Source organism: Bidens hawaiensis, unplaced genomic scaffold (assembly GCF_021521415.1).
Source record: "Bidens hawaiensis isolate Kalapana, Puna unplaced genomic scaffold, B.hawaiensis_p1.1 tig00004282_1, whole genome shotgun sequence".
Lineage (NCBI taxonomy): Eukaryota > Viridiplantae > Streptophyta > Magnoliopsida > Asterales > Asteraceae > Bidens > Bidens hawaiensis.
In genome coordinates this window covers 390,684-494,044 of record NW_027491257.1, presented here as the reverse complement: position 1 = coordinate 494,044, position 103,361 = coordinate 390,684, and the positions used below count along the sequence as shown (strand labels likewise).

Genomic DNA, 103,361 nt, shown 5'->3' with positions numbered 1-103,361 from the left:
GCCCAGCACCTGACTGATCCGCTTACGGAAGCTTATGTTGCTTATTAGGTGGGTTCAAGACCCAACCTCTTTAGACGGTTATGTAATTGTTTGTCATTATCATTTTTATCAGTTATTGTAACATTTTATATAAAAATTATGTGCGTTATATGTTCCTGGTTATCTAAGACTTATTTTATTTCAATAGATGCTCCATTTAGAACCATCAATGTGTTAACAAATGTAATAATAATAAAATCATGAATTTGCCCCTCTTGAGTATCATAACACATTCAAAGCACTAGTTAAATCAAAATAACTCATACCATTTTAGGTAGTGAGTAATAGAGACTTATAGTTTTTGGCAGCCGATCCTCCTACACCACCTTGGATCTTCATGCACCACATTTTTTTCTATACGGCTCGTATTGGACTATACGGTCGTATAGCACCTGAATAATGTCAGATTATGTCGGAGATTGTCGTTCATTGTTTGTAGTGCCTCGTATATCCCTATACGGTCGTATAGACCTATACGGGGCGTATAGAGCTATACGGTCGTATAGACAATTTTTTTGAAAAATTTAAATATTAATACGTTAATATGCCAGTATAGACCTATACGGGCGTATAGGGTTATACGGCCGTATAGGTTTCGACGGACAGAAGCTAGGGTCACGTGGATGATGGATTGGATGATTCGCAAGGCGACGGAGGAGTGCATTCCAGTTGCCATGGTGCCGGATATACCTGGTTCACCACCGGCACCGAAGCCACAGGCGCAGGGGCCACCACCACAGTAGTTTTTATTTTATTTTCAGTATGTGCACTATTATGAACTTTATGTATGTGAAGCACGTGTTAAAAACTTGATGCATTTTGGGGTGAATTGTTTACTTTTATGTATGTAGACCATGTGTTTGGAGCATGATGTATTTTGGGGTGCACTTTTATTTTTATGTATGTGAACTAGATGTTTATCAGTATGTTTTGGCCAAAATCCTATATGGCAGTGGTTAACAGTGGTCAAAGTTAGGCCGACTTTTTCTGCAAAAGTTTTCTATACGGTCGTATAGCCTTATATGACCGTATAGGTGTTATGGTGTGTCAGATAGCCCTATACGAGCCATTTAATGTCTATACGGCTCGTATAGGTCTATATGGTCGTATAGGTTGAAAAAAACTATTTTTCTATATGGTCGTATAGCCCTATTCGACCGTATAGGTTGAAAAAAGCTGTTTTTCTATACGGTCGTATAGCCCTATACGACCGTATAGGTGTTATGGTGTGTCAGATAGCCCTATACGAGCCATTTAATACATATACGGCTCGTATAGGTCTATACCGGTCGTATAGGCTGAAAAAAACTGTTTTTTTTTGTCCCCATGTCGGTAATGCGGAGCCTATACGACCGTATAGGCCTATTTGAGCCGTATAAACATATGGGGGTGGTGTAGGAGGATCACATCCCTAGTTTTTGAAGTGAAGCCTTAGGTTTAATTTTTGAAAATAAAGTTAATTTAGAAAAAAAATGGTATAAGTTAGAGGTATGTGCTGTGTGTGTTTAAGAAAAAATATACATACGACTCAAATGAGTTTCTTTTTTCTTTTTATGCCGGATGGGAATTTTTTTCAATTATTACTTCAAAAGAACCTTTTATTTGTCACTGTTTTTATCTTCTTGTCATTTATTATTGGGTTTACTTTCACACATAATTGTTTTCTCATCATATATATAGTTAAAAGAAAAAAACTTGGAGATAATTGATGACACTTATGTATTTATAGAACTAGAACATATTATAACCTCTTAGAAATAGATGAAAGGTAAAAATGGAGCTAGATTTTGTAGTTCTAGTTCAAATATTAATAATAAAAAAATAAAAAGGAGGGGTCATGGCCCCCCTAAGGCCCTAAATATGTTCGGTCAGTGCTGAGCGTCTCGCTTAACCGGTCATACGGGCAACATAAAGAAGGTAAATTACACGTCTCATAGTAAATGAGATGGTGCAGGGGCTTGATCCAGATCGAGGCATCCACGGTATGTTCACCTTCATACTCCACCAAGGCATTATCGTGGGAACCTGTAGTAATGTACATGTATAGTAGAGTGTTACACGATATTATAATCGCCTATAAACTTAATTGAATCCTATTTATTCTATGAAACAACATGGCTTCGTGATTTTTATGCATGTATACAACTATAAATCTACAACATCGTCGGATGACATCATATTCGAGCTGTATGCCTCTATGAACCAACGCTTTTTTTCCCTATTAAATTGGTTATTGTAACTCCACTTACTAGATTTTGTGTTTCTGTATAAGCAATATTTAATATATTTATACTATTTATAATTAGTATTTTTTACAAATATTTTATACCTTTTTATCAATAAATCCCCATGCATTGATGCATATGAATCAAAATAAAGAAATTAAATACCAAACATTACATTACGTACATATCAAGTTTATTAAATATTTAACGTAACTATATCGTTAAAATTAAAAAAATATATATAATAAAACAACTAATAAAGAGTGAAATGCAAGTTTGTTTGGATAATTCAATTATGGATATTTTGACTTTTAACTAAAAGTACAAGAAAACGTGTCTACTTTAAACAGAATTTTTCTAAGAGAAGTTAACTTATAAACTACAAAGCCACGAGGCCTTTGCATATCGTGCAAGGATCTTCTATCTCCACTTTGTTATAGCAACTAATCATTTAAAAGCTTTATTATGATCTAGTTACAAGTTACATATGGATATTAAGAAAATAATTACTTGTTAAATCCAGTTATATATATCCAAACATTCCACATGCTCATTAACACCACTTATATTTGTTTATGTAAATAACTTTGTTGGTCGCCAACTATCTAATATATTTTTTTTAAAGGCGACTTTCTTATATTTAGGCTACATCACTCTTCAAATTTGGAGAGCCCCGATGCCCCACTCTGGCCAGACTATGTTGTCTTAACCGGGCCCACGCTGGCTTCAGATTTTGGCTTGGGCATTCCCCTGGGAAACCATACCGCCGACTGCCACTTGACAACCGTTGTACCACCACAGGAGCAGAACTCTCTGGTGTAACACACGGTGGGACGAAAACCCGGGTGGGCTCAAGATTCGAACTAACAACCTTTACATAAGGCCTAACTCAAATCAATCATTGTCAATATCCACCCAAATATGACACAAGTGGGATTCGAACTTAGTCTTCATTAGAGAACTCAAGTCTCTTACCACTAGGCCACAAGTGGGGGATAACTATCTAATATATGATATATCATGATACTTTAATTCCAGCAAAAAAGAAATAATAATAATAATAATAATAATAATAATAATAATAAAAACATATATAGTTTAAAAAATTCAATACTAATTTTATTTATATTATGAAAACCGGCTATACCCTGTGAAATCAAATACAACCTTTTAATTACACCTCCTTATATTATGAATCTTTTATTTGCATAGTTTTTAGGTTTAACAAAAGAAACAAGTTTTATTTTTTACTCGTGGCCTAATCAAATTATCAATTATCAAGTCAATCTTATGGCACAGGGAGTGTGTTCCTTGATGCCCAAGTCGATGAGCACGGGGAACGAAGTGGAGCTATGGCGGTGAAAGTGGAAGGTGATGAGGTGCCAGTTATCAAGGAAAATGAGGTTGAAACAAGGAAGTTTCATGATGTGGGGGAAAACAAGAGCACCGCCCTTGGAATCAAGGAAATAAATTTGAAACAGGAGAATCGGGGAAATTGGACCACTCTGTGTGCTCTTTAATTACAGACTCGACTTTTTTTATTTATTTATTTATTTTATTTTATTTTTTTGTTTATGGCTTAGGTTTTCAAAAATGTATAAGCCGACAATTGGATTTTGGAAATCACTAAACTATTGTATGAATTAAAATATATAAACATTTATTTAGAAACTTTGTGATTTTCGTTGGATTTCTCTTCCAAGTCTTTCTCATCATTAACGATAACATCTTGTATGCATGTCACTTTCCAAAAATACATAAATATTTTATTCTTTTTATATAGGACTACTCGTTGCTGCTTTGAGAGTACAATTATATATATGTTAAATTGTATTAATTAATCTCTTATATTAATATATACGATTTTGTGATATAGATGTTGTCCTGTTACAAGGATATTATAATCCATGATTATCACTAAATTATATATTGCATGCCAATACGAAATTAGTAAACTTTTTACCTATGTGTTGTCGCGGAAAAAACCACGTATAACTAAAAGATAAAATCGAATTTGTTATAAAAAAAAGTAGTATGAGCTTTTATTTATTAAATTGTCATAATAATGATTAATGGAATAGTAACAATTTTAATAAATTACCAAAAAAAAATGAATTAGTAAATGTAAACGTTAATACGCAAAAGATATATTTTTCATCGTTGCTCTTTATTATTAAAAGTGTTTCTCCAACACGGAGAAACGGATGAAGAAGTGACACAAAAGGGGACCATGAACTAAGTTGAAGAAATCACACACGAATCATATTTTATTATTTAAAGTTGTCAACATTGTCCTAAATTAACTAATAAAGTTATCACCCGAACACAACTCGTGTAACCACATTATTTACATAACTCAATCGAGTTGGTGAGTAGTTATAAAAGGGGTGGCCTTAAAAACTCTATGTTTCTTACATTAAAATTGTAAACATGTTATGAATCGAACTTATTAATTAACAAGGTAAACAGTTTCACTTGAACACGTCTCATCTCGTCTAACTAAGAGTGTTAAATACTAACCATTATATGACTAGTTTTATTAAACATATTAGACAAAACTACTCAAATCTAATTGTTTTTGTGTCATAAATTGTTTGGTATTAAATTAATTGTTTGTTTGTTTCACTTCCTAGTAGTCTTATCCATTTTTCTGAAAATGGCAAACTCTCCTAAAAGTATACATTTACGTCGATCACGAGACTTTAACCCTCAGCTTTCAGATAATACCAAGGCACTTGGTTTGCTGTTTTCTATTCAAATATGCGAGTAATTCAACGCTTATTAATCAATGATTCTCTACAACTCACATAACTTATGGCTCTTATGCATGCAATACATCATTTGATTTTATTTAAAAATAAATACAAAATATATCTAATAAATGCAAAGGTACTACTTTGAGATCTTGGGGGCATTCAAACGTAGGATGTGAATGCTCACATCCTCACTTCACATCTTGTTTGAAATAAATGTGTGCTATATATGCAATAATGCAAATATAGGCATAAATTTGTTGGGATTGACTTTTTTAAAGGTGCATGAATTAAAAGATTTCAAACTTGTGGGGTTATTAAGATGCAAGTGGTGAATTTTGAAAATAATTAGGTATCATTAAAATTAACAAATTAATTATCACCCATACCACACAAATTTGTCACAACTTGAATACTTGTATTGTTGAATTTGTCTAACATGATTTTAAAGAAATCCATTGTTACGATTACGGACGAGATCGGTATCGGTACGGCAACGAAAAATCCTGATCCTGATAAATCGCAAATTCTTGGTACCGTTATTTAAACTAAATTTTGAAAAATACCGGTATCGTTATCGAAACTCAAAACCTTAAAATGGTCATGACTCATGAGATAGAGATCCATTTGTGTAAGGTAAAATACCTTGTTTACATGATCTACTATTCTACTCAAGCCAATACAGCCCAGCCCAACCCAACCCAACCCAACCCAGCCCACAAATCATCATCATCTTTTTTTTTCCCTCGAATTTCTTTTAATTATTATTGTTTGTTTGTGAGGCTTTTACCAATTAACCATCAACCCATTGGTAGCCTACAAATCATTAAAGTAGGGCTACAAATGAATCGAATGAACATGAACAACGACTTGCTCATGTTCGTTTGTTAATGATATAATATGTTCATGAACACTTAACGAACGCGATTCTATGTTCGTGTTCGTTTACTAAGGAAGTGTACGTGTTCATGAACGGTTCACGAAAACAAATAAATTTGACGGAGTCTAGAGATTGAGTTCGATGTATTTATTAATGTATGTAACGAAGAAATAAATGGGAACAATGCAAAAATAACGTGGGAATATTTTTAGCCAGACCTTACGAGGCTGTCAGTTCGAATCCCAAACCCACCCAGTTTTTCGTCCAACCATGTGATATGCCAGAGATTTCTGCTCTTATGGCGGCACAACAACTGTACGTCATGTGGCAGTGACAAAACTTGGATGAATACGCCGAGGGACCGGACTCAAATTGTATGAAAATTTTCATAAATGGGGGGGGGGGGAGGGCTCAAAATTTCGACTGTAAACAGGTAAATTTACATTGCGTATACAAATTTTATGGCGAAAAAACAAGTTGATTTACACTACTGCACAGATGGGGGGGGGGTGGCCCTCACTATGCTTCGTCCCAGGTCTACTGCATAGTTTCCCGTAGGACTCTCAAGCCAACAATTAAATACAGTGTGGACCCGATTAAAACAACACAGTAGACTCTCCAATTCGAAATGTAGTAAAGTATCATCATCATCATCATCATCGTACTCAGTATATCCCATCAATAGCAAAGCTATGGTAGGGTCTGAGGAGGGTAAGATGTAGGCAGCCTTACCTCTACCCCATAGGGATAGAGAGGCTGCTTCCGGTGAGACCCCCGGCTCGATAGTAGTTTTACATCAAGCCTTAGACATAAGGCACATAGCACTCAATTATCGGGAAATGTAGTAAAGTATATTAACTAAAAAACACAAGAAAATCATCGTTTTTTAATAAAATATTTTTTTTTAAATTATAGCATAAAAGTAGGAGTCAAAAGTACATAAATAGAAAGTTCAGTTTCCGACATAACAGGATCTCAACTCCTAAAAATAACCACACATTAATTACCAACGGTCCAGATTCAGTTATACAACATTCTCATTCAATAATAATATTATTATTATTATTTTTATATCGTTAGTCATTCATTCAATCAATCGAGTTTTGGTGATCGATCAGCAAAATGTCGAACGAGAAGGAACGAGAGACGCATGTTTACAAGGCGAAACTCGCCGAACAAGCCGAGCGTTACGAAGGTATCGAGTTTGTTATGTTGGGTGTGCATGGGTCGGTTTGGATCGTGTTTGGGATGTTTGGTCTCGGTTTCTGGCACCCAGAAACTAGAATGTTGGTTTTTGAGTTTTTGAAAATCGTTCGGTCCCGGTTTTTGAGTGTTTGAAAACCGTTCAGTCTCGTTTTTATTTTTCAGTTTTTGTTCTGGTCAGGTTTCGGGCTAAAACCGAACCAGAAACTAAAATGTCGGTTTTTGAGTTTTTGGAAACAATTTGGTCTCGATTTTTTCGGTTTTTTGAGTTTTTGAAACCGTTCGGTCTCGTTTCTTCGGTTTTTGAGTTTTTGAAAACCATTCGCTCTTGGTTTTTGAGTTTTTGGAAACCGTTCGCTCTTGGTTTTTTCAGTATCAGGTTCGGGATCGGTTTCCGGCTAAAACCGAACCAGAAACTAGAATGTTGGGGATATGAGTTTTTGAAAATCGTTCAATCTCGGTTTATTCGGTTTTTGGGTTGGGTTCGGGTTCAGTTTGGGGCTAAAACCGAACCAGAAACTAAAATGTTGGTTTTGTGTTTTTAAAAACCGCTCGGTCTCGGTTTTTGGTACCGATCAAGAAACTAGAATGTCAGTTTTTGAGTTTTGGAAAACCATTCGGTCTTGGTTTTTCGGTTTTGCAATTTGTACGTGAAAAGCTAAGTATCAAAAATAAACTAGCATGCTCGAATAACAAGGTTACTCGAAAGATAAATAACTTAATCATTTTGACCAATTAAATTATCATCCAGCACACTACTTTATTCGAGTGCAATGATGTGCTCGAGTCAATAACTTAGACAAATTTCTTATCAATTCAAACAGATAACATATTCATGTATGCTCGTACAAAAATAATAAATTTGGGCCTACATTTTTTTGTCACTTAATCGTTAATTTATTATTATACATTTGGTCTTAATATTTGGGTTAAACTATATATTAACCTTATTATAAATTACTCAATATTCAAAATAAAAATAAAAATAAAAATAAAAAATCTATAAGCTCGGTTCGTTTTTTTAATTTTAGTTACACGAAAAACCAAAACCAGACTGAAAGTGTGGTTATTTCCGTCGGTTTTTGTTTCAGTTTGGTTATTTCCATGTTTTCGGTTTCACCCCCCCCCCCTCCTCCCAAATCATTAACTATGCACTTTCTTAATTTCAGAGATGGTTGAATGCATGAAAAGTGTTGCGAAACTAAACGTTGAGCTAACCGTCGAAGAGCGAAACCTGCTTTCGGTCGGATACAAGAATGTGATTGGTGCAAGAAGAGCATCATGGAGGATCATGTCATCCATTGAACAAAAAGAGGAATCAAAAGGCAATGAAAACAATGTTACACTTATTAAAGGCTACTGCAAAAAAGTTGAAGATGAACTTGCTAAAATTTGCAGTGACATTCTTGAAATTATTGATAAACATCTTATTCCATCTTCTGGATCAGGAGAAGCTACTGTTTTTTACCACAAAATGTGAGTTATATTAATTTATATTCCTATTTTTTTTTTTTAATTTTTTTGTAAATTATGTTTTTTTAAAATTATTTTTGTTATGTTTTAATGTGGATACATGTTTTAAATTTTATATACGTGAACCCTCGGATGGGCAAAAGTGAAATTGCACTAATTTTGACGTTATTTTACTAATCTCGTGAAAATAACGTTAAAAGTGGCGGAAGGTTAATTAGGCATCATGTGGTGGCGTTAATAGTCGAAAGACAAGGGTACATGCACCAATCAGCCGGGGTCCCGATGGTTGAGTGTTATGTTCCTTAGTCCAAGGCTTGATGCGAAACTACTATCAAGTCAGGGGTCTCACCGGACCCTACCATAGCTTTGCTATTGGTGGGATATACTGAGTACAATGATGATGATGATGTTTTAATGTGGATACAGGAAAGGTGATTATTAATTTATATTCCTAACTTTTTTTTTGTAAATTATGTTTTTAAATTATTTTTGTTATGCTTTATTAATTTATATTCCAAACTTTTTTTTTTTTTGTAAATTATTTTTTTTTAAATTATTTTTGTAATGTTTTAATGTGGATGCAGGAAAGGTGTTTTATTAATTTATATTCCTTTTTTTTTTTTGTAAATTATTTTTTTTAGTTATTTTTGTTATGTTTTAATGTGGATGCAGGAAAGTTGATTATTAATTTATATTCCTGACTTTTTTTTTGTAAATTATGTTTTTTTAAATTATTTTTGTTATGCTTTATTAATTTATATTCCTAACTTTTTTTTTGTAAATTATGTTTTTTTTAAATTATTTTTGTTATGTTTTAATGTGGATGCAGGAAAGGTGACTATTATAGGTACCTTGCTGAATTCAAGACAGATCAAGAAAGGAAGGATGCTGCCGAACAGTCGTTGAAGGGCTACGAGGCACGCGTTATCTTTTTGTTTTCCTTTTTATTCTCATAAATAAATTAGGCCCTTAAACAAACCAAACGTTCAATGAACAGTTCGTGAACCATATATAGTTTATATAATATTTTTACTAATTTATACTTTTTATAGGCGGCTGCTGCTGCTGCAAACACAGAACTCCCTTCAACCCACCCGATTCGTCTCGGTTTGGCTCTCAACTTCTCAGTGTTTTACTATGAAATCATGAACTCACCCGAAAGGTATATTTATGTAACATATTATTTCTTATAAAAAAAAATATACGAGAACTAGTTATAAACTAAATATCTATTGCAGGGCCTGTCATTTGGCTAAACAAGCATTTGACGAGGCGATTGCTGACCTTGACTCGTTAAGCGAAGAATCTTACAAAGACAGCACATTAATCATGCAGCTTTTAAGAGACAACCTCACTCTTTGGACCTCTGATTTGCCTGAGGATGGAGGTACTGCAAGGCTGCAACCATTTTTTTTTTAAATTATAATGGCCCGTTTTAGCCTGGCCCGTTAAGCTGACCAGGCCCGTTTTGAATATTGTCTTTAGGTGATGAAAACCAGCCCAAGGGTGATGAGACCAAACCAGCCGCGGCAGAGGTTAGCGCTACATTTAGTTTATGCACGGGTTTGACTTTGATCAAACAACTAATTATAGGGGTGCAAATGAGCCAAGCTGGCTCATGAGCTACTCGAGACCGATTCACTAAAAGCACAAGTTTGTTTAATAAACGAGCTTGAGCCCGAGCTTTATTTATCGAGCCTGAACAACCCTATTATTTATATAATTTTCTAATTAATGTGTTAAATATATTTTTTACATAATAATATTTTAATATGTAAAATTATGATAAAAATAACTAAATAGTATATAACATGCTATAGATGGGATTCTTACTTGGTTGTTGATTGTTGTTATGTATAATATGTTATAGAGTAAACCGTGGTTTTCGTCCCTGTGGTTTGTCCAAATATGCGGTTTTAGTCCAATAGTTTTCAAATTTGCGATTTTCGTCCCTGTGGTTTCATTTCACTTGCATTAAACCTGAATTCACTAATCCTGTTAAGTCTGGTCGTTAAACCCATCAGCATGTCCTTCACGTGAGGGGCATTTTTGTCATTTTTCTCCCCAAATAAACCCCAGTCCTAATTCGCAAGCCCCCTCACGTGAGGGGCTGGGTGTATTTTGGGGGAAAAAAGGACAAAATTGCCCCTTATGTGAAGGACACGCTGATGGGTTTAACGAATAGACTTGAGATTAGTGAATTCGGGTTTAAATGCAAGTGAAATGAAACCACAGGGACGAAATTTGCAAATTTGAAATTATTGTACTAAACCGTAGATTTTGACAAACCACAAGGACGAAAACCACAGTTCACTCTATGCTATATATAAAAGTTATAATAAAAAATGTACGCAACTAATTAACAAATAGTAAACGAGCCAAGATCAAGCTTTAGTAAAGGAGCAGTCAAGCTCGGGCTTGGCTTGTTTTCTCCCCTACCTAATTATACCATAAAACTCGCTGCTTATGTTTTTTTCAGGAGAAGAAGTAGTGGTGGGAGATGGATATCAAGCCCGGCCCGAAGTGATTTGAAGCGCTCGGGCCGTTTTCTTGCGCTTTTCTTACAAGTATTCTTGTTTAGAAAAGTTTGGTGTCTTTTTAATAGAAAACTGAATGGTGTCTTTTTTAGTAACTGTCATAAGAGCTTTAGCATTTAATGTTATTTGCATAAGTGGAAAGTTGTTTTGAACATTAAAGGCTTTGTTTGCTTGTGTTTTATGGTTGTTAAAACTCTCATGTCTTTTATTCTTGTCATGTTTTTGTGTTCGGTTTTCGGTGTATTTTGTTTGGAGATTTTTTTTCGGTCGAAACAAGGCAAATTAAGGTAGTTCAAAACCTAACCGAAACTAAAACTCCTAAATTTTTACATTTCAAATTATTTTTACCATTAATCTCCTAAAATTGAATTATGCTAGAAAAACATACATTTTATCTATTTATATTATGCGAGAATAAATACATCAAAAGACGCGTGACATTTTACAGAGGGATTAGGAAAAAACTAAGAAAATTCGAGATTTTTAGCAGATCAATATCGCTAAAATCATGCATTACAAAGAGAGATCGTACGCCAAGATGTTTGCTCACTTAAATTATATAATCCCTAACATAATTGTAAACTGGATAATACGAAAATACATAAGATTTCAACATTTGATTCTTTAAGACCATTGAGCTTGAAGGTATGGTTCATTTGGTGTGAAAATCGTCACATAGGCGTCACATCATTTTCATACCACTTTCACATAAAGCCAGAAAAAAGAGTCGCGGTTCACTTTCCACACCAAGTAGAAAGTGTCACGTCATTGATTATCTTTGATAAAATTAATACTTCAGAAATAATTGTTAAAGAATATAAACTTAAATGAAAAACCTTACATTAACACAAAATTTAAAAAATTACATAATATTAAGTGAAAACACGCATATATGTATTGAAAGAAAACTATAACATAAAATAAAATAAAAACTACAATACGTGCCTTAGAAGAATCTTCGCCTTCTACGTTTTGCGTCAATGCTCTATCCAAGCTTGTGCCCTTTCTGACTCGTCAGAGTGGGGCCCACTTTTTGATAACGAGGGTACACCAAAGCCTTTTATCATTTTTTTACTGGTATACCCAAGCTTTTATTGGTTTTTTACTCGTCTTCATGCAGGTTGTACAAGTCCATTTTCGTAAGCAAATGGAGGAAGATTTTGTTGTTTTTGGTTGGAGTTGGAAGATATGCTGGGTTTGATTTTGTAAAAGGGTATGCTTGCCTTGGGGTGAGGAGAGCAACGTGAGGCCTCTAATAGTAGGCAATTATAATTGATAGATTTTTAAATTTTAAAATAAAATAAAAATTCGAGCTTGATGTCCAACATCAACGGTCATATGACCGTTCCACAGTACCATCAGGTACGTGGCTGGACGAACCCAGACACGGTATTCCACACCATGGTCAAGCGCCACCTTAAATATAAAGAATACATTTATGTGTTGTGTCAAATGTCAATGTTTTGCAAGGAAACGTGTTGTGTCGTGACAGTTTGAATGACAAATTGGTTGAAAATCCATTTCACTACGCACGTGAACATGTAACATGTTGCGAGGGAACTCGTAACATTTTGTTACAAGCCTTGTTTTAAGTATAAAACCACCAACTTCACGGCAGAACATTAAGCATACTTGACTAGAACTATTGCCATGTTTTACACACCTTACTACTTTCATATCGAAAAACAAATAAATTAGCGTATACTACGTCACAAGCAACATCAATGATTCATAGTGACAACATTCGAAAACATCTATCAAGCCCCTAATAAACCAAATTTGCTTAGCCCTACAATTATTTTGACAAACAAAATCGATCATGCGCGCCACTTCATAAACACAAACAAATACATAAATAACCCAAAAAAAAAAAACCTCATTAGTCATTTATTAAACTGAGTAATAAACCAAATACTAACTTCCACCAATCTGAAGATCTTACCAGCTGCAAAATATACTCGCCATAGTGCCCTCAAACCATACCTGCAACTCGTTTTTCACAAGCCTATTGATACGAGTATATTAATGTATATGAAATAACAAATAAGTGTGCCTTACATTCAAAAGGACAGATGCACTAGGAACTCTCTGGTTCATAACCGTCACCTCTTATGCATACTCGGTACTAAATTGAAGGTTAAATAGCATATCTCGTCGATTTTCGTTACCCATTCGGATTTTAAACTGTTTTGCAAAAGAATCCACTTTTTCATCGCTTTCGTAATCCATCTCTCTCACACAACGTCTTCGAATCTTTTTCAGAATCTCCTTTGTCGGTTCGAATCCTGCAGCTACCTGCTTGCAGCGCATGATGTCAATATCAATAATAATATCATTACATCATAATATACTATTATAGTAATAACACGGTTTTTAATTTTATATTAAAAACTGTAAGAAACATTTGTATTACCATGTTGCTAACTGTGGAGAGTGCGGCTTGTAGGTCCCGCTTGATGAGATGAGCATCGACTAGAAGTTCGTATGACTTAACATTAGGCTTCACACCCAAACCTACCAAGTGCTCAAACACTTTAACCGCTTCATCTCTCTGCAAAAATTAAACATTATTTACATACATAAAATTCTATTATGACACTTGACATGACATATTTAGCGCCAAGTTTTAACCTTGTTTAGTTTCCCAAAAGCATACAAGAGAGCATTATACGAATGGATATCGGGAGTCAACCCAAAACTTGACTCCATGCCGCTAAACGTTTGATAAGCTCGATCAACATCCCATATATTCGCACACCCTAAAATAACACAGTTTAACGCAGCAACAGATGTGTATGGCGGATCCGCACGGCTCAAATTTTCCAACTGATAATAAACCTAAACAAAACAATAACATCAAGTCAGCAACGAACCAGTCAACAAAAGTTTTTTTTTTTTTAATAAAAAAGAGCCCGATATGCATACATTATCCAAAGTTGAAAATCCATTTTTCGAGCATGCAACAACCAACGGATACAACGACGTAAACGGAGAAAACAACTCGTCTTCGGTTTCTTTACCGGAGTCTTTATAAGATAACTCAAACTCATGTAAAGTACTGAAAGCTTTCTGCAAGTTACCGAACGACGAATACGCGTATATTTTAGCGAGATAAGTTTCTGGATTCGGGACTTTCTTTTGGCGTAAAGATCGTTTAAGGATGGCCCACGTGCCATCCAAAAGCTTAGAGTTATAAGTTCTACCAGCAGTCGCTAATGCATTAACTACCAGTCCTTCGTCTACAGAAAGCAACACGGGTGGTCTCGCGTTTTCACCATGCGCAATCCATTTTGCCATAAACTCGAGCCCGTAAAATGCCAGCTCACTGTTGTCTTTGTTGAGTGCAACATCCATGATGTAATTGCATAGGTTCCAGGGTGGACATAAAGCTTTGTTTTGATCCATTTTCTTACATCTTTCTATTATCGATACTAATGTATCCAGTCTTCCTGTATTAACACAGCTCCTCACACACTCGGTGAATACTACAACTGACAACATGTAACCGGATTTTAAGGCTAAATCGATGTACTTTAATGCATCATCAACTTGATTTTGAGATAGCAGCAACCGAATAACAAGGTGATAAGATTCATCATCAGGTAAAGCACCCTTTGATCCGGTTTGAATCATCCTAATGCATGAAACATAAACCTATTTAATCATGATAAAGATAATAACTACAATAAACTCTTAACCTTTTGATGTACTTATTAATTTATTTTCAAACTAGGAACATATTCATACATCAACTAGGGCTGTAAACGAACCAAACCGAACAGAGCCTTGTTCGTGTTTATTCGTTAAGGTTTTATCGGACAAGCAAACAATTCACTAACACGTAACCGAACAAAATTTCGTGTCCGTGTTCGTCCGTTAAGGAAACGAACTTTTTCATGTTAGTTCATTAACTTTCTAAACGTACACAAACGAAAATATCTTGATTCTAAAATATAAAGCAGCATTGTTAATCCAAGACATTAGACATAACCATCGAAAAGATAAATCAAGTATAACTCAAAAATACTTAACATAATAATCATAATCATTATTTGTATTAAAAAAACAGCATGAAAGATCTAAGTTCCCTATAGTTTAAATTTTCAGATAATAAACTAAAAAATATAATATATAAAAAATAAAAAGCCTATAATGAAAATTCAAAACAAACAAACATGAACGAACATATACTAAGGGACATCAACGAACGCAAATGAACAAACATAAACGAACACGTTGCCAAACATTCAAGAACAAAGGCGACCTTTTTTCATGTTGGTTCATCTAACTAATCATAGTTCATGTCCGTCCATTTACAAAACAAACAAACGTAAAAGAACTTCCCACTAAACGTTCAGTTCGCTTACAGCCCTAAGTCATCATCAACTATATGCAAATGTGATAAAATCCTAACAAAGCCCCTAACTTGACATTCAAACTACAATCACATTTTACGGATTAAAACTTCAACCAACAACATACCGATTGATCAACTTCATGGCAGCTTCCGCCTCCTTCGCCTCATACAACGCCTTCATGACCAAATTAAACGACGCGGTATTCCCCTCAATCCCAAACTCCTCCATCTTCTCAATCAAATCCAACAACTCACCCGCCGACGCGCCCATCATCAAGTTCGCCCTCAAGTAATGATTATACAAATTCACATCCGGCTTATTCGGCTTCCCGTCCTTCCCCAAAGATCCAATCCAATACTCAAACACCTGCTTAATCTCACCCCATTTCTGCGACGTCATCCAGTCAGCAAACATGTTCAAGATTTCGTCAATTTGTTGAATTTGTGATAAAATTGGGTGTGAAATTGAAAACCCAGATGGGATTATTGATTTAGGAGATGAGTTTTGGATATTAGGGTTAGGGTTTCGCCAGTTTTGGGTGTAGAGTGGGCTGCCGGTGGCGGGGTTTGGTGGCAGTGGTGGTGGTGGTGGGTGATCGGCGAATTGGGGTTGTTGTGAGAGGAAGGTGGTGGTGGAGATGGTGGTGGGTTTGGGTGTTAGGGTTTTGGAGAGTGGCCGGAGTTTGCGGGTAAAGATCGCCATTGACGCCATTAATGGAGGTTGATTGTGATTACAGAGTGGAGTCTGGTTGCTAGGGTTTCAGGTTTTGATTTGGGGAAGTATTTGGTGTTATCTGAAAATTGAAGGGTTATTTCTGAAACATAAGTCCCGCCCGAGTAGACTGAAACCGAGATACTATCGATATTTACTGCATAGCATACAAGAGCTTGGGCTCACCTCATGAGTCGCTTTTTTAAGTTTGGGCTTGGCTTGCTTATTTTATTTTGAGGAAGATTGTAACGAGCCTAAGCTTGGCTTTCGAAGTCATGTGTTTGACCATAAACTAACGAAAGCTTAGTTGTGCGGAGTGAAATTAATGCATAAAAGCGAAAGGGGCTGTTGGCAATTTAGTGCTGAATCAATAAGAGACCTGACTGATTAAGAAATAGTCTTTGAATCATTCAGCATATATCTGAAGCTTAACCACTAAGAGGCAGCATGAGTCATTAAAAGGTGTGACCAAACACACTCTAATTCTTAGCGATTCAGATGTATGCTCTTAATGGAATCATTACACATGTCTATACTATATTATTTGTGACGTTATCTAGCGGTTGTTAAACAAGTTCAACTAGTGACTCAGCTTTCAAGCAGGCCGTCATAGGCCCCATACATGGCTCAACTACCGTCTAGGGTATGATCTCGATAAGGACATGAATTTTTTAAGATAGTTTTATAAAACATATGTATAACTTTTTTAAACAGCTATTAGTGAATTGGACTGAAAATGATGGATAAAAACACCATAAGGACCTAAAAATCTAAACAAGTTCATCAAACGTTAAATAATCTAATAAAATGTTATTTGGTCTAAGCCTAGCAATGAAATAAATCAACAATGAACAACCGATTTTGAAGAAAAAATATTATATAAAGGTCATTTTTTTAGTATTCGTTTTGGAGACTTAAAATCTATAAGACGGTCCTGTTTTCAAATGCAAGAAAACAAAGTTGATTGAGGTTTGTAAAATTTTTGAAACAAAAATTACCTCCTAATCTCCTATTACCTAATCACGTAAATATCTTGGGCTAGAGGTGCACAAATCGGGTTTTTCAAATACCCGGGTTCGGGTATGGAATCGGGCTCGGGTATGACCGGGTATTGAAAAATCGGGTATTGGTAATACCCGGGTCGGGTTCGGGTTCGGGTATTGTCTCTAAAAACCCTATGCATGGGGTTCGGGTCGGGTATAGAACCGGGTATTCTAAAACCGGGTATTTGAATACCCTATTTCCGGGTATTGAATATACCCTTTTTTCAGGGTTTTTTTGGGTTTTTCCGGGCTTTTTCCCAGGTATTTTTCGGGTATAGATTGGATTTTTTAAGAGGTTGCACTTTTTAGGGGTTTTTTTTTGGTATTTTCAGTTATTTTCGGGTAATTTCGGATATAAATCGGATATTTGAAAAACCCGGTTTCGGGTATTGGAGAAACCCGGTTCCGGGTATGGAACCGGTTCCGGTTTTCAGGCATTACCGGGTATAAATCGGGTCCGGTTCCGGGTACGGGTTTTGGTACTGAAATGCATACCCTATACATACCCTACGGGTAGGGTCGGATACGGGTCCGGATATCAAAAACCCGGGTATTAAAAAAACCGGTTCGGGTATTTTTTTCGGGTCCGGGTATTTTGTGCACCTCTATCTTGGGCTACATTGATTAAATTGGGCCTAAGTTTTCAAATAGAAAAATTATTTCTATTAAAAAAGATAAAATATAAATTAGCTCAATAGCAAATAAGGGTTATTTATTTAGTTGGGATTCTTTCATCAAACGGCCCAAACCAACCTAAATTGTACTTCTTGTCCCAAACTCATTCGGCCCCTTAGGCTTGCCTAGAGTTTAATAAAAACCGTTGATCGGTATAGTATGAATAAACGAACGTTCACGAAAGACTACAAGGATAGTCGGATACCTCCGTATTGAGCCTAGTCCAAAGGCCCAATGGGCTTTAGACAATCCCAAGTCGGCTCCTTAGAATTGACTGACTTGAGATGAGCTATAGAACATAACACTCGATCATGTTGACTATGTTAGACCACGACCTCGCCCGCTTCGTTTTTAACCTGAACCGGTTTAGGGTTTGAACCCGGGATATGCACATCTACTTGACTATGCAAATAGAGTTTTGAGAATATCTCTAAACATGAAGCCTTCAAAATGGAAGTATATTCGCCTTTTTGTAACCCATTTTTCATAATCGGATATATACTTTTTAACTTTTTATAAAAGTTTGTTAGATTGATTTTCACTACTTGATTAATATATTTTTACAATATAGTTACAAAAAGTTATACCGAACCAGACTTATTTTGGTTTTAACTATTTACTATTATTAACTATTACCAATTAATTTTTATTAAATACTATGATGCCGTTAATTTTCATTGATAGTAAATTATAGGTTTTTTTTTATAATACACATCAAAGCATAGTCATTGAGTGAGACGTGAAAAAAGCATATATATCCGTTTAAGAAAACTATAACGACTTATTTCTATGGTTGTCTTAAAACTTATAATAAAATTTTACACATATAATAATAAAAGTAATATATTTATATATCAATAGTGACGGATAAAATTTGATATTTGTAGAAATGAAAAAAACACATGTCTCTTGACCACTTATCTTCTTATCCTGTTTTTATTTCTCTTTATTATTTATTTTTATTTTATTTTTAGAGTTTGCATGTTATTATATATTTGTAAATATTAGTATTGTATTGAATATAACGAGGTTATGTTAAGTTAGTTCTATCACTACTTGTTAGTTGTTACTACTTAGCTAAAGTTATATTTTTAATATTAATACTACCGTATTACTTATCAGGTTAGTTACTCGTGTTATACACGGATGAAAAAAAAAAAAACGTAGTATATATGTGTATGTTATATATTTTAATAAATTGTAAATGTTATATTTATAAGAACGGATAATTTTGCATAATTATATTAAATTAAATTAAAACATAATAATTATTTGATTTTGGTCAATAAGAATAAGAAAAAAAGATACAAATCGTTTGAATATTATAGAATTTGTATATTGTGAATTATGGAAAGGTTAAAGTTAAATATAATTTTTGTTTTATACTTGAATTGAAGGCATATTTATATATGTTAAGTCAAAAAAATCTAGCACAATTACCACTTAAATGAAGTTGGTAAGCATCTTTAGTTTGAAATATGGGGTCTTGGCTCAAGACCCGTATCACATAATAATTTATTTTTCAAAATTTTACAAAGTGTTACTGTCATGAAAAACGGGTCATGTGTCATAATAAGAAAACGAATCATAGGTCATGATATAATAGAAAATAACTAATTTAGCATTTACTTGATATATATCATATGTGAAGGGTCTAGTTGCATACCATGTGAACAATGTATCTTCTTTTAAATAGTACAGTAAATTTATAAAGAAAATTATATTAATTACTTATATTTTCTAAATAATTAAATATCTCTTTGGTCAATTTTTGACGCATTATTAAAGAGGAGTAGAGTACCATGAAGTTAGCGACATTCAAAAGGTGGAATTGTTGACTTATGCAGTGGTTATGTTTGACATTTATTTTTGAGGACGACAAAACACGCTAGTAATCCAAAACATGGCACTTGACCCAATGATATTGATGGTGTGATGCTTTAATAGTTCAACTCTCAAACTTGACAGGTTAATTAGATTTAGAAGTAGATTATTAGTTGTTAACCCCCCCTCCCCACTCCTCGCGCTCCTGTGCGGATTGCTATGGAGTAAAGATCAGGCGTAGCCTCCGAAGTTGATGAGGTGGTAGCGACAAACACTACCACCCTCTATGGAAAAATCTTGGCGTATGAATATTTCTTTTAGTAATATTGATGTTGGATATTTTCTAGTGTTTTCGTTTAAGAGAAAGGGGTGTGTGTCACACCCCGAAATCTTAACTTAGCTTAATTTAGCTTAGTTTAGCAGCGGAATACTTAATTACGATGTTTCGGGCGGTGACAGACACCGATTAGCCACACAATATTTAAACACACACATCCATAAATATACAAGTTGGATATTTATTAATTTAAAACACGAGTTTAAGTTATCAGAGTACATATTATTTAACATTTTTATGTCCAACTATCGGGATGTAGATTCATCCCTATTTTCCCTAAATCTCCTTCACGAAGCTCCCTGTTTTCCTTTACCTGAAAACACGTTTAAAATATACATTAACACAATGGTTGGTGAGTTCTCAATTTAATAAAAACTTTACCAATTATTATTTATCGGCTTATGCCACTTGGTCCACACGTGACCAACATTCTCAATTTATTGCCTTGCCTTTAATTGGCCAAGGTCCACTTTCATTTTTACACACAAAAATTTTTAAGTCTTTCACACTGGTCCTCGCTTTACCACGAGAGACCATTTGGCCCCCCTTTCGCTATAGAAACGAAAGTGCATAAAATTCAACATTTTATTTAACAAGTGTGATAGTTATAGACTAGCTAGGGATATAACAAATGTCTGACTCCCTTAAATCTATAATTAAAGCGTACAATAATCGAAATATTTATCACTTACCCCACCGGCGCGACCGGTGATGATAAGGCGTCACCCCGATAGATCTATCAATATTTCTATGCCTGTTTAACAGTTAATGATTATAAGGCTGTGGAATTGTTCCCGATTTTTAACCACGACAGCCCGACCAATTTGGTCAAATTTAAAGTCATTCCAGTACCACAGTTGTCAAGATAAAATGCGTTTTGACCCAAACGTGTTTTCCTCCAAAACATTTATAAATCATTTAAATGTGTCAAAACAGTAGGGATTTATGAGAAACTCACCTCGACTATTAATTTGTTGGTTTTGTCTCTTTCTCGTGTCCTATTCATTTAGTACACGTTTTAATAATTTATTTCCCATAAAGTTCTTAAGTTGTTCTTCCAACTTAAGTGTTCACACTAGCTCTTTTAAAAGTTCAATAAGTTTTACAATTTTTAGTTCTTTTACTCAAGCACACATCACAAGTTCACATATATATGCAAGCACATATATATATATCTCTATATTATCATATTCACTTAAATATACTTAGCATTAATTTTCCTTATAATTGTTTATTAAATATTAATATAATATTTTAGGTTTGAATATGATGGAATTACCTTTTTATTCTACTTATTTAATTAAGTCCTTTCAACACTTATAACGCTTTATGTTTTAAAAGATGTTCTACCGATTTAGCCGGTTTTTTGTTAAACGTTAATTCGGTTAATGTTTTTATTATGTTTTAATCTTTTTAAGCAAAACCTTAATCTTCATGGTTGGAGTGTGTGTGTGTGTATATATATATTACCAGTTAGCTTGTAAAGATGTATTTTTGTCGGTTTTGTACAATTATTAACAAATCGAGCGTTTTTAGCGTTTTTCGCGTTGTCTTTCGCGACAAGAATCGCTTATTGCCAAGCCTTACCATCTTGGCCTTATTACACTTGATATGATGTGTAATATATATAAGATTTTGGGTTTTAGGGGCTGTTTTGTTTCAGCTCATAAAATCCTTGTCGGTTTGCATTAAAAAGCCGATTTTTCGACTAGTTAAGCAACCGATACTCGTTTTGACCCAAATAAAGCATGTAAATCATATTTTATACTAAATCTCATTTTTATAACATATAAATATTTACAAATTTCCAGATTTATAATTTTTATTTATATTTGTATTTTCATTAATTATAAACATGCATTAAATTTTTCCTTAACATTCCTTTTGTTATGCATTTACACCTATATTTAAAATATCATTTTCCATGATTTAAAACATTTAACATCCTTAAAAATTCAGATTTCATTCTTATATTTATTATATTTTTGTTTTTTCAAAAATCCTTATTATTCATTACATGTATATTACATGCTAGTAAACTAAAATACTGTATGGCATACTTACATGAATATATTAGGTGTTTTAATATGAACCTAAGTGACTCTTGTATTAGTCATGTAACATTAGTTCATCTTTAGATTCATGTTCTTGTTATAATACCTTATGCATACAAACTAGTCACAATTTGATCATAATTTAGTCAAGATACATACATGCATGCAATACATATACACATTCATAAACATACATGCATACTCTCTCTCTACCTCACGGCTCTCTCTCTATATCCTAATCCCTATTTCATTTTTAGTTCCATTTTCAAGTCCTTTATGCCATTAAATCACTAAACCGAGTTTAACCAAGATGAAAATGGATTGGTATGCATGTGTGTTTGCATGTACATGTGGGTTTCAGGTTCCACATTCACACACAAACACCCATGGTTTCATGCACACACATACTCTAGGGTTTTAAATCTTCCATTTTCACTTAGGTTTATGATTTAGTAGCTTGTGTGAACCCTTTCAAGATGCAAGAACAATGTTTTGCATCCAAATCTTGAAGAACAAGGTTAGGGTTCGGATTTTTACTTTAGGGTTTAGAAGAGAGATGAAAGAGAGTAATCTTTGTGGCTCTAAGGGGTTGTTTATGCTTCCATCCTTCCTACTTTGCTCCTAATCCATCTTCTTGAGTTTAAACTTAGGGTTTTTGTTGTAATATGGATGGTGTAGTGCAAGAGAGAAAGAGAGAAGTGTGTGTGGGTGTGGGTTCGGTCGAGAGAGAGGGAGAGGGAGGAGGAGTGGGTGGTGGTTTGTGTTGGAGAATGGAGTGGTATGGGAAAGTGATAGTATGATAAATAAGGGAAGTAATGTAACACTTGGCATGATTATATGTGTATAGGTTACTTGGAAAACTCCCATGCTTCCAACATCTCAAAGCTAGGTCCTAGGTGGTGGTGGTGTGGACGGCTAGGGGGGGGGGGGGGGGGGGTTGGTATATTATTATTATTATTTTTTTACTAAATAAGTTATAAAGTTTTGTATTTTAACCATACTTTGTTATAATTAATAATTTTTAACTAGTTAGGCTTATTTATATGCAAAACCGATTACATATTCGAATTCCTCATAAAATTAGCTTCAAAACCATATAAAGATGTAAATTTTTGGAGTTGGTTGGTTTCGGGTCCTAACGGTGTTCGGTACCGGCTTTTGTTCACTTACTGTTTCGTTTTTGTGAACCGAACATTCTAGAATTAAGTTTTTGTTCCAACATTAATATTTTTTCTTTATATCATTTTAGGTCATTCCCGACCTTTGGGAATTTATTTGGATTGTTAGCCTAACCCGGATTGCTGACCGTGCCTCGCTTACACAGTATTCGCTATACGCCAAAAAGGAACTTCTTGAACATAATCAATTATAACACACATATTTTTGGAATTCTTGGACTAAAATATTGATGTTATTATTATTCATAATATTGCATTACACGGTAAACCCGAATTACATTAGTGCTTAATTAGACTTAGAAAAACCGGGTATCACAGTGTGGCCAATGCAGCCTTGTCTGGTGTGGTATCGGTTTTTGTCACTTGAGGAAAAGACACGGTTCTGTAAGAATAAATATATGAATATGTATATTTATTTATATATGGCCATCATTATCATTTATATAATAATAGATCAAAATAATTAAATTATACCTTATTATTATATTAGCTAGGTAATTGTTGATGGACCATATTACCATTTTTTGCTAATCAAGGGTTTCCCCTTAGGTGCATATAAATATATGGAGAAACTTATTAATATCATAGCATAAACCTAAACCTCACATAAGAATTTCGTGGCCCCTTTTTCTCTCCATATTTTCGATTTCTCAAGAATCACAATCCCCATCACTAATATACATCCTAAAGGGGAACTCGACAAAGCTGACTATCATGTCGTCTGGAGCATTTTCAACAGCCGTGACTACTCTCTCTGTAGTAACAGGTATGTTTTAGTTATAGGTTTATCATAATATTCATGTTTTCTATTACTAACGTGAAGAACGGATCAACAGGTTCAAATCTTGACATGGGGTATATTTGTTGATGAGTGTCACACCCCGACCATGACGGAAACGTCGGGGCGCAACCGATTGTTCATCGCACACGAAACTATTAAGTGACAATATTTAATCAACTCATTTAAATTCATAAAAACACAAAGAGTCACATAACTTGTTCATACAATAACCGAATTCAAATCATAGTAAATAATATATTGTTCGTTTTGCTAATATCCTAATAGTCTCGATAACGTTTTTTTTTCTTCAAGTCCTCGAGTCAACCTAAAGTCAAACCTGTAACATTGCATAAATAGATTTTGTCAACACAAAGGTTGGTGAGCAATTTCATAGTTTTTGAACAATAGATATATAATATGAAATTCCACAACTTGTATATAAAATAATAAATAATAGCACCAATTTAGATAAATGAAATCGTTAATAAGAATACATTAACGACACCTTTCTATAAGGGGATGCCAAATATACTCGGATTTTGTATGAAATCGTTAATAAGAATACATTAACGACACCTTTCTATAAGGGGATGCCAGATATACTCGGATTTATGAATCAACCATCCAAAAGCGATAAACACATTAGCACTTAAGCATATAATCACCAAATCGAGCATTTATTTAAGTGAAGTATACAATAAAGTTTGTGGTTTAAGACTCAAGTATAAATCATTTGGATTTGAATAAGTTTGCAATGTTACCCCCAAAATATAAAAGAGTGAAAACGGGGGATGAAAGTACTCACATTTAAGTAATAAACTTGAAAGATTTGATGATTTGGAGATTAACCGGAACGATGAGTTTAACGAACGAAGCCTAAAGGAGAAGAAGTCTTGTATTAGAAAAGTTGTCTTGGAAGTCTTTAAATGAAAATAAATGATAAGAAATATAAACAATTTAAAGTTTAAGGTTTAAAATGTAAATATTTAAGAAATTATAATAATAATCCTTTAAAAATGTAAGTTTGCTCGAAACTGGGTTAAAGTATCTAGCCCTTAATTTTACTCAACCTATGTTAAGTAATAAGGTGGGTAAAAATGCAAGAAAACAAGTCCCTTTATAATATAGATACTAAAACGGGTTTTAACGAGTGTTCGGGTGGTCGGTTCGGGTCTTGGTGACTTGACCAAACCCAAAGTCAACTTTCCCAAAATAATAAATGTATGAGATAACTCAATAAATCTTAAAGAGACTTAACCAAGTATGTAGTTCTATTGTTTTAGAACTAACAATGTCCGTTAATCGAGTGTTCGGTTTAGTCGGTCCAAACTTTGTTATAGGATCAAGTTGGATTCAACATTCCGAGTACTTTGTGAAAATAATTAAAATCAGTTTATAAAGTATTTTTAAAGAAATATATAAGCTTTAATGGTTAAAAACACACTTGTGTGTCTTAAGCGAGTAAACTTGGTTTAGTTCGGTTTGGTTCGGTTTTTTATCTTGGAATAAGGCCAAGAATGGTTACCACATGTCCAAACATCATAGAACTTGTAAAATAATTTATAAATAATAATACCAAAGTTTTACATACAAAAAGTCAACAACAAAGTCTTTAAACGAAAGTTCGGTTTTCGGTTCGGATCTTGTTTCGGGATAAGACCGAGGTTAGATTCTATAAAACCCATAACCATGGAACTAATTAAAATGATTTTAGAAACTCAAATCTTACATAAAACATGTTTATACAACTATTTAAACAAACTAGTAAACAAGAGTTCGGCTTCCGGTTTGGAGCTATTTACGGAATAACCGAGGCTAGTCTCTACAAACCCATAACCATGGAACTCAAAATATAAAATAAAACTAAGATGAGCAGAAGTTAAACAAGTATAACTAGTTTGATAGTTAGATGCGAAAAATATATATAATCAAGGACTACTACGAGTCCTCCATGTAGCATTGTCTTATGGGCCGGACACTTAACCGATCGAGACCGGAGAAATGCCCACCGAAGGTACAAAGGGTGCTATTATATATATGTTGTATAACAATCTTCAAGTATAAATAAGTGTTAACAAGTTGATTATAATGTAAGACTATGGTCAGTTTGACTTTGGAAAGTCAAACTGCCAAAAAAAATATGAAGAAATGCTTGAGAATTGGAAGAGAAAGAGATGAATGAGCAAGGATTAATGAAGGGGATAGGAATGTATATATAGAGTGGGTTGAAAGGGTCAAGAATGGGGTGTGATATCAAGGTTTGCATGCAAGAGGGGTCAAGACAAGTCACAAAACAACAAAAAAAATAAAAAATAAAAAAATGGGCTGCTGATCTGCTGCTGGTCAGCACGTCGGTTCGCGTCCGGAAGTTCGTTTTTGATGTATCTTGAGCGTTTTAAGTCCGTTTTCGAATCCATAAAAGGGGTTTTTCAAATTAGACAAGCGGGAATGTTTTAGTAACGTAAAATCCAATATTTTATATATTTGAAATGTTCGGGATATAAATCGGGTCGGTTTACAACATAAAAACAAATACAAAATAAATACAATTTGACCTGAAATCGAGGATTGTCACAATGAGTAGGCGGGTGTCTGAGCCATCGAGCACAACTGATGCACATGGGACATATGGAGGCCGGCCATGAATGGCAAAGATGGAATCCACGAGCCCACAAGTGGAGTCGAAAGCCATCGAGCTTCACTTTATAAGCATAGAGGTAAATGGGACGCCTACTAAGGCCTTAGTTGATAACCCATAACTTTGTTTTGAAGGAAGAATCAACAAGACTTGGCTCAAAGCAACTAAGGAGTTGGCGAGGATCAAGGCTACAGACGGGGATGCCAAACCGATTGACGTGATGGTCCAAGGCGTCAAGGAAACAATCGAATACTATGAAGGCGCATTGGAACTGTCGGTGGTGCCAATGGACGATTACAAATGTGTGCTTAAGAGTCATGTTAAAAAAAATAGTGTTGGGTTTAAAAAGTTATTAAAATTATACTAAGTTGCAATGTACAGAAATATTATATGAATATACTATCGAACATAAACGAACTTAAATAAATGTAAGTGAACCAACATAAATGAACGCATGCATCGAATACAAACGAATTTAAATGAACGAACGTACGCGAATTTAAATGAATAGACATAAACAAATTAGGCGAACGAACACAAATGAATATTTATGAACATAAATGAATATATGAGAATTCATGTTCTTTTAACCATGCAAACAAATGCTTTTATTCATGTTCTTTCGTTTATATATATATATATATATATATATATATATATATATATATATATATATATATATATAAAAGTAGAAAGTTACAAATTAATACTTAATGTAACAAATAATAAATACCATAATCATTTGAATACACATGGAAAAACCTTAATGTTACAAATTAATACTTTAGTTATTATTATTTACAAATATATTATACATTTATACCTGCTATTTGCCAGTTATTTTCAACCTTTTTGGCTTTTTTTTCTCCTATAAATGCCATAAGATGGAATCTTAAAGTATCTGTCAGAATAAGTAGAAAGTCAAGCAAAATGATATACACTTGATCTTTGCAAGCTCACACCTCTCTCTACAATTTTCAAGGCACCATTATATTATTTAATAATAATAATCTCATAAACTTTGTCTTCATATATACAACGAAACTTGGATCTTTAAAATTCTGCAACTGCAAGAACAAGTACCCATTCATCATCACCTCTTCATCTTCAACATATTTTTGGACTTACTCCATATAGGTAATCATTAATCTATCATTCCAAAATTTCAAGTTATTAAATTTGCATTGTTTTCTCAAGTCCCATTTTTTTTTTTGGTAATTTTGTGTATATGATAGGGTGAATAATTGTGTGGCTTAGATGACTTGATTGTTTGGATATGAATCTTTTTGGTTAAAGTTTGGTTGTTGGTGTTTTTGTGGGATTCTGGTGGTTGTTAGGTACTTGTAGATGAGTATATCCTTGTGAGATTCATCTTATTTATGATTATTATTTTGTAGATTTCTTTGTTATGGTTGGTTTATTTTTATTCTTTTTTTCTTTGGTCAAGAATCAAGATGCAACTTTATTCTTGAATCTTGTTATTTTGGATATTCATCTTGTTTATGTGTACATATATGTGATTAAGCCATTTTAAAATGACTTTAAACTAACTTTCTATTACTTTTTCCTTTTCTTTTACTCTTTTCTTAAAATAGATCAACGGGTCATGCATAGTAACATATCGACGCCAAAGAACCATAACTTTGTTTTTAGCAGAATCAGATTTGCCATTCAAAAGCGGGTGGCGGCGCATCTTATTGCCCGCTCACCTCTCTATTGTAATTGGATCCTTAAAAAAATTATATGATCTCATTTTCGTATAATATAAAAAAATCATTTAATCTTTAAAAAAATATTATAAAAAAGACTGATTTTTTTTGTACGGTATATATCATTTTCGTAGGTGTATTTGTTCTTATTTAATGCATACGATATCTTTGCACGTTTTATTTTGGAACGACGACTTTCTGGTGTGTTAGTCACCGCTTCCCAAATTTGGACCCACTCTGACATACTATGTTGTCTAACTTCATTATTATTATTATTATTATTATTATTATTATTATATCAAAAATGCTTATTTTCTTTTTATTATTATTATCATTAATTAGTTGGCTTTTATTTGATCATTGTTATCATTAATCATTAATTAGTTAGTTTTTTTGTTGAATCTGTGGATTCTTTCTTGCTCCTTGCCAGTTGTTTCGTTATAAGATCCGCCTTTCAAAAGAATATTGTTTAATTATTATCATTAATTATTTAGTGTTATTGTATTTATAATCGCTCTATTTTTATTTTTGTTATTTTTCAACATCATATTGGAAAAGTTGGCGTAATAATAAGTTTGTTGAGACATAATTCGGGTGTTTTTGTTGTTTTTATGGGTTTCTAGTATAGGTGTTCAAAGTGGGGTTTCAATTATAGAGGTATAAAATTTGAAAAAATACAAACCCGTATAGTTTGGTTAATGCCGGGCAACAAAGACACATCAACCGTAACCATAACCAAATGGTCGGTTAACCAGATTCGTTTAACCATAACCATTGGTTTTGCTTGTTCAACGGTTGGGTTTTTACTCACCCCTAGTTTCTAGCTTCTTGCCAATTTCCTTTTTTTTTCATTAATATAATAACGCCCGCGGTTCAAAGAAAAGAAAATTTCAACATTAGACTACGTGTAGTGGTTTAACTAAAAAGTGAAAAACGCCCAGTCATGTTTATGCCAGTCTGCCATGTAGGCAGGCAACAGGCTTTTACTAACTTTTCACTCAAAAACGCATAACGGTTTAGCTAAAAATACAATTATTATTTAATAATTTTTTAAAAATAAAAATGCATTTATTTGGCTATTTTAATTTCCAATTTTTCTGGGCAATCGGTGATTTTAAGGATAACTTCAACTTTGAGTTGCATTTGACTTATTGATAAGGTCAAAAATACACCAACACTATAACTACATACATGATACATTCATTCAAGATTCTTAACAAAATCCTTATTTTAGTTTTAGGGTTTCTTTAAATATTAATTCTGGTTTCATTTTGGTTGCACTTGACATGTTGACAAGGTCAACCACACCCACATGCATTAAAACCTGCAGTTTCACTTAGTGGTGAAAACGAGCCGAGCCGAGTTTGAGTTTGGCTCAAACCGGCTAGTGGGTCGTTTTACAAGCTCGGATTGTGTATTATTTATTAATTAATTTATTAACGTTTTTAATTACTTTTTATATATTTCAGGAAACCTTAAACTGGCCTAAGCTCGACGAGGCTCGAGCTTGGCTGGTTTTGACTTGCTAGAGCTCGAGTTTGAGCTCAATTCATTTCGAGTTCTTTTTCTAAAACTCAAGCTCGGCTCGTGTTTAATTATTCTTTTTTTTTTACATTTTTTAAAATTTTGTATATATTTCAAAAAACCTTAAACGAGCCTAAGCTCGAGACGAGCAGAGCCGAGCTTGGGCTCGACAACGGTCGAGCTCGGCTTGTTTCGAGCTCTTTTTCTAAAACTCAAGCTCGGCTCCCGAGTCATTTTTACAAGTTCAGCTCATTTTTATTTATAATATATTTCAAGAAACATTAAACGAACCTAAGCTCGAGTCAAGCTCATGTGCAGTAGGGATGAGCTCGGGACATAGCAGTACCGATCCTGAAAATACCGATCCCGAAATTTGAAAATATTTGGCACCAGTACCAGTACTGAAATGCCCGGTTCGGTACCAGTACCGCTATTTCATGCAAAATTCGGGAAATATCGGTACCGTACCGAATCATACCAGTACCGAAAACTAAAAACTTGGTACAGTACCCGTTTTGCTCATCCCTAAATTGAGCAGTATCTTAAACGAGCCAAAGCTCGGCTCGAGCACGATAACTAAACGAGCTAAAAATAATACTAGAAGTCCAAAAGAGCTAAAAATTTAAATATACACAAGGCTCAAGCTCAGGCTTGATAACTAAACGAGCTTTATTTGAGGCTTAGGCTCAGCTCAGGCTCGATAAGACTCGGCCCGTTTCGAGCTTTTGTCGATCCGTTCTCAAGTATTCATTCAAGATTCTCACAAAATCAAATTTTTATTTCAGGGTTTGTTCAAATATCAATTCTGCTTTGAAGATGTATGTGGTGGAAAGCAGAAGAGGTGCAATTGCATGCATGCTGCTTGCACTCTTCTTCCTCGGAACATGGCCCGCGATTTTAACGTTGTTGGAACGACGCGGCAGGCTGCCTCAACACACTTACCTTGATTACACATTCACCAATCTTTTGGCTGCTGTCATAATTGCCTTCACATTTGGGGAGTTTGGTCATACAAATGACGGTAAACCGAATTTTTTAGTACAGCTTTCTCAGGTAAACTTCATGCAGAAAACTGTTTGATGAATATTGTTTGTATTGTTCACTTTAGAGGTGCAAACTAACCAAGCACAAACTTGTCTCGTTTAATGTAAGAGAACGGCTCGCTCCAAACTGTCCGCTCAACCTCGGTTAGCGAGCGGTTTTTCAAGATCGAGCTCAGCTCCAAGCTCTGCTCGTTTATTTATTTATTAACTTACACATAGTTATAATTATACACACACACAAATTGGGCCCTGGAACTATGCGTTTTACATGTAAAAATTTCAAAAACAAAACATATTTACACAATTTTTTTCTCAGGGCTTTTGCATACAAACACATATACTAGACGCTTTAATAAATACAAATAATTTTGAAAATGCTAAAAAGTTTGAAACAGCAGTTTTAAAAAAAAGCATTTTTTTTCTTTTTACAAAAATGAGTTTTTTTTTATTATTATTAGAAGTTTAGAACACCCTCTACATGTGTTTATATGCAAAAGCTCCATAAAAAAAAAGAATTATGCAAAAATGAACTTTACCTAAAAATGAGGTTTTTTTTTTATCTATCACATAATATATTATTTAGTTATTTTTATCATAAATTTATATATAATAATGACTATTATAAAAAAATAATTTCAATATGTTAAATAAAAGTTGTTTAAATAATAGGTTCGTTAGCTAGCTTGACCTCAATAAGTGAAGCTCGATCTCAGGCTCGTTTACTAAACAAGCTTATTTTTAGGCTCGATTTGAGCTTTTAGCTAGATAATCTCGAATAGCTCGCGAGCAGCTTGGCTCATTTAGATAACCATACTATTTGTTGCAGAATAATTGGCCAAGTGTTCTGTTTGCAATGGGGGGTGGGGTGGTGTTGAGTCTGGGAAATCTGTCAACACAATATGCATGGGCTTTTGTCGGTTTATCGGTAACCGAAGTGATCACTTCAAGTATTACTGTTGTCATAGGTAACATCTTCAATTTTTCATCATTGATTCATCTTCACATAAACACATAATAAAACCTGTTTTAAAACATATTTGTGGTTGGTTACTTGGTTAGGTACAACTTTGAACTACTTTTTGGATGACAAGATCAACCAAGCCGAGATTCTGTTCCCAGGGGTCGCGTGTTTCTTGATCGCGGTTTGTTTTGGTTCGTTTGTGCACGCGTCTAATGCCAAAGATAATGAAGTGAAGCTTGAAAGTATAGGCGCGGGTGAAAAAAGGTTTTTTTTTTTTTTTTTTTTTTTTTGAAGACAATTTGTTTATTAACTTTTCGGTTATTAGTTAAATGACATTATTACATGATACTTGACAGCTTAATTAGTAATGGAGCAGTGAAGTCGAATCCAAGTAAGAACACATGAAACTTTACTTATAAATGTTTAACGGTTACGTTTTTGACGTTTTAGTTTGGATTATTAGTTTAAGCTTTCGTTTATAATTGTCAGAAAAAGATTTGGAGTACGGAAGCGGTAAAGTCGAGAAAGCCAAAGCGGGGACTGCAAATTTTCTTATTGAACTCGAAGGCCGAAGAGCAATCAAGGTCCTTTATTAGTTTACTCTCTTTTATTGTTTATATATAACTGTCACCAATACCCTGCTAACCAACGGGATCAGATAAAACACAAGGCAAGTGACCTTCAAGGGTAGGGATGTAAACGAGCCAAGTTGTTCATGAGCTACTTGAGATCAGCTTGGTATAAGCTCTAATCGAGCTGAGCTTAAACGAGTGTAACATTTATATTATTTTTGTTAGTTATTATTATATATAAGATTATGTTAAATATAACTATATAATATATGCTATGTTATATATAAAAGTTATAATTAAAAAAACATATAGATATATGTATAAATGTATATAAACTAATTAATAAATATTAAACTAGCCGAGCTCGAGTTTTAAACGAGCTGATCTTGAGCTTAAAGCTCTTGTAAGTTAGGTGATCCGAGCTCGATCCTAGACAAGCTCAGGCTTGGCTCGTTTACACCCTTATCCAAGGGGTTAAAGGTAAGAAATAGGGATGCAAACGAGCCGAGCTGAGCCTGAGCTCAGCTTGTTTAACTTACAAAGAGCTCGAGCTCGGCTCGTTTCGATCTCTATTTTTAAAACTCGAGCTCGGCTCGGGCTTGGCTCGTTTACTATTTCTTAATTAATTTTTATATATTTGTAATTATTTTTATATAGTTTCTTCAATTTTAATTTTATATATAACATAAATATATTATTTATCTATTTTTTCATAACATTATATAGATTAATTAATAATTATTAGATATATATTTATTTTAAAAATGATATTAATGACAAGCCCATTTAGGCTCACGAGCTGGCTCGAGCTCGATAAGTGAAGCTTGGGCTCGGGTTCTTTAAAACAAGCTTACTTTTAGGCTCGGGATCGTTTAAGCTCGGCTCGAGCGAGCTTTTTCACGAGCCGATCTCGAGTAGTTCGTGAGCAGCTCGGCTCGTTTACACCCCTAGTACGAAACCAGTGGAAGCTCATTTACAGCCTGAGTTTTTTTTTTTTTTTGGAAAAAGGCCGAAACCTTGGCAAACTTTTATTCAAAAAAGACCAAACAAAACAAGGCATCACAACTAGCCGGGACATATCCCCAAACTAGTCAAGACCCTAAAAGAAAGAAAGCAAACAATCCTAACATTACTAGCCCGATATCTATACACGCATCTAAAATCGGGCTTAGCTCCTATACATTTTCTAAAATATAAAAGATCAAAATACAAGTACACAATCCTATATACAAAAACCATCTTGGGCCTAAAATCAATCAACAGTAAGTCGTCTTTATTTCCAGCAGTGTACATTGGCCAATTTGTAAACCAATTTTGTCTTTCCTTGTTGCATATGACCTTCAAATCATTTTCACTTCAAAATTGCCAACAATACCCCTGCATTTTACAAAGCCCAAACAGAAGACTTCGATCCAACTTTTGACTTTTGCAAAAGCATCCCAACCTGATCTTTGACTTTCTGACCATATTGCCCCTGAATATGCAATTTCCAGTATTTCCACAAATACCCCTGCCCATATAACAGCTTATGAACACTCTTATAATGTCTATAATTTTGCCTCAAATGTTGCCATTGATCCATCATAACTACATAACCAAATTGCTCCTGCATATGAATTCTCCAAAAATTCCCGAATTGCATTTGAGAAAACTTATTGACATTATTATAAAGCCACACATACCCTTGTCCATATAACAACCTATTCTCACTTATATTCTGCTTATGACTTTTCCTCACAGGTTGACTTTGACCCGATGATTGACTTCTCATTGTTGACTTTCAATTTCTTGACCTTCTTGACCACTTCAAATCCCCAGTCTTTACTCAACTTAATTGAACTAGTTGTTTCTTTAATTGTCATACCAAGAAGCTTGAGTCTAACTGTTTCTTTTATGATGTTGCATAAGTCATTATCATTCCTGCTCCTTCCTTCAAATAATCTCAAATTCCTTTCTTGCCAAATAAAATAAACTATAGCAGCTAACATAAGTCTTTGAATAATACTCTTGATAGACTTCCTCATGGGCAGCTTTGATAGATGTTCCACTCCAGCAGCCAAATTTGGTGGGATGTTTTGCAATTGACCAATGTTTTTAAGTTTCATCCAAACTTTCCTTTAGTAAGGACACTCAAAGAAAAGATGATTATGACTATCCCTTTGCTGTTTGCAAAAAGCACAATACTTATCATGAGCAAGAACTTCCCAAGCATACAATCTATCTTGAGTAGGAAGTCTCTCCTTAATAGCTTGCCATAAGAAAAAAGTCTGTCTAGGAATGGCTTGACTAAACCACATGACTTTAGCCCATGGCTTATTTGGAGAATCATTACTGAAAACTTTGAAAGCTTCACTTGTAGTGAAAGGTAGAAGCTTATCATCTTTACATTTCCAAAGAATACCATCTTTCTTCTCATTAATGAGGGCAGGAGGGTTGCTAGCATATAGACAAGGAAATTTAACTCTCCACACTTCTGACCATGCCCATCCTCCATTCAGAATAACCTCATTAACAGTGGTGTTCAAGTTCAAACCAGCATTTGAGATATCTCTTGGAGTAATGAAAGAGCACAATGGACTTAGAGGATGCCAGTTATCATACCAAACATTAGTATCTTTACCATTACCCACCGAACTTATACAATGAAGCCCAATCTTCTCCCTACATTGCATCAGGTTTCTCCAACTCCAACATCTCCCTTCTTTGTTGCTAATACCCCAAAAACTTCTGCCTTTCAATCTATGAATCTTGATCCACCTGTCCAAACTGTTTCAACACCACTAATAATATTCCAAACATGCTTTGCCATTAGAGAGGTGTTCCTTACTCTTAAAAGACTTGATACCCAATCCGCCTTGCTCTTTAGTCAAACAAACTTCATTCCAACTAACCTTAGTCTTTCCCACCGCACTATCTCCATTTGCCCATAGATTTATTGCAGAGTTTCTTAATTTCATCAGTAATATTGAAAGGCAATAGAAACACTGAAGCCCAATAAACTTGCAAAGAAGATAACACAGACTTGACCATCTGAACTCTACCAGCAAAAGATAAACTTTTGTTCTTCCAATCAGCAAGTTTTTTCTTGATTCTATCCACAAGGCTGCTACAATCTTTACTATAAAATCTTTTGGACACCAGAGGAATTCCCAAGTATCTTACAGGGAGCTTCCCAATTTTAAATGGTAAAATGTCTTTAATAATATTATGGGTTAGAGAAGGAATATTACCAAAAAAACATTGTACTTTTGCTCATGTTAGGGATAAGCCCAGACATCCCACTACTGAATTCATGCAAAGCTTGTCTTATAACTCCCACAGATAAAACTATCAGGGTGAACAAATACCAAAAGATCATCAGCAAAGCATAAATGAGTCAGCTGCTGCTCCTTACACTTCCAATGGTATTTAAAATTTTGATCTTGCTGAATTCTTCTTTTTAAAACCAAATTCAAGGTTTCCATAACCAATGTAAACAGATAAGGAGATATAGGATCACCCTGTCTTAAGCCCCTCAAGCCTTTAAAATAACCAAAAACATCCCCATTCACACAGATAGAGTAATGTGCCTCCCTTAAACATGTCACGATCCAGTGAACCATACAAGGAGGATAACCAAAACATCTTAAACACTTCTCTAAGAAATCATGATCAACGGTATCATAGGCTTTTTGAAGGTCGATTTTTAAAGCCAGTCTTGGTGTACCTCTGTCCCTGTGATAATTTCTCATCAACTCTTGAGTTAAAAGAATGTTATCAGTTATTTGTCTTCCAGGAACAAAGGCACTTTGGCAGTTATCCACCACCAAGCTCAAAGAACCCTTGATTCTATTACAAATAATCTTTGTAATACATTTATAAATGACATTGCAGCAGGCTATAGGTCTGAAATCAACAGTAGTAAAGGGGAATTACACTTTGGCACTAAAGAGATATTTGTAGCATTTACCTCAAGACAATAGCCTTCCATTATAGAAAAATTGCTGAACAGCCTTACACACTTCTTCACCCACTACACTCCATGAAGCTTTAAAGAACTTAGAAGAAAATCCATCTGGCCCAGGAGCTTTATCATCCTCAATATCAAACATTGCCATTTTAACCTTTTCATCAGTAACAGGAACTATCATTTTCTCAGCAACATCACCGGGAATCTTTTTACAAAAAAGACTCCCAGGGTCAATAATGTCATTAACCCTATCTTTTTTCCCCATAAAAGACTTAAAGTGTCTAACAAAGGCCTCCCCCACTTCACTATCTTCAAACACATTACCTGAGCCATCTTTAATCACTGCTATTCTATTTCTGCTTTGCTTCCCTTTTATCACTTTGTGAAAATAAGAAGTGTTTTGATCACCAACCTTGAGCCACTCAACTTTAGCTTTCTGTTTCAAGTAAATAACCTTGGCATGCAAATTACCCTGATCATTTCCCAAAGCTCTTAACTTTTTCTTCAAGTCTTTGAGTTTCTGAGTAACTGAGAATATGTAACACCCTCTGATATTTCTATCCCAGCATTTTTTGACCAAAGGTAAGAACTGCTTGTGCTTTGCCAAATGATTTAAAAACTTAAATGATCTTGGCTTCCAATTATGAGTACTTTGAAAGGATAGCAGACCTGGAGAATGATCTGAAGTGTAGAAAGGCAAGAACATATGAACAGTAGGATAAATGTCATTAAACTCAGCATTAGCCATAACTCTATCCAATTTCTTTAAAAGACCCCCAGGAGATTTATTCCAGGTAAAAGAGAACCCAGTGAAAGGAATATCTTCAATCTCTGCAACCTCACAACATTCTCTAAAATCAATCATGGCAGCATTAGGAACAGAAGACCCCTCTGACTTTTCATTTGGATTAAGAATAACATTGAAGTCACCCATAACCACCCAAGGCTCCTTTTCATTCTTCCAGCAGACTCTTATCAAATTCTTCCATAAAGACCTTCTTCTAGGAGCCTTTACATGCCCATAAACAAATGAACAGAAAAAAGGATGCTGCTTGTTTATAGGCCTGATAAAACAGTTGATGAGCTGATCAGTGTGGTTAATCAGCATTAGTTCAGCAACATTAGGATCCCACCCAACAATTATTCTGACCCAACCCTTACAATAAACTGAATTTGACATCCAACTCCAGTTACCAAAAACCTTACCACTAACACTTTGTAATTTTGAAGCTTTAACATGAGACTCCAAAATACAGCAAACATTTACCCCCTGCTCTTGAATTAAATCTTTGATATCATCCTGCCTAAGAGTGTTATTCATCCCCCTAACATTCCAGCATACTATTTTAACAGCCATTGCTACCATCTTGTGTTTCAAAATCACACAATTCTTGTGTATTCTGACCATGGGTATTTTCGTCCAATTTCATGAATTCACCGGTTTCATTTGTTTCAGACTCAACTTCATCCTACCCGCCATACTCCATATCACTTCCACTTTCTTCATCCGTGTCACTAACATATTGACCACAAACTTTGCTGCCTTCATTAAACTCATTCATACTACACATTATTTCAAAAAACCTCCATTGACACTTAGCCCATTCATTTCTCACTTCAGGAGGGGGGACTTCTTTGTTAATAATAAATTGCATAATAGAATTTTGTTGTGCTTTAGTAATGCCCCTATAGCAATCTTCAAGAGATGATGTGACTAACTTTTCAGCTGCAACACCACTAGCCTTTGTAATGTCAACGGAAACTTGTTCTAACACCTCAAAAGGATTTGATAACTCCACAATATTTGGATTAACATTCTTTCTTTGATCCCACTTTGGTTTACTATTCTTGACCCTATATTCTTGCCTATCATTCTCCCCAACATTCCTTACCCCATTCCTTTCCAAATTACTTGTATTAGAAATACCATTAGACATCCCACTCACTCCTTTCCCTTTATCCTGTTGCCTTTTCTCATTATTAAACTGGTTACTCTCTCACTCCTTTCCCTTTATCCTGTTGCCTTTTCTCATTATTAAACTGGTTACTCTGACCCTTATTACCCTTATTCTTGCTATTACCATTAGAATGACCATTTTGCCCCTGTTTGCTAGAAACATTATTTGTTGTATTATTCTTATTCACCCCATTCCCTGCTTGCATTCTTCCTTTATTTGATCATTCTTTTGACCTTGTTGCCTATGAACAGCTTGCCCCATCTTAGTCACAACACCTACACTTCTTCCACCCTTAATTTTCCTTTCAACCAATTAAAAACCATCTGCATCTAAGTTTCCTTTCTTTTTTGGAGACAATGTTGCAGCCTTTTTCTCTTCTTTTTTTTTTTCAATCTAGCAACTCTTTCCTCCTCAGTCAGCTCTCTTCTAGTACAATCATTATAGCCATGCCCATAAACTTAGCAAAAACTACAGTTTGATAGCAATTTCTGATATTCTAAATCAACATATATGCTTTGCCCCGGGTCATCCCCTTCCCCTGGATATATTGCCCTTATTTTCTCAGGGAGAACATCAAGAACAGAGATTTCAGTTAAAACTCTAGCAAATCTGGCCACTGTCTCTTTCTTAGCACACTTTTCAGTAGTAATGGCATCAAAAATTAAAGGATTACCAATACAACTAATGATTTCACATATACTCATAGTATTCCATAGTTCAATTGGCATATTCTTAATGGTAATCCAACTTGGAATTGTTTTGGGCTCAGGCTTATCAATGCTCACTCCCTTCTCCCATTCATTCAGACACTGAATTTTTCCCACAATCCAAGGCCCAGCTTTTAACACTTCATTCTTACCTTCTTCGGTTGCAAATTTGAAGTAAAACACCCCACTCCCATTATATCTAACCCATGCTATAGTACACTTAGTTCCAATAAAAGAACCATAAAGCATTCTTTTATAAGTTTCTCTAGCATGATCCAACATTTCTTTTTTAACCACAACCACTTTCTCACCAGTTTCTAAAACCATAGGAGGACAATATGCTATCTGAGCTTTCACTTGGTCTTTCTCTTTACCAGTAGCAACATTAGCATAAGTGAGATTCCCCACATTACCCTTTGGTTCAGCCTCTTTAGTTTCCATTTTAAGATCATCTATCACAACTTTACCATTCGCATCCCTTCTTGCCCTGAACACAATTTGCTTTTCCTCTATCTTTCCAAACACAGACTCTTTTAACAAATCATTTTCCAACTTCTTAGCAGCTCTATTGACAAAATTTCTAATTTTCTGTCTTCTTTTGATTATTTGCTGTATTGTAGCCTTCATTGTTTGTTTATGGTATTTCTTCTTTATAATTGGAACCAATTGTACTTGTTTTCCGCCATTTTCAGTTTCATTAGTGAAGAAACACTAAGTGACCCCGGGCAGATTACGGATAATCTGGGGGTTAAGTAATGTTTCCCACGAGGGTTAGGTCCGGCAAAAAAGGATGTTCTTCAGATGACCTGCAAAACAGACACCGTGAGCTCGTCACTGAGAAGGGGGGGTTCCTCCTTGTGACCACCATCCGGCGTGAGAATCAGACTAGATTGCTCTGAATATAAGTGTATATTGAGAGGAATAGCTAGTGAAGGTAAAATACCAGATCCTCCTACCGTTCCAAGGTGTTCGGAGTATTTATAGCCGAAGGTAGGTTTCCAAGCAGGTACAGTCAGCTGCAGAATATTCCTGTTCTACCAACTATGGGCTACGCACGTGCCATGCTGGTTGGTGGGTAGGCAGCGGCTGATAGTGACCAGGCCGGCTGTGTACTATTCCTTTTCCACCAACTGCAGGCTATGTGCGTGCCACGACAAGGGTTGGTGAGTAGGCAGCGGCTAATAGTGACAAACAGGACTAGAGCATGCTCCTCGTACTGTTTGTCGGTGAGCTGTCACCCTGTGATTGGTTCATGGGCTGCTTTGGTCAGATCTTGTCTATTTTGTCCATACCTTGGCAGGTATAGTACAAAAGATCTTCCAGAAGCATACAGACTGGCTCATTTGGGCGGGAGTATTCCCGCCTTGCTCATTCCTTCATGTGACACTGAATTATTGAGTGCCTTGTGCGTGTAGCCTTGCTATTAATGCGGGTAGCCTTCCCTGATGGCTTGTATCCGCAGCTGCGGGGACAGGTGGGATACTTCACCATTGGGAGGCTTTCCCTGCGAGAACAGCTGGCGTACTGCGCGTAAGGTCTTCATCTCTGAGCATGGTGGGTCCTACGGAACCAGTTGGTCCTTGCGCAAACGTCCCTCTTCAAGGTGAGTCTTGCGGGTCCAACTGGGCTCTGCTGGGACCTACCTCTTCAAGTCCCCCCAGTCCAATGTTCTTCTCATGAATTGTTAATGAGGTGAACTTTGGACTTAATCAAGGGGTTTTGAAAAGTATTTGGTTTTAAGGTTGTCCGTGGGGATTCTTCCCGCGGTTTCCCTAATGACACGCAGAAATTCCCGACTTTTCTGCTTGATCTTTGGGTATGATGCGGGTAGGTGTGTAACCTCCTCGCAAGTCAGGAGCGTTGAGTTCCACTTGTGTAGATTCTCCATGAGGTTTTGGTAGTTTTGAACATAGTGATCAATTATGTTAAAACAACCAATTCCATCTTGGAGCTTCAAACAATCTAGTTCTCGACGTTCCCACTATGCGGGGATGTTATTCCCGTTTCCGCAAGCATGGCCCAGAAGATCCTTCTTGGTTTCAATTCCCTGCGGAGTGCTAGGTATGTGAAGGGTTTCGCCTTGACACTGTACCCGCACTCGTCTTATAGTTACTTTACTTCCAAGGTATTCCTGGCTTCAATTCCCTGCGGGTGCTAAGTATGTGAAGGGTTTTGCCTTGACACTGTACTCGCACCTGTCTTATAGTTACTTGGTTGCCAAGGTAAGGGGTATTTTCTCGCTTACTTTTGAATCTTTTTGAAATTCGAAGAGTTGGTGAAAGGATAAGAACAGTCCAAACTGTTGAAATGTCGTCCGACGGTTTCTTCTGACAGTGTCAGGACATGCAGGAAGTTATGGCGACGTGACAGTATATGGTCATTCCAGGCGCTTTTTCAGGCGCGTGGGCGCGATTTTTCGGCCGCGTGGCCGCGAAATTAATGGCACGCGTCCTTTCAACAGCTGTTGCCAGCTTGCTCTGCCACGTGTCGTAGTTTCATTGCACCTGCGATTTCTCTCTCTTCCGCATTAAATTCATCGCATTAATTGCGATGAGTATATAAAGGGCGAGAGGGTGCACCTTAGTCCACACTCTCACTTCTCTCTTCATCTTCTAAACGATTTCCGGCGAATACTCACTATTCCGTCGAGCATTCTTCTGAAATCGTTGTTCTGTACATCCAAAACATGTCTTCTACCCGTGATTTTGAGGCAACTGCCGAGGAGTCTGAGTTGTTTGTCGAGAACCCGACGTCGACGTCCGAAAAGGACGACAAGAGCACTGCTGGCGAGTGCCAGTGCGCTCTTCCTATTGACCTCTACCAGTACATCGTCCGGAAGTTCATGCTCGAGCCTTTCGAGCCTGAGTTTCCGGAGCCTCATCAGACGGTGTACGATGCCCCCAAGGGCAAGATAGGGGTGTACGCTGCATTCTTCGTCTATGGGAATCTGAGGTTTCCATTGACGAAGTTTGTGTACCGTGTTCTGGAGAGACACGGTGTACACTTGACGGAGGTACACCCAATGGCGATCGCGAAGATCCGCCATTTCGAGTGGGTGTGCCTCATTATGGGTGTAGAGCCCCATGTCGACCGCCTGATGACCTTCTACTCCTGGAGGTGCATCCAAGGGTGGTACACCCTGGTCAACCGGATCAAGGGTCTGAAGATTTGCGCCACCGAGCGCAGTCTTCGGTCTTGGAAGCGGGAGTTCTTCTACATCTCTGCCCGTGTCGTCCCTATTGCGATGACATTCAAGAACGGGAGAGCACTCCCCAACCTTCACGCCTCCAACTACCAGGAGGCGGAATGGTTCTCCAAGATTTCCCGGATCCAGACTCCGGTTTACCGGTTTGCGGAGTCCGGGATGGTGATGCTCGAGATGAGCCGGTTATGGAAGGATGCCGGCTCTGAGACTCCGCAAGTGCCGATCGTCCTCGAATACGGTTTGAACTCTGTCCCTTACGGTATGCTTTATTTTATTTGCTAGGTTAGGGTTTTTGTTCTAACCATCTCTTTATTTTCAGAGGGAAATGACTTGCAGTCTCTCCTGCAGCCGCGGGAGGCTGGTGGTCCCACTCGGATGGGTACTCGCGCTCTTGACGAGAACGAGTTGCCCATCCTTGAGCAAACGGCGGATCGGTTCGTGGAGGTCTACCCGCCAGGCCACGAGATCCTGAGCGCCAGGCGGCCAGGTAAAGAACTTTTTAACCCTCGCCCTGTCAATGCTGAAACCTCTGCGGGAATTCCTCTAATTTTATCATCTTCTGATGAGGAATCCACAGATGGTCCTTTCTTGGCGAGGAAGAAGAAGGCTGCCGGCGGGATGGGCAAGGCGAAGGTTGCCTCCACTGCCGATCCGGTGAATCGGTCTGACTCAGAGACCGAAAGTGAGAAGGTGGCGGGGAACCCTGGTGGTGAGACCACTGTTCCGGAGGTTCAGACGGCTGTCACCTCCGAGCAGCCCCGGACGACGACGGTGACCGGCGTGAAGAGGCCGGCTCCATCGGGTTCGTCCCCGCCTGTTCGCACCTTCAAGCTCAAGAGGACTCGTAAGTGTAAACTTAATAGCTTTAACTTCATATCTTTCTGGCAATGTTTTTAATGTCTTGTCTTCATGCAGGCGTGGATGCAACTGCATTCCAAAGCGATGCGGGGAGGAGCGGTTCTGGACCCATGAAGGTAGGTTTGGTCAACCTACCCGAGGCGATGACCCAGGCGGCTACGCCTGCTTGCAGTACTGGTTCAGTTGCTCATCCCGTTGAGCCAACTGTTCCAGCTGTAACCTTATCCCCGCAGGCTGTCAGTGCCATTTTCACCGAATCCGTCACTGAGCCGGCGGTGATTTCTCTTGCGGGTTCTTCCGCAGCCGCGGCCACGGTTGTGAGTTCACCTCCGGTGAGTTCACCTCCGTTGGTTTCCACCGCGGCAGCCTCCACCGTGTCTCCTCCGGCGCCTGCGACTACGGCCAGTCCTTCAGGTACGTTTGGGGTTGGGGCGTCTAGCCAATCCTTGCCTCCTTCCCGTCTCCTTGACCTTTTGGATGGATATCCCTTAGGTTCAGGTGATGGGTTTGGTGGCTATCGGCCTGTTGTCGACCCTACAGGTGCGTAGGGTTATTTTGGCCTATATCCCTTTTATCATTTCTTTCTCTTAACTGTTTTTTTGTTTTATTGCAGTTCGTGATTCCAACGAGGTGTACGCTCCTCGGTGGAAGATCCGCCGGGGAACGACCCTCCGGACTGCTGAGGACTGCGTCGAATGGGCGCGTCACGCCGCCCCAAGCGGTGCGCTGGGGGAGGCCATGGCCAGCTACCAGGAAGGTAGGCTGTCCAACGAGCTCCGAATCCTTCTCGCCCGGATGCAGTCGCGCGTCGAGCTACTTTGTCGTGAAAACGACAAGTTGAAGACGGCGCGTAGCCTTGAAGTGGCTCAGGCGCGGGCTATCCGAGAGGAGAACGCGAAGCTTGCCGCCGTTGCTGCGGAAAAGGAGAAGGCCTTCAAGGCCCTTGAGGTTGACGTTCAGGCTCGTCTGGAGGCCCGTTCCAAGGCTGCCCAAGCTGTTAACGAACAGCTTCGGCTGGCCAAGGAAACTGCATGGAACGCAACCGAGAGGGCCACCAAGGCTGAAGCTGCTGCTGAGCCTCTACGCATCGAAAACGAGGAACTTAAAGCCAAATTAGAGAGGCTCCAGCAGGCTCATGATGCCTTGGCCATGGAAGATGCCAAGAAGCTCCAAGAGATCTTGGACCAGAGGGGGGTGCTTGACCACACTGAGCGTAAGCTAAAGGGCGTCGAAGAGGCTGCAGCCAAAGATGTGTTGCTTGCCAACCTCACAAAGAACGAAGCCGAACGCGCCCGTAATGAAGCTCAAGCTGCCCTCCAGGAGGCTATGGTTGCCAAGGAATGACTTCTTCGAGAAGCGTTGTCGCAGGTATGCGCAGCTTCCTAACTTCTAACTTCTTTACGCTTTTCCTTACTCTTGAGTTTTTGACAAACTTCTGTTTTGTAGGTTGTGCATCGGGTGTTCACGAACACATCATATGACGATGCGATGAACGCAGCCCTCAACGCTTCTCATGAGGATGGGGAAAAGGCTGGCTTCCTGCTTGGTCTAGGGTTTGTTGAACAAGGCATCCCGCCTTCCAACTTCCCTCTTTACAATGTGGATACTGAAGCTGCGTATGACCAAGCAGTGAATCAGTATGCTGCCTTCCCGCATCCGGTGGTGGAGAAGGTGAACGAGATTGCTGCTGATGATGGGCTAGCTATCCTTAAAGCTTTCCTTGAACTGCCAAACTCTACTGATGGTGCGGGTCCAAGTGGAAGTGGTCCTGAAGCTTGATCCTTTAGATCCCTTTCCACCATTAGAGTAGATTTTTATTTTTGTATAGCTTCTTTTGTATGCGGGTATGTACCCAGCAATCTTTGTAATATTTGAATTTTGATGGAATAAAGATTATTTGCTAATACCTTGCCTTGTTTATTTCACGCATATTTTGATTTAACTTAGCAATTTCTTTAGTACTTAGATAAGTTAAATTTTCAACGTGGCAGGTAATAAGTTAAAGTTTTGCTTCCTCTTTCGTGATTGTGCGGATAAGACCGTCACTTGCACTTAGTAGGATGGCCAAACTTTACCTATATCTGACCTGCGTGGAAGTTTTCCTCATCTTTTCCTTTGAAATTTTCTAAGTGTTTTGAATAAGTTAACCTTTCGACGCGCGGTTGCCAATAGGTCAATGTTCAGTTTCCTTTATCATGATTGTGCGGGTAGGACCGTCACTTTCATTTATTGGGATGACTAAACTTTACCTATAGCTGACCTGCGTGAAGGTTTTCCTTAGAAATTTTTACCGTTTTATGTGTTTATGCGGATTTTGCCGCCTTCCACACGCAACGACTTACTTCTTCCCATATTTATGCGGTGAATACCGGCATATCAGCGTGGGAAGTTCATAAGTATAAAGGTAAGGCTATCAACATAATGTGAAAGGAGAATCATTTCCATTAGAAGTGGCTCTAGGCATTTTCTTTACAAATTTGGAATTGATCTACATGTAACATTTGCGTAATTGAGCTCCGTTCCATGTTCTTGGGATAGGAGTGCCATCGAGCCTTTTGAGCCGGTATGCGCCATTTCCAAAACTTCTTTGATAATGTATGGTCCTTCCCAGACCGGTGCCAGTTTTCCTGGGCGCTCTTGGTTTGAAGCCTCGTTGTTACGCAATATGTAGTCTCCTACATTGAAGTTGCAGAGTTTTACCCGCGTGTTGTAGTACTTTTGCATCTGTCGTTTGTAGTTTTCTTCACGCGCTGCGGCTAAGTCTCTGCGTTCCTCGGTTAGCATAAGGTCTAACCGTCTTTCCGCATCATTGTCTTCTGGCTGAATCAAGACCCTTGGTGAGGGCAAACCAATTTCGACTGGGACCATGGCTTCAGTGCCATAAGTGAGGCTGAACGGGGTTTCTCTCGTACTGGCCTTTTTCAGCGTTCTGTTTGCCCAAAGGACGTGTGGAACTTCGTCTACCCAGCCGGATCTGTGTTCCCGGAGTCTTTTCTTTATGCCTTCGACGATGCTTTTATTTGCTCTTTCCACCTCACCGTTACCTTGCGGGTGTGCCACTGAGGTAAAGGTGTGGGTGATTTGAAGTTCTTCTAGCCACTTTTGTAGCTTCTTGTCAGCAAAGTTGGTGCCGTTATCACTCACCAAAGTCTGTGGAAGTCCAAAACGACAAATAATAAATTCCCAAATAAATTTTTTAATATGTTTTGCGGTTGTTTGGGCTAAGGGTTTTGCTTCTATCCACTTGGTGAAGTAGTCGATGGCTACCACTAGGAACTGAACGTTTCCTGCTGCTGTAGGAAATGGGCCTGTCACATCGATGGCCCACTTCTGAAATGGCCATGAAGAGGTGACTGGAACAAGTTCATTCTTCGGGCGATGCGTGTTGGGTGCGTAGAGCTGGCAAGACCTACACTTTCTGATGTATACCAGCGCATCCGTATGCATCCCCGGCCAAAAGTATCCCGCGTTGTTTAGCTTAGCTACAACAGCGCGTGGACCTGCGTGTACTCCACAGATGCCTTCGTGTACTTCCCTTAGGAGGTAGTCAGCATCTTGGTTGTCCACGCATCTTAAGAGTGGGCCAAGAAAGTTACGTCTGTAAAGGATGTCATCGATGAGTTGATAGTTTAATGCTTTACAACGTATTTTTCTTGCCTGTGTTTTTGACTCTGGTAGTATACCCGCTGCAAGGTAATTTATTATTGGTGTCATTCACGTTTCTGTACCGGTTTGGATGACACAAATTTCCTTGTGCGGGACTGATGGTGCTTCAAGGAGTTCAATGCGGACGTCCTTTCCCAAATGGGTGAAGGCTAATGATGCAAGCTTGCTTAACGCATCCGCAGATTTGTTTTCGCTACGCTTGACGTGTATGACTTTACAATCATTAAAATCGCGCATAAGGGTTTTTGCTTGTGCAAGGTACAGGGCCATTGTGTCGTTCACGGCCGTGTACGTTCCGTTTATCTGATTGGCTACTAACATGGAATCTACGTGGGCTTCCAAGTTTTTCACTCCCATTTTACGCGCAATTCTCAGCCCTGCCAAGAATGCTTCGTACTCGGCTTCGTTATTCGTACTTGGAAAGTCCGGTCGAATAGCGTAAGTGTATTCTTGGCCTGCTGGGTTGGTTAATTTCAACCCTGCGCCTGAACCCTCGTTGCTGGCTGCTTCATCAGTGTAGAGTCGCCAGACATCATTGATGTCCTGTGCTGGGGAGGGTTGAGCCTCCTCCTGGCACTCTTTCTCCCGCGAAGCGGGGACTTCTGCAATAAAGTCGGCCAGGACCTGGCCTTTCATAGCTGGTCTTGGCTTGTACTTTATCGCATATTCCCCCAACTCAATTGCCCATTTGGCTAGACGTCCCGATAATTCGGGTTTGCCTAGAACGTTTGCGAGTTTGAAGTTGGTGAGAATGGTGATTGGGTGACCCTGGAAATATCGTCTCAGTCTGCGTGAAGCTTGTACAAGTGCAAAGACTAATTTTTCCAAGGTGGAGTACCGGGTTTCTACGTCTGTTAGGACACGGCTAACATAGTAAATAGGCATCTGGATACCTTTCCGCTCTACTAGCAGGACTGCCCCGGTTGCTCTATCTGTGGCAGAAAGGTATATGATTAATTCTTCCCCCGCTTCTGGTGCTGTGAGCGTTGGGAGTTCGATCAAGCATGACCGAATTTCCTGAAAAGCTGCTTCCGCTTCTGGTGTCCAGCGGAAGTGCGTTTTCTTTAAACAGTTTCTCAATGTTGACACGAATGGGAACGACCTATCCGCATGGTTTGACAAAAAGCGGTTAAGTGCGACTAGGCGTCCATTCAGTGTCTGAGCTTGCTTGATGGTAGTAGGTGATTCCATTTTGATAATGGCTTCGACCTTTTCAGGATTCGCTCTGAAGCCATCTTTAGTAACAATGACTCCCAAGAACTTCCCTTCTTCCATCCCAAAGGAACACTTGCTCGGGTTGAGCTTCATGTTTATCTTTCTAAGCGTGTTGAAAGTTTCTTCGATGTCTTTCAACATCGCTTCTGGCTCAGGGCTTTTGATGACCAAATCATCCATGTAGACTTCCAAGTTTCTCCCAATTTGGGCATGAAACTCTTTGTCCATCAGGCGTTGGTATGTGGACCCTGCATTCTTAAGTCCGAATGACATCATTTGATAACAAAATGTGCTATCGGGCGTCCGAAATGCGGTTTTGTCCTGATCATCTACAGCCATGTGGATTTGATGGTACCCCTTATATGCGTCAAGGAAGCATTTAAGGCGAAACGGTGCTAATGAATCCACTTTGAGGTCAATTTCGGGTAACGGGTAACAATCTTTGGGGCATGCTTTGTTTAAATCTTTGAAATCTATACACATGCGCCATTGTTTGTTAGCCTTCGGTACCATAACGGGATTTGCAACCCATGTTTGATATCTACTAACGCGTACAATGCCCGCGTCAAGGAGTTCCTTGACTTGGGTTCTACACGCGTTTGCCTGTTCCGCCCCCATTACTCTGCGCTTTTGTATGACTGGCGTAAAAGCCTAGTCACACTTGAGCTTATGCTCTGCTTTACTTCGAGGTACACCAGTCATGTCAGCTGGTGTCCACGCGAAGATGTCAGCGTTTCTTTGTAATAAGCGTTTGAGTAAGGTGCGCGTAGGATCAGCGATTGTTGGGCCAATTGTAACAGCCTGGTCAGGGTATCTGCCATTGAGGGCCCATTTTTCTGGTTCGGTAATGGTTGGTTTAGCCATCTTTGGTTTGGGTTTAGATGAGACGGATGCGATGCATACCTGGGGGATACCGGTGATCATCGCTACACCCTGAGCAGTTGGCCATCCCATCATGCCGTGGACTGAAGATACCACGGCGTTGAATCTTGCCATCCCGTCTATCCCGAAGAGAATGTCGTATGTGTGATGTGGCTTCCTCATTACGACGAAGTCCACGTCTTCTGTGCGGGAGTATTTCCCGTCTGTGAGAATGACGGGGAAAGATAGGATACCCAGGGGGGTGTTTGCGCTGCCGTCGAACCCTTCCATTGAGGCGTAAACCGTTTCCAGGCGTTCTTTCTCTTCGTCGTCTAGCTTGCCGAAGAACTGCCTGTACATAACCGTTGACGAAGCGCCGTTGTCCGCAAGAGTGCTGGAAGTTATGTAATGCCCCAGCTGGCTTTTGATGATGATGGGGCCTTCCTTGCTGGGTCCTCCTGGCACTCGCGGGAAGCGCACCTCAGCTTCCTTCCATTCGCATGGTTCTGTCGTTCGTCTTTTTCTTCCTCTGATGTTGCCATGAACCATGTGGATGCTGATGTCAACGGGCTTTCGTCCATTGCCTTTATACCGGTTATCATTCCTTCATCCATTCTTGATTGATGCCACAAGGTGTGCAAGTCTTCCATCCTTGACGAATGTTTCAACAACATCCTTCAAGGATGTACACTCCTCTGTACTGTGACCCTTTGTCCCGTGGAAGTCACAGAATTTGCTCTGATCCGCATTAGGTCGTTGTCGGATCATTGGAGCTTTTGGCCATGGGAGTTTTTCGGTGGCAAATATCTCCGTGACGCTTTTGGTGAGTGGCGTCTACCGGTGTTTTCGGCTTGAAGGGTGCGTGTTATCCCTTCCGCCAACAAGAGGGCGAGAGCTGGATGAGGTGTCAAAGTTTACCCTTGACTGCCAAATACCTAGCTTCCTCTTCTTGTTCTGCCGGGCGATCCGAACATTGTTTTCTCTGGTCCTCTGCGTGTAGAGATGTGTACTCTGGGGAAGATCCCTACCCAGTTGCTTCTCCGTCTCGGCAAAGCGCTTGGCCGCCGTCATGATGGCATCCCATGTGGATGGCATGCCGTCCTTACCCGTCAACGTGCGGATAAGCTCTGGGTATTCGGCACCCTGGATGAAAGCGGCGCGAACAAGATCTTCACTTATGTTGCCCAGACTCAGCTTTTTGGAGTTGAAGCGAGTGATGAAGTCTAGTAAAGATTCATCCTCCTCTCTGACGCAGTTGAGGATCGTCCACTGTTCTTCAGTATATTTCCTCTGTTGACTGAAGTGTTGGCTGAACTTGTGTTGAAAGTCCGCCCAATCATAGATGTGGTGGACCGGTAAACGATCAAACCACGCCCTGGCCGCTCCAACCAGCGTCATTTGGAACATATAACACCACGTGGGTTCCGTCCAGTTACTGACGGTTGCCCCCGCTATGAATCTGTTCAAGTGATCATCTGGGTCGGATATACCATCATAAGTGCCGATGTTGGACATCTGTTTGGCACTCCTCGGGGCAATTGCTTCCGCAATGTCCCTTGCAAACTTGGATGTTCCCGCATTTGCAGCAGTTGGTCTAAAGGTTTTGGAGAAGTCGCGTGGGTTTCCCCCCGTGTTCCTTGGTTTGAAGGTTTCTCCAAAATTCCTTCTTGGTTGGAAGTCCGTTTCTTTACGCTTTCCTTTCGCCCTATGGCGAGGGTTTGCGTCAGTGTCGGATTCCTCCCGACCATCGTCCGAATACTCGCACTCACTGTTCATGTTGAGATGTTGTCGAGTGCTCCCGAACTCGTCAGCCTGTTGGAGTGAACGCAAGCGTTCATCCAACTCAGCTTGGAATTCCTTTTGACGTGCTTCGGCCCACGCCTTAACTTGATCGAGTGTTTGGCGAGGGAGCCTCGTCTGTTTCTCCAACTGGGCATCAGTGAACCCCAGTGAAATATTGTTTACTGCACTTGCCCCGGCTTGGGTAACCAGGGTAGTGTTCGTAAAATTTGTGTAACCGCCGGTGTTCCCCCCCAGTAGCTGGGGTTGTGGTTACCGGGGTTTCTTGGTCACTTACTGGCCTTGGGACCGGAGTAACGTTAACTATTTTTTCAGAAGTTTTGAAAAAACTGAACTAGTTCTAGCTTTTATGCACGGATGGCGCCAATGAAGAAACACTAAGTGACCCCGGGCAGATTACGGATAATCTGGGGGTTAAGTAATGTTTCCCACGAGGGTTAGGTCCGGCAAAGAAGGATGTTCTTCAGATGACCTGCAAAACAGACACCGTGAGCTCGTCACTGAGAAGGGGGGGTTCCTCCTTGTGACCACCCTCTGGCGTGAGAATCAGACTAGATTGCTCTGAATATAAGTGTATATTGAGAGGAATAGCTAGTGAAGGTAAAATACCAGATCCTCCTACCGTTCCAAGGTGTTGGAGTATTTATAGCCGAAGGTAGGTTTCCAAGCAGGTACAGCCAGCTGTAGAATATTCCTGTTCTACCAACTATGGGCTACGCACGTGCCATGCTGGTTGGTGGGCAGGCAGCAGCTGATAGTGACCAGGCCGGCTGTGTACTATTCCTTTTCCACCAACTGCAGGCTATGTGCGTGCCACGACAAGGGTTGGTGAGTAGGCAGCGACTAATAGTGACAAACAGGACTAGAGCATGCTCCTCGTACTGTTTGTCGGTGAGCTGTCACCCTGTGATTGGTTCATGGGCTGCTTTGGTCAGATCTTGTCTATTTTGTCCATACCTTGGCAGGTATAGTACAAAAGATCTTCCAGAAGCATACAGACTGGCTCATTTGGGCGGGAGTATTCCCGCCTTGCTCATTCCTTCATGTGACACTGAATTATTGAGTGCCTTGTGCGTGTAGCCTTGCTATTAGTGCGGGTAGCCTTCCCTGATGGCTTGTATCCGCAGCTGCGGGGACAGGCGGGATACTTCACCATTGGGAGGCTTCCCCTGCGAGAACAGCTGGCGTACTGCGCGTAAGGTCTTCATCTCTGAGCATGGTGGGTCCTACGGAACCAGTTGGTCCTTGCGCAAACGTCCCTCTTCAAGGTGAGTCTTGCGGGTCCAACTGGGCTCTGCTGGGACCTACCTCTTCAATTAGCCTTAGGAACTAAAGCTGTAACAGGCTTAACACACACCCTAGGAACCACTTCTTGATCCAACTCATCTTTACCAACTTTAAAAGTTCTGAATTTTGGCTTTTCTTTGGTCAAATTTCCAGATTTTTCTTTCACTTTATTTTTAGACTGATAAATTTTGAACTGTTTCCTGCTTCCATCTTCCACCACTTCATACTTTGTATGACCCTTAATTCTGCTTTTCTTTCCAGACTCTTTATTAGTCGTTCTACTCACATCATTTACAATAGCAGAATAAGATAAATCATCTAGTATTTTTTGTCTGTACAACATTTTTCTTTTGAGCAGCCTAACAATATTACTCTCAGGCAGATCTTTATTAGCAGCATTATAGCTTTCTTGTAGATTCAATCTTTCAGATAAAGGAGTGAAATGAGGCATAAACTTGTTATCAGGAGAAGAAATAGTACTATTATCATCCAGTGTGAACAAGTGTTTGTAGAATAGATGAAAATTTCTTTCTTGCTCTGTTTGAGTAGGTAAATGGGCAATCCATCCTTTAATTTGAGAACAACACTTAACTGGATTCTGCCTTGTACCTTCAGCAAAATTAGCAGTAATCCCAATTCCATTATCTTCATTATTAGCATTCTCAACTGAGTTTTTAATAGAACTAAATTGCATAATAGAACTGAAATTAGCACCATACACCTCTTTAAGATACTCTAATTCTTCTTTCGTAGGTGAATCTCTGTGTAGAATGGCATCAATTGCTTCTCTAGTCATGAATTTGCCTGACATTTTACCCAATTTCTGACTTTTAACCTTCGAATCCCTAATTTCTGCTTTCGAATCTTCATTTTCTTGAATAGCAGACATAACTCGTTCAGCATGCTCAATAACATCATGATTATCACCATAATTTTCAAAAATATGCGCTAAATTCTTCACAATAGGAAACGATGATTCCATGGATCAAAGGAAGATCCACGGAAGCAAACAAACTAACAAACGGTTAGAAACCGCTAAAAAACGGCGTAGGAGACTAGAGAGAGAAAATTCAATTGAAGCTTTGTACGGTATTGGTTTATTTCCACACTCCTAGAGAGGATGTAACTATTTTACAGCCTGAGTTAACCGGTTTACTTGTCGGGATTTCAGGTGTTTGGAAAAAGCACATTGATTGGTTTGGCCATATGTTTGTTTGCGGGCGTTTGCTTCTCTCTTTTCTCGCCAGCTTTTAACCTTGCAACGAATGACCAATGGCATACACTGGACGACGGAGTCCCTCATTTAAGTGTCTACACAGCTTTTTTCTACTTCTCGTGCTCGTGTTTTGTGATCGCCATAATCTTGAACATTACACTCCTTTACCGCCCTGCATTCAACTTGCCTCGCTCATCGATCCACGCTTATTTAAATGACTGGGACGGTCGAGGGTGGGCGTTTCTGGCTGGCTTTTTGTGTGGGTTCGGGAACGGTCTCCAGTTTATGGGAGGCCAGGCTGCTGGTTATGCTGCAGCTGATGCGGTTCAGGTTAGTTCTAACTTCTAAAGCCTGTATAGCTAGTACTGTACAACCCACTAGGGGTGTCAAATCCGAAACCGAACCCGAATTTTGGAAATGCGAAATAATTTTTTTTCTAACTATTAAATAACAAATCACTTAGAAATTTCAGATAATTTTTGGATATTTTTCAGATATTTTTCAGATATTTCGGATGATTTTCCAGATATTACGGATATCCATCCGAAATATATTTTTTTGAAACTCTTAAAATATATATTTTTTAAATTGTTAAATAATAAATAGTTTTTAGAATTCGGATATCCAAAAATTTCGGTTATGGATTCGGGTAGTGATATCAACTATCCGAAAATTTCGGATATCCGAATTTTCAGATTTTGGTAGTAATTTCAGATAATTTTTGGATATTTTTCAGATATTTCGGATTTTTTTCCAGATATTACGGATATCCATCCGAAATATATTTTTTTGAAATTCTTAAATATATTTTTTTTGAAATTGTTAAATAATAAATAAATTTTAGAATTCGGATATCCAAAATTTTCGGATATGGATTCGGGTAGTGATATCAACTATCCGAAAATTTCGGATATCCGAATTTTTGAATATCCAGCTTTGAATACCCCAACAACCGGCCAATGCATGTTTATGTTCACCTTATTGTGTCTTTATGAACTCATTTCAGGCACTTCCACTTGTGAGTACCTTTTGGGGTGTGCTCTTTTTCGGTGAATACCGCAAATCGTCTAGAAGAACATACGTGCTACTCGTAGGCATGTTATCCATGTTTATTGTGGCTGTTGGAGTTCTAATGGCGTCTTCTGGACACCGAAAACATTAAACGCACTACCTTAAAATTATCAACATTGTATAGTAAGAAAACAAATTTGATAGCAAAGGCACAAAGCATATGAGAATTTATTAGTCTAATATCAAATTGAAAGTTGTATCATAGGAATAAGTTGAAATTATGGGCTTGTATTCAGTAGATTCATTTATCAATATAAATGTAGGTATTTGGTTTTGTTTATTAATGATATTATTAGAAATAAAAAGTTGTACCATTACTATAGAAACATTTATAAGTTTGTTGAAGTTTGAATGCACTTTCCATATGTTTTGTTCCACTTTCATTGTAGTTAATAATTTTTATTTTTCGCGAACGGATAGAAAATGTCGTTAGAAGAGCTCGAGGCGACGCTCTAAAGCCGATTTTAAATAGAACTTTAAAATATGTTTTCTTATATAGTTGTAACATGTGGGAATATGATGAAAGATATTATTTTATTACAAAGAAGTGTTGTTTTTGGTACCATTATACATTGGTTTTTGAAGCGTCGTTTTTTGGTACCATTTTACACCGGTTTTTGAAGCGTCGTTTTTTGGTACAATTTTACACCGGTTTTTGAAGCATTGTTTTTGGGTATCATTTTACATTCGTGCATTTGGGCCTAACGGACGTTTGTTTGATTCATTCTCCTATCCTTACTATCTTTAGGCGTATAGCTACATTTGTGCTGTTTTCTTTGGGCTCGTCAGAACCGGTCACAATAAAAAAGGCACAAAATCACCACTTATTAAAGGTGAAAATAAAAAATAACTTTTTAAACGCACACCAGTAACTACTATACTATATGATATATCATGTAACGGAAAACAAGATTGACTTTGGTCGTTTGATGGTAGCATTTTGCCAGTTCCGACATAAAAAAAAACTCGAGATACTGAAAACCAATGGAGTTGTGAACGGAGAGAAAGAATCAAACATACAACGTAATTGGAATCAAACATAATCAAGCCTTAAATAAGTTTAGTGACCCTTAAATATGACCCATCTTTGGATATAATACATAATATTAATCCTGTGACAATATATTAAAGCATATAGATTTCGTGGTGTAGTTGGTTATTACGTCGGTCTAACACACTGAAGGTCTCCGGTTCGAACCCGGGTGAAGCCAAAATTATATTTTTGAACTCATTTATGATTATTGATGAACATGTATTATTATGATGATATTGTAGAATAAAAGTGCGACAAATCTTATTAATGATTTAGCTCAACCTAACAAGAGCTGGGTTACTAACCAAGGGGCTACGCCTACAGTCAGCTTGTCCCGGTTGTGTAAGAGCCAACTTCTCGATGGGTTGGCTAGACAAGTGACAGCTCTTTTCTAGCTAACACTCTGAAAATCGTGTTGTTTTTTTAGTATCGGCTGAAAAACAACAGGATTTTCATCCAATTGTTGTTCCCAGGTGTCGCGTGTTTTTTTATCGCAGTTTGTTTTGGTTCGTTTGTGCATGCATCCAATGCCAAAGATAATGAAGCAAAGCTTCAAGGATTAAAAGATTCTCGCGCGGGTATATATTGTTTCATTGATTACTATTTGTTTGTCATTAACAACTTTCAGTTTTTAGTTTGGAATCCTAATGATATCATTACATGATACTTGACAGAGTTATTATTAACGGATCAAATCCGAATCCAAGTAACGATCACTTGAAACTTCTTCTTTAAATTCAAAATGTTTTTATTTTCGATTATTTGTTTAAGCTTTTGTTTTTAAATCCCAGAAAAAAGATTTGGAGTATGAAAGCGGTAAAGTGGAGAAAGCCAAAGCAGGGACCGCAAATTTTCTTATCGAGCTTGAAGGTCGAAGAGCAATCAAGGTCATTATCATGTTTCCTTTATCGTTGCTTTCACATTCGCCCATTATCAATGAAATAAAGTGTTGAGACTAGATGAGACCAAATAAGCGTGAAAATTCAATGGGTCCCATCATTGCCCTGCTAACCAATGAGACCAGATAAAACACAAAAGCACACGTCATATGACATGAAAGGGTTAAAGGCAGAAACCACTAGAAGCTGGATTCGAACCTTAGACCCATGCTATACATTTTTAAATTTTGTTGGGATTTCAGGTTTAAATATACATAGATAAGTTTGCATAGAGGTTTAAATAGTATTTTTACATAATTAGATGTACAAGTTTGTAACACTTTCCATATGTTTTGATCCACTTTCATTGTAACTATTTTAAATTTTGCTCATTTACTAATAAACGGATCGAAAATGTCGTTTGAAAGCTAGACCGACGTTGGTCGAGTGACGGTAGTAATTTGTCAACTCCAGCAAAAAAAAACTCGAGATATTGAGAGCTGATGGAATTGTGACCAGACTGAAAGAATCAAACCTTAAATTTGTTGACAGTGCCTCAAAATATGACCCCTGTTTGAATATGATTAATATAATTAACAGTTAAATTGACACCATCATGTATTGGTTTCGTGGTGTAGTTGGTTATCACGTCAGTCTAACACACTGAAGGTCTCCGGTTCGAACCCGGGCGAAGCCATTTTTATTTCTATTTTTTTTATCTATTATGTGCTTCTTGTAGGCATGCTATCCTTGTTTATTGTGGCTGTTGAAGTTCTAATGGCGTTGGGACGACACCCTAAAACATTAAATGCATTACTCTAAAACTAGGGGTGCAAATGAGTTGAGCTACTCGAGATCGGTTCGTTAAAAAAACTCGACCGAGTCTGAGCTTAAAAATAAGCTCATTTAATACACTAGTCCGAGCTTCACTTATCGAGCTCGAGCCGGCTCGCGAGCCTAAACAAGTTTGTCATTAATATAATTAAAAAATACATATTTAATAATTATTAATTAATATATATAATGCTATGAAAAAATAAATAAAAATATTTAAATACTATATATTATTTTATACATAAATTATCATAGAAAAAATATGTAAAAATAACTGATAAATAATACACGAGCCGAGCCCGAGCTTAAAAGTCTACTCATGTGTCAAGCTCGAGCTTTGAAAATAGAGCTCGAAACGATACGAGCTTGAGCTCGAGCTCAGTGTAAGTTAAACAAGCCGAGCTCGGGCTCGACTCGTTTGCACCCCTAGCTAAAATTATCAAAAGGCATATTAATTTATGCATCCAATTCCAATTCCAATTCCAATTCCCATTGATGTTGACCGGTGACCGGATGCCATATACAATTACTCTTCTGAATTTAAATTAGTCTACACTTTGGAGTTGGGCATAATATGGCTGTCATTTTTATCTGAAATTGGAAACTTGACCTGAGAAAATCCGAACCCGAACCTAAACTAACCGGACCCGGAAAACCCAAACACGAGAAAAGGCTAACCCGAACCTGAACCGAAATAATTCGGGTTGGTTCTTGTGTCTGATTTCTAGGTTTCGGGTCAACCCGAAAAACCCGAATAAAGAATAAACTATTTGTTTAAAAATATAATATTATTAGATATGTACATTGTATACGAGACATTCTACACATGCCACCTGCTCATATTCCGCCCATGCCACCTATTGTGGTCGATTGACTATTTATTGTTTATATATATTTTCTATTTAACAACCATAATTGAAGAATATGTTACTTTACCAGATTATGTTTATTTATTATTTGGTCATTTACGTAACAAGTAAAAAAAATATGCTGCTTTAGTTATTGCATTGTAGCTTTTATTTGCTTTTTTTTCTTTTGTTTTCTTAGGTACCCAAAACCCAATTAACCAAACCCGAAAAACCCACGAGAGATTTGAGGTGGGTTTCGAGTCTAAAATTAAAACTTTGAAACCCGTGACCTGAAAAACCCAAAACCCGAAGAACACCCTTAATATTAAAGAAATAAAAATAAATATATATAATAGGAAAATTAATATATATTAAAAATACAAAAGTATAATCTAAAAAGAATTAACCGCCATACACCATTGCCATAACTAAATAAATTGCTATGTCAACCCTAAATATTTATTGTATTGCATTAGTCACGTCTCTGATAAACCCTAGACGTACATCCATACGAATAATCAAATGTCAAACTACATACCTGATGAGATGCAACTGGAAATCATGAAGTGGCTTCCTGTCAAATCGTTAATTCAATTTCGTTCCGTCTCCAAAACATGGAAGTCTGTGATAGGTAGCTTTGATTTTATTATTAAGCATTACAAGTGCCACTCACACTCGCAACATCTGCTTGTAAAGTATAGAAATAATCTTAGGATCCGGTTGGCATTTACTACGGATATGTTTCGGTCGTTGATGATGGTGTTTTTCCCGAACATGTTCCTATATTGGTTAAGATGCTTAAACACCCATGCGTAATCGACAGTTCTCACGGGTTGATGTGTTTGCATGATAGTAAAAGGGGCGATGTGAGGGGCGTTGTTTTAGTTTGGAATGTTTCGATTAGAAAAGCAATTTCTGTTTTTTTGCCTCGTATAAGAAACGACTTTCATGAAGAAACTGCTATCGCATTTGGGGTTTGTGGTGAGACCAACGACCCTAAGATTGTCATGGTTACGCTTGTGGAAAGTGAAACCGGCATCCGACATCATAAGGTTCAGGTTTTTACGTTAAGCACAGGGGCTTGGAGAAATTCATATGGTAACCTTCCTTGTGAATCGATTTATTTTGCTTCTTCTAGTGGGGTGGCTATAAATGGAGTTTATTACTGAATTGCTACTGATATGGATGGTGACTGGAAGCATGTGATTATTTCGTTTGATATGGCAAGTGAAGAATTTGGAAAAGCAACTGTTCCACCTGGTTTAAATTACGCGAAAATATTGAAGCTTGGGGAGTCTCTTGCTGTAGTTGGTCGACATGAATGTGACATATCTAATTCGGTTACAATGTATGGAAGATGGGGGACGACGTTCCAAAGTTGTTTACAAGGCTATTTACTTTTACAACAAAAAAATCGGAAACTATAATAGGATTTCGAAAGAACGGTGAACCTATAATTAAACGAGAAGAAGAACTTGTTGTTTACGAGCCCAACACAAAACGCAACAATATCTTGGGATTGAGGGACCTGCAGGTTATTCATTTGCGGTGTATGACTACATGGAGACACTACTTCTGCTTGATAAGCCAAATTTTATGGTTTATAATGACTTTTGAAAGTGAAGAGTTAAACTGTATTTAAGTTATCTGGTATATTTTTAAATTTCATTTTAATAGCAGTATAGCACTCTACTGCATTGGATTATTATAGTGTCATTCATTTAAGTTTGCACAACTTTTTTCTATGTTTATTGATTGCAATAATCTACAACATTTGCAATCCTATACATTAGAATTTAGATGATGGTGCCCCTCATTTAAGTGTCTACACAGCTTTTTTCTACTTCTCGTGCTCGTGTTTTGTCATTGCCATGATCTTAAACATTACGCTCCTTTACCACCCAATGTTTAACTTGCCTCGAGGTTGGGCATTTTTGGCTGGCTTTTTGTGTGGGTTCGGGAATGTTCTTCAATTCATGGGTGGTTAATTAGTTGCTGGTTACGGATGCGGTTTAGGTTAGTTCTAACTTCTAAAGTCAAGTAGTGTTAGGAATCAAGTGGCGCAACGGAAACCCAAACACACAATCGAGCGCACACGATGTCACACAGTACAGAAAATAAATGATCACAATAGAAACGAAAAAAAAAATTACGTTGTGGGGACCTAAGTCCACAAACTGCAACTAGGTTATTTCGTTATATATAGATGTAAAGATTACAATCACATTGGAATAAGTTGAATTTATGGGCTTGTATTCAGTAAATTCATTTCTCAGTATAAATGTAGGAATTTGGTTTTGTAACTTTTGTTTATTAATGATATTCTAGTTACCCAATAGCAGAAAATATGCATCAAAAGTAATAGATTAGTTATGATTATGTTAAAAAGTAAAAATAATTCAAGTAGTTCCATTTTTATAATTCTGTATAGAGGTTTAAAAATGTTTAATTTTATTTTTATTTTTCCCTTTAAAAATGGATTGAAAATGTCGTTAGAAGAGCTCAAGGCTAAACTCTAAAGTGGATTTTAAAACTGAGAACATTAAAATATGTCTTTTTATAAAGTTCTAACATGTGGGAATACGATGAAAAATGTTTTTTGCGTACGATTTGTCGAGATAAATATATATTTTTTGCGTACGATTTGTCGAGATAAATATACTTCAAGTGTTAAAAGGCACACAATCACTAGTTATTAAAGTAGAAGTGAGTTTTAGTGAAAAGAAAAAAAAAACTTTTTAAACACATATCACAAACTTATATTACGTCATGTGACAGAGAAGCAGATCTACGTTGGTTTTCTGATGGTAGCGGCCAATTCCAACATAAAGCTTGAGATATTAAGAGTTGCAAACGGAGAAAGAAAGAATCAAACATATACGGGCTTAAATGAATGTGGTATTTGGGTTTAAATATTAGAATACATATTTTCTTTTTAAAAAAATATAGGCTTAAATGAATGGGGTATTTGGGTTTAACCATTAAGAATACATATTTTTTTTTAAAATATATATGCCGAGGTGATCGGGCCAGAAGCAGTCCCCCCCCCCCACCCCCCTCTTCTCAAAGCCTTTAGTGCGTGTTTGGGTCGGGCAATTGGACTGGTTATCATCCTTATTTCCTATCAACATAGCCAAGCACCAAGGATGTTAAATCATGTGCTATGTTATGTTTTCTACGATGTTGTCATTTTTTTTTACATAAAGCACACTCGTTTTTGTCACCACCTCTGTTGAAGGCCATATAAGCCAGCTCCAAGCTCGTGCTGTTTAATTTACTAGGCTCGAGCTTGTAGCTTGACTTGTTAATAATTTTCAAGCTTGAGCTCAGCTTGAGGTTTGTTCATGTAAGATACTTGAATCCAAAATCTCTCAACTGTTTGTTGTACGTCTTAAAGGCTTTGACCATTATCAATGGGCCAGCCGCCGTCCCTAAACAAAATATATTGTTTTAAGTATTCTTATCAGTTATCATAATCTATATATAATTATATTTTTTTTTATAATCATTTTCTTTCATGGTCTACTGATATCGAAGAATACATTTCGGTTGTAGATGATGATACTTTTCCCGTACATGTTCCTATATTGGTTAAGATGCATGATCGCTCATGCGTAATTGTCAGTTCTCGCGGATTAATGTGTTTGCATGATAGTGAAAGGAATGTGGTTGTAGTTTGGAATGTTTCAATTAGAAAAGTGGTGGTTGTTGTTGTGCCTCGCATAAGAAACGACTTACTTGATGAAACAGTTCTCGGTTTTGGGGTTCGTGGTGAGACCAATGACCCTAAGATTGTTAAGGTTTCATTTGCTGACATCGAAAAGTTGGACCGCGGTATGAACAGTGTAACCCGCATCCCTCTTGAGGTTTAGGTTTTTACGTTAAGCACAAGGGTTTGGAGAAGTTCGTATGGCAACCTCCCTCGTGATACGATTGAGTTTGTCAGTATGATTGGGTAGTTATTAATGGAGTTTACTATTGGCTTGCTACCGATGATGTGATTATTTTGTTTGATATGGCAAGTGAAGAATTTGAAGAAGTAATCATTCCATGTAGTTTAAAACTCGTGAAAATGTCTAAGATAGGAGAAACTCTTGTTGTAGTTGGTCAACACAAATTCAAGTTACGATGTAGGTTATGATGTATGGATGATGGGGGACAATGTTCCAAAATCGTTTACAAAGCCATTCACTTTTACAACACATATAGATGCAAAAATAGTTGGATTTCGGAAGAGCGGTGAACCTGTAATTGATCTACAAGGATTTGTTGTCACAAAACACATCAATAGTCTCGGGATTGAGGGATCAGATAGACCATTTGAGGTGTACGACTACATGGAGACACTACTTCTGCTTGATAAGCCAAATTATATATACTGAAAATTTGCAATCCCCCCCCCCCCCCGGCGCCCCAAGAACTGGCCTTATACGATAGCCGAGGCTTGTATCCCTCGGGGCCGGCCCTGACGGAGCTGCTAGTTATGCCGCGACATGAGTTCATTTGTGTGCATGATTTTTTTTTACCTTAACACATAAGCTGTTAAACTTCAATTTAAAACAAATGTCTACAAACATTATTTTGATAAACATTCGGTTTATAAATTATTTAGAGAATAATCATTCATATTATTATCAATATTGAAATAAAAAAAAACCTTTCAGGACTTCTTTTAAGGTTGTCTTAGAAGTTTAAACTAGCATTTACTCTTGTATTTAAATTGGACACCCATCTTTGTAAATTTGTAACTTTCTATTGAATATACAAATTTATTTGCATTATTAAATAAAATAAAATAAAAAATTAGATGATAACTTACAACTGCACACATTTGTACAAAGTGCATTGGTAGCTTCTAGTTTACTACAAATTTGTGCATCCAATTCCACTTCTTAATGATGTTGACTAGTGAATCAATGCCACATACAATTACTCTTATGGACTTCTATTAGTATCTAAAACCAAGTTCTCCTAAACCCTAGTCACCACCATACTACCCACAACTACTACTCAAAACCACAACATATGGTCCTCAATAATAGATGTTGAAACTCAAGTAAACTGACAATGTATCGTCGCCACACGCTACCTTGGATCTTGCCAGAAAAAAAATCTGGGCATTTTCATTCTACCATACAGCACCGCTCCCGCTGTCTGATTTCAATCCCCGTTTGAGAAACGTAAAATAATATATATTTTATTTTCCAAGCTACATGTCGTTCATGATTAGGGGGGATATTAGACTAATTGTATATATATAGTTATGCAGTTTGGTTTATCTCGGTCAATGCGTTGGATTGAATGGCGGATTCCAATTAGGCTGCTTGTATTGCTTAAGATGTGTTATGAGTAGCATGAAGAGAAATGTGAGGTGCTTCTTTATGATTGATTCCAATTTCCACCAACTTATATATATTCTTAAAAATTAAATCATCACCCTTCACGTCGCTTTTCACACGTGAAAACGCCCAAGATCAAACTCATATTCACATCACTTGAGGGAGCATGGTGTGTGTGTGAGAGAGGGATGTTTATATCCCCTCCCCCCCCCCCCCCCCCCCCGTCTTTTACAGTAACGAACCATAGCGTTTGTTTAAAGTAACTCATGGAATGAGATCCATAGGACCCAATTTTATAGCCTACTATAACATGACCAAAGGTTGCTAGATTTGTACTTTGTCTCTACCGCTTGGCTAGCACCACTTCTTGTTTGTCTTCCAATAATCTCAGAGTCCTTTTTGAATCCGACCTACCCGCTATAGGTATTCAAATCTTTTTGGTTGTTACCATGTTAAGGTTGTTTTTTTAACAACGTTCCTACGACTTTCAATCGTCCCCAGTTATGTTTTGATTTAAAGTTTAAAAGATTTTCCAAAATTGAAAGTTTAGTATATTATTATTATTAAGTCGAACTAAATTAACGAACCAGATTCGTATCCAACTTCAAATTTCAAAATTCAATAATTTGATTCAGTTAAAACTTGGGACCATTCTATTTGATGAGTATAATAGTGACTAATTATACAACAATATATGATTTATCATATAACATAATATTATAGCTTACAAGCTACAACCCGACTGATTTTTATTGAAAAAAACGTATTAATTTTGTTATAATTCTATACAAATATTGATTTTTAATTAATTCTCTCTCTCTAACAAAAACCGTTTTTTTTTGGCATATTGAATCATTGGTGCATAATTGCATATAACTTGTTAGTCATCTTGAACGTGCAAAAGATTATATTGTTTTTCTAAAAAGAGTAAACTGTGGTTTTCGTCCCTGTGGTTTGTCAAAACCTATAATTTTAGTCAAATAGTTTCAAATTTGTGATTTTCGTCCCTATGGTTTCATTTCACTTGCAATTAAACCCGTTCACACTAACCCCGTTAAGTCTAGCTATTCACGTGAGGGGCAGTTTTGTCCTTTTTCTCCCCAAATAAACCCCAGCTCTAATTCGCAAGCCTCCTCACGCGAGAGGTTGGGGTGTATTTGGGAAAAAAAGGACAAAAATGCCCCTCAAGTGAGGGATGGGTTTAACGGCCATACTTAACGGGGTTAGTGGGATCGGGTTTAATTGCAAGTGAAATGAAACCACATGGACGAAAATCACAAATTTGAAACTATTGGACTAAAACGCAGATTTAAACAAACCACATGGACATAAACCAAAGTCTACTCTTTTAAAAATGTTGTCTTGGCCCATAATAGTTGGAATATGTCCTTTTCTTGTCCCTCTTTTTGTTTGTGGTGGTTTGCTTATTGTAACATGATATTATAGGTTAAGATTCTTTCAGTTAGCTCATCTGCCATGGTGAGTTTGACTTTTTTCAGGGTTGTTGTTTTAACAACGTTCCTGTGACTTTCAATCGTCCCCCCGTTATGTCTGATTGAAAGTTTAGAAGATATTTCCAAAATTGAAAGTTTATTTTTATTAATATTAAGTCGGAACTAAATTAACGAACCAAATTCGTATCCACCTTCAAATTTCAAAATTCAATAATTTGATTCAATTAAAACTTATGATGAGTATAATAGTGACTATAATTATACAACAATATATGATTTATCTTATAAACATTATATTATAGCTTATAAGCTATAACCCTTGACTGATTTTTATTTAAAAAAAAGTATTAATTTTGTTATAATTCTATACAAATATGGATTTTTAATTCTTTTTTTTTAACTTGTTTAATCATCTTGAACATGCAAAAGATTATATTATTTTTTTAAAAATGTTTGTCTTGGTCCATAAATGGTTGCAATATGTCATTTTCTTGTACCTCTTTTTATTTGTGGTGGTTTGCTTATTGTAATATGACATTATAGCTTAAGATTCTTTCAGTCAGCTCCTCTGCCATGGTGAGTTTGACTTTTTTTTAGTCAAGATGCAACCTTGTTATTGAGTCATCTTCTTTATTAATTCAAGATTCATCAAAATGCCAAGACCCTTTAATCTTTCTGCTATTTTGGATTCAGGGTTTCCCCGAATCTCGTTTCTTGATCACTTATACAACCGAGGGACTCAGTTCGGTTTTGAAGATGTATGTAGTGGACAGCAAAGGAGGAGCGATAGCATGTATGCTGCTCTCGCTCCTCTTCTTAGGAACCTGGCCCGCCATTCTAACTCTGTTAGAAAGACGTGGCCGGCTTCCTCAACATACTTACCTCGATTACATGGTCACCAATCTTTTGGTTGCTGTCATAATTGCCTTCACTTTTGGGGAGTTTGGTCATTCGAATGACGATATGCCCAATTTCCTAGACCAGCTTTCTCAGGTATTATGCAGCGTTCAACCGAATGCCTCAGTGAATCTTGTATGCATTATTCAAAAGTTGCAATGTTGCTGCAGAATAATTGGCCGGTGTTCTATTTGCAATGACAGGCGGGATAGTTTTGAGCCTCGGAATCTGTTGATGCAATATGCTTGGGCATTTGTTGGTTTATCAGTAACCAATGTGATATGTGCAAGCATTAGTGTCCTAATAGGTATCATTATTATCATCAACATCATAATCTTGAGCTTTCACGGTTTTTTATTTGTCACGGGCCACAGGTACGACTATGAACTACTTTTTGGACGACAAGATAAACAAGGCCGAGATACTATTCTCGGGTGTAGCTTGTTTTTTGATTGCTGTTTGTCTTGGATCTTTGGTGCACGCGTCCAATGCCAAAGATATTCAAGCAAAGCTCGATAAGCCAGAAGGGTATATCACTATATCTTCTTGCTTTGAAACAATCATTTAGGTTTTGGGACTCTAATGACATAATTACCTGACTCTTGACAGATTAATCGGTAACGAGTCAAACACGAGTTCAAGTAAGAAAGCAAAAGCAGGGACCGCCAAGTTCCTTATTGAGCTTGAGAGCCAAAGAGCAATCAAGGTGTTTGGGAAAAGCACATTGATCGGTTTGACCATATGTTTCGTTGCGGGAATTTGTTTCTCTCTCTTCTCGCCGGCTTTTAATCTTGCAACGAATGACCAATGGCATACATTGGATGACGGTGTCCCTCATCTAAGTGTCTACACAGCTTTTTTCTACTTCTCGTGCTCGTGTTTTGTGATTGCATTAATCTTAAACATTACACTCCTTTACCGCCCGGCCTTCAACCTGCCTCAATCTTCAATCCGAGCGTACTTAAACGACTGGGACGGTCGAGGCTTGGTGTTTCTAGCTGGCTTTTTGTGCGGGTTCGGGAACGGTCTCCAGTTTATGGGAGGCCAGGCTGCTGGTTATGCTGCAGCTGATGCAGGACAGGTTAGTTCTAAAGTCTGTATAAGGCATACTGTACTACCCGCCAACGCATGTTTATGCGGGTCGGGTCGGGTCGGCTAACAGGTCAACCAGTGGGGACATCTGCATTTAAGTTCTTCCATTATTGTACCATGTTGAAATGCGGTACAACTACATATTAATACACACATTTATTGCTAGGGTCTAGTGTGCAACTCATCCATGCATTGTTATACTATATGGTACAACTAGCCAATGCATATGATTTGTAACATGTAGTGGTGGTAATAATGGTTAGGGCCCAGACTAGTAATACTAAAAAGGTAACAATAAAAATCTAATTCCTTGTAAACTTTTTTGAGGTTTTTTTTTTTTTCAGGCAATTCCACTTGTGTGTACCTTTTGGGGTGTGCTTCTTTTCGGTGAATACCATAATTCTTCAAGGAGAACATATGTACTTCTTGCAGGCATGTTATCCATGTTTGTTGTGGCGGTTGGTGTAACAGCCCAGCTACCACCGCATCATAATATTGTCCGCTTTGGCCGGGACGTACCACCATCGCCTCACGGATTTGCTTTTGGTTGCCCAGGTGGTCACCCATCCTCATACTTCTCCCACCTGAGCACGCTTAACTGTGGAGTTCTCTCATCCACTACCATTAAGCGCCCAAAACGCGTTATGATGGGGAAGGTATCCACCTCTTTATAAAGAAGGCTTAGTTCTCCTTCCCAACCGATGTGGGATGTCACAGTTGGGCTTCTAGTGGCATCATCTGGACACCGAAAACATTAAGCACGTTACGTTAAAATCATCAAAAGGAAAACATGTTACACTGCAAGCATGCAAGTTTTTACTGTCACTGTATATTGTATAATCAAAACTGCAAGGGGCATATAAGACCTTTTGACCTTGTTTATCAAAACTGAAGGTTGTAATATATAATGCAATTTCGAAACTAGAATCATGAGTACCGATGTACATACAATCATTAAAATTGTTTCAAGAACCTGAATCCAATAATCATCTTATAAATTTGGTATGTATATGTTAAATCTTCTAGTTTATCTTTTTATCTGGAATCACACGGCTCCAGGTTGCCCTCCATGTGATTGATGATGACAAAAGACGTTCGGTTTTCCAACCAGATGACTGAAGCTGCCATTATGGTAAAAACGTTAAATTTATGTAATCTTATAATAATTATATTTAAATAAAATACACCAATGCAATGTACCTTCAAAACAAAAGTTTTGTAGTGTTCGTCCATCCATATTTGGCTATCCGTATGTAACGATGCAGGGTTACGACTTAGAAGGTTTGCCATGACAAGAGCATGCATATACCCCTGCATTACATCACCGGTTGTTGAATCTTTGTGCATAAGAATGCTGATGATTCCTTTCTTCTCAAGTAACAAGTATTTTGCTGAAACGCAAACAGCAATAACCAATATAAGTATTCCTTTTGACATATAATAATATTATTATATGTAAGAACTTGTTAATTCTCAACCTTTCTCGTTTTGAGATCCAACAGAACTTAATAACTCCTTCCTGTTTGTTGACAGGTAAAACAAGCATGACGGTCAAGTAAAAGTCCAGACGTATAGGTTCAAAGTTTTTGTAGAAATCCAAACTTACATTTCCAGGCTGTTTAGTGAGGAGACCCTGACACCTAAGCGAACCCGTGTATACAAAAACTTGGTGGTTTCTGAGCTCCAAGAACTGACCCATAATGGTAAAACATGCTCCAACACCGAGACCTCTTTCGGAGACAAAACTGCATGATAGAGACAGTTTATGCTATCATGCATCTTGATCATGAACGCAAGATAATTAAATAAATAAATAATAATAATAATAGCCCGTATTGACTGCTATCTGACCTTGGCCAGTCTTCATGAAATGCTTTAAAAGAATTGAGCTTCTTTCACAGTTTAATGTAGTCAGATTAAGGCATCTAACAGCTTTGTAATTAGCTACATACCACCACAACACAAAAGACAGAAAGATAATGAATTTACTTTAGGTACAACAAGCTTATAAACGCAATGTCACTTGGAAATAATGAAGTAGAAGAATAACTAACCATACATGTGGAACACTGTGAGAGACAAAAACGAGAACCATATGATCATTGGATGCCCCATTGTAACGTGTGCAAGAAGCATTCCTAAAGCCATTCCAATCATCGTTGCAACCGTCTCTTGGCTTCCTTCCTATCAAAGAGCATAACACAAATCAAGGCATTGATAAGTAAACGGGTCGAAAACTCGAAATTGCTTATTAAACTTTACCTTTGCGGATATATCTGCAGCGTTATTCTGAAGAGCAAAATGTTGGGTCAAAGCAGCCCTAGTTGCTCCACTGGCAACACCAGCTAAAAAGAATATTTGATCACATTTAAACGGTTTAACTAATTATCAAATGCGCCACAACGTTAATGACTTACTGAAGGATCTTGACAAGCTCCCTATGCAGACAATGAATACAAATGCTGAAGGAAACAATGGAGAAACAAGGTCCATCAACATTCCTGCAACAGAAACAGTTATCATTCAAACAAATTTCAAGCAACCTCTAGTGAGTTAAAAGGACCACTATGCCCTTACAAAAGTATGAAATTTTATCAACTATCCTACTGCAAAGTTAGCAAACAGCAATGGCTGTGTATTTTTAATTTTTAAGAATTTAATATTTCAACCCCAAAATTGTAATTGTACAAACAGTTATTTCTTGAATGCAAAAAAATAAGTAGAACAATACCAAGATCATTCATGAGATCTGCAACCAAACGCCACATTTTAGCATTGCTGTCTAGGTTTGAGCCCTGGAAAAAAACTCTCATGAGTGACTGTTTTATCTGCTAATTGGTACATAATCGTTGATCTTCTCATTCATTATCAACATGTATATATACAATGATTAGACCCAATATATTATAGGATAGATTTCTATTATTCAAATTACAAATAATATCCTATAATATTGCCACTATATATATATATATATATAATATTATCAGTGATGAATGCATAGGTGTATAGCAGACATCAGAATGCATAACTCTAGCTGATAACTACATACTAGTTGTACAGATAGACCACAGGGACCCCTGGGTACTTTTGGGTTGATCTCAGACGCGAGGGTTGCTCTATGTACAACCAAATAAGCTTTCTTTACAATCAGAAGCTGTGTCTCTCATAATGTTTCATATAACAAGCAAACCTTTCATAATTTCTTGATCCCTTTGGTTGTTTTTACATATCAGTCTCCTACAAACCCTAATTACGACCAATTTTGACCATCATTCATCTATGTCTTTGAAAATGTGCATGTGTAAACAAGGATAACCTACAATATGCAAAACAACATACCTGGTAGAATGTAAACATGACACCTCCAAGCATTCCTGTTAAGTCCCTCAAAAACCACTGAAAAGTAGCCCCAATTACAGTTGCTGATTTCTCCCCAACTCCTATAGCACTTAAAAGAGCCTAAACAGATCCAACTGAATGATTTCAACGCAAATTTGAAATTGAAACGACTTCAAAAGGAATAAATCTAACTATAAACATAAATTTTAACCTGTGTTGAAAGCATTGTCCTTATGTATGTCGAGAGTCCCTATGAGCAAAGATTGAATCAGTTACAATCTAGTGTGTGCAAAGTCGGTTCGGTTATGGAAGATTGCTTAACCATAAGAGAATGGTCGGTTAACTGTCTGATTCGGTTAATTGTCCAGTATATATTTTATATATTTCTTTCCTATGCTCTAGTTAAAATCGGTTCATATATGGTGTTCAGAGCTCAATTATGAAGTTTTGAAGCTATAATATGCCAATTGCAAGCTTGTTATGGTGTTCCAAGCTCCGTTATAGACAATTGCAGCATGAACTTAAATGTTCAAATCTAGAAATGGAGGTATAAAATTTGGAAAACACAAACATACAAGGTTCAGTTAAAGTCAGTTATTGAGAACACAATAACTGTAACCATAACCGAATAGTCAATTAACCAGATTCACTGTCTGTAATGGTTAGTTCCGGTTAATGGTTCGGTTTCGGTTTCGGTTAAATTCGGTTAACAAAGACACGTTAACCCTAACTATAACCAAGCGATCGATTTAACCTATCCGTTACGTCGATCATGCTTAATTTCAATTATTTTTTAGTTAACGGTTCGGTTTCAGTTAAAGCCGGTTAATAAAGCTACATTAACTGTAACCATAACCGAATGATCAGTTAACCAGATTCCACTTAAACATAACCTATCAGTTATGTCAGTCATGCTTAACTTCAGTTTAACTTTTTCGGTCAATAGTTTAAGTCAGTTAAGAAAGACACATTAACCTTAACCATAACCAAATGATCACTTAACCAAATTCACTTAAACATAACCTATCAGTTTTATCTGTCACTTATGCTTAATTTAAGTTACTTTTTCAGTTAACAATTCGGTTTCTGTCAAAGCCAGTTAACAAAGACACATTAACCGTAAGTCCGTAACCATAACCAGATGATCAGTTAACCACATTCCACTTAAACATAACCTATCAGTTAAGTCAATTACGCTTAATTCTTTTGGTTTTCGGTTTTCGCTACAATAAATGTACCTGCAATAAGTCCCATGTTTGGAAAGGAATGTAATCAGGTGTCACACTGTTTGGGAAACCCTAACAACCACAATTAATAAACTAATTACATCAATACACACATAATAACTAATATATAATATATTAATTAATTAATAATTACCTCTGGAACGAATGCTTCCAGGAACCTTCTGGAGAAAATGCTGAAACGATTACCGTGTGTTTTGACGGTGAAAGATGACGGCGTTATAACGGCGGTTAACGAGAGTTTACTCGATGAAGTGCCGTTCCATTCTTCAACTGTAATTGGAGTGTCGATTTGTTCGTTCATTGAATCCAATTGAATGATTATTGATTATTTGATCGGCTTCGTCTTCTTCGGCTCAACAGTTGTTACAGTGATTGAAAGTTGACTTCAATTGGAACTGTTAAGTCCGTTTACTTTAGGTGAAGTGCAGGTAATAATTTCTAGGGATGCAAAAGGCTCGAGCTCGGCTCGTTTAACTTACACAGAGCTCGAGCTCGAGCTTGGCTCGTTTCGAGCTCTATTTTCAAAGTTCAAGCTCAACTCGTGAATAGATTTTCAAGCTCGAGCTCGGCTCGTTTAACTTACACAGAGCTCGAGCTCAAGCTAGGCTCGTTTCGAGCACTATTTTTCAAAGCTCGAGCTCGAGCTCGAGCTCGGCTCATTTAACTTACACAGATATTGAGCTCGAGCTCAGCTTGTTTCGAGCTTTATTTTCAAAGCTCGAGCTTGGCTTGTGGGTAGATTTTCAAGCTCGAGCTCGGCTCGGGCTCGACTCGTTTACTATTTATCGATTATTTTTTTATATAAATATAATTATTTTTATATATTTTTTCTATGATAATTTTATATATAAACTAATATATATTATTTAATTTTTTATTATTTATTTTTTTCCTAGCATTATATATAGTAATTAATAATTATTAAATACATATTTTTGAAAATTATATAAATGACAGGCTCGTTTAGGCTCGCGAGCGAGCTCGAGCTGGATAAGTGAAGCTTGGGATCGAGCTCTTTTATTAAATGAGCTTATTTTTAGGCTCGGGCTCGATTAAACTTGGCTCGTTCGAGCTTTTTAACGAGCCGATCTCGAGTAGCTCGGCTCGTTTGCACCACTGTTTAGATTTTGATAACGAAGCTCGACGGGCGTATCCGAAACTTGAAACATGTGTATGTGTTCGGGAATGAGATCGTCTTCTTCAGCCAAACAATTTGTTCTGTGTGATTGAAAGCTGACTTCAATTGCTCGAAAATGCTCTTTCGATTTCGGCTTAGTTTAGAAATGAATTGTTCAGCTCGGTCCGATTTAAAAAACAAACCAAACACGAGCAAAGCCTCAATTCGTTTTTGTATACCCCCATCACTCCTGACTAACCATTAACCAACCTAACTTACAAGTCAGCCTTTAATCAAAACTATAACTTTAAGGATCAAGAATGCAATTTAGCCCAAACAAACAACATCATCATCATCATCGTATTCAGTATATCCCACCAATAGCAAAGCTATGGTAGGGTCTGAGGAGGGTAAGATGTAGACAGCCTTACCTCTACCCCATAAGGATAGAGAGGCTGCTTCCGGTGAGACCCCCGGCTCGATAGTAGTTTTGCATCAAGCCTTGGACATAAGACACATAGCACTCAATCATCGGGACCGGCTGATCGGTGCATGTACCCTTGTCTTTCGGCTATCAACGCCACTACATGATGCCTGATTAACCGTCCGTCACTTTTAACGTTATTTTCACGAGATTAGTAAAATAACGTCAAAATTAGTGCAATTTCACTTTTGCCTACCCGAGGGTTCACACATATATACATCATATGTGCGCACCTCAAGCAGGGCTGCCAAACAAACAACAAAAACATAAACACAAACATGTTAGATTCGATATTCTTGTTGGCTTCCTATGATGTTGAGAAGACAAGCTATTATCCCTTTGATCAAACACTTCTCATCTTCATCATCACCATCTTCACCATCACTTTACTCCTTCCTTAAACCCTCAATCTTCACCATCAACCCACCCATAACCCCTCAAACCCCATCTCAAAACCCTAATCTTGAACCCACCCACCACCTCCCAAATCTTGAATCCACCATCCATTCATCCATCCAAGACTCCAGCACCAATGAAGCCTGGAAACACTTCAAAACCCTTACATCATCATCATCTTTATTACCAAGTAAGCATACCATTAACTTATTAATCACTCACTTATGTTCTAAACACAATGACACCCATAACCTCAAAAGGGCTTTTGCCACTTTAATGTTTGTGTTAGAAAAAAACCCTAATTTGTTATATTACACCACTATTCAAAGGTTCTTGGATTGTATAAAGGTTGCAAATGGTGGTGCTAATGGTGCTAATGGTGCACCTGCTTTTGCTTTGGTTAAAACCATGTTCAAGAATAGATTTTTTGTGCCTTTTGGTTTGTGGGGTGCGGCTTTAGTCGAGATTAGTCGGAAAACGGGGCGGTTTAACGAGTTTTTCGAGGTTTTTAGTGAGAGTTGTCGGGTTGCGAAAGAGGAAAAGATCGAGTCTTTGAAGCCGGATTTGGCTGCGTGTAATGCGGCGTTGGAGGGTTGTTGTTACGAGATGGAATCGGTTGCGGATGCGCATAAGGTGGTTGGCGTAATGGCGGTGTTGGGTGTTCGTCCTGACGAGACGAGTTTCGGGTGGCTTGCTTATTTGTATGCGGTTAAAGGGGTCGAAGAGAAGATAACGGAGTTGGAAGATTTGGTGGGTAAGTTTGGTTTTTCGGATAAAAGTTTGTTTGTTAGTAAGTTGGTTAGCGGGTATGTGAAATCGGGTAATCTTGAATTGGTTTCGACTAGTATACTGCATAATATGAGAGGATTAGACGGTAAAGGTTTAAACTTTAATGAAGAAACGTACGGTGAGATAGTGAAAGGGTTTCTTGAACACGGAAGCGTAAAAGATTTAGCAAGTTTGATACTTGAAGCTCAGAAGTTAGAATCTGAAACCGTGGTAGTTGAAAAATCTGTCGGTTATGGTATTGTAAACGCGTGTGTTAATCTTGGGTTGTTAGAAAAGGCGCATGGTGTTCTTGATGAAATGAATGCAGGAGGCTCGGTTGGACTTGGAGTTTATGTGTCGATATTAAAGGCGTATGGTAAAGAACAACGAGCCGCAGAAGCTGCACAATTAGTATCTGAAATGTGAGCTTTAGGGCTAGATCTTGATGTTAGTATATTTGATTTTTTAATAGACGTTTCTATGTCGAGTCAAGATTTTCAGTCAGCGTTTTCGATTTTTAGAGATATGCGAGAAGCAAGAATGCACGAATTAATGGGAAGTTATTTAACAATAATGACGGGTTTGACCGAAAACCATCGACCCGAGCTTATGGCAGCTTTTTTAGACGAGGTGGTTGAAGACCCGTGGGTCAAAATCCGACCCACGATTGGAATTCGATTATTCATGCGTTTTGCAAAGCGGGTCGGTTAGAAGATGCTAGGAGGACTTTTAGAAGAATGGTTTTTCTTCAGTTTGAACCGACCGAGCAGACGTATCTTTCTTTGGTTAGCCGGGTATTATTTTAACGTTTTGATGATGTGGAACGATGTTAAGAAAAGGCTGTCGTTTAATGACGAAAAGGGTTTTAAATTGGATCATGGTTTGGTGGATGCTTTGCTTTATGCTTTGGTGAAAGGAGGTTTTTTTGATGCAGTTATGCAAGTTGTCGAGAAATCTCAAGAGAGGAAGATATTTGTCGATAAATGGAGGTATAAGCAAGTGTTCATGGAGAATCATAAGAAGCTTAAAGTTTCTAAGTTGAGGAAGAGAAACATTAAGAAAATGGAAGCTCTTATTGCTTTCAAAAACTGGGCCGGTTTGAACACTTGATGCGAAACCTGGGCTGCGACAGACAGCAAACGATGAAAGTCGAGATAGATGCATAAACAGACTTATAAGTTATAACATCAGAGGCGGCGATATGGGCAGGTCATGTGGTATTCTTAACATGCTAAAGTTGGTCTTTTTAGCGCGGGTTAAAAGTGGTCGGGTCGGGTCGGGCTGACCCTCAGGCACCTTTTTGTTTGAATTTTTTAAATTGTCAAATTTGATTATAAGTTTTGTAATAAGGTTATATGTATCTTAATAGTTGTGTGTTAATTATTTCTTTTTTGGTTCCATGGATCTGCAAATAATGGCATCTGTAGTATATGAAATTTGCCTGTTTAATAATATGTTTGACTTAAGATTTGGCATACTAAAACCAGTTGGTCAACAGCTTATAAAAATCGGATTGTAAAAAACCAGTTCGGGTTATAAACCAGTTTCGGAAGAATAATGCATTCCGATTAAAAAAAAGGAACATTTATGTTGACTAGTAGAAGCTCGCATTGACGTGAATGTGGTTGGTATTGGTTAAATTCGTTATGGCCCCGGCACTAAATTCAAAAAATAAATCTGTAAAAGCCCAAAATAGTATTGATGCACGTACAACTTATGACTTACACAAAGTCAATCGATATTGGATAGATTCGTTATGATATCGGCATTAAAGCAAAAAAAGTTTTCTCAGAACGAAAAGATAACAAAAAAGTATATTTTAAAAAAATCGGTGAAACCCGGGCATTGCGGCGTCTAGTCGATATGAATTCGACATTGGATAATTCGTAAAAGGAACATATCTAAAAAAAAGGATCGGTAAAACCCCAGGCGTTAATTCATTCGGTGTTGGCGTTAATTCATTCGGTGTTGGATAGATTCGTTACATACTAGAACTAAACCTAAAAATAAATTCATAAAATGATCATATTTAAAACAAAAAAGATATAACAAAAATTAGTAAAACATGGATGTTGTGGCGCCTAGACGACGCGAACTTGACCGTTATCAGTATGATAGTGAAACTAAACAAAAAAAATAGATTCTTAAAATAAACATATTTAAAATTAACAAAAAGCAAAGAGTAAACTGCGGTTTTCGTTGCTGTGGTTTGTCCGAATCTACAGTTTAGTCCAACAGTTTTAAATCTGCGATTTTCGTTCCTATGGTTTCATTTCACTTGCAGTTAAACCCGACCCCACCAACCCCGTTAAGTCTGATCGTGAAATCCATCGGCGTGCCCTTCACGTGAGGGGCAGTTTTGTTCTTTTCCTCCCAAAATAAACCCCAACCCTAATGCGTAAGCCCCTTCACGTGAGGGGCTGAGGTGTATTTAGGGAAAAAAGGACAAAATTGCCCCCTCACGTGAGGGGCACGTTGATGGGTTTAACGACCATACTTAACGGGGTTAGCGGGGTCGGGTTTAATTCCAAGTGAAATGAAACCACATAGACGAAAATCTCAGATTTAAAACTACTGGACTAAAACCGCACTTTACTCAAAAACAAAAACAAAAACAAATAAAAAAAAAAGCTAAACAATAAAAGAATTCAAATAAAATATTCCAAAAATGTTTGCTGCACCAAAATCCGATTTTTATATATATAAATATAATTATTTTTTAAGTTTTTTATTTTTTAACCAACCAGTATAAAGCACAAGATACAAACTAATTCTTGTTATGTCAAATTTGCTATCAGAAAGAAGCATAATAAAGGCATATACTCATAATTCTTTTATGTGACACCTACAGAAAATGAATTAATATACTGCAATAATACTACTAAATCAATAACATTCATATCAATATATCATACACAAGGGTGTTTTGACTTTTGTGCTGCTATGATGGTAATCTTTGTTTTTAACATCATATTCTTGAATACACACTTCAAGTTTGTATTTTTATCAATCTTTTACCTAATTTAAGTGTTCACTATTCAGCCCATCATTCAAGTAATTTTTATCAATCTTTTACCTAATCTATGCAAGTAATTGGTTAGTAATCTTGCTAGGGTTTCTTTGCATCAGCTATTAAATTAATAAATTTCAACTGTTTTTTAGTTTGATTACTATTTTATAAGCTAATTTCAGCGGCATCGGACGCGTAACCGATGTCTTATAGGTTAACTGGTAGGGGTGTGCACGGTTCTGTTTGGGGCGGTTTTGGGCCAAAACCGAACCAAACCTGTAACTTCGGTTTTTGAATTTTTGAAAGTTGTTCTGTTCGGTTTCGGTTTTTCTTTTTTTTTTTTTTTCTGTTTAGGTTCGGTTCGGTTTCTGTTTTTTTTTGGTTTTGCCAATTGAGCTTGAAAATGTTGGTACAAAAAAAAAAAATTGGCCCGAAATAATAAATTTAGGGCTAAATCATTTTGTTAATTATTAACTAATTGGTTATTATACATTTGGGCTAAAAGATTTTTTAGTTACATATTTATTAAATTCTTATAAATTACTTAAAAAGGAAAAAAATAAAAAATCTATAAATTCGGCTCGGTTTTGTTCGATATTTTTTACATGCAGAACCAAAACCGAACCGTAAGTTCAGTTTTTAAAGAAACAGAAAACCAGACCGTCGATTTTTGTTTCGTTTTTTTTTCCTGTTTTTCAGTTTCAGCTCGGTTTTTTTTTCGGTTTCATGCACACCCCTATTAATCGGCATCATACGCGTAACCAGCGAAGTATGCATAATGAGCGCTGGATACCGGACGCGTATCAGTACGCCTGATGCATTAACCGGTGTCGGACGCGTAACCGATGGCTTATTTAGATAATTGCTAATAAGCATATTTCTGATTTGATTTCAAATACAGGGTGGGATGATTCAAGTTCTATGGTTCACTTTGCTAGTAAGATTTTTGGTTCTGATAAGCTTACAAGAGGTGACATCACATGGAGATCATCCTTTTGCAAAAATTGGCATACATCAAGTGACATTTGCTTTAAATGATGCTGCATATGTGAAAGTTTCTCCTGAGATTCTAGGATCAAAAGTATGACATACATGATATTTACTTAAGTAACTAACATTTTAGTTTTTTATATAAGTTTTGGTGTTGAAAAGTGCCATTGACCTCTGAATTTTGATATGTTTCTTACTTTTTTGGAGGACAGTGTGGGCTATGTTTGAATTTTGATTATTATTGTGACATGTCTGCGGTTAAAAGTTGTTAGATGATAGATAGAGGGTGGTGCTAGGGGTGTAAATGAGCCAAGTTGAGCCGAGCCCGAGATTGAATTGGCTTTTTTAACTTAGCTCGAGCTTTATTTTTAAAGCTCAAGCACGGCTCGTGAGTAGTTTCTCTAGCTCGAGACTGGCTCGGGCTCGACTCGTTTATTAATTAAGTTATACGCATTTATAAATATTTTTTATGTATATTTTAGTTACAATTTTTTATATCAAACATAATATGCATTATTTAGTTATTTATCATAATTTTGTATATAATAATATATTTAATATATTAGATAAAGGTTGTATAATTATCGGGCTTGTTTAGGCTCGCGTATCAGCTCAAGATCGATAAGTGAAGCTCGGCTCATGTCAGCTCAGGCTAGAGCTATTCTTGAGATTGTTTAGTTCGGCTCGAGACAAGCTTTTAGCAAGCTGATCTCTAGTAGCTCACTAGAGGCTTGGCTCGTTTACACCCGAGGTGATGCTATACATACACCACCCGAAATCTACACACCAGTATGACTTTTGCAAACCACATACATGCCATGTTTGTCACATCATATAGGCTGTATAAAGCAAACTCTTACATCATACAGCCCGTATGAGTTTTGACACAACACCACACTGTCACATCAGTCAGTTCAAGTTAAGTTATATGAGGCCATATAATATTTTCGCCATATCATATGTGCCATATAGTGTCATACGGCCCGCATGATTTGGCAAAAAGTCATGTGGTCCGCATGACTTGTCAGTGGTGTATGGATCGTATGCCGGTGGTGTTCTTTAACACTAATCTATAAATATTGAAAACTTATGCAGCTTCTGTTGTTTTTCTAGGACCAAAATTCGGAATTGGTGACTGTACATATTAGTAATCCGAACCCATCTATTGATGATTGGATTGGAGTATTCTCTCCTGCCAATTTCAGGTTCATATAATGATCATTTATATGTTTTCTACACTTTTTGAAACTAAAAGATTTTTATGCCATTTGTTTCACTCACTTTCCTTCATTCTCCATTTTATTTTATATTATTATTATTATTATTTTCAGTGATTCTACCTGCCTTCCTGAAAATTCAAGATTTAGCCCTCCATATTTGTGCTCCGCACCTATTAAGGTTTGTTTTATTGGATTTGTGACATTTTTATTAAAAGTTTGAGTTTTTACAATTCTTGACTGATTATGCAACTTATTTTGCAGTTTCAGTATGCAAATTACACCAACCCGAATTACAAGGTTATAGGAGAAGCATCGTTAAAGCTTCAGTTGATCAACCAAAGATCCGACTTCTCCTTTGCATTGTTCACAGGAGGATTATCAACTGTAACTTCTAGATTTTTACTCTTTTTTATAAATTTTCTTTTAGTGTTAATTTGATTTTACAGTATTATAAGTTTCTAACTATATGTTGACAGCCAAAGCTGGTGGCAGTTTCAAATACAGTTGCTTTTGAAAACCCGAATGCACCAGTTTACCCTCGGTTAGCTCAAGGAAAGACGTGGGATGAAGTGCGTTTCACATTTTTCATCATTCACATTTTTTTATCATTAGTATCTGCATACACTTATAATTTTCAGATGACTGTAACATGGACAAGTGGATATGGAATCAATGAAGCAGAACCGTTCGTCGAATGGGGTAAAATTGATGGAGATCAGAGGTGTTCGTCTGCTGGAACTTTGACTTTTGACCGTCATAGCATGTGCGGTGTGTAAAAAAATCATTATATTTTCAGAAACATAATTTATAAGTCTCATAAAGTTTAAGAACAAGATCGTGCTTACAAATCTTTAATGTAAAACAATCATTTATTACAAATCTTTATTGTTATGTAAATATGTGTTTGTGTGTGCAGGTGCACCTGCAAGAACCTTGGGTTGGCGTGATCCTGGTTTCATTCATACTAGCTTCTTGAAAGACTTATGGCCCAATCAAGTGTATGCTATACGGTTATAGTGTTATACCATTGCATCAAAAACAGACTTTGGTTGACTTTTGGCCCGTTTGACCCACTCACCAAGTCAAACCCTATTATAAGTTAATGGGTCAAATTTGCCACCTCTAAAATCTTGTAAAATTTTTTATCATGTTTATGTAGGTATACATACAAGCTCGGGCACAAATTATTGAACGGTACAATCATCTGGAGCCGAATGTACAAGTTCAAATCTTCTCCATATCCGGGCCAAGACTCTGTACAACGTGTTATAATTTTCGGTGATATGGGAAAGGTATTATTATTATTATTATTATTATTATTCAAACATTGGTTTATATTCATTTTCTATAATAATGTGAACAAAATGCAGGATGAGGCGGATGGCTCTAACGAATACAATAATTTCCAACCCGGGTCCCTAAACACTACAAAGCAACTCATTGATGACCTGGAAAACTATGATATAGTTTTCCATATTGGAGATATATGTTATGCAAATGGTTATCTTTCACAATGGGATCAGTTTACTTCTCAGATAGAACCAATCGCCTCAACCGTGCCTTATATGACTGCAAGGTATTGACTTTTTTGCAAGGTTGACCTCAAGACTCGAACTTTACATCTTACTTTAAAAGGGTTTATGTATAAAGTGTTGATCTTGATTCTTGAAGAATTAATTAATAATCTTTACTTTGTAGTGGTAACCATGAACGTGACTGGCCCGATTCAGGTTCTTTTTACGAGAACAACGATTCAGGTGGAGAATGTGGTGTTGTGGCTCAAACCATGTTTCAAGTTCCCGCTGTTAATAAAGATAAATTCTGGTATGATTTTATAAAGACAAATTTTTTTCAACGTTGACTTTGACTTTGACTTTATTTATTTCAGGTATTCTACAGATTATGGCATGTTTAGGTTCTGCATTGCTGACTCAGAGCATGATTGGAGAGAAGGAACCGAGCAGTACAATTTCATCAAACAATGTTTTGCATCGGTTGATAGACGAAAGCAACCGTGGCTAATTTTTATCGCACATCGCGTATTGGGATATTCTTCTTCTTTGAATTATGCAGTTGAAGGTTCATTTGGAGAACCAATGGGTAGAGATGGCCTTCAAAAGCTTTGGCAAAAATATAAAGTTGATATAGCTGTTTATGGTCATGAACACAATTATGAAAGGACATGTCCCGTTTATGAGGTATGTCAAACGGGTCAAACCAGTGTCTAGCGCTGTAAACGAGCCGAGCTCGAACTTAAACGAGTTGGCCTGGCTTATTTATTTTAATGAGCTAAGAAGTCGAGCTTGGCTCGTAAAAAGCTTGATCCGGCCCACTGTCGGATCGTTTATTAACGAGTTGAAAAGTTAAGCTCGAGCTCGGCTCGTAAAAAGCTTGAGTTGAGCCAAGCAGAGTCAGGTTGGGTGCGGGCTCAAGCCGGAACTTAACCTAACCAGCTTGGCTCGCCTTGTTTATTCTAACGAGCTGAAAAGTCTAGCTTAATCTCGGCTCATCAATTGTCGGCTCGTTTATATTAACAAGTTAAAAACTCGAGCTCAAGCCAAACTTTTTTTTACTAATATTGATGTATAAAGACAAAAAAAATATTTTTTTGGCACACACATAATACAACATAAATAAACTAGAGAATTTATAACATTATATGTATTACTATTGTTTTTTTTTTAATATTTTAAAGATCAAGAGGCAGACAAAATATTTTCTGTATTATTTTTTTTTAATATTTTAATATTTTATTATTACTATTACTGTTATTATTGTATGTATTTAAATTTGAGGTTTAATTTAAACGGGACAATCGACCGAGCCCTGAGCCGAGCCAACCCTGGCTTAGCTCAACTTGTTTGCAAACAACATTATTTTCAAGCGAGCCACGAGCTTTTGAAACAGCCCTATAAAAGTATAAATGTCATAATATTATCATAACTAATATATACTGCTTGTGATTAAATGATTCAGAATATTTGCATGAGTGATGAGAAGAACCATTACAAAGGCGGCTTAAATGGCACGATACATGTGGTGGCTGGAGGCGCCGGGGCCTCACTCACACCGTTTGCACCGTTAAAAACCACTTGGAGCATTTACAGAGACTATGATCACGGGTTCGTAAAAGTCACTGCATTTGATCATTCTACACTATTGTTCGAGTACAAAAAGAGCCGGGATGGGAAAGTTTACGACTCGTTCACAGTTTCTCGGGATTATAGAGACATTTTAGCGTGCACAGTCGATAGTTGCTCGAGCACAACCCTTGCCTCTTGAAGATTATTGTGGTTTGTGAAATGGTTATGTAAAGTATTTGGTGTGTAGAACATGTAGTTTAATGTGATTATCATTTGTAAGGATGCATTAATAATTGAACAAAAGTATCAATGTGTAGAACATGTAGTTTAATGTCAACTTGGTTTTCTCATAGTCATAGTAAGCAAAAAGATTAACAATTGTGTGATATACCTCAACTTTTTAAAATCAATTTGAGATTCTTTCCATGAAAATATCTTTAGACAAATATTTTTACGTAGTGTAAATTTACCTGTTTTCGACTTAAAATTTAAGCCCCCCCCCCTCCCCGCGACAAACTCGTCCAAGTTTCGCCACTGCAGGGGACCCGAATTAAAAGTTACTTCTTCACGAAGTTATCAAGTCAGAACTCAAAGCCCGTATCAAGAAACCAGAACCAGTTCCCTAGGGTCAAAACGGTCAAACCAAGCCTGATTCTCCAACCTCTTAAACCACATAACATAATCCACAAACCATAAAACCACAATGCACATAGTAAAAGATACTAATTGTATAGATGAAGCAATGCTAAACCAATACATATACCAACTGCAACTTCTTATTATGATGAAATCTAAAGAGGAAACACTTTCTTATGTTTAAAATAAAGCAAGAAACAAATATACAAAACACCACATAACACTGCACTGATAGACACCACCCAATTGAACCTGGTTGGCACATTGAATACTTCATCTTCAAAGTTCATTCCAAATACAGCCGTCACAACTGCAAACACAGTTGCCAAAAATGTAGCCGCTGTCAACAGCAGCTCAAACTTTATCAGCTTGTTCTGGACATTACCCTTGTTACCAAATATCATACAAAATCATTAGTAAAATGCTTAAACAATTACAAAAAAAAAAAAACACATGTTGCTTACAAGTTTGATGTTGATGAGATCTTCGGTGTCATCAATATACTCCTTGAGCTGTAAATGAGAATCTCATTAGTTTGTGATTATAATGCATATACAAAATTATGTGTTCACCAAAAAATGAAAAGATATATAAATTATAAAAGTTAAGTTAATTGCACGGATGGTCCTGTGGTTTGCCCATATTGCACGTATAGTCCCCACTTTTCTAAAATTACACATTATAGTCCCTACTGGTCCTTGGAGTGGATGGAGTTTAAAATTTCTGTGAAGTTTGAAGAAAATGACCAAAATGTCCTTTCTCTTAAAAAAAGGAAAAATAGGGACTAATATGCAATGGAACTAATCGGTTTACATGACCGGTTTTAAGTTTCAAACGGGATCAAAATCGTTAAGCTGACAAACCACAAAAACCGGATAGTCCATGTGGTTTGCGCATATTGCTGGACGTATAGCACACACTTTTCTAAATTTACACGTATAGTCCCTACTGTTTACTCAACCGTAACACAAATGGTCGTTGGAGTGGATGGAAGTTAATTTTTCTGTTAAGTTTAAAGAAAATGACCAAAATGCCCTTTCTCTATTTAAGAAAAGAAAAATGGGGACTGAAGAAACACAGATCCAAACCGGACCGAACCGCTAAAATGACAAACCGTAAAAACCGAACATTTTGTATCTCAAATCAGCGAGTTTATTTGTTTAACGTCTTACCGAAAGCAACTTGTTTAGAGTGTTATCAATTCCAACAAAGTAGGCTTCCAACAACATCTCAAGTTGATCTATATTTTCAGTTTCAGCAGTCACGGATGAATTCAACAAGCTTCCATGTTTGTGTGCACTCACATTACTAAACGCCCTCTGCAGTTTATGCGTATCGCTTGTGGACCCCACAGGAGACACGGGAGCGGATTTTGATCCTAATCCCACTCCAGGCTCAATAATAATATTATTATTTCCTTGTACTTGATCGTATAAATCGTTACACGAGTTCCTTTGTTTCTTCTCGGTTAAGTACATCTCAGCCATATCACCATCGTCGTTCATTAAATGCTCTATTTCATCACAAACCTAAAAAAATATAAATGATAATTATTATAAGTTTTGTAATAAATAATTAATCAATATTACTTGTACCTTTTGCACCCGTTGAGTCAATGCTAGAAGGTGACCTTTGAATCTACGAACACGTTCAAGATTGAGAGTGCTAATAGATTTTGCAAGTTCATCAAGAACAGGATGAATTTCCATTTCTAATTCTTTAACCTATTAATTAAATAAAAAATATATATATTTTTATCATAAAAAAAGGTAACTTGAGGTTGATATATGCCTAAAAAATATAACTTTTTAATCATACTAGACTTCATATATTTACCTGAGTATCTAGAGTGAGGCATGCAAACTCCAAAGCTAATTCCAACGCTCTAAACTCAAATGGTAGATCATCTAGACATAAAGCAAACATCATAAAAAGCATATTAACATGAATTAAAATATAACGTGTTAATAAAAAAACTTAACTTTAATATATACCTGAGTTATATTTCTCTTTCTGAAGGCGCTTGCACAATTCGGATTTGTACTGAACAACCGATCCATCCAATGAATTCATAAGAAAAACCTCATCAGCTGTGATTATACATCTAATCTGTTCAAGACTAACTACAATCGCCTTCTCACGACCTAATATTGTGGACGGATATATAAAAAGCGGATCCAAAAGCCGAAGATCTCGAGCGGGTAAAGAACAATGTCGCATTACAGTAGCCTTATCTAACTCCACAACTTTAGAGTTCCCATTTTGCTCGATTTTGATCCAAGAACGGTTTCCAAGCGCATGGCCTCGTTTCTTTAAACCTGGAAAACCGGGCCCGATGAAGTTTTGGTGCCCGCGTTTATCAAGGTTGAATCTTGAGCTATACCCGTTAGCAGGCTCAGTATAATTAGGGTGAAGAAATGGACTTCTTGATTCTTGTTCCATTAGGTGCTACTTTTCTTGATTTTGAAACTCGACCAGATTTTTATGCGGTTATAAGAATGTATGATGTCTGCATCAGTGTGAAACCAAACCAAGGCATCTAAGCTTCAGTAAAGGGTGATTACCGATTTACCTCATGATCTTAGCGTATACGGTATACCCTAAGTAGAAAATGAGTTTCATAAACAAAAAATATGTTAGGTTGACCAAATAAATGGTTAAAGCTTTTAGAAACTAATGATGAGCATGAGTTTGCTATGCTTAAAGCTTCTGAATTTGTCGGAGTTTGTTATGAAATATAGGTCATATCAAGAAAAACACGCGTTTGACCCCTTAGTTGTACCGTACTTATGATGAGCGTAGATTAAGAGAGTATGAACATGCCATCCAACACAAGAACATAGCAAATCATGCGGGGTCCTGTCAACTTGCTGACTGCACACCAGCTTGTCTGTCACATCACGGGCTGCCGGCTGCATGACCTTTTTCGCCTACCATACAGGCCGTGTGATGTCATATGGGCCGTATGATACGGTGAGAAAGGCCATATAGCCCGTATGGGCTTTGTCAATGGCCACTTTAATCATTTCTTTGTCAATTAAAAAACCATACGAGCCGTATGCATATCAAACGATCCGTGCAACTATCAAAAATTCAAAATGGCCCGTTTGACCAGTTTTCGCCCAACCATACCGCTCATAAGACCATATGGGTCGTACGACACGGCAAAAAAGTCATAAGTGGTCACATCAGTTATTTCTTGGTCAGTCAAAAACTCACAAGCTGTAGAATTGATCCTCATACGACCCGTATGACCTTTTTTGCCCGATCATACGACCATATGACTACAAAACGACCCGTTTACCACTTTTCTCCCTACCATAAGACCCCTATCTATGTAGGTCTGTAAACGAACCAAACTAACACAAACAAGGGCATGCTTGTGTTAGTCCATTTAACCTTAAACGAAAACGAACAATGCTCATTCGTTTAAAAAATGAACATGTTCGTGTTCGGTTATGTCCGTTCATTTAAAATCTAAACAAACAGCTCACGAACATAACTAAACAAACATAAATGAACAGAAACGCACACATAAAACATATTTGGGTGATAATATAAATTGTAAAATACAAAATAATATCTAATTATTTTCTATTAATATGTAAACGAACATAAACGAACTTCCCGCCGAACGGTTCAGGAACAGTTCTCGGTTTGTTTACGGGCCTACCCGTATGCCCATAATTACATTCTTAAAATGATAATAAAACCCAATTTCGATTATCTGAATAAACCCTAATTGTATGGTTAGAACAGATAACGATGCAAGCATACAATCGTAACCCAATTCAGCAATAAATAGTAATCTATGATCTTAAACATATCATACCTTCAGTACAAACGATTAAGTGAAGAAGATGAATAATAAAAATAATAATATTTTGTGGGTGATGAATTCCGTGGAGATTGGAAACCAGATTATTATTATGTTCTGTGATGGAAACGTAAATAGGCCTGTAAACTAAAAGTTAAGTGAACTTTAGTGAACCGTTTGACGGGAAGTTCGTTTATGTTCGTTTATTTAATAAACGAACGAACATGAACAAAAATTTGTGTTCGTTAAAATAAACGAACGAACATGAACACATGTCCCGTTCGTTCATTTATGTTCATAAACGTTCGTTTATGTCTGTTTATTTATGTTTGTTTATGTACTAATAGAAAATAATTAAATATTATATGGATAAGCCATCTGCTTAAAGGTTTTATATTTGTTAAGTTGTATTCATTTTAAGTGTTTTCATTTAAGTTCGTTTATATTTGTGTTCATTTACATTTGTTCATGCTGCTCGTTTATCTTTGTTCAGTTATGTTCGTTTAGATTTTAAATAAACGAACATGAACATAAATATTTGTTTGATTAAGTGTCTGTGTTCTTTTATAGTTAAATGAACGAACATGAACATGCCCTTGTTCATGTTCATTCGATTCGTTTACAGGCTTTCATTATTCATATTGATGAATACATCGGTCTCAATCTCTAGGTCAGCCGATTTTATTTGTGTTCGTTTGTGTTCGTGAACCCATTAATTTCGTTAATAAACGAACACGAACATAAAATCTCGTTCGGTACGTGTTCGTGAACCGTTCGAGAACACATTATTTTCTTAACGAACGAACATGAACAAGGCCTTGTTCGTGTTCGTTCGGTTCGTTTACAGCCCTAAACGTAAACATGTTGAAAAATATATCTTTAATATTAATTTTAGCTATAACTATTTGTTTATGACGTTCAGGATTAACAGAATTCTAACATTGTTAGTTGCAGGTCGTCGAAAAAGTCACATTTTTTGTTGTGAAACTCAACTTGAACATCGTCACCACCACCAATTGACTCACAACCAACCGATTCCGACGATATTTTTAGGGTTCTGGTGACCTCAATAATTGGAGCTTTTACTGAAAAGGGTTCCTAAAGGTCCAAACAAAGTTACAAAGATGTTTGGGACGAAAATGTTGAGTTTTTCGGAAAAAAATGTGAGTTTTCCGACGACCTGCAAGTAACAGCGTTAGAATTTTGTTACTCATGGACACTTGGGACCAAATATGACAAAATGTGGGACCGTTATTAGCCAATTCATATGTTGGGATTGGTAGCGACCAAAATATGAGAGTTAGTGATTAATAAAAACCAATACACCTTAAATATATTAAAAACATATTAAAGATCGTGACAAGTATACACGAAACATGAGCATGTGGGACGGGTAATTATATATGAGACGGATGCGGGATTTGTTAAAATTTAAAAATATTTTAGGGCATGGAATTTGGGGATACTGGCCCGAATACCCAAAATATAAATACCTAGTTTGATTATGTAAAACATATATACTTGTTACCCGAATCATATTTGCATACGTTTCCCTTTTATTTTGAATTTCTTTTGTCCTCGAGTATAATCTAATAATTTTAATAATCTATTAAATTAGTTAGAAATGTATTTGGTAATTCCAACGGGTAATTTTTAACAAATTGGCGATTATACAAAATATTCGGTGGGTAATTACTGACACACACTCACACTCGACGAGAGGGACACACGTTTACAATAGAGTAGGGGACCGAGATTATCATTACCCGTCTCGATGTCATCTTTATTTATGACACTTACCTTAGTTATCGTCTTAATTTGATTGCAGAAGTCGTTTCTTTAAGAACTTTGCCACATAAACCTAGTATAGCTCCAGTGAAATATGGATGGTGTATTATTTCCTCTTGATGCTTCCGAGTTAGTTATATTGTCTTGCTAAAAAGCTTATTAAGAAAACTTAGCGTATAAAAATAAGTGAAGGGAATATCTGGGTTCCAGATTGATCAAGTCATCAACGTATACAACAATCTTATGTTCTCGAGAACTTACTTTACGTGATTTTAGCAATTAAAATCCATCATAGAGCTTCATATAAATTTCAATACCAAGTGCATTATATAGCACAAACTGAGAAAACATACTATAATTAGAGCTAGTGATGCCATTAACATACCATAACTAGATGAGACATATTTAAAAGGGGAGTCATTTTATGGTCCGTATTTGTTTAAAAGGCTGCTAATTCTTTCAAGGAGGCTGCAGATTGAACGCTCGTAATGTTTGTTGACAAGTGCCACTTGTCTGTATGTTGAGATGGTTATCGATATGGCCGTTAATGTTGTTGATGATCTTGAATTAGACAATTAGTGTTTCTGGTTTCTATATGTCATGTAAATTGTGTTTAGAAGATGTAGAAAAGTAATATAGCCTTTGAAATTTATTATTCTATATTATAAAGGGTTTCCTTGTACATAATATGAAAACAAAGAGAAGAGTAGACAATTTATATAAAAAGTCATGTATACAAGTGTAAGGGGGCTGCTAATTGATTTTCAAACATTGTAATGTGTTTCCAGTTTCCATATGTTGAACACTGATCATCTTCAACGCTTATCCGATCTAGCCCGGCCTTGAGGTTAGTTTGATCATGTCAAAAACAACCAACTTTTACATAAGACCATTTTGAACCCAAAACATTTTGGCCGCAGCCAAACGAACCCTTTTTTAATCGGCTCGTTCTGACTTGGCATGACACCTGACCGCCTGACTGACCTACCCATTTTGCCTGGTCTAGTGTCAAACCTAATCGAATCATAACGTGAACACCCCTAGTCATGTTAACATGGCCGGCTGGAGGGTAGCGCCGGTCGGACCGTCAGTCGGGGCACGCAATATTTAGGGGCAAAATTTTTTGTATCTGTATTTTTTATATATACAGTTAAAAATATAAAACTTATAAAATATGAATTGCTCTTTACCATCTTATAATTATTGGGCCTAAAATTCTTTTTTATCCGTAGTCCATTTAATCAAGTTTAAATTATTTGACCCAAACTAAAACTAAAAACTAAAAAAATAATAAATAAAAACCCGATGCAAAATAAAAGAAATAGCGGTCGATTGAAATTTCTCTTTGATTCCTTCCTTCTTTGCGAATACTAAACAATGACCAACCCTACCGACCCCCTGTTGGTTCGTTGTTAACCACCAGGCTCCTCCACGGTTGACTAAGCTAGCCACCAAGGACCAAACTATTTTTTTTCCCAATGTTAGAAGAGTTTCACGAATCATTGGTTAATCGTTATAAGTTATTACAGTATTTGATTTTAATAATATATTTTTCTATGTTTATTGTTATAACATTAAGCCTCACTTAAAAAAATTAGCTTATATATTTCGTTACTCGTTAAGGCTATGGGCCTTTTTATTTCGTCTCAACCAAGGTATTTAAATCCTCGGAGACAGCCCTGCATGTTAGAACAATATTCTTCCTTAATTTCTGGAAATATTACGCCCTGCTTGCGGTGCGCACATATAATGTATATATGTGTGAACCCTTGGGTGGGCAAAAGTAAAATTGCACTAATTTTGACGTTATTTTACTAATCACGTGAAAATAACGTTAAAAGTGGCGGAAGGTTAATCAGGCATCATGTGGTGGCGTTGATAGCCGAAAGACAAGGGCACATGAACCAATCAGCCGGTGTCCCGATGATTGAGTGTTATGTGTCTTATGTCCAAGGCTTGATTCAAAACTACTATCGAGCCGGGGGTCTCACCGGAAGCAGCCTCTCTATCCCTATGGGATAGAGGTAAGGCTGTCTACATCTTACCCTCCTCAGACCCTACCATAGCATTGCTATTGGTGGGATATACTGAGTACGATGATGATGATGATGAATTTCTGGAAATATTAGGTTTCACATTAAGCCCTAAATAAAGTAGAGTAGTTGTTATTCAACATACATAAAGTCCTTACAACAGTAGTATAAAAAAGCACACTAGAATAGAAGCATTGCATTGAAAAAGAGAAGTAGATACTTCACAATTATATTGATTCTGACCATGGATCTAAGCAGCCTCCCATCCTCTTTTCATCTTCAAAACTTACCACGACGGCAACGTATATCTTGTCCATGGTTACTTCACAAAGCATGATAAGCTTATGTCTCCATTGCTTTTTGAACAGAAACACTCCAATAATACCCCAAAAACCTGTTGCAAAACCACTCATTATGTCCAAGTAAAACAATACCTTCTTTGGCTTATTACCATTTTTGTATATGTTCTTTCTTGTTGTGGTTGGTGGCTTTTCATGAAGGGAGCAAGGCTTTGGCCGTGGTGCACCACAAAGATATGTATTGCCGGTATATATCGATGCATCATTAAGCGTTTGCAATTGATTTCCAGTTGGAATTTGTCCAGACAAGTTGTTGTGTGACAAATTCAAGAAACTCAAGAAATGCAAAGCTGCCGTGCTGGGAGGAATCACGCAGGTCAACTTATTTTCCGACAAATCAAGAGAAAATAAAGACTCCATTTTCCCAATGTTTTTTGGAATGCCCCCGCTTAATTGATTATAAGACAAATTGAGACCCACCAATGCATCAAGTGTCGTCAGAGCTTCAGGTATTTCTCCAACAAGTTTATTGTTTGAAAGATCCATGCTTCTGACTAAATCTAAGGTTTTTGTATAGCCAAGTGCAACACCTTTGAGAACTTGCAATACGCTTCCATAGCTAGATATCGTAATATAAGAGTAGCCTCTCGACAACTTCATGCCATCCAACTCTCCAAAACAATGAGGGATGGATCCTGTAAAGTTGTTGTCAGCGATATCTAAAATTTGAAGCCCTTGAGCTTTGCACAAAGAGTGAGGAATACATCCTGTGAAATTATTTTTGTGCAACCTTAAAGCAGACAATCTTGTAATATTGTCTCCAATCCATTCGGGTATGTCTCCGGAGATTTTGTTCTCACCCAAATCCAAGACTACCAATTCTTGGAAAAACCCAAAATCTTGAGGAAGCTCTCCATTGAAGTTATTGTCATTTAATTGTAACCACTCTATGGATGAGTAACCTAAAGGACTCGGTATGACACCAGATAGTCTATTAGAACTAAGCACCATCGTTCGCAGTGACATATTCCATAGACACTTGGGAAATTTCCAGACAGCCTATTTTCGGTAAGATCAAGAAGTTGTAAATTTTTCATTGTGCACAAACACTTTGGAATCATCCCACTGAAAAGATTATTTTGCAAAGTTAATCTGCTTCCATATTTATATCCAACCTCAATTTCAGAAGGAAGGCTGGTTAGAGGACCAGTGAGTTTGTTGTGAGAGAGATCTAAAACACGTAAAATGGGCAGGAGGTGCAACCATGTGGGAAGAGGTCCAAAAATGCTAGCATTGGATAATACTAACTCCTCAAGTTTCCTTTGATTTTGGAACCATTGTGGAAAACCGTCTTCAATCTTGCAAGAAAGAAGTCAAACTACTTTGAGTTGGAATGGTGGTATCCACTCGCGTGAAATATTGAAAAGCAATTTACTATTATTATTTGCCATCAAGTACTTTAGCATCGAGAGGTTAGCAAAATGGTCTGCCGAAATCACTCCTTGTAAAGAGTTATTGGAGATGTCAAGAAAATAGAGTTTGCTGAGTTGTCCAAGTGAACTTGGAATGGTCCCATTTAACAAATTTGAAGATACTGAAAACACTCTTAATGAAGTGAGTTTTCCTAGAGATATTGGGAGCGAACCTGTAAACCAGTTTGATTTCAGAAATATTTCCCTTAAAGCTGTTAATCTTCCCAATGATTCTGGAATTGGGCCATTCAAGTGGTTTTGAGATAGATATAATAGCTGCAAGGATCTTAATTTAACAAGAGCTTTAGGAATGGGACCTGTGAGTTCATTGAATGACAGATCTATGCATCTTAAATTGGTCAATCTCCCCAAGGATTCTGGAATTAAACTGTTTAATGCATTGGAATCTAAATACAAAATCTCCAATGCATTTTGATCGCATTTAGTTAGTTGACGGGCCAATCATCTCTCCTTCAAGAATATTGCTTAAAACAAATAATTCTTTGAGGTGACACTGTCTCCAGATTCCAACATCCTCAATGCGCCTAAATTTATTTAGAGAAATATCAAACTCTAGAAGGTTAGGCATGACAGGAATTGATGAATTTAACTCGTTCAATGATAGGTCAAGAGAAAATAGAGAACTCATGTTTGTTAAAAAGCTGGAAATATGCCTTCAATATTGTTATAACTAAGATCCAAATGTTGGATGTTAGAATGTGTACTGAAATTAAGATCTTGGGGAGAAAGATTGATCTTTTGGAGATTACAACCTGACAAATACAACTCTGATACAGTAGGTATCAAGTTTAGCAATTTTCCGAAGCTCCATGCCCTACTAAGATCATTCCGTGAGAGATCAAGGAACGTTGGCGATGTCATGTTTAGAAATAAGCCAGGAAGTTTACCTCGGAAATCATTTCCAGTGAGATTCAGGTGTTTGATGGTGGCAACTTCTCTACTAGAATTAAGATTATGAGAACCAAAATGAGTCGCAGAAAGTCTACACCCGGACAAAATAAGCTTCGACAAGGAACAAATCATGTAAAGTAAGTTGTCAAGGCTTTGTGATTTACTAAGATCCACGCCACGCAAGTCAAGATGCTCGAGTTTCAAAAGGCCAGAAATCCATGCCATATCATATGCCATCAATTGGTTTGAATATCCGCCTGGTGAGTAATTTGGTAATGAGCTAAGATCAAGAACCTTCAAATTGGAAAGATTTCCAATTTGATGGGGAATATTACCACTGAAACCCGCACCAGAGAGATTGAGATACCTTAGTTGTTTTAAGGATCCAATGAACTTTGGAATTCGGCTTCCTTGAAAATTATTCCCACTCAAGTCTAGATGTTTTAGATTTACCAACTCTGCCAAACAAGAATTCACCTCATCACCGACTAAGCAGTGATCCTCAATCATAACGATGTCTTCATCAAGCCAGCCGAAGTCGGCGTACAAGACATATTCCATGGGCTTATTTCTAAGATGAAGGCTGATAACCCGTCCAGTGGCATCGTCACAACCGACTCTTTCCCAGCTACAACAGTCATTGTCAACCCCCCATGATGACAATATTCCATTGTCATCTTCGAGGCACTGTTTGAACTTGATAAGAGCTAGTGTATCTTGTTCAAAACAAGAAGCGGTTGTCAAATTTCCTCCGCCCACACACTTATGTGCCATCGTCACTAAAAAGATACATATGAAAACGAGACGGATTCCCAAAACCCAATGAGTATTCCTATAACATTCGTTACTTTTCAAACCCGAAAACCAGACTCATTTCAAATTTTTCGTTTTTGTTTATAAATATATATACATATAAATATATATTATTAAATTCTAAAGTTTCAATTCATATAACATTTGTTAATGGTTATTTGAAACTTGCATCTGTATTCGTTAAACCGGCCCGTTTTGTCGTTTCAATATAGCTTTGTTCATTGTTCATCAATAAAATAATATTTACTAGAATTTACATTTATTGTTCGTTTTCTTTTTTCATTTTGATCAACTAACGGAATTCCGGGATTAACGCTTTTTTTCAAAGTGTTATTAAATTAATCGAATTCGCAAAATGTACAAGTTATAATATCCGAATATATTAACTTTTTTTTCATTCATTATATACTTTTCAAAGTAGAAGGTTTAAATGGTAATTTATATTTAAACTTTTGCTTTAATATAACTATAAAGGTGAAGGACTGAAAGTGTAAATTTATTTAAAATAATTATAGTATCTTTCCCAGCCCCTACCCCTTCCACGATTTTCCGGCCATCGGAGCCACCATCGCCGGCGACGGCTCCGGCGATCTCCAAACCCCTCAATCTTCGTCTCTTTGACCCGTTAAATTAGCCCAACGACTTTAACTTTCAATATTAATCGTTAGTAATTAATTGTATTTTAACGCCAATTGTGTCCGTAATCTTCGCCGGAATTTCGGGCTAAAGCAATTAACAACCATTAAACGTAAAAGCCATAAATAAAACCCAAACCTTAAGCTAAACTCACTCATCACCTTAAATCTCACTGATATACACTCTTTAATCCCCAAATGATCTTCCAAAGTTCGGCTCCGACGAAGTGGTGTTCTTCGTCAAAACAAGTCCAATCCAGGTATTATTTATATGGTTTTTGTTAGTATTTGGCCAACAATCAAAACCCCTAACACCAATTAAACAAACATTGAATGGATTAAGAGTGTTGAACCTAGGGTTTGAATGGTGAAGAAGATGAACTTTCGAAATTATATAAATATGTCTGTTTCTATGTTTAAACCAACAAACTAACTTGGTTCATTAGTTAAGCCTTATGTTTAGAACCAACCTGGGTCATAGCACTTTAATGTGTCATTTTTTTTTAGCATTATTCTTTTAATATTAAACCAAATTAAATTAATAAAAATCATCAAAAATCTTATAAAATATTTTTTTAAGTTAAACAAATCAATTATAAATTATATTTTTATTTGTTTTCCTAAAACACAACTTCTTCGTAGTCTCTAAATTCGTGATTTCCGTTAATATCATATTATATTTATTTCCATTCCGTTCACTTTATATTTCCTTTTCGTTAAAAATTATAAACTCAAAAATAGCTGTTTGAAGATAAAATTTGACCGTTAATTATAATTCTCATATTAATAATAAATTATTTGTGAATAATATTATATAACATATTTCGTTAAAATTAGTTTATAATTCCGTCACTTTAAATCAATTCATTAAACCGTTAGATATAGCTTTATAATTCGTTAGTGTTTAAATTTTTTAACATTATTTCGTTAATATAAATATTCTTTGAAATATATTTACCATTAAAATCCACGTTCAACAAATATTTCTCGTATTAGTTTTAATAGTAATAAAATCGTTTAAATTTCGTAAAGCTTAAAATTAATATTATAAAACAAAAAAAATGCCTTAAAATATTAAAACTTAAAATATTAAAATAATTCAATACTCCTAAAACCAAATCACCAATTAACTTTAATAATCCCGTTAGTTTGGTCCTTAAATATTCGTATTTATTTTATTTATAGTTCGAGAAGTCTGATCGTTTCTGATTCTTTAAAGTACTTTCAGTTGCTTCGGTTTCGTTACTATGCTTACGGTTTATATTTCAAGTTATCTTCGATTTCGAGGTGAGTTTCTCACAACCCCTTTTTAAACGTTTTCATATTTTAGGGTGGCATATGTATCCTACAAAACTTCAAGTATTTATGATTCGATTACAAACTATAATTCACTATATGGACTTGTGTGTTACTTGATTACTTGCTCAGAATGACTTGCTCAGTGGTTGCCTCAATAAGTATGATCATACGCTCCCCTTTGCACTCAGGTCCATTGTATCGAGTGGAAAAGGGCCTCATTATCCGAGTACGTTGGTTGTTACCAACTGGAAAGGACCTTACTTGCGCGATTACCCGAGTACATTGGTTGATACCAACTGGAAAGGACTTTACTTGCTCGTTTATCATTTGTCCATGAATTGTATGATTTTTACGTATTATATTAAACTGTGGGAATCTACCAGCTATGTTCGTAGCTGACTTTATTTTATACATATGTTATAAGTGTAAAAATGAGGATGGAAGTTATAAGACACATAGCATGCCTATAGGATATTCAAAGAACAACTTATCAATTGTTTATTTCTTTGTTAAAACTTGTATTATTTGATAAACTTGTGTTACATGAAGATTTAAATGAAATAATGTTATTATGGTCACCTAATAGTGTCACGTGTGTTTGAGCAATCTGTACGTCACACTCAGGCATTTCCGCTTTAGCCGGGTGTTACAGATTGGTATCAGAGCCGTGGCTATACGATATGACATTAGACGTAGTGTTCTAGGTAGCTATAGCTTATTTGTTTATTTGTTAGGGTTGCATGGTAAAATTATGTGAGCCTTTACTTGATTGTTTAAACGCACTTACTATTAGTGGATTATTATACTGCTGATTTCGTTAACGCCTCATGAACACAAGTACACACACACACAAGTCCAAGGCTTAGGCCTAAAACAAGTTTCCTCAAAAGCAATTTCAAGCAATTTTCAAATTCGGTGTTCCGATATTTCATTTTTAAAGACCATGTCCTCTCTGTGATAAGGATATGGTTGCACTCCTTAGGATGTCACACAATTCATGGTGGTTTATGCGACGTGTGACTCCGACCCTCAATGTTTTACAATGTGTTTTAACTAAAAGTCTGACAAGTCGTGGTGACACAAGAATAACTAGCTTTTGGTTCGATTTGATTATGCATTTTGATTTATACGTTTTAACTGAAAGTCTGTCAAGTCGTGGTGATACACGAATACCTAACTTTCGGTTCCATTTGATTACACATTTTTATTTTTATTGGGAACATACAAATTATGATGATTCATACAACGTGTGATTCCGAATACTCAGTCGTTTATATTGTGGTTTTGACAAGTCATTGGGATATGTGAATGCTCGAGTTTCAATTCGTTTTCTATGCTTATATTCATTGAAATTTCTAAGAGTCATACTAGTATATAAATTGTGGAATTTCAACCCGTTTTCTTAAATTATAAATTCAATTATTATTTTAATTTGAATAATAATAATAATAATAATAATAATAATAATTCGAAAGGTCATGGTAATGCATGAATAGTCGAATTTTAATTCGTTTTCTTTATTTGAATATATTCATTATTTCTTATACTTTGAATTGAAAATATGAAAAGTCATGGTGATACATGAATAGTCGATTTTTCAATACTCATTTTCTCGTGTGTTTTAAATTGAGAATTCAAAAAGTCATGGTGGTACATGAATAATCGATTTTTCAATACTCGTTTTCTCGTGCGTTTTAAATTGAGAATTCGAAAAGTCATGGTGATGCATGAATTGTCGATTTTCAATTCGTTTTATTTGTATAATTCGTTTATTATAATTTTAATTGAAAATTCAAAAAGTTATGGTGATATATAAACACCCGATTTTCAATTCGATTTCATTACTCATACTAGGTTTGTGTTAATTCTGTGTTTTTATTTCAAAATTGGATATATTTTATTCAAAAATTTACGAGATTGGTATTACTGAAATCCGAAAACTCATACTGACTCATGAGCATTTCAATTTTGATTTCAAATTTTACTTCATGCGATTTCATTTTATGATTTATAAAGAACGCTTCTGATTTTAGGAATCTTTTATGAAAAGTTTCTTTTTAATTTTTGATACGAATTTCATATTTGTGTTCCATGTTACATAAATTCTTCACGCTTCGTCGTATGTCTTCTTGCTTTCCTCGACGTTTCCCTTGAAACTCAAACCGCAAAACGAAAACCCACCCTTTGTATGACACATACGATTCCCCCACTCCGCTACCGCGATCACAAAATGTCCCAAATAGTGTTAAGTTCAGCCAACTCATCAACTTTTGTCTCATAACTATACGTACCTTTATTCCCATGACCTGTTAAGCAAGAATTTATCTCCCAACTTCTGCCTTACCTCATGCTTGTACTTCAAACTCGCTACTATTGTAGTAACCCGAGCACACCCATCATAAGTTCTAATTTGTTTCCGCCATACAACACCTTACTCCGCGTTCCTCGACCTCTCAAGGGTTTATGTGATTTTCGACTTCAATAAGTCGCCTTTTCAAACCTATTATTATTTCTTGCACTTTTTTTTTCACATTTAGTTCTTTTATAAACATTCTATTTCGTGAAATTTCAAACCTTTCCAAGAGTTACACGCTTGGAAACGCCTTAAGAAAGAAAAATATCACGCCGGTAAATGTTTAAGTTAATTTTTTTTATCAACAAGTTATATGTTAATTCATGTTAATACATTCTTTATGATGTTTGTTTACATTTAGATGATCTACCATTTGAGTTTAGAGCATTAATGGAACTAGCTTTGGGGTTTACATCCCTTACTCTGGGTACTCAGGTACATGCGGCAAGCGGATAAATAGGGAAGTAGACGAGAGTAGCTGAGCTCAACTCGTCTAGGCTCAAGCTTGGCTTGTTTCGAGCTTTAATTATGAAGCTTGAGCTCGATAAGTGAAGAATGGGCTCGAGCTTGTTTAAGCTCGGCTTGATTCGATCTTTTAGTGAGCTGATCTCGAGTAGCTTCCAAACAGTTTGGCTCATTTATGTAACATCTCGGATTTTTCGTTTACGTTTAAACCGACCGGGAATAATTTAGATTTTCATTATTAAACAAAAATAATATATTTAAGTTTCTAATGTTCAATTTATACCCCTCATACTTTATATAATGTCTAAATCCTTATTTAAAACATAAAAAGTTCAATAATGGACCAAATATCAAACTACAGGGACTAAAAATGCAAAAAAATAAAACTTTCCCCATTGTGGCCCGGGGCACTGCGCGACGGGACCACCCTAGGTGTTCGCGCGGTGCGACGGGGTACCTGCACAGATCGTTTAAGCCTTAGTTCGTTTTCTAGTTCGTTTAAGGTATAAAATCGTTTATTTTAGGCATGTTAGAGTGAATTAAGGTCCAAGTAAACATCATACAACTAAAATACCATTCCTAATTCGTTTTCCCTTGTCCAAGATCAGATCTTTTTGAATAAATCGAAGATTCTTTCCTTAAATAGCATATACTTGCTTAAACGGGCCAAAAAGCCCATATTTGGTTCGTTTTAGCTATTCTTATATAAACACAGCATAATTCCCTGCTGTAAACCTTAACTAACCCTACTACATCTCCTCCAGCCGTCACCTACCTCTGATCATTCTCAAACCCTTCTGTTTTTGCATATTCGTTAAAGACACAAGCCTTGACGTTTGACTTTGCTTATACGTTGATCTTTGACTCGTTATATCTCTTGATCCTTTCACTTTCCGGGTAAGTTGTAATGTAAAATTGTTCATACATATTTCCTAGTCAATAACCTTCAATCAATTTCTGAGATTGAAGGGTATTGACTGGTCAATTGCTTTAAAACCCGATAAAGGGTAAAACAGTCAACAACTTTGACTTCTCATTTTCTCATACTTCTGGTCGGATTCAATGTTTGGTCTAGAAGACTTTTCATCTCGTAATTAAATTTTAAGGGTTCTGACCAAAACCCGACTCCCGACTTGAAGTTCAGATTCTGGGCAGACTCGACTCGTTTAAACATTAAAATCAACATAACTAGAGTTCTACTCATCCGTTTGGATTGATTCCAGTGGAATTAAGTTCGTTTTTATTTATAGTTTCATATCACAAAGTTTTAGATTTTGATCATTAATCTCGTTGGACGTGTATTGGACGACTTGCTTAAATCATTAGTTTGTTTGTCGAATTTATTAATCACTTGGCTTCCGTTTAAGGTGAGTTTGATCATTCCCCTTTTTATCTACATTTTTCAAACGTTTTGGGGACATATGCGTACTTATTCATATTTTCTATCTATATATATACATAAAATCGCAAATAATCATTGTGTGAATATCAGTTGAATGCTATTTGCTAGTTGCTACATGTTTAATTGTTTACTTGATAACGTTTCGGAGAGGTCCAACATATCCCCTTGTAGAGGGTTCTCATTAGTATGATCATACGACCGTCTTAGTAACCGAAGCCCGATTCGCTTGGCGAAGGTAAACCGGCAATTTAGTCATTGTAATCAATGCCCGATTCGCTTGGCCACGATTCATTGGCACACGAATATACTTGATTTTGGTTTGTTAAGGTTTGATTGATTATTACCACATAGATTGGTTTGCGCATTTTTCATTTATCATTTTCAACTATATTTAATGTTTCAAAATTGGTGATCATCTCACTCAACATGTGTTGTTGATCAAACTCCATTTTCTACGCATATGCAGGTTGCTTAGATTGAAGTATGGATATTTAGTCAAGACTATAGGATATATTGAAAGCAAACTTAATTTTAATCGATTGTATTTATTTATTTGAATTGTTTTGTTGTATTTGATTATTGTGTGTACATTTGAATTAAAATAATTAATTAGATATTGTCACGTTTATTTATGATAGTATCTTCGAGCTGTGAGCAATCGGATCACGTCCCGGCATTTCCGCCTTAGGTTGGGGCATGACAATTTACACACCTAGGCGGTTGGTTGACCCAAAACGCTTATGTATGAAAAGGTTCAGTTAAATTTTATGTTGGGGATCATGGGTGTTTTCAGGGTGTCATGTGATAACTTTCAAATTAAAAGTTAGATAAAATTACGAAAATTGTCCTTTATTTTTGTATCAAATTTCATTCGTTGTCCTTTATCTCCAAATCTTTTACGTAAAGGACAAAACAAATCAATTTTGAAGATAAAGGACAACGAGTGAAATTTGATACAAACATAAAGGACAATTTCTGTAATTCTGTCTAAAAGTTATTTGGTGGTTCTCTAAATACTCTAATCGGATAAAACTCTGAATTAAGATCAAGAACTTGGTATGAATTTTGTGAGAACTGTGAACCAAAGGACGACCAAATGAAACGAACATCAAGTTTATCTCCTTAGCGGTTAGGGTTTGAAGATAACAACCATACGTAGTTATAAATTAAAATTTAAATTAATTAATATTGCTTTCTTGTAAATACTTATGATTATCGGTGACATAATCATAAAATTCATTTTCTAATGAAATTTTAATGAAGCACTTATTAACGAAATATTTTTCTAGTTTTATCTACCCTAGGACCATGCTAACCGGGGGCGATGCCCCCGGACCCAATCGTTAGGGGCTTCGCCTCTAACTTCATAACAAACTAAAATAAGCGTGCCCTCTGCACATCCCTAACTTGCTTAATGATTATTATTATTGCATTGGTTGATCAGTTAATCAAATTACACTAAAATACTAACATTTTATAAACAGTTAATTACCATTAGTGGGAACCGGTATCAACAACGTTTTGGTCCATCGCTAGTAAGTGGGATCAGTAGCAACTATCAGTGGAAACTGCGAGTAGTGACGACTAATTAATTGCAACACGTTATCAACAACTTGTGCATTAATGGCTCATTAGAGGATCACAACAACTTGGTTACTGTTAAGAGTTTTTTCACTTATATAATTGAATAATGGCCGGTATTTCAACTGCCAATTGACTCACTCTTTCATGAAAAGTGGCGTTGTTTTAAACCATTGTGATCGCTTGCCACCTATATAAAAGGATCTTTGGTCTATTTTGGTACACATTGTTTTCTCCTTAAATTTTTGGATTAAACTTAACACTACATCAAAAATTTTAGTTTGAAAGTGATCTTACCAAGAACCTGGAAGACCAGGCCCGACGAAGCTTTGGCGCCTGAGTTTATACCCATTAGGAGATTCAATAACATTAGGCTGAAGAAATGGATTTCTTAATTCTTGTTCCATTAAGTGCCACTTTTCTTAATTTTGAATTTGGACCAAATTTTTATGTAGTCATATGATTGTATAATGTTTGTATGTGTCATTATGTGAAACCAAGACATCTAAGCTCCACTAAGCAATAATTACCTCATTCTCTTAGCAGATACTTTAAAATGAACTTCATAAACAAAAAGCATGTTAGCTTTTATGATCTATAAGTTTTCTCTTTTTTTTCTTGAATAAATGACTCCTTAATTGTATTGTTTTTATAATGAGCATATTAAGAATTAGGGGCATTCAAAGTTTATCAACCATCTCTATCTCTATAATTACACTAAAAAAATAACTATATGTTTTCTCTTCTTTTCAATTAAGCAGTATTTTTATACCTTTATCATAAGATTTTATCTCTTTACTCCACTAACAACTACTTTTAGAAATATTAATACATTAAAAAATATAAACAGTGGCTTAACAAATTTACTAATGAATACTAACATTTTTTTTTCTCTTTTCCACTCACAACCACTCCATACAATATAAAGAACTCACTCGCGTAAATATGTGAAGAATGAATTGCGAATGCTCTAATAGATTTGGCCAAATGTTATGCGGATATATGAATGTATGATGCCTGCATAAGTGTGAAACCAAGGCATCTAAGCTCCACTAAGGCATAATTGCCTCAAAACTCTTAGAAAACACCCTAAGGAAAAAATAAAGGTTATAAAAAACAAAAAGAAAAAAAAACATTTTAAAGCTTTTATGAAATATATGAATCTTTTTTATATAAAACATGAGTTTGACCCTTAGTTGTATAGTACTTATGATGAGCATGATTAAGCTTTAAGAGAGTATGAACTTGCCATCCAACGCAAGAAGATAGCAAAACACAAACACTCATCGCCGCTAAAAATGTACACCAACTTGTCTATCACATCACAGGTCGTATGACCTTTTTGCTTACCATACGGGCCGTTTGATATGGCGAAAAAGGTCATACGGCTTGAATGAGCTTTGTTATCACATCAATCATTTCTTTGTCAGTCAAAAAATCATACAAAATGTGCGATTTGGTCCTCATACAACCTTTTTTCACCCTACCATACGGGCTCGTATGTGGTCGACGA

The 103,361-nt window shown here is 36.8% G+C and overlaps 6 protein-coding genes, 1 non-coding gene and 3 pseudogenes across 7 annotated transcripts; 6 read left to right on the top strand and 4 right to left on the bottom strand.

The window, feature by feature from the left end:
- The first annotated feature begins 7,019 nt into the window (after positions 1 to 7,019).
- Positions 7,020 to 10,195, top strand: LOC143626043 (14-3-3-like protein GF14 iota). The gene is made up of 6 exons (XM_077096229.1): positions 7,020 to 7,092; positions 8,270 to 8,576; positions 9,403 to 9,490; positions 9,626 to 9,735; positions 9,812 to 9,960; positions 10,059 to 10,195. The coding sequence occupies exons 1-6, from the start codon at positions 7,020 to 7,022 to the stop codon at positions 10,193 to 10,195; spliced, it is 864 nt and encodes a 287-aa protein (XP_076952344.1).
- Positions 10,196 to 13,140: 2,945 nt separating this feature from the next.
- Positions 13,141 to 16,179, bottom strand: LOC143626102 (pentatricopeptide repeat-containing protein At1g26460, mitochondrial-like). The gene is made up of 5 exons (XM_077096267.1): positions 15,593 to 16,179; positions 14,036 to 14,744; positions 13,742 to 13,948; positions 13,524 to 13,661; positions 13,141 to 13,405 (listed from the first exon to the last, which is right to left on the bottom strand). Exons 1-5 carry the CDS (start codon positions 16,177 to 16,179, stop codon positions 13,220 to 13,222), a joined length of 1,827 nt encoding a protein of 608 aa, XP_076952382.1. The 3' UTR covers positions 13,141 to 13,219.
- Positions 16,180 to 29,682: 13,503 nt separating this feature from the next.
- On the top strand, positions 29,683 to 54,454 carry LOC143626100 (ureide permease 1-like). Its single transcript, XM_077096265.1, has 8 exons — positions 29,683 to 29,715; positions 30,728 to 30,995; positions 31,812 to 31,950; positions 32,045 to 32,210; positions 32,303 to 32,337; positions 32,436 to 32,530; positions 53,196 to 53,570; positions 54,247 to 54,454. The coding sequence occupies exons 1-8, from the start codon at positions 29,705 to 29,707 to the stop codon at positions 54,400 to 54,402; spliced, it is 1,245 nt and encodes a 414-aa protein (XP_076952380.1). The 5' UTR covers positions 29,683 to 29,704; the 3' UTR covers positions 54,403 to 54,454.
- A 2,391-nt stretch (positions 54,455 to 56,845) lies between these two features.
- Positions 56,846 to 56,919, top strand: TRNAV-AAC (transfer RNA valine (anticodon AAC)). Its single transcript has one exon. It is a non-coding gene; the product is annotated as a tRNA-Val (tRNA).
- Positions 56,920 to 65,347: 8,428 nt separating this feature from the next.
- On the top strand, positions 65,348 to 67,444 carry LOC143626101 (ureide permease 1-like; annotated as a pseudogene).
- Positions 67,445 to 67,602: 158 nt separating this feature from the next.
- On the bottom strand, positions 67,603 to 71,605 carry LOC143625990 (protein root UVB sensitive 3-like). The gene is made up of 13 exons (XM_077096194.1): positions 71,409 to 71,605; positions 71,267 to 71,326; positions 70,240 to 70,278; positions 70,029 to 70,148; positions 69,418 to 69,481; positions 69,104 to 69,187; positions 68,949 to 69,031; positions 68,741 to 68,870; positions 68,538 to 68,630; positions 68,293 to 68,431; positions 68,165 to 68,205; positions 67,887 to 68,077; positions 67,603 to 67,807 (listed from the first exon to the last, which is right to left on the bottom strand). Exons 1-13 carry the CDS (start codon positions 71,574 to 71,576, stop codon positions 67,709 to 67,711), a joined length of 1,311 nt encoding a protein of 436 aa, XP_076952309.1. The 5' UTR covers positions 71,577 to 71,605; the 3' UTR covers positions 67,603 to 67,708.
- A 1,583-nt stretch (positions 71,606 to 73,188) lies between these two features.
- LOC143626097 (pentatricopeptide repeat-containing protein At1g69290 pseudogene) lies at positions 73,189 to 75,150 on the top strand (annotated as a pseudogene).
- Positions 75,151 to 77,912: 2,762 nt separating this feature from the next.
- Positions 77,913 to 82,560, top strand: LOC143626099 (putative inactive purple acid phosphatase 1). The gene is made up of 12 exons (XM_077096264.1): positions 77,913 to 78,131; positions 79,154 to 79,245; positions 79,372 to 79,438; positions 79,522 to 79,644; positions 79,737 to 79,829; positions 79,899 to 80,028; positions 80,177 to 80,258; positions 80,420 to 80,552; positions 80,631 to 80,836; positions 80,959 to 81,084; positions 81,149 to 81,458; positions 82,237 to 82,560. Exons 1-12 carry the CDS (start codon positions 77,958 to 77,960, stop codon positions 82,540 to 82,542), a joined length of 1,842 nt encoding a protein of 613 aa, XP_076952379.1. The 5' UTR covers positions 77,913 to 77,957; the 3' UTR covers positions 82,543 to 82,560.
- A 510-nt stretch (positions 82,561 to 83,070) lies between these two features.
- Positions 83,071 to 85,502, bottom strand: LOC143625989 (magnesium transporter MRS2-5-like). The gene is made up of 6 exons (XM_077096193.1): positions 84,974 to 85,502; positions 84,816 to 84,886; positions 84,575 to 84,703; positions 84,152 to 84,508; positions 83,444 to 83,491; positions 83,071 to 83,365 (listed from the first exon to the last, which is right to left on the bottom strand). The coding sequence occupies exons 1-6, from the start codon at positions 85,419 to 85,421 to the stop codon at positions 83,135 to 83,137; spliced, it is 1,284 nt and encodes a 427-aa protein (XP_076952308.1). The 5' UTR covers positions 85,422 to 85,502; the 3' UTR covers positions 83,071 to 83,134.
- Positions 85,503 to 90,867: 5,365 nt separating this feature from the next.
- LOC143626042 (receptor-like protein EIX2) lies at positions 90,868 to 102,255 on the bottom strand (annotated as a pseudogene).
- Between the last annotated feature and the right edge of the window lie 1,106 nt (positions 102,256 to 103,361).

Excerpts from the sequence above, each read along its gene's own strand:
- LOC143626043 (XM_077096229.1), top strand. The coding sequence starts at position 7,020 with ATGTCGAACGAGAAGGAACGAGAGACGCATGTTTACAAGGCGAAACTC. Across the intron at positions 8,577-9,402 it reads ACTGTTTTTTACCACAAAAT|GAAAGGTGACTATTATAGGT; the intron begins GTGAGTTATATT and ends ATGTGGATGCAG. Across the intron at positions 9,491-9,625 it reads AGTCGTTGAAGGGCTACGAG|GCGGCTGCTGCTGCTGCAAA; the intron begins GCACGCGTTATC and ends TACTTTTTATAG.
- LOC143626102 (XM_077096267.1), bottom strand. The coding sequence starts at position 16,179 with ATGGCGTCAATGGCGATCTTTACCCGCAAACTCCGGCCACTCTCCAAA. Across the intron at positions 13,949-14,035 it reads GATTTTCAACTTTGGATAAT|GTTTATTATCAGTTGGAAAA; the intron begins GTATGCATATCG and ends TGTTTTGTTTAG. Across the intron at positions 13,406-13,523 it reads TCTCCACAGTTAGCAACATG|GTAGCTGCAGGATTCGAACC; the intron begins GTAATACAAATG and ends CGCTGCAAGCAG.
- LOC143626100 (XM_077096265.1), top strand. Across the intron at positions 31,951-32,044 it reads AAGTATTACTGTTGTCATAG|GTACAACTTTGAACTACTTT; the intron begins GTAACATCTTCA and ends TTACTTGGTTAG. Across the intron at positions 32,338-32,435 it reads AGCAGTGAAGTCGAATCCAA|AAAAAGATTTGGAGTACGGA; the intron begins GTAAGAACACAT and ends TATAATTGTCAG.
- LOC143625990 (XM_077096194.1), bottom strand. The coding sequence starts at position 71,576 with ATGAACGAACAAATCGACACTCCAATTACAGTTGAAGAATGGAACGGC. Across the intron at positions 69,032-69,103 it reads GAGCTTGTCAAGATCCTTCA|CTGGTGTTGCCAGTGGAGCA; the intron begins GTAAGTCATTAA and ends TATTCTTTTTAG. Across the intron at positions 68,631-68,740 it reads CACAGTGTTCCACATGTATG|CTAATTACAAAGCTGTTAGA; the intron begins GTTAGTTATTCT and ends GGTGGTATGTAG.
- LOC143626099 (XM_077096264.1), top strand. The coding sequence starts at position 77,958 with ATGATTCAAGTTCTATGGTTCACTTTGCTAGTAAGATTTTTGGTTCTG. Across the intron at positions 80,553-80,630 it reads TTTTCGGTGATATGGGAAAG|GATGAGGCGGATGGCTCTAA; the intron begins GTATTATTATTA and ends AACAAAATGCAG. Across the intron at positions 81,085-81,148 it reads GTTAATAAAGATAAATTCTG|GTATTCTACAGATTATGGCA; the intron begins GTATGATTTTAT and ends TATTTATTTCAG.
- LOC143625989 (XM_077096193.1), bottom strand. The coding sequence starts at position 85,421 with ATGGAACAAGAATCAAGAAGTCCATTTCTTCACCCTAATTATACTGAG. Across the intron at positions 84,509-84,574 it reads TGACTCAACGGGTGCAAAAG|GTTTGTGATGAAATAGAGCA; the intron begins GTACAAGTAATA and ends ATATTTTTTTAG. Across the intron at positions 83,366-83,443 it reads ATCTCATCAACATCAAACTT|GGTAATGTCCAGAACAAGCT; the intron begins GTAAGCAACATG and ends TTTGGTAACAAG.